This window comes from Perognathus longimembris, chromosome 10, assembly GCF_023159225.1.
Source record: "Perognathus longimembris pacificus isolate PPM17 chromosome 10, ASM2315922v1, whole genome shotgun sequence".
NCBI classification, from domain to species: Eukaryota; Metazoa; Chordata; class Mammalia; order Rodentia; family Heteromyidae; genus Perognathus; species Perognathus longimembris.
Genome location: NC_063170.1, coordinates 8,071,716 through 8,215,894, shown reverse-complemented (window position 1 = coordinate 8,215,894; position 144,179 = coordinate 8,071,716). Strand labels below are relative to the sequence as shown.

The 144,179-nt window shown below is 43.7% G+C and overlaps 2 protein-coding genes across 3 annotated transcripts; one reads left to right on the top strand and one right to left on the bottom strand.

Annotated features, from left to right (window-relative positions):
* Positions 1-42,173: 42,173 nt before the first annotated feature.
* Wdr59 (WD repeat domain 59) lies at positions 42,174-108,246 on the bottom strand. 2 transcript variants are annotated; one of them, XM_048355122.1, is made up of 27 exons: positions 108,104-108,246; positions 105,326-105,375; positions 104,302-104,437; positions 100,899-100,984; positions 100,284-100,364; positions 96,437-96,474; positions 93,144-93,232; positions 92,792-92,908; positions 90,463-90,540; positions 88,603-88,759; positions 78,706-78,785; positions 76,856-76,988; positions 76,600-76,724; positions 74,903-75,067; positions 72,338-72,433; positions 72,034-72,190; positions 70,632-70,701; positions 69,054-69,207; positions 65,011-65,067; positions 58,586-58,719; positions 57,367-57,448; positions 52,408-52,520; positions 51,017-51,167; positions 50,844-50,916; positions 49,924-50,050; positions 49,639-49,781; positions 42,174-42,897 (listed from the first exon to the last, which is right to left on the bottom strand). In XM_048355122.1, the coding sequence occupies exons 1-27, from the start codon at positions 108,155-108,157 to the stop codon at positions 42,662-42,664; spliced, it is 2,982 nt and encodes a 993-aa protein (XP_048211079.1). In that variant the 5' UTR covers positions 108,158-108,246; the 3' UTR covers positions 42,174-42,661. The 2 variants fall into 2 exon arrangements, with proteins under 2 accessions (XP_048211079.1, XP_048211080.1); XM_048355123.1 differs by lacking the exon at positions 65,011-65,067.
* Positions 108,247-119,349: 11,103 nt separating this feature from the next.
* Znrf1 (zinc and ring finger 1) lies at positions 119,350-121,604 on the top strand. The gene has a single exon (XM_048355120.1). The coding sequence runs from the start codon at positions 119,704-119,706 to the stop codon at positions 120,313-120,315; it is 612 nt and encodes a 203-aa protein (XP_048211077.1). The 5' UTR covers positions 119,350-119,703; the 3' UTR covers positions 120,316-121,604.
* The last annotated feature ends 22,575 nt before the right edge of the window (positions 121,605-144,179 follow it).

Here is a 144,179-nt window from a genome sequence, read left to right as displayed (position 1 = left end):
ACGAAGTGAGGGCAGCTGATAGTGGCAGCCATTAATCTGAGCACATTATACCCACACTGCCAATACAAACCACCTGGGCCTGGTGCCGTATACTTACACCATAGCGACAATATGCAGAGGGCTATACTTAGATGATTACATTTAATCTTCTCAGCAGTCCTGTGAATAGACACGATTATCATGCTGGCTCCTCGGGGCCACTAAAGATTGGAACTGTTAGAAAACGAGTCTGAAGTCCTCCTCCCCCACCCTCTCCGTGTCTTAAACAGAAGCTGGCCTTGCAAATGGCTTCTCTCTGGTTCCCACAACCACCTTGCAAAGCAGGTTCTTACTATGCCTTTTTGAAACCTACGTCTGCCCCTTCACTTGTTCTGATTGCATTAGTGAAGATTTAGTGCTTTTCTTTTGGCCGAGTGAATCCTCCACAAAACACAGACTGCTTGAACACTCAAGAGGCAGGGTGTGAGTACAGGTTCACCCACTCAGTGGCTTTTGTTCAGAAGTAACTTCCCTATTGACTTTGATTGTGCTTTCCAGTTACACTGGTTGCTAGTTTTCAGATAAAGATCTGGAAAGGAAGCAGCGATTTTGATTTACAACCATCTTTTACAATGTGATTTAGAATAGCCACAGAGGCTAAAATCTGCCAAATCACAGGAACTTTTCCAAAAAAGATATTGCTAGAAGTAACAGCCTTCAAAACTGGAGCTCTCCTACCAGTGTCTATACAATTGGATATGCCATTCTTAAGATTAGAGATGCTTTTTATTGATTTGGAGGGTAGAGATAGAGAAAGCGAGAAAAAAAAGTGATATAACCTTTTCTTGAAGGTTTCACAGCCTAAACATTTCTGATATCCTTTAAATTCCATTGATTTGTCTGCTCAGTTAGGTAGACTTTAAAGTGGGATGGCTAAATAACATCTTTGAAGTAACTGAGAGAAAGGATTCTTTTCTTGTCAAACCAAAGTGTATTTGGTATTGTGCATTGATAGTTCCTGAAATGTTTTGCTTTATTTACTTTAATTGTAACTATTATCTGTACTCCTTGTTACTAGTTAGCCATGCTAGGGAGATAAATCTTGTGTTGAAGAAGTTAAAAATAATAAACTGTAATTGTTAAGTGGAAAGAACAAGTAAACTTATGATAGGAATTAAGCAAATCCCCCTTTCTACACTTGGTAATCAATTGTACTTAGATTATGAGATGAACTACTTGACAAGTAGGAAGGACAGTTTGGATTGGAATAGAAACCTAGCAAACTGCCCTGCAGGTTTGCTTGCCTAGCTCTGGGTAGAGTAATAGGTTTACACTACCCTTCTCCCCCCAGTCCTGGGGCTTGAACTCAGGGCCTGGGCACTGTCCCTGAGCCTCTTTGTGTTCAAGGCTAGCACTCTACCATTTGAGCCACAGCACCACTTCTGGCTTTTTTTTTTTTTTGAGTAGTTTATTGGAGATGAGAGTTTCATGGACGTTTCTACCTGGGTTGATTCCAAACTGCGATCCTCAGATCTCAGCCTCCTGAGTAGCTAGGATTTACAAACATGAGCACCCAGTTGACATTGTACTCCTTTTCCCAAAAGTAAATTGCCTTGATGAAATCTCCTGTATCTCTTGTGTGTCTATTCACTCTGACACTGGAGAATCGTGCATTTCTAACAGTAGTACCCCAGAATTTTGGTAAGCATCACCTGGAATGCTTATAAAAATACAGATTAAAAAGAAAAATTGCATGCAGGCACTGGTGGCTCACACCTGAAATCCTAGCTACTCAGAAGTTTGAGATCTGAGGATCACTGTTCAAAGCCAGCCTGGACAGAAAAGACCATGAAACTCTTTTCTCCAATGAATCACCAGAAAACTGGAAGTGGTGCTGTGGCTCAGAGTGGTAGGGTGCTAGCTTTGAGCTGAAGAGCTCAGGGACACCACCCAGGCCCCAAGTTCAAACCCCACAACCGACAGGAAGAGAAAAAAAAAAGAAACAACAACAAAACCTGGCAGGAAAATAGTCAAATCTCTCATTGCTGGAGTTGCTATATTACACTATTTAAAAGGTTCTTTTTCAGGGCAAATGGTGTAGCTCAGTGTTAGAAGTGCTGACCCAGCATTCATGAGATCCTGGGTGCGACACGTCCACCAAACAAAATGCAAGCCCCCCAAAGTGGTCAAGTTTCACTTTCCAATTATGAGACATAGAAACAAAAGAATATAGTCCATGCATAAGTTTAAAAAATACAATAAATATAAAAAATAAATAGAAGCTGAGCCCCAGTGGTTCAAGCCTATAATTGCAGCCACCTAGAGACTGGGAGGACCCTTGATCAAGGCCAGTCCAGGAAAACAAGTTCAAGAGGCTCTCTTCAAAACTGAGAGTTGGTGTGCATCTGTTGCGCACATCTAGCTATGACAGAAGTCTAACATAGGTGGATCACACACACACACACACACACACACACACACACACACACACCTGCAACAGAGGTGAGACCATATCTAAAAAAATAATGAGCAAAAAAGAGAACTGACCTGGGCACGGGGGGCTCATGCTTGTAATCCTTGAGCATAAAAGCTCAGGGACAGCACCCAGGCCCCGAGTTCAAGTCCAATGACTGAGAAAAAACAACACAAAAAACCAAACAAGAACTGGAGGCATGGCTGAGTGGTAAAAGTGCCATTCCAGCAAGCCTGAGGTCCTGAGTTCAAACTCTTGTACTGTCAGGAAAAAAAATTGAATAGAAACTGTCTCTGAGGAAGACCAGATGTTGGGCTTACTAGGCAGAGACTATATTAGAGTCTCTAAAATGTTCAGGTAATGAAACAAAGCCATTTATAAAGAACTAGACAGACCGGTGCTGATGGCTCATACTTGTAATCCTAGCTATTCAGGAGGAGATCTGAGGATCTCAGTTCAAAGATAGCCAATGCAGGAATGTCCATGAGACTCTTATCTCCAATTAATCACCAGAAAAGCAAAAGTGGGGCTATGGCTTAAAGTGGTAGAGCAGAAACACTCAGGGACAGCTCCTAGACCATAAGTTCAAGCCTCACAACCCCCCCCCCCCGGAAAAAAAAGAGAGAGAGAACTGTAAAGAAAAGTTTAAGAATGATGTGTTATCAAATAGGTAACGTCGGGCTGGGAATATGGCTTAGTGGTAAAGTGCTCGCCTCATATACATGAAGCCCTGGGTTCAATTCCTCAGTACCACATATATAGAAAAGGCCAGAAGTGGAGCTGTGGCTCAAGTGGTAGAGTGCTAGCCTTGAGCAAAAAGAAGCCAGGGACAGTGCTCAGGCTCTGAATTCAAGCCCCAGGACTGGCAAAAAACAAAAACAAGAAGTTAAAGTATAGAATTACAAAAAGAAATACAAGCTCTGGAATTCAAAAGAACAATACTTAAAAATGTAGAATTCACTAAAAGAGTTCCACAGCAGATTTGAAGAGGCAGAACAACAAGTCAGAGAAACGAAAGATATACTGAGACTTTCCTGTCTAAGGAAGAGAAAGAAAAATGCATCAAGACAAAAATAGTCTCAGAGATTCTGTAGATCTCTATAGATTGAGTTTATTATCATACACATAATGGGAGACCCAGATCAGAGGACTGAAGAAAGAAATTAGCAGAAGGAGTATTTGAAGAAATAGCTTTTTTTTTTCTTTGTTGGTCATGGGGCTTGAACTCTGGGCCTGGGTGCTGTCCCTGAACTCTTTAGCTCAAGGGTAGTGCTCCACCACTTTGAGCCACAGCACCACTTCTGGTCTTCTTGTGTTAATTGGAGAGAAGACTATCACGGACTCCTGCCCAGGCTGGCTTTGAACGTGATCCTCAGATCTCAGCCTCCTGAGTAGCTAGGATTACAGGCTTGAGCCACCGGTACCTGGCTTGAAGAAATAGTTTTTGAAGAATAGTTGTGAAATCTCTAGATTTAATATTAAATGATTAATATAGACATACCTAAGAAACCTAACAAGTTCCAAGACCCACACAAAGGTGTATCATAGTCTAATTGTGGAAAGACAAGGAGAGAATCTCAAAAATAGCAAGAAAGAATGGAAGAGTGAACCTTAGTAAGATGAACAACTGGTTTCTCACACACAAAAAAATGATGAGGCCAGAAAACAGTAAAACTACAAATTCACAGTGCTAAAAGAAAAACATTGTCAATCAAGAATTTTATATCTAGCAAAACTATCCACTATTCCCAATTGCCAAATTCTGGAATCAGCCTAGGTGCCCATCAAGAGATGAAAGGATAAAGAAAAAGTGGCTTATATACATGGTGGAGTATTAGTTCAGCCATAAAGAAGAATGAGATCATGTCATTTGCAGACAATGGGTGAAATGAGATCCTCGTGGAATATGCCAAATTATATGCAACTACCACATGCTTTCTCTAATAGATGTCACACATACGTGTGTGTGTGTGTGTGTGTATATAAAATGACTCTTAGAAGGGGAATTTTTAGAAAAGAGGAAACAATGAGGCATTGGGAAAAGCATAAGGGAATATAGTGTGTGGCCAAAGCCTTTTATATACATCCATTATTCTATATAATTGATATTCAACTAATCCTAAAAAACAAAAACTTAGCGTTTATTAATGACAAACCTGACCTACAACACAGCAAAGAAAGTCCTTCAGTCTGAAATGGAAAGATACTAGACAGTATCCTTAATCCATGTAAGGAAATAAGCCCTTGTACAGGTGAATATATACATAAGAAATGAGTCAAAATTAATGCATTCTTTTTAACACTTTTATCCCCTATCTGATTTAAGAGATTCTTAAAGCAAGAAATATTAGCACAAATAAAATGGTAAAGGGATGAACCTGCATTAGGAGCAAAATATTTCTTTAATCCTGAGATTTAGAGTCTTATGAAATATTCATTCTAATTTCCATGACAATAACCGATGCATAACAAAAATGACAAAGGGCTTTACAGGATGTACTAGGAAATACCTATGGTACACAAATGTAATCGCTAATGGAGGTGGATTTAGAAAGCCTAGGCTGAATAAAGAGCTTGGAGGAAGGGAGCGGTATGATGTGCAGAGATAAAGTTGAAAATAGGGGCTCAAAGTTTTGTAAGCTGCCGCAAGGAGTTTGTAGTCTAGCCCAAATGCAAACATCTCTCTTTTTTCTTTCTAATACAGATAAGGAGTAGTAAGCAGTACTAAGTATGCTCCTGTCTTCTGGAGACCCCTTGCACTAATGCAAGTGTAAACAATATGTATAATCAAACTAGGGAAGTTGAGCTGTATTTAGATAATCAAATAATGATTCCAGAAAATAATGACTTCTCTAAAGGCATAAAAGTAACAAGACACCAGTTACTCATGCCTATAATCCTGGCTGTTCAGGAGGCTGAGGTCTGAGGATCATAGTTTGAAGTTATCTCTAGCCAGAAAGCCTGTGAGACTCTAACCTCCAATTAATCACCAAAAAGCTGGAGTTGTGGGTGTGGCTCAGGTAGTAGAGCACTAACTTTGAATGAAAAAGCTGAGGGACTGTGCCTTGGCCTTGAGCTCAAGCCCTAGTATAGGCACAAAAGAATTAAATGCAAAATGAATGCATAAAAATTTATAATGACATTGTTTTGGTATGTTATGAGAGAGGGAAATGTTTCTGTACACCTTTCCAAGACTCTTCTACATTCTTGCTCACACTGCTTATTTATTCACACTGATTTTGTGTGAAGTCAAATGTCAGTTTGGAAGTTCCTGGGTTCGCATAATGCTGTACTGATGAGCCTTACCTCTACCAAATAATTCTTCTTAATAGCCTGAATCAGGTGGCATCCTTTCCCAATCTCATGAAAGATGCCCTAATCCTATCCTCTGTTAAGTAGAGCATAAGGCAAGTTCCTACAAGCATGCCACCTTGTGAGCTGAGCCGCTGGAGGCCAGGGGGGAAGTGGGGACAAGGGACACACAGAAGCGTTTATAGGAAGCTCCAAAAGAGAATTGGAGCCCCACACCACAGACTTCAGCAGCGGGGCTTTCTTCTCTTTTCTTTTATCAAGTGCTTTATTAAGAATGAAATGTGGGGCTGGGAATGTGGCTTAGTGGTAGAATGCTTGCCTAGCATGCATGAAGCCCTGGGTTCGATTCCTCAGTACCACATAAACAGAAAAAGCTATAAGTGGTGCTGTGGCTCAAGTGGTAGAGCGCTAGCCTTGAGCAAAAAGAAGCCAGGGACAGTGCTCAGGCCCTGAGTCAAGCCCTAGGACTGGGAAAACAAACAAAAACAAAAATGAAATTTGGACTGGGTGCCAGTGGCTCATGCCATAATATAATATGTAATATATATTATATTATATTATATATAATACTAACTACATAGGAGGCTAAGGTCTGAGCTTGTTCAAAGCCAGTCTGGGCAGGAAAGTCCATTAGATTCTTATTTTCAATTAACCACCAAAAAGCTGGAAGTGGAGCTGTGGCTCAAGTGTTAGAGCACTAGCCTTGGGCAAACACACACACACACACACACACACACACACACACACACACACACCCCTCAGGGACAGTGTCCAGACCCTGAGTTCAAGCCCAGACCCAGCATTAAGGAAAAAAAAAAGAATGAAACTTGAGGCTAGGAAGTAGCTCTGTGGTAAAGCATTTGCTTGCTCACGGAGGGTCCTGAGCTCAATCCTTGGCACTGCAGTAAATTAGCAAATGAGTGAATGAATGAATACATGATAGATAAATAGGAAACATCATTTCTCATGCCCCGTCTTCGCATTTTTCAAGTACAGAAACTGATAAGTGAATGGGGGAGAAATTTAAAGGGACAATTCCCCTCCACATTACTTCACCCAAACTACATGATCTCATTACCTTTGTGCACATTGGCATGCTCCGTAGAAGCCTCTAGAAATATCTAGGGCATGGACCAGTGGATCTGGGGTTCGGACTTCCACATCCTATGAAAATAAAAACAGGAAAACTACATATTGTTTTTACTAAATTGTTCTTGCAAAATACAACATGAAACAAGATTCTCCCATGAAACAAGATTCTGCAGAGCCTGGTGGCAGATGCCTACAATTTCAGAACTCAGGAGGCGCAGTAGGAGAATCAAGAGTTTAAGGGCTGGGAACATGGCCTAGTGATAAGAGTGCTTGCCTCGTATACATGAAGCCCTGGGTTTGATTTCTCAGCACCACATATATGGAAAATGCCAGAAGTGGCGCTGTGGCTCAAGTGGTGTCAGCGTGCTTTTTGCCTTGAGCAAAAGGAAGCCAGGGGGCTGGGGATATAGCCTAGTGGCAAGAGTGCCTGCCTCGTGATACACGAGGCTCTAGGTTCGATTCCCCAGCACCACATATACAGAAAATGGCCAGAAGCGGCGCTGTGGCTCAAGTGGCGGAGTGCTAGCCTTGAGCGGGAAGAAGCCAGGGACAGTGCTCAGGCCCTGAGTCCAAGGCCCAGGACTGGCCAAAAAAAAAAAAAAAAAAGGAAGCCAGGGACAGTGCTCAGACCCAGAGTTCAAGCTCTGTGACTGGCAAACAAAATAACACAAAGAGTTTGAGGCCAGTCTCATTATGAGACTATAGGACTATAGTTCAGTGGGGCAGTACTTGCCTAGCTTGTGCAAGGACAAGCATTGTAAAAAGTGCACACTGAGTCCCACATGAGAGCAATATGCAAAGCTGCTTGAGGTACTTTGTCAGATAGAATAATTTCAAAATAAATGAACCACATGGAGTTTTCTTTTTCTGTTGGTGTGGGGCCTAGGTGCTGTCCCTGGCTTCCTTTTGCTCCAGGCTAGCGCTCTACTATTTGAGCCACAGCAGCACTTCTGTTTTTGAAGTGGTAACTGGCGATAACAGTCTCATGGGGACTTTTTGGCCCAGGCTGTCTTCAAACCTCAATCCTCATATCTCAGCCTCCTGAGTAGCTAGGATTATAGGCGTGAGCCACGGGTTCCTGGTAGCCCATGGATTTGAAAGAGTAGATATGAAGACTTCTAATGGACAATTAACATACAACAATGTCCAACCTGACACTCATTAAGGAAATGAGTATTAACCCACAACACGGTGCATTGCAGACAAAGAAGTACTGGAAAGTCTCATGGTTTTAAATGTTGGCAAAGATGGCTGTGTCCCTGGGAGCTCAGGGGACAGCACCTATGGAAGGAGGCGCACCCACACTCAATAAATCAACTCCCACACTAGAAACTCACAGAAATCCTCCCATCTTGGCTGAAGGTATTCAAAAACACATTCTAATGAAGAGCCAGACTTTGAAGTCAGGCCCCACTTTACCACGCGAACCCCACTTTACCACTCGAACCTGAGATAAGCAGGCCCTGTGAGCAAACCCAGGCCAAGCTTATTAGGGCCCAGCTGGTCAGGAACTCTGACCACTGGGAATGCTGGGAATGCTTAACTCTAACTGCCCCCAGAAGGCCTTGAGCCCTGAGCCAATCAGATTTGTACCTGTGTCCTAATCTTGCTTGCTTGAACACCTGATTGCTGTAACTTTGTTTTTTGTCTTGCTTGAAGACGGGATGGCTGTAACTTTGTTTTTTGCCTTTATAAGCTCTGTGCAATCGCAGCTCGGGGCTGCCTCCTAACCTCCGCTGTGTCGGTGGGGAGGACGAGGCCCGAGTTGCAGCTCGCCTGAATAAAGCCTTGCCTTGCTTTTGCATTTTGGAATGTCTGAGTCTCAGTGGCCTTCTTGGTGGTCTTCTTGCGACTTGGCATAACATTTGGGGTTTCATCCGGGATAGCCCCAGAGACCCCCGATACCCCAGACTCTGAAGGTAAGAAAACAGCGCTGTTCATTTGTCTTATTCTGTAATTTGTCTGTTTGTCTGTTTTGCTTTTGCTTATTTCTTGGAGGGGTTGTCGAAGCGGACACGCTTACTCGGCAATCCTGGGGAGATTGGGAGACACCCTAGACCCTCCACCCTTGAAGGGGGACCCCTGGAACCCCGCCTTCAACTTGGGTCCACTCCTTCTGCACCCTTGCAGGAAGTTGTGGGCCAACTTGGGAGATCTCCATCTCCAACTCGTAGCTTTTCTTGTTCTCAGGCCTGTGTGTTTTCCTCCTTTTGTATGGTTATAATTGTTTGTTTGTTTTTTTTGGTAGCCTTCTGGACTGAACATCTGATCAGAGCTATGGGTAATGTTCTATCATGGGAACCTCCATCTAGCCCCCTAGACTTGATCCTAGCTCACTGAAGGGAGGTTAAGGAGATAGCTCAGAACCAGAGTGTAGCCCTTAAGAAGGAAAAGTGGATCACCCTGTGCAAATCAGAATGGCCTACCTTTAAAGGAACTAATTGGCCACCCGAGGGGAGCTTTGACATTGGTAAGATCAGGACTTTGCAATGCCTAATCTACACTCCACCCCTCGTTCAGGCCATCCAGACGAAAGAGAAACCAAAAAGGAAGAGAAGAAATTGTGCCCACCTGTCCTCCAGGGAGGAAGCATGGAGGAGGAAGTGTTTCCCCCGCCATACTCCCCACCCCAGTTAACTCTACAAGAGGAGGACTCTGAGGAGAATGTTTCAGCTGTGCCCTCCGCTCTGGAGGGGCCTGGCCAGTCCTGGCACCAGCAGCCCAGGGCATGGAGGTGTCAGCCCCGAGTCCTGACCCGCAGCCACTGATAGGGGCAGACACGGGGCCAGCCCAAGCCACCAGCAAGTCACCCGCAGGCGGCAGGGAGTGACCCCACCATGCAGCGCTGTCGTCGTCTCTGTGTTGTTTGTAAGTCTGACAGTCTCTTTTGTGTCAAACCTGCATAGCTCATTGGAAAGATGTACAGGCGATGGTTCACAATCAGAGTGTAAGTGTCCACAAAAAGAACACTGGGGGACCCCCACTCAGCCTTCTTAAGCAGAAAATTATTTGGTGTGCTAAGATGTTTTACTAAGACTAAAAATGTTTTACTAAGACTATCAAGGGAGCTGGAAATCCTGGGCTGGAGATGACCGCTGGCTTCTTTCTCCCTCCATTCTTCTTTCAGCATAGCGCTGGGATTGCCTGGGAGTGAAAGCCTAGAGGAGCACTGTCTTGGGATGATGGCGTCCCCGTGTTGGGGCTTGAACTTTGGGCCAAGGCACTGTCACTGAGGTTATGTGGCTCAAGGCTAAGGCTCTACTGCTTGAGCCACAGTGCCACTCTGGCATCTTCTGTGCAGCTTACTGGAGATGTGAGTCTCGGAGACTCTCCTTCCCTGACCTGGTTCGGAACAATGATCCTCAGATCTCTGTCTCCTTGCACCAGATGCAGGAACCTCTGAACATTGAAGATGTAACTGTGAATTTCACCCCCAAAGAGTGGGACCTGATGAACGAAGCACAGAGGAAGCTGTGGAGAGATGTGATGTCAGAGGTTGCCTGTCTAATGGAGTCCATCGGCATTTCCATTCCACATGGCAAAGATGGCTGTCTTTACATAGAACAAGTCAGCAATCAGGTCCCCGTGACCCCGTCAGTAGTAAGTTACACAGAAGCAACTCCTGTGGTGACCAGTAAAGATCTGGCAGTGGAAAGAGTAGCTGGTAAAGCAAGTGCCTGCCTCATCGTTGAGCAGAAATCTCTTTATCTGCAAGACTCACTAGACAGGAATGACTCAACAGAAACAAAGACTCACAGCTCTTCATTGACACAGAGTTTGCTAAAGGATGCAGAAGGGCTGGGAATGGGCTGGGAATATGGCCTAGTGGCAAGAGTGCTTGCCTCCTATATATGAAGCTCTCAGTTGGATTCCCCAGCACCACATATATGGAAAACGGCCAGAAGGAGCGCCGTGGCTCAGATGGCAGAATGCTGGCCTTGAGCGGGAAGAAGCCAGGGACGGTGCTCAGGCCCTGAGTCCAAAGCCTAGGACTGGCCAAAAAAAAAAAAAAAGGGCTGGGAATATGGCCTAGTGGCAAGAATGCTTGCCTCATATACATGAAGCCCTGGGTTCGATTCCCCAGCACCACATATATAGAAAACGGCCAGAAGTGGTGCTGTGGCTCAAGTGGCAGAGTGCTAGCCTTGAGCAAAAAGAAGCCAGGGACAGTGCTCAGGCCCTGAGTCCAAAGACCAGGCTTGGCCCAAAAAACAAAACAAACAAACAAACAAATAAAGGATGCGGAAGACATCTCCTATGTTAGCCTACACCGGAGAGAGAACCACCATGAATATTCACGTGCTCCTGAGCACCTGGAACACAAAGAAATTGATCATCTAAACGGCAATGGCATTATGAAGAATTTGTTAGACATTAGACAATACAGTAAGTCTCTCGAGGAAAACAGACAGTGTGACTGTGGTCCATGTGCTAAAGTCTTTGTTGAGAGCAATGAACACTGTAAACAGTTTAACTCACACTGGAGGGAAATCACATGGTTGTAGTTTGTGTAGGACAGCCTTTGTTCCTTCAAAGTTCAGTCACCATATGACTGCACACAATGGAGACAAAGCGTATGAGGATAGTGACCTGTGGCATGTACTCGGTCAACCCAGGGAGTTCAGTTGGCAGGATGGAAGAGACACTAGCCAGGAAGTTGATGACAGCCACCTGTGTACTGCCCCCTCCATTCAGCCAAGTCACTTCCGGCAGCAGGAGGACACGCCCACTGGAGGAGGGGCAGATGAAGGTCCCCTCTGTGTATGGGAAGCAGTCACTCAGTCTTCTCATTTTGTAAATCAGGAAGGAGCACATGCTGGAGAGAAAGCACAGGCGTGTCCACCCTGTGGGAAGCCTCCCAAAGGCCATGTGACCTTAATACACATAACAGGACACACACTGAAGAGAAATGGCATGAATGTCACATCTGTGGGAAAGCCTTCAAAAGGCCAAGTGTCCTTAAGACACATAGCATAGTGCACACTGGAGAGAAGCCCTATGAATGTTGCACCTGTGGGAAAGCGTTCACTAGGCCATCTTCTCATGCTGAACATGAGAGAATACACACTGGAGAGAAGCCCTATGAATGTCGCACCTGTGGGAAAGCCTTCAGTCTGCCATCTGATTGTGCCTCACATTAGAGAATACATACTGGAGAGAAGCCCTATGACTGTTCCATCTGTGGGAAAGCCTTCAGTCTGCCATCTGATTGTGCCTCACATGAGAGAACACATACTGGAGAGAAGCCCTATGACTGTTGCACCTGTGGGAAAGCCTTCAGTCTGCCATCTGCTCGTGCCACACATGAGAGAATACACACTGGAGAGAAGCCCTATGAAGGTCGCACCTGTGGGAAAGCCTTCAGTCTGCCTTCTAATCGTGCAAAACATGAGAGAATACACACTGGAGAGAAGCCTTATGAGTGTCACTTCTGTGGGAAAGCCTTCACTAGGCCATGTCACCGTGCCTCACATGAGAGAACACACACTGGAGAGAAACCCTATGAATGTCGCACCTGTGGGAAAGCCTTCAGTCTGTCATCTAAACGTGCCATACATGAGAGAATGCACACTGGAGAGAAACCTTATGAGTGTCACTTCTGTGGGAAAGTTTTCTCTTTGGCCTCCAGCCTTTGTTACCATATGCAAGTACACACTAGAGAAAAAAATGGTGCGAGTCATCAGTGAGTGAAATCATTCAGTATCTCATTTAAACCTTGCCAGGATGAGAAATGAGAGCAATCACACAAATGCAACCTGTGTGTGGAAGGTTTTGGTACACCCTGTAACCTTAGAAAGTGAGAGCAATCCTCCCGGAGGGAGACCTCAGGAGTCTCATCTGTGTGGGAAAGTCTTCAGTCAATCAAGTCATCTAAGACAACACCGAAGGACATGCACTAGACAGAAACCACCGATAGAAACCATCTTTGTGAGAGGCTTTAGGCCTGACTATCTGCAGATGAGAAAAACTATGAACATCGCAACTCTGGGAAAGCCTTCAGTCATCATGGAGGGTTGGTACTCTCAAAGAACAAACAGCGGAGAGAAACCATGAGTGTCACTCGTGGGAAATCGGTGAACTGAGCTACTCCTCTTATATAGAATCAAACGTTGCACACTGATGAGAATCCACAAGAACATTTTTCATGTGAGAAATCCTTCTGTCTATAGTCAGCCCTCCAATGTCATGTGGGAATACAAAAAGGAAAGAAGAGAGCTGTGTGGGGTATTATATCTTGTTTGTATGTGCATAATATAAGAACTATGATTATGACTCAACCTTTAGTGAAAATTTATATATGATGACCTAGAACAAGAAAAGCCACCTAGAGACCCAAACTCAGTTTGGCTAGTCAGTCCCTATGCACAAATACATTTAAAGATGTATGTGTGTAATCTGCTTGGATTCTAGCGAATATAGGAGTCTGTAGTTACAATGTTAGTTTCAAATACCCTCAGGGCCTTAGCAGGAAGGAAACTCCTAATCCATACTGAATGAAGAAATCTTTCCATCTATGATGTTTTTGTGTGTGTGTTTTGGTTCTTTGTTGGTCTTCTGGCTTGAACTTGGTATGAGAGCTGTCAACTCTCCTTAGCTCTTTTTTCTCTAGGCTAGCACTCTATCATTTGAGCCACAGCCCCAATTCTGCCTTTCTAGGCTAACTGGAGAACTTACCTGGCACAGCTGGCTTTCAATTTTGATCCTTAGATAATCAGCCTCTTGAGTTGCTAGGATTACAGGCATGAGCCACAGCACTGGGATACAATGTTATTTGTAAGTAATAGGAGAGCACGTCACTTGACATACCTCATTTGTCTTTAATTTTGTGAACAAATACTCACCTAAGCACCAGGTATGGCATGCAAAAAACCCTGAAGTAACAAGTTCTAAAAACACTAAGTATTCCATCTAAATGAATGATGAACTTTTATAATTGATAACTTTTTTATTTAACAGCCAAGTTTGTGGTATATGTAATGTTCCATATTGTATATGATGTTTAGTGTCGTGAGTAATGAAAATCTCAGAGTGGATAACGATGTATTTTTCAACAGTAAGATTCACTAAGGAAGCTTGATCTTAAAAAGAAAGTGGAGTCATTTCTGATTTATTGGATGTTAAAGTATCTTTAAACAATATATAGATATGTATGAGTATATATGTACAAGAGTGAGATTGCATAAAATTAATAAGGAATCATCACATGTAGATTTGGATGACATGCAATCCAAACTAAAGGTCAACCAGACAGAACCTTATTTTCAGATAAAATTAGGAATACAGATTTCAAATAATTGAGAGACTAGTTTGAGAAGATCTGACATTTATTTTGTTCTACTTTTTATCATGAAGTTTAACCCAGAACATTGGATCTGAAGTCCTTGATAGGTGGGAAGATAATGAGCCCATACTTTGGGCCATCCCTTCCTTCAATATCCTTTCCTCTGAGATAATTTCCAACTTCTTCACGTTAGCAGAAATCCCCAAATGTGCTGCGAAACACAGCACAGGGTTTTCTCTCCTTCCCAAGTGTCTAGGAATGCCGCGACTATGTCAAAGGTGAGTGACAGGGTATGCAGTCTAAGGCATTTGGGGCTCCTCGGTCCTCCTCAGTACATGGGTGTTACCATGTCTGCTGGTCAGGCCCTCAGAATACTCCTGATGTTTGTCCTTAAACATCTCCTTTGGGCAGAGTAATGGTGGGAGCTCCTCTAAGTCAAATCATTATGATAGCCCTGAGGTAACTTACATAAAATATATGGAAACATATGTCATTCACATCAAAAGTACCTGGCCCAAGTGTCTCAGATATGGAATCCCAGCTTGTCAGGAGCTTGAGAACAGAAGATTATTTGAAGCCAACCCAGACAGGAAGTCTATGAGACTCTTAATGACTGCCCCCAAATCAGCTGTGGAAACGATGGCTCAAGAGTGCTAGCCTTGAGCAAAAAAAGTTCAGGCCCAACACAGACCCTGAGCTCAACCCAAGGAATCAACAGAAGACAAGAAACAAAATGAGAAGCTCCTTAATGAAAGAGTTTACCGATTTTATGTAAGTAGTCACTGGTGTCATATTTTCAATAATGCGGAAAAAGTGTGCTTTTCAATATACCTTCTCAAATTACCTATATTCAGGTTACTGATGAGTGTATTTTAACAAGTAACAAAAGGTGCTTAGAAAGTATATTAAATAGCATTATAGTTTGCTGTAAGATGCATGTGTATTTTTAAAATTAGAAATAAATGACCAAATGTCAAGATAACGAGCATTTTCAAAAACTTTTCACAAGTGCCTGCATATCTTGTGTGTTTTTAATTTGCTTAATAGAATATATTCCTGTTTTTGTGTTTTGATAATGTAATATTCCCAGTAGACTCCTACTTTTAAAACTTTGTCCCCAGTGGACTGGGCTGTTGTGGAACACTTGTGGACTTCTGGGCGGAGGAAACAGGTCATTTTGGGTATGTCCTTGAAGGCTCTACCAGGAATCTCTTCTGCTCTCCCTCCTCCTCCCTGCCCTCCTCCTCCCTCTCTCTCCGCTCTCTTCCCTCCCTTCTCTCTGTCATTTTCACTGTCTCCCTCAGCCTCCTTCCTGGCTGCTAGGAGGTGTGGTAATTCTCTGCTCCATTTTCCCACTGTGGTCATGTTGTGTCCAGTGCATGGGTCTCAGGAATGGAGAACTGAATCCTTTGAAGTAATGAATCAAAATAAATCCTTTGTCCCTTAAAAAAAAAAAGACTATCAAGCCCTGGAAAATGAGGCTGGAGAATGCTAAAATCATTTGTTAAAGGTTTTGTCTTAAAATTTGGGTGTTGCAGGAGTAAGATTGACAAAAATACCTCTTGCCACTAGAAAATGTACGGCCGATGCTTATTTTATGCGCTTTAAGATCTTTTGAATATGTATGTGTGTGTGCATGTGTGAGTGTGAACATGTTCAAGACTGTTAGTATGATGTAAAATTGAGTGAGTTTAAGTTTAAATTCAAATGGTCATCAAGTTTGGGCATTACCAAATGCTTTAAAGGATTATTGCATTGTTTTAAAGAGGAACTATAGTTAAAAAATGTTTAATTAAAAAATCAGAGCTAAGTGTCAGAAATTTGGATGTAAAGGTTTATCACTGTTAAAAAAAACACAAACCTGGTGCTTGCCTCGTGTACATGAGGCCCTGGATTCAATTCCCCAGCACCACATATACAGAAAACGGCCAGAAGGGGCGCTGTGGCTCAAGTGGCAGAGTGCTAGCCTTGAGCACAAAGTAGCCAGGGACAGTGCTCAGGCCCTGAGTCCAAGCCCCAGGACTGGCAAAAAAAACAAAACAAAACAAAAAAAACTGCTTGGGTTTCTCAGTTCAAAGACCAATAGGAAAGGACAGGAAAAACCTGGGATGGGTGGCGCAGGCCCTGGAGGGAATCCACATGGTGGGACAGCCATAAGGGGGTGTCCATTCATGGTGGAAGAGGACAAGCCAGCACCAAGAAAGTTCATCAAGCTCTGAGGAGTAGGATGGAGATAGGCCGTTCGGTAGGACAGGCCAATGGAGGTCTTTCTTTTGTCTGTTTTGTTTTCAGGTGAACTTTGGAAACCTGGTGGTAAAAATGAATGATTTGACTGGAATTTCTAAAACTGCCCCTTGAGAGGTACTAAGAATTGGAAAAGTTTTTTAAAGTTTATTTATCTGATGTGATCTGATTCCTGTGCTATTTTTGTAATTTGGATTTTAAAGGACATATATTAAACTAATGGGGATAGGAGTAAACTCTCATTAACTCTATGTATGTAGGAAGAAATGGCAAAATGGGCCAACATTTCTCACTAATTTATTGGAAAGCTGAATGGATAAGTATTTCTAATTCTGTAATTGTAATTCTTGCATTAAGGAAAAATTGTCATTTGAGTTCAAAGGTCTTCATGCCATGTGGCAACTGGGACTGAAGAGAAAAAAAAAGAAAAAAGGCTCTTTTAAAACAAGCAACCCGTAGGAAAAGGGCAGCACCTGGTTTCAGAATGCCTGTAAGCTTCAGAGTTTTTCCAATGCAGATAAAAGCCAAAGTGTTAGTGTTAAAGCAGAGGTTAGTAAAAAGGCTTTGGAAATCAATAATACATTTATAAGAAATTTGGAAGTAAATTTGTCCTAAATGATTATTGCAAAGTGAGAAAAGGAGAATTATGGCTACCAAAATGTTTAATGATTATTGCAAAGTGAGAAAAGGAGAATTATGGCTACCAAAATGTTTAATTGCCATTCCAGTTTCTTTGTAGGTTTTTTGGTAACAATTTCCAGCAGGCCCACAGAGAAGCACAGGTGATTCCTACAAGTTTGTCAAGATCTAATACTGGCCCTTAATAAGTTCCAGGTAAGACCATGCTTAAAAACTACTTCTGTGTGGACCACCTTGTTGCTTTTAATTGGAGTAAAGTGGCCTCTTGTAAGACTCACTGATCTGAAATCTGCAGTTCGAAGCCAGCCTGGGCAGAGAAAGGTCCCTGTGAGAGTCTTCATCTCTAGTTGGCCAGCAGAAGTGCTGGGAACAGAGTCGTGAGTCGCTTTGAGGCTCAAAGTGGTAGGGTACTAGTCTTGAGCTGGAGAGCTGGGGGACAGCACTCAGGCCCTGAGTCCAAGTCCAGTGAAAAGTTACTCCTCCTGGGACAAAAGTGATGGAGCATCCAGAGGCAGTAAGCTGCTGCTTGGATGGCAGAGATGGTGTCAGATCCTAGAGTCACTCCTGTTTGGCCTTTCAAAAGTTAATCAAAGCCGGGAAGTCCTAGAAGAATAGTTCGTAAGCATGCCTTTCTAATGCCCATGTCTGTCTACTGGGCAGGAACTTGCCAGTCATCTGTGATAGTGGGTAGTAAGGGTAAGTTTGTCAAATGAGAGGATAGATTAAAATCCCAACCCCTGTATCTACTCAAAGCCTTGACTGGCAGTGAGAATTTTAAGCTGATACATCTGTTCAGGAAAGAAAGCTTGTAGACCTGAGATTGTGTCCTTATTGACATCTGTTAAAGGCCTGCAAAGGTAATGTAGGCATTTTTTTAGGTCATCAGTGATCAGTTCCCCAGCCAGTCAGGAAAAAGCTTTTACAAACTAGAATGTTAAAAGGCACAAATTTGTAAACCTGAAGTCACTTATCTGGGCTTCATATTAAAAGAGGGCAAGCGTTGGCTGTTGGATGCACATAAAGAGACTGTGCTAAAAATCCCTGTGCCTAAGTCAGCCAGACAAGTCAGAGAGTTCCTGGGAACAGAGGGCTTTTGCCGGCTGTGGATACCTGGGTTCGCTGAGATGGCCAAGCCTCTATATGAAGCCACCAAAAACCTCCCAGAAAGGGAGTTGATTCAGTGACTAGAGGGAATAATCTGGCCAACCAGGCAGCTAAGGAAGCAGCCCTTCAGCCCAGAGAAGTATTGACTCTAGTAGACCCAGGGCCACAAGCTTTGCCTCCTGTGCCCCAGTATTCCCAAGAAGACTTGGAGTGGATAAAGAAAATTCCCATGGCCCACAAAACCCGGGACAGAGAAGGAAACAATGACTGGTGGAAAACTTGTGAAGGGAAACTTATCCTGCCACAAGGGCTGGGTAAGGGGCTCCTTAAGAGAATCCACTGAGCTTCTCACATGGGAACCCGAAGAATGCAGGACTTGCTCCGACACTCCAAAGTGAAAATTAGACAAGGAGATCAACTTATTGAAGATATTGTTAAAAATTGCAATGCCTGTCAGCTCACCAATGCCCTCAATCAACCAGTTACTAAAGGAGCTCGCCTCCGTGGGAATAGGCCAGGCATGTATTGGGAAGTAGATTTCACAGAAATTAAACCTGGAAAATTTGGATACAAATATTTGCTAGTTTTTGTAGACACCTTCTCAGGATGGGTTGAAGCTGATCCAACAAAGCATGAGACCGCAACTGTAGTGGCTAAGAAGATCCTGGAAGAAATCCTACCCAGGCATGGCTTCCCATCCACCATTGGGTTGGACAACGGACCGGCCTTCGTCTCAAAAGTAAGTCAGGGAATAGCCGCTGCACTGGGGACGGATTGGAAATTGCATTGTGCTTATAGGCCCCAGAGTTCAGGACAGGTAGAAAGAACGAATCGGACTCTAAAAGAGACCCTAACTAAATTGGCCTTAGAGACTGGCGCAGACTGGGTGTCACTCCTTCCTTTTGCTCTGCTTAGAGTAAGAAATTCTCCCATCAGCTTGGCTTTACTCTCTTTGAAATAATGTACGGGTACCCCCGCCCATTATCCCTAGCCTTCAGACTGAATTGCTTGCTGATTTGGATGATACTGAATTTTTGTGTAAACTTGATTATTTGCAGCTCGTGCACAAGAATATGTGGCCCCAACTTAAGGCATTATATGATTCTGCTTCTGTCCCTACCCCCCATTTATTCAGACCAGGGGACATAACCCCAAATCCTTAGAACCGGAGGCATAACCCCAAATCCTTAGAACCACAGAGGAAGGGACCCTACGTGGTGCTACTGACTACTCCCACTGCCCTCAAGGTAGACGACATCGCCACTTGGGTCCATTGCTCCCACGCCAGGCCAGCTGACCCCTTTGCCCTGGATGACGACTACCGTGGTGGAACATGGGAGGTCTCCAAGCACCTGACTCAGCCGCTTCGCCTTCGCCTCAAGAAAAGAAAGTTAGACTGAATATTGTTATAATTTTCTTTTTGCCTTCTTTCCTTGCTACCCTGGCTAATGTTGATGTTATTTTGGCAGCTCACTCCAAATTGGGGTGACCCCCTTATTTTAGCAACTGGCAGGAGTCTGGTAAAGTCCCATGCAAGAAGGCATTGGTAGTTTTGGGCTTGCTCAGGAATACGGGCATAGCCACCCGACCCTTAGAGCACAGCTGAGAAGTTCATGTATTATTTTGTTGCTGACATTTGGATCTTAAACACTATACAGCTAATAGTAAGTCTGTATAGCTGAAAGTTAATTTCCAGTTTGAAGTAATCCTGCAGTCCCTTGGTAAAGTAGACTAAGGTTATAGGTTCCTGGCTAGGTAAGGTCAACGTCCCTGAGTCAGCCTGAAGAAGCTACAGAAGATGGATGATCTTCACCCATCAGCCCCCCTTTAAAACCAAGGGACCAGAGTTGTTTTTGGTTACTACTTTGGGGCCCTATTGGCCCATGCCTTATTTCTATATCATCCCCTAGACATGTAAGCCATTGAAATGGACAGAATGGAGCCATGATTGGCTCCCAAGTTACCAAAGAGAAGAGGAGGAAATGAAGAGCCAGACTTTGAAGTCAGGCCCCACTTTACCACTTGAACCTGAGATAAGCAGGCCCTGTGAGCAAACCCAGGACAAGCTTATTAGGGCCCAGTTGGTCAAGAACTCTAACCGCTGGGAATGCTTAACTCTAACTGCCCCCAGAATGCCTCGAGCCCTGAGCCAATCAGATTTCTACCCTCGTCCTAATCTTGCTTGCTTGAACACCTGATGGCTGTAACTTTGTTTTTTGCCTTTATAAGCCCTGTGCAATCGCAGCTCAGGGCTTCCTCCTAACCTCCGCTGTGTCGGTGGGTAGGACGAGGCCCGAGTTGCAGCTCGCCTGAATAAAGCCTTGCCTTGCTTTTGCATTTTGGAACATCTGAGTCTCAGTGGCCTTCTTGGTGGTCTTCTTGCGACTTGGCATAACACTAAGACACCTGAAACATTTGGTAGCTGAGTCACAATCACTGCAAAACAATCAAATGTCTACTTCTTAGACTCAAGGAAAAAAGAATACACTGAAGGGTTTAGTAACAAGAAGTTAATAATAATTTAATAACATTTACCTTAATAATTACCTTGTTAATTAATGGCTCATTAACAGTTTTCTTATCAATGGTAATAATGATGTAAATACTTTCCAACAAAAACTCAATGGATGTACCCATTAAGAACCTAGATTTTCTTTTCTTTTTGTTGTTGTTGGTCATGGGGCTTGAACTCAGGGCCTGGGCACTGTCATTGAGCTCTTTTGCTCAAGGCTTGTGCTCAATCACTTTGAGCCACAGTGCCACTTCTGGTTTTCTTGTGGTTAACATGAGGTAAGAGTCTCATGGATTTTCCTGCTGAGCCTGGCTTTGAACCACAATCCTCAGGTCAGTCTCCTGAGTAGCTAGGATTACAGGTGTGAGCCACCAGCACCCTGACTAGATTTTCATTAGCTACTCAAGCATTGATCAACCAAGTCTACTTTCAGTTCTCTAGAACTTATAGGTTTAAATAAGAATGTGTGTGTGTGTGTGTGTGTGTGTGTGTGTGTGTGTGTTGGTACTGGGGCTTGAACTTGTATGCACATGGCTTTTTCACTGGGAGCTGGAACTCTACCACTTGAATCACACCTCTACTTCCTTTAGCATTTTTATATTAGCTTACATGATTTACATAAAGAGAGATCTCTCATTGTTGTATTTCCAATAAGACTCCAATTACTGTTGAAAAGGACTGCTATGACCTAGTAAATTGGTTGGCCTGTATTCTCTACCAGGAGCCTTTTGTTTCCATGTGGAAAATTAATAGTTGCAATAACCTAAGTTGTGTGGGACCCAATGGCTTGAATGTTGATTAAAACAAAGCCAAACCGAATCACATCCATAGTCCACAGACATAGTGGCACAGGGAGGGCATTTGCTGGGCAGCAGACAGGCATTTCCTGGAGGAACAATGGCCTGGTTGGCAGGGAACATATGAATGTTTGGATACCACCATTTGCAATTTCACTTACCATTGGAGGATGAGGAAACAGAGTTCCTCTCCTGTCTTTTTGTTTTGTTTTGTTTTTGTTTTTGTTTTTTTTTTGGTCAGGAGTCACCAAAAAATTTTTATTTAGAAAAAATATTCTGGGCTGGGAATATGGCCTAGTGGCAAGAGTGCTTGCCTCGTATACATGAAGCCCTGGGTTCAATTCCCCAGCACCATATATATAGAAAAAGCCAGAGGTGGCGCTGTGGCTCAAGTGGCAGTGTGCTAGCCTTGAGCAAAAAAAAAAAAAAAAAAGCCAAGGACAGTACTCAGGCCCTGAGTTCAAGCCCAGGACTGGCAAAAAAAAATAAATAAAAATAAAAGAGTAGAAAAAATATTCCCTTCAATGTTTATTAGTGACTCTTATTTAATAACTTACTTTTATGGATAGGCCAATTAAAAGGTATGCCTCTTTCCTTTCACTCTGCATGGCAGATAAGAAATCAATACTTCTTTCTACTTTGAAAATTGGAATTCTCATTATGAAGTAGCTATTTTTGCATGGACGGCCATTGCCCTGCTCCTAGAAACAGTCAAGGAAACATGGACATGTGGGAAAGAAACCAGAAGCCATTAATACTAATTAATAGTGAGCTATATTAAACATTGTTTAGTCATTAAACAAAAATATTCCTAGATTAAATAACTTAAGACTGGAATTTGTCATTTGAGAATCTAGGCCAATACCTCCAACACTGGGGATGGTCTAGTGTTCAATGTTTAAATATTAAACAGCAAAATACTCCTAGATGAATAAATTAAGATCGGAGTTTGTCATCCAAGGATCTAGGCCAGTACACCCACTACTGGGGATGGTGTAGAGAAAAGGGGCTCACCCCCACACGAGGACAGACAGACAAAGAGGAGGAGGAGGAAACACAACATTTAATACTGCTTCCTCTCCTATCTTGTAGACTGCTGGATCTTTTTTCTTTCTTTTTTGCCAGTCCTGGGCCTTGGACTCAGGGCCTGAGCACTGTCCCTGGCTTCTTGCTCAAGGCTAGCACTCTGCCACTTGAGCCACAGTGCCACTTCTGGCCTTTTTTATATATGTGGTGCTGAGGAATCGAACCAAGGGCTTCATGTATGCGAGGTGAGCACTCTACCCACTAGGCCATATTCCAAGTAACCTTCCGGATCTTTTGTTGTATAGGAACGTGTGTGTCATCCTCGTGAGTGTCCCTCAGATTTCTATAACCTTCAGGAGGCCAAGTCCACTGAAAGCAGAAGCTGAGCCCAACCCCTGACCCCCGCCCACCCCCACACCCTGGGGTCCAGTCCCTTCTGTGGTGACACTAACACCTTCAATGGGCAGAGATGAACCTCCAACAAAGTGAATGGGACTTTAGGGGAGGACAGGATACAGAAAATTAATTTAAAAAATTTTTTTGGTTGATCTTAGGGCTTAAACTCAGGGTCTGAGTGCTGTCCCTGAGCTTTTTTGATCAAGGCTAGTGCTCTATCACTATTAGCCACTTCTTGTTTTCTGGTGGGTAAGTGAAGATAAGAGTATCACAGACTTTCCTGCCTGTGCTGGATCCTCAGATCTCAGCCTCCTGAGTAGCTGGGATTACCAGAATGAGCCATGAGGTCCCAGCTAAGATGATAATTTTGTATAAAGCAAAACAAAAAACCCAAAACTTCAAAAAGGTTCTGTCCTTCCCTCTCCCTCCCCCCAAATATAAAATGAAGCAGAAAACTGGTGGCTCATGCCTGTAATCCTAGCTATTTTGGAGGCAGAGATCTGAGGATTGCGATTCAAAGCCAGCCGAGGAAAGAAAGTCCATGAGACTTATCCTCAATTAACTACCAAAAACAGTGGAAGTGGAAGTGCGGCTCAAGTGATAGACCACTAGTCTTGAGCACAAAAGCTCAAGGACAGTGCCTAGGTCCTGAGTTCAAGACCTAGGACTGGCACTAAACCAAACCTGAAGTCAGTAAATCAGAAGACAAGAAAATAAGAGGATGAATGTCTTGTGTGATTATAATGTGGCCATTTCCTACAAGGAGTACTGCTGTTCAAGTGCATGTGAAGCAGGAAGACTTTTCTTTTTCTTTTTGTCAGTCATGGGGCTTAAACTCAGGCCTGGGCACTGCCCTGAGCCTCTTTGTGCTCAAGACTAGCTCTCTACTACTTGAGCCACAGTGCCACTTCTGGCTTTTTCTGAGTAGTTTATTGGAGATAAGAGTCTCTCACAGGGCTGGGAATATGGTCTAGAGGCAAGAGTGCTTGCCTCGTATACATGAAGCCCTCAGTTCGATTCCTCAGCACCACATATACAGAAAACAGCCAGTGGTAGCACTGTGGCTCAAGTGGTAGAGTGCTAGCCTTGAGCAAAAAGAAGCCAGGGACAGTGCTCAGGCCCTGAGTCCAAGCCCCAGGACTGGCAAAAAAAAAAAAGTCTCACAGACTTTCCTGCCATGGCTGGCTTCGAATCATGATCCTCAGATCTCCTCCGCCTGAGTAGCTAGGACTTCAGGCAATATAACCTTTTTTTTTTTTTTTTTGGCCAGTCCTGGGGCTTGGACTCAGGGCCTGAGCACTGTCCCTGGCTTCTTTTTGCTCAAGGCTAGCACTCTGCCACTTAAGCCACAGCGCCACTTCTGGCCATTTTCTGTATATGTGGTGCTGGGGAATTGAACCCAGGGCCTCATGTATATGAGGCAAGCACTCTTGCCACTAGGCCATATCCCCAGCCCCCAATATAACCCTTTTTAAAAAGCTAATACATAGTTTTGTCTGGAATATTGTGTATAATCGGATCAACATTTTTGCTTTATACTTAGACATTTCTAAAATATATGTTCATTTCAGATGTAAGAGAAAATCTTGAGAGAGCGGGAGAGAGCGGGGCATCTGGCTTCCCAGCTGCTGTCTGCTGTAGTAGCGATGGAGGAGCGAATTTAAAATGGGTCATGTTGAGAAAGGCAGGAAGATTTTTGTTCAGAAGTGCGCCCAGTGCCACACCATTGAAAAGAGAGGCAAGCCCAAGACTGGGCCTGATCTCCATAGTCTGTTCCGTCAAGCAGCTGGATTCACTTACACAGATGCCAACAAGAACAAAAGCATCACGTGGGGAGAGGATACACTGATGGAGTGCTTGGAGAATCCCAAAAAGTACATCCCAGGAACAAAAACCATCTTTGCTGCCATTAAGAAGGAAGAAAGGGCAGATTTGATAGCTAACTTCAAAAAAGCTACAAATGGGTAGGAGCCACTGCCTTATTTATTTATTGTGAAACAAATGTCTCATGGCTTTTTAATGTGTTCCTTAATTCAGTTGATCTCTAACACCAGATTTCAGATCATGAATGACTGGCAGAATATTTTTGGACAGTCCTGATTTAAGAAAAACTGACTTGTGGTTAAGTGAACGTGATCTTTTAAAAAATATATTGTCATTTGTTCCCCTTTCTGTGATATGATTGGACTTACTAATGTTCAATTTTTCAACAAGTGGGGGAATACCATCTCCAAATCTGTCAGATTGGTTTTATAGTCAGACATATAGCTAATTATGAGAGCATCTTTTAAACACGGGGGAAATCCCTTCACTGTCTGACAGTCAAGCTAAATTAACCTGTTTGAATTTGTGATCATTAACTTGTTAAAGGCAATGGTTGAAGATGAGGAAGCAATGTCTGTATTTTTGGTCTTGACTAGGCCAATTTAGAATTCCCTGTCTCTGAAATCTGCCCTTTACTTATTGAAAGACATTTTAGTGTGGCTTATGTATAAATGTCAAATAAAGAATATTTAACAGTTTTCACATTTTATAGTTGGTCTATGAATTCAGATGCTTTTAAAAGCGACTATGATAGATACAATACCGACTTTATTTTTGAATACTAAGAAAAGTTATTATTCAGGATATTCTTTATGTAGCTATTCAGAAACACAAATTTTTGTGAAACTATTGTGTATGTGTGATTGATAGTGGTGCTTTTTGCCAACTTCTTAGGGAAAAGGATTGAGATAAAGGAGATAATTTGTAAATTATGTGGCCATAAGACTTAAGGTAATTAAAGATAATATTACATGGAAAAAAAAAGAAAAATCTACAAAATTCTAAAGCTAATTTTGTTTGTGTGAGTGTGTGTGTTGGTACTGGGGCTTGAACTCAGGGTCTGGAATTCTTGCTAAGCTTTTTCACTCATGGCTTTGATGATTCTGAAATCCAAGCATGAGCTAAATAAACTAAGAGTCAGTTGTAATTTATTGGTAATGTGTTAATAGTAGATCCTAAAGGTTACACAATACATACGCCTGAAAGCCAAAGGCTCATTTTAGCATGTCAGTGAAGATCAGTATTATAAATAACTTGATTGAACAATGGCCATAAAGACGTTTGAGTTCAAGGCACACAGATACCACAATAAGCTGTGGCATCATAGCACATTTGTAAATGAGCTCACTCTTTCCCCTACCGTCTCTCACCTGTAGATATGAAGCAGTGGAGTAAAAGGCAGAATGATAAAGGGCAAATGAGAACATCCAAAATAAAATGCAAACCTAACCAGAGCAGTCAAGTAAAACATGGTCTACTCCTGACCCAGTAACCTAGGGGGAACATGGTCCTGGGCTTTTAACTGAAAACTAGTAATGATGGACACTGCTTCATTTTTCACTATTTCTTCTTTTCTTTTCTTTGTTGTCTTTGTGCCAGTCCTGGGGCTTGAACTCAGGGCCTGCCTTCAGCCTGGAATGTGAACCACCCTTGGGTGTTTCCACACTGTATTTGTTACCAAGTTGTTAGCCACTCTGTAGCCATGTCAGACATCAGATGGCTATCAAGGTATCACAGGCCCGTGTTCGAGTTCACCTGTGTGTATGTACGTGCATGCATGCATGTTGGAACCAAAGCATGAACTCTGGGTCTCATGTTCTCTGTTGGCTTTTATGCCCACCTTTAGTCTGGCTTTTTGTCTGGTTAATTGGATCAAAGTCTCAGATCTTTTCTGCTCAAGCTGGCTTCAAACTGTGATTCTAACATCTCAGACTCTTGAGTAGCTAGTAGTAGACAGGTATAAGCCACAGGAGCCCACTCTTTTCTATTTGTATTTTTATGTTATGGGCTTGGATTCGGGGCCTGGGTGTTGCCCCTGAGCTTGTTTGCTCAAGGCTAGCACTCTACCACTTTGAGCCACAGCTCCACTTCTGGATTTCTGGTGGTTAATAGGAGATAAGAGCTGCACAGACTTTCCTGCCTTGTGTTGGCTTTGAAACATGATCCTCAGATATCAGTCTTCTGAGTAGCCAGGATTCCAGGTGTGAGCCCTCAGTGTCTGGCAGAGCCTAGCTTTTAAGTAATGCTTAGTTTACTTAATATCCCCAATGAAGTGATGCTGGCACTTTGGGAATGCTGGAGAGGAGGCCATAAAGTGCTTTCTTTAAAGGTGGCAGTTACTGATGATACAGAAAGAAAAAAAAAATATGCTGAGGATGGTAAGACCTACAGTAAGAACGAATCTTCTGTCTGTGAACTGTGAAAGAGTTCACTCTAGTCCTCCCCCGCCCCACATCCCGCCTTTAGCGGATCTAGCCAGCGGATCTAGCCAGTGGGTCTAGCCTGCGGGTCTAGCCAGCGGGTCTAGCCCAAGCTGGCGCTCACTCCTCCATCACCCTTGCCTTACCAAGGCACCTGCATTCAGTCTGCTCTCACACGCTGCTTTGCCTTATCTTGGATTTTTCAACCTACCAACTACCACAGACGCAACATCCATGGATGGGCAGACACTTCCAAGGGTCCGTAGTAGTACAACATAAAACATAATTTCAAACTTGATGTGAAACACCACTGCTCTGAGAAGTTGGCAACCTTTCCCCACTTTGTCAAATGTCTCCCTCCTTGCTGAGGGCCAGTGGCTCACACCTATGCTCCTAGCCACTCAGGAGGCTGGGCTCTGAGGACCAAGGTCTGAAGCCAGCCCCAGCAGAAAAGTCCGTGAGGCTCTTTTATCTCCACTTAACCAGCAAAAAGCTAGTTGGATGGAGGTGTGGTTTAAGGGGTTTAAGGTGTGGTTTAAGCCTTGAGGGGAGAGTGCAAGGCCTTGAGTTCAAGCCTTAGCGTAGGCACAAAAGGAAGGAAGGAAGGAAGGAAGGAAGGAAGGAAGGAAGGAAGGAAGGAAGGAAGGAAGGAAGGAAGGAAGGAAGGATTCTTACATCCCTCCAGCTCTCTCAGCCTTCTTCATGATTCTTCCTTCCTTAGTTCCCCAAGGAACAAAAAGGTCCCCTTATCTTAATAAGCCAGAATTTGAGCTTACAGTCAACTCACCAAGCATATCCAGAGACTCATTAAGGTTATTTTCCTAAGCAGAAATCCTCTAAGATGAGTTACATGTTTAATATGTAAAAATCATTACAATCAATTGCTTTCTTCCTCCCCCCACCCCCCACTCCTCTCTTAAGCTGAAATCAATATTCTGGTAACTTAACTTCCATTGATCAGGAGCTACAGAAAGTCATTAAAAGGCAGTTTTTCATGTTCATCTTTTCCCTGTATCTTCTTATGAGGTGAAAGAATTCCAAACGTACTATCCTTCAAATACTGTTTCTTTTAAAAACGTCCCAGAATTAAACAAGAGGCTGATAAAGTAGCAATAAGCAAGTAAAATGCAAGAATTCTCTCTAGCTAGAGATTTCTAGACTTCCTTGACTTTTTAAAACCAAAAGTACCCATAGGATCCAGTTTCCTAAAATTTGCATATCAACACCGTCATCTGATACTTCCGAAATTGTTTCAACAACATGCTGTAGACTTTGCCTTCATCCTTCCGAACCCTTACCTTTGAGAACAGCTTTATGTTCCCAAATCATTAAGATTTTTATCTTGATTTACTGCAGTGACCTAACATCTGAATTGCCAATCTCAGTTCCTTCCATCTGTCACTCTTAATGCGTGTCCCAGGGAGCCAGAGATTGTTACACCATCTTGCTGGTGAGGCGATGCGGTGGAAGGAAATAAGCCGAGGCGAACAATTGTAAAGCTGCCTTCCGGTCTCCATGTGCTGTTCCTTCGGCGACCTTGCTCTCAATGTCACCAAATGGATTCTTACCAACTGTCAAATGAACTTGTGTTCCCGATAGGGGCAGTGTGAAGGTCAGTGGTGAAAGTACATGAAAAGACACATATTTTATTCCGCTTAATGTTTTTCTATTTTGTTCCTTGCCCCCCCCCGCATATATGCATATATATATATTTCCATGTCCGAATTTGCTTACCACTTCATGATTAGCCTGCTAGGTCTGATTTGATAATACCTATATTTTAAATGTACAACTATACTTTGATCATGATTTTCATTATTTTTTTTTGGCCAGTCCTGGGGCTTGGACTCAGGGCCTGAGCACTGTCCCTGGCTTCTCTTTGCTCAAGGCTAGCACTCTACCACTTGAGCCACAGCGACACTTCTGGCCGTTTTCTATATATGTGGTGCTTGGGAATCGAACCCAGGGCTTCATGTATACGAAGCAAGCACTCTTGCCACTAGGCCATATTCCCAGTCCCCATGATTTTCTTTTTTTTATTCCATGTGGCCTCAGGAAGCCTCTGTGAGACTAGAGTTAGGAGTGTATGGGGGGATGATATAAAGACCAGAAAAAGCCTTTTCATTCAGGGAAGCCTTACTCTGGGCCTCAGAACCCTGGCCAGGCAATCAGATCTGGTCAGAATGTGTTCACTTGTTCTTTTTTTAAAAATTAATTTATTAATTAAACAAAAATTTTTTGACAAGGTGTTGTGCAAAAAGGTTACAGTTACATAGTAGGGCAGTGTGTACATTTCTTGTGATATCTTACACCCTGTTTTTCTTTCCCTTCCCTAGGTCAAGTAAACATATAAACAATACACAATGTACCAAGAACATATACAGTAGCCACGTGGCCTGCGCCAAAGAAAATTTGCCTAGGGATTTAAATGTAATGTCGACATTAGACAATATGTCGACAGTAGTCTTATATGAACGTACATACATAGCTTTTGAGCTATTGTATTCCACTGAGAGGTCAATTTTTGACCTTTATATGTTGAGTAGTTGTTTGGTTTTAGTTACATAATGTTGGGTCGCTGACCCAATCCTGTGGGAAATACCATTTGACAAGCAGTTTTTGGTTTCACAGACCTGGTCTCTACTGTCTTTCCATCACCCCATCTTTTTTTTTTTTATTTAATTTATTAATTGAACACAAATTTTTTGGACAGGGTGTTGTGCAAAAAGGGTACAGTTACATAGTAGGGGAGTGTGTACATTTCTTGTGATATCTTACGCCCTGTTTTTCTTTCCCTTCTCTAGGTCAGGTAGACATATATACAATACACAATGTATCAAGAACATATACAGTAGCCACGTGGCCGCGCCCAAGAAAATTCGCCTAGGGCTTTAAATGTAATGGTGATATTAGACAATATGTCGACAGTAGTCTTATATGAACGTACATACATAGCTTTTGAGCTATTGTATTCCACTGAGAGGTCAATTTTTGACCTTTATGTGGTGAGTAATTGTTTGGTTTTAGTTACATACTGTTGGGTCGCTGCCCCAATCCTGTGGGAAATACTATTTGACAAGCAGTTTTTGGTTTCACGGACCTGGTCTCTACTGTCTTTCTGTCTCCCTTTCTTAACAGTCATATATCAGGGAGATCATGCCCCTTTGTTTTCTATGTTCTAGGCTTGTCTCGCTCAACATTATTTGTTCAAGTTCTGACCATTTCCCTGCGAATAACAATATTTCACCATTCCTAATCGCTATGTAGTATTCCATTGTGTATAGGTACCATATTTTTTGGATCCATTCATCGGTGGAGGGACATCTGGGTTGTTTCCATATTTTGGCTATTGTGAATTGTGCCGCGATAAACATGGAAGTGCAAATGTCTTTTTGATATCTTGGGGTTTGCCGTTTAGGATAGATGCCTAGGAGTGGTATGGCTGGGTCATAGGGTAGGTCTATATTGAGCTTTTTGAGAAACCTCCATACTGTTCTCCAAAGTGGTTGTATTAACTTGCATTCTCACCAACAATGGAGAAGGGTTCCTCTTTCCCTGCACCCCCTCCAGCATTTGTTGTTGCCTGAGTTCAGAGTATAGGCCATTCTAACTGGGGTGAGGTGGTATCTCAGGGTTGTTTTTATTTGCATTTCCTTTACTACCAGGGATGTTGAGCATTTCCTCATGTGTTTCTTTGCCATTTTTATTTCTTCTCTTGTGAAGTCACTCTTTAGCTCCTTTGCCCATTTCCTAATTGGTTTATTGGGCTTGGAGGGGCTTAGTTTTTTGAGTTCTCTGTAGATGACAGATATCAGGCCTTTGTCTGTTGCTGTGCTGGTAAAGATCCTTTCCCATATGGTTGGCTGTCTTTCTATTTTGGTGGCTATGTCCTTAGCTGTGCAGAAACTTTTTAATTTGTAGTAGTCCCATTTGTCGAGTCTTTCCCCTATTTGTTGTGCCCCTGGGACTCTATTCAGGAAGTTCTTTCCCGTGCCTATAAGTTCTAGCGTCTTTCCTACTCTTTCCTTCAGTAGTTTCAAGGATTCAGGTCTGATATTGAGGTCCTTGATCCATTTTGAGTTGATCTTGGTGCATGGTGATAGGCTTGGGTCTACTTTGAGTTTTCTTCATATGGCTGCCCAGTTCTCCCAGCACCAGTAGTTGAAGAGGCTATGTTTATTCCATTGTATGTCTTTAGCTCCTTTGTCGACTATCAGCTGACTGTAAAAGTGCAGTTTTATTTCTGGATCTTCAATTCTAATCCATTGGTCTTCTAGTCTGTTTTTATACCAATACCATGCTGTTTTTGTTATGATGGCTCTATAGTAGAGCTTGAAGTCTGGTATTGTGATACCTCCTGCACTGCTTTTTTTGCCTAGAATTGCTTTGGCTATTCTAGGTCTTTTGCCGTTCCATATGAATTTATGGATTGGTTTCTCTATTTCAGTGAAGAATGTGGCTGGGATTTTGATAGGGATTGCATTGAATTTGTAAAACAATTTGGGCAATAGGGCCATTTTCACTATATTGATTCTGCCTACCCATGAGCATGGGAGGTCTTTCCATCTCCTTGTGTCTTCTTTGATGTCCCTTATTAGATTTTTATAGTTCTCATTAAATAGGTCTGTCATGTCCTTGGTTAGGTTGATCCCTAGGTGCTTTGTTTATTTATTTATTTATTGGCTACTGTAAATGGAATTGTTTCCATAATTTCCTTTTCTGCTTGTACATTGCTGGTGTACAGAAAAGCTTCTGACTTTTTTGGATTGATTTTGTATCCTACTACTTTGCCAAAATGGTTTATTAGGTGTAGGAGTTTGGGTACTGAGTTTTTTGGGTCCATCAGATATAAGATGTCGTCTGCGAATAAGGATAGCTTGATTTCTTCCTTGCTGATGTGGATCCCTTTGATGTAATCCTCTTGCCTTATTGCTATGGCTAGGGATTCCAGCACTATGTTGAAAAGAAGTAGGGAGAGTGGGCATCCTTGTCTTGTTCCTGAGTTCAGGGGGAATGATTTAAGTTTCTCTCCATTTAATATGATGTCAGCAGTTGGTCTGTTGTATATGGCTTTTATTGTTTTGAGGATTGTTCCATCTATTCCTGTTCTCTCCAAAGCTTTTAATAGGTATGGATGTTGTATTTTGTCAAAGGCTTTTTGGGCATCGACTGAGATAACAATGTGATTCTTGATTTCAGTTCTGTTTATGTGATGAATTACATTGATTGATTTACGGATGTTGAACCATCCTTGTGACTGAGGGATGAAGCCTACTTGGTCATGATGTATAATTTTCTTGATCAGTTTCTGGATCCTGTTAGCTAATATTTTATCGAGGAGCTTTGCATCTGTGTTCGTTAGTGATATTGGTCTGTAGTTCTATTTTTTTGTTGGGTCTTTGCCTGGTTTGGGAATGAGTATGATAATAGCTTCCTAGAATGAGTTTGGGATTTCTCCCTCTGTTTCTATTTCGCGGAAGAGTTTGAGGAGTATTGGTATTAGCTCCTCACTAAAGGTTTTGTAGAATTCGTTGGTGAATCCCTCTGGGCCTGGGCTTTTCTTTGTTGGGAGGTTCTTGATTACCTCCTGCATCTCACTGTAAGTTATTGGTTTATTTAGTTGATTTATTTCTTCTTGGTTCAGTTTGGGTAGTTTATACTTCTCTAAGAATTGATCCATTTCTGTAAAATTATTGTTTTTTAGTGAGTAGAGGTTCTGGAAATAGTTCCTTATGATTGTTTGAATATCCTGTGTACTTGCTATTTTTCCGGTGGAGTCCCTGATTTCACATATATGAGTCTCTTCTCTTCTTTTTGTTGTAAGTCTTGTGAGAGGTCTGTCAATTTTATTTATTTTCTCAAAGAACCAGCTTTTAGTCTTATTTATTTGTTGAATGGTCTTTCTATTTTCAATCAGATTTATCTCTTCTTTAATCTTTGTGATCTCTCTCCTCCTAGTCATTTTAGATTCTATCATTTCTTGTTTCTCCAGTTGTTTTAGTTTCATCGTGAGGTTATTCACCGGCTCTGTTTCCATTCTTTTAATGTGAGTGCGGAGGGTAATGATCTTGCCCCTCAGTACTGCCTTAGCTGTGTCCCATAGGTTTCTTTGTGATGTATTTTCATTGTCATTGTGGCTTATGAATTCGTTAATTTCATCTTTAATTTGGTCTGTGGCCCAAGTGTTGGATAACAGTGTGGGGTTTAGCCTCCAAGAATGTGTACAGCCTCTGTGGTAACTGTTGTTATTGAGGGTTACCTTTAATCCACTGTGGTCAGATAGAATACATGGGATGACATCAATACTTTTGTATTTGCTGAGGTTCTTTGTGTGGGCTATGACGTGGTCTATTTTGGAATATGATCCATGGGCTGCTGAGAAGAAGGTGTATTGGGTCTCTGTAGGGTGGAAGATTCTGTATAGGTCTGTCAGATCCATTTGGGATATGGTGTTACTTAGGTCCTCAGCTCCCTTGCTAATCCTCTGGGTGTTGGATCTGTCTCTTGGAGAGAGTGGGGTATTAAAGTCACCCACTATGATTGTGTTTGGGTCTATTTTGTTCTGTAGTTCTGTGAGAATTTGCTTGACATATGTAGGGCCTCTTTTGTTCGGTGAGTATACATTTATCACTGTGATGTCTTGATTCTGGATTTTTCCTTTTATTAAAATGTAGTGAACTTCTTTGTCTTTTTGAGTTGATTTTAATGAGAAGTCCAGCTTGTCTGAGATCAGGATGGCTACTCCTGCCATTTTGGTAGGTGGGTTTGCTTGGAAGATCTTGCTCCATCCTTTCATTTGGAGCCTGTTTTTATTTTTTGCTGTAAGGTGGGTCTCTTGTAGACAACAGATGGCAACTTTTTGTTTGTGGATCCATTCTGCCAGTCTGCTCCTCTTTATCGGAGAGTTTATACCATTTATATTCAAAGAGATCAAGGATAAGAATGTTTTTTCTGGGCGGGGGATATGGCCTAGTGGCAAGAGTGCCTGCCTCATATACATAAGGCCCTGGGTTCGATTCCCCAGCACCACATATACAGAAAATAGCCAGAAGTGGCACTGTGGCTCAGTGGCAGAGTGCTGGCCTTGAGCAAAAAGAAGCCAGGGACAGTGCTCAGGCCCAGAGTCCAAGCCCCAGGACTGGCCAAAAAAAAAAAAAGAATATTTTTTCTCCTTCCATTTTGTTGTTGGGCTGTTTTTCCTCTTTTCTTTTTTCTTGTCTTTAGCGAGCTGCTCTTTCTGTTGGGCTCTGGGTATTGTAGTTTCTTTCTGTTTCTGTCTGTGTGTCCTGTACGATTTCTGTTGGGTGGGATTCCCCTCTTAGAATTCGCTGTAGGGCTGGTTTTTTTGTTTGTTTGTTTGTTTTTTAGGATGGGAAAGCATTCAAATTCTTTTTTTTTCTTTTCAAATTTTTATTATCAAACTGATGTACAGAGAAGGGCTGGTTTTTATTCACATACTCCTTTAGATCTTCTTTGCTATGGAAAGATCTGGTTTTCCCCTCGAATATGAACTCTAGCTTCGCTGGATATTTTATTTTAGGTTGGCAATTGTTGGCCTGTAGGACGTGGATGGTGTTCTATCATTCTCTTCGCACGTGGTGGGTTTGTGTGAAGAAGTCTGCTGTTATTCGGATCCTCTTCCTATTGTAATAAATTTCTTTCTTCGCTTTGTCTGCATTCAAAATTTGCTCTTTATTCTTTTTTTTTTCAAATTTTTATTATCAAACTGATGTACAGAGAGGTTATAGTTTCATACGTTAGGCATTGGATACATTTCTTGTACTGTTTGTTACCTTGTCCCTCATACCCCCATCCCTCCATCCCTCCTCCCCCTTTCCCTCCCCCCCCCCCCGAGGTGTTCAGTTCACTTACACCAAACAGTTTTGCAAGTATTGCTTTTGTAGTTGTTTGTCTTTTTTTTACCCTGTGTCTGTCAAATTTGGTATTCCCTTTCAATTTCCTACTTCCAATACCAGTATACATGATTTCCAATATACTCAGATAAGATTACAGAGATAGTGTAGGTACAACCACAGGAAGGTGATACAAGAACATCATCAATAATAGAAGCTACAGATTTACATGGCACATTGATTTTGTTTTTTCTGTTTTTTTGGCCAGTCCTGGGCCTTGGACTCAGGGCCTGAGCACTGTCCCTGGCTTCCTTTTGCTTAAGGCTAACACTCTGCCACTTGAGCCACAGCGCCACTTCTGGCTGTTTTCTGTATATGTGGTGCTGGGGAATCGAACCCAGGGCCTCATGTATATGAGGCAAGCTCTCTTGCCACTAGGCCATATCCCCAGCCCACACATGGGACATTGAAAGTAGTTACAACTGTGATATAATTGCTCTTTATTCTTGAGATCTGAAGTCTTGAATATTATGTGCCTTGGGGTGGCTTTTCTGGGGTCTGGTCTGCCAGGTGTCCTATAGGCTTCGGTTACTTGGATGGGGTCCCTTGTGAGATTGGGGAAGTATTCTGCAATAACTTTATTGAAAATATGTTGAAGCCCTCTGTTCTGGTATTCGGCTCCTTCTTCTATTCCAATTATGCGCAGGTTATATCTCTTGTCTTTGTCCACTAGCTCCTGGATTAGTCTGCCCTGGAGCTTTACCGTTTCTTGGAGTGTGGTAATTTTCTGGTTCTTATCAGCTGCATCATCATCCGAGAGAGATTCTGGCTTCAATATGGTCAATTCTTTGTGCTGTGGATTCAAGTGCGGAGTTTATGGATGTCAGAGAGCTATTTATGGTTGCCAGATCAGCTCTGGTCGTGGGAATTTCTTCCTTTAAAGAGTTGTATTTTAAATCTATTTTTTCATGCATTTCACTTCTCAGGATGTTAAGGTCTTCTTTAACGGAGGTTTGCACTGTATCCATTTTTGCTCCCATTTCTTTCTTGGCTTCCTGGATGTCCTTCGAGACTTCCACTCTAAACTCCTGGAATTGTTTTCTGATTTCATTTCTGAGGCTTTCCATCATTTCTGCTATCATAGCCTCAGTTGTTTTTTTATTCTCCATCTCCTCTTCAGTCGTGCTGCTTTTTGGAGCTGGCGAGTTGGCTTGCCCTTTGATGAAATTTGTTATATTTCTTTGTGATTTGTGCATCTGGAGATCTGAGGGTGGCTTCCCTGGTTTGGCTTTGTGCTGGTTCCCGCTGGTCCGTCAGTGGGAGACTTGTTTGTGTCCTGGCTCTGGGTTTGAGTTTGGCTGTTGAACCTTATTGCCCAATGGGTGAGCGTGACCGTCTCGGTTGTTGCTGAGGTGGTCACCCTCACTGCACTCGGGGGCCGGTAGGTTCTGTGTCTTTCTCTGCAGGATAGTGTCCTGCCACTGTGTTGTGCTGACCCTAGCGTGTCCCTAGTAGGGGTTTGCTGGTCGCTGATTCAGCATGGCATGGAGGCTTTTCTCTTCTTTGGTTCTTTTTTCCACTCTGTATTTTGGTCAGAGGAGCTCACCTCTCAGGCGGTTTGCCCTCCTGTGTGGTTTGTTCCGGGGCCAGTGTTGTTTAGGGGCAGCCCACCCACTTGTGTGAAATTTGCCAATTTGAGTGGGCGCTGCCGCTGGGGGGCTCTGCCCTCCTGTGCGGGTGCGCCTATCAGAGTGGGCGCTGCCGCTGGGGGGCCCTGCCCACCTGTGTGGGGTACGCCTACCAGAGCGAGCCTCGGGTTGTTGGGGTGTGCTTGTGCCCTCCCGCGAGTTTGCTGTGGGGGGGCAGTATGTGTGGGGCCCAGTGGGATCAAGTGTCCGGGCGTGGGTTGGCGCCCACAGACTCTGCGCCTCCGCTGCAAGGGGGGCATGTGATCGGGCCCAGGTGTCCCTGCTGGGCTGGTATTGCCCACCAGCGCCTGTGACTTTTGTTCAAAAAGTCCACGAGGCCCAGGCGCCTCAGGTGGGGCTTCCAATGCCTACCAGACCCTGGGCCCCTGTTGGGGAGGGCGGGGCTGGTAAGGCTGGTTCAGCCTCCTCTGCTGCCTTGGCGCTGCTCCGCCCCTGCTAGCTCCTGTGTCCTCCCTGAGTCTGAAGGGACCTTTTGCCGCCTGATTTGGGGGTTCTTTTTTCCCTCGCGGAGGGGAGGGGGAGGGAGGGAGCTCTAGCTTCTTTGTAGGGTTTGGGTCTCTGATAGCTGGTCTCCCGTTGGGGGAGGGGGTAATGGGGTACTCACTGGTCCTGGATTGTGTGTGTGTGTCCCGCGCTGCTGTTGGCCCTTTGGGGGTGGGGTGCTGGGGTGTGGCGATCGGTCGTTTGGTGGTGGCAGCCCCGGCTCTCCCCTTCTGCACCACCCGGTTCCCCCGCTGCTCACGTCCGATCCTGGCCGTGCGGTCCCATACCTTCCGTCCTCCGCCATCTGTCTCGATCGGTCCGTGCTCCCCCTGGGGTCCATGGAGTCCCGCTGTCTGGACTCTGCGCTCCTGGCGTGACTCTTCAGCAGTCGGTTTGTTGGCTCCGGGTCCCCTTTCCCAGCCTGGCCCTGTTCAGGCCAGGGTCGGCGGGTGGGGGGAGGGTGCCCGGAGATTTTCCGGCTCCGTGCAGGTTATAGGCTCTTCTTTTTTTGTCCTTTTTCATTTCCTGCGTTCCTCTGTTGCTTCTGGCTGCTGGTTTTGCTGGGCTTTTGATGGGGTGTTGGGTGTTGGAGTTCCCAGCTCGCTATTCAGTTGGAACGAGTTGGGGTGCCTCCCTACTGTGGCGGCGCCATCTTCCTCCCGAGTCCTCCATGATTTTCATTTTTAAGCGAAATATAAAATTAACATGAAGGTCTCCAATTCAAGGATACATGTGTGAAATCTGTTCATATCCAAGATGAGAGCAACGATTTTAATTTGCTTTTCTTTTGGATACTGTTTAATCCTGCATTGATGAATTTACTGTGAATTTTAGGTAAATAAGGTTTTCATTTCTCAATTAGAGAAAACCAGTGGAGGTGAATCTGAATTTACCTTTATCTTCCATCTCATAGCACACTGAAGATGCACTCAAATTTCTCAGTCTCTGCTGCCACCTACTGTTAACAATTTCTTGAAATCCAGGCACTGGTGGATCACACCTGTAATCCTAGCTACTCAGGAGGCTCAGATCTGAGGATTGTGGTTCAAAGCCAGCCTGGGCAGGAAAGTTCAGGAAACTCTTAACTCTAATTAACTCCCAGAAAACTGGAAATGGCACTGTGGCTCAAAGTGGTAGAGCAGTAGACTTGAGCTGAAGAGCTCAGGTACAGTGACCAGGCCGAGTTCAAGCCCCATAACTGACAAAAAAAAAGCTCAGGGACAACACCCAAGCACTAAATTCAAGCCCTACAACCCACCAAAAAAACAACACACACACAGTAATAATAATAGCAATAATAATTTCTTGCCGGTAAAAAGCTGTTTAGAAGTCCTGGCTATAAAAATTATACCTTGGGCTAGGTGCTAGTGGCTCATGTCTGTAATCCTAGCTACTTAGGAGGCTGAGATTTGAGGATTATGGTTCAAAGCCAGACATGGCAGGGAAGTCTGTGAGACTCATATCTCAAAGAAACTACTCAGAAAAATCTAGAAGTGGCACTGTGGCTCAAGTATTAGAACACTAGCCTTGAACATAGAGAGGCTCAGGGACAGCGCCCAGCCCCTGAGTTCAAGCCCCAGGACTGGAAAAAAATGATATCCTAGACTCCTTCAGCTAAGCATGATTCTAAGGCTCCCAATACCAGCACACACACATACACACACAAAGAGTATATGAAGAATACATACAAATTTTTAAGTTTCCCTTTATCACCTCATTTGAGCACATTCACTTTTACCTTGCTTTCTGGATACCATTTGCTTCTGGAGAGGTGTATATTTACAAGATCAAGGGCTAGAAAGCATTCAGATGACACAGTAACTTTTTGTTTGTTTGTTTGTTCTAGGCTAGCACTCTGCCACTTGAGCCACAGCGCCACTTCTGGCCATTTCTGTATACGTGGTGCTGGGGAATTGAACCCAGGGCTTCATGTATATGAGGCAAGCACTCTTGCCACTAAGCCATATCCTCAGCCCTGACACAGTAACTTAAAACGGATAATAACGCAGGACTTCCATCAGCTGTGCTGTATCATGGTGTGCACAGGATTTTAAATTGTTCTTGAAGTTTCTTTTTTTTTTTTTTTTTTTTTTGGCCAGTACTAGGCCATGAACTCAGGGCCTGAGCACTGTCCCTGGCTTCTTTTTTGCTCAAGGCTAGCACTCTGCCACTTGAGCCACAGTGCCACTTCTGGCCATTTTCTGTATATGTGGTGCTGAGGAATCGAACCCAGGGCCTCATGTATACGAGGCAAGCACTCTTGCCACTAGGCCACATTCCCAGCCCTGAAATTTCTTGTGACTTTAAATTTTATTTTATTTATTTTGCCAGTTCTGGAGCTTGAAATCAAGGCCTGAGCTTCTTTTTGCTCAAGGCTAGCACTCTACCACTTGAGCCACAGCGCCACTTCTGGCCTTTTGTATATATGTGGTGCTGAGGAGTTGAATCCAGGGCTTCATGTATGTGAGGCAAGCACTCTACTGCTAAGCCATATTCACAGCCCTAAAAAATTTTTTTTGTTGTCAGTACTTGGTCAATGTGAAATGCACAAATAATATAGGCTTAGTGGATGTTAAATAAAACTTTAAAAATAAGCATAATTGATTGTATTACACACCTGTACTCCCAGCACTTGGAAGGTTGAGGCAGGAGCATCTTAAATTCAAAGGCAGCCTGGATCTGTGGTAAGACTGTCTCAAAATAAAACAAGACTTAGGTGCTTCTCATTATCCATTCTGAGGCAGACAGAATATTGACTTTGGCCAGCATCCAGATGAAAATGTTTCCAAATGTGATTTTTTTTAAAAATGTTTTTACTTTTGTCTGGTAACTTGAAAATCCAAAAGTACTTCACATATTGAAAAGAGACATTATGTAATGCTTTACACTTGGAATTGTTTCACCTCCACTATAAAAGTTTTTGTTTTATTCCCCAAATGAGGAGCCAACACAGAGTTTTTTTGGGGGGAGGGGGAATGTAATGGGGTTTGAACTCGGGTCTTCATGCTTGCTAAGCAGTTGCTCTACCACTGGAGTCTTGCTTCCACCATTTTTACTTTCTTTCTCTCTCCCTCTCTCTTTTTTTTTCTTTTAAGTATTTATGCCAGGTGCTGGTGGCTCACGCCTATAATTCTAGCTACTCAGGAGGCTGAGATCTGAGGATTGTAGTTTGAAGCCAGCCTGGTAAGAAAGTCTCCCATGAACCACTCAAAAGCTGAAAGTGGAGCTGTGGCTCAAAGTGGCAAAGTGCTATCCTTGAGCAAAAGAGCTCAGGAGTAGTGCCTAGGCCGAGTTCAAGCCCCACAATCACCACCACCAACAAAATTATTTATATTATCTTCAAATAGTTGGGCAAAGGGGTTTCAACAACCCTGTTCATGCGTACAACATACCTAGACCTGGGTCAGAGTCCCTCCATCATTCTCCTTGTTTTTGCTATTTTTTTCTAACAGGGCCTCACTTTTTTGCCCAGACCACAATCCCCCTACTGACACTTCCCACATGTCTGGAGTGACAGGCTGGCACTACCACCACCTAGCTTTTTATCTGTTGAGATGAGAGTCTCACAAACTTTTTGTTTAAGCTGGATCCCATCTCAGCCTCTTGAGTGGCTAGGAAGCCACCACCCTCAGTTAACATCTCATTCGCGATGGGGACAGAATAACACATTTTTACATTAGCTCAAGCAGTGAGGAACAGGAAGAACATTTTCTGCAACTGGTGTGAACTCACTCAGCAACACAAGAGATCTTTGGTCAACCTATTCTAGGCCTACCATTACTGTCACTGTAACCCAACACAGGAAGAGCAGAGTGACCCTGACGGCCTGGTCACTCACTCTCACCCCAGCACACGAGGCCGTTCATGCCTTAGGATACCCGCACCTCACCTGGGGTCAGAGCTCAGAGTTCAGCCTCCAGGATTGCTGCAGGATCTGAGCCTTTTTCTTATGTGATGTCTCTCAGTCAATCAGTTACACCGAGGACAAGATACACGCATCATCCGAAGTGGTGCTTTGAGAATGTTTTAGCTCCCAACCTTCAGTAAAAAATGAATTTGCATTGGGATGGAGCAAACACATGTACAAATTTGCATACAAGCTTGTAAACAAATGCCACAGTACAAAACATTTCCTTTAACTGTATTTTTTGTACACAGGACTGAGCACACTGATCATTTATCTTCTGTGCTATTTCCTTTTCGTTCTTAATCACGATACTGATTTCACAATTTATGAATGGGGTGCTAGCCTGTAGTTTAGAACACAGTGACACACAACCCTCTCCCACTATGGGACACATCATTATTTATACTCAAGTTAATCAATTTGGAATTTAAAAATTCTGTTGAAATAGCAATTTCAACAGAATTTTTAAAAATAGATTTCTCTTCCTTGGCACATTCAAAGTGTGAAGCACGGAAAATTCACTGTGAAGAAGTGGTGTGTGCATGAGCTGTCTCCACTGGCAAATGGAACGACTCAGACACGGTTTACAAGGGAGCCCAAGAAGGAATGAGGGGTTCACCGGAGCCCATGTAGCTGACACACAGCAGAGGGGGATCTTCGTACCAACACTGAGTTGCAATCTCAACTTCCTTTGCTAGAAGGACTAATTATGAGACTCTCTGGGCTGGAAAGAACCTTAAATGTCAAGTTCTATTTTCTCCTGTCAGATGATCGAAGTCAACAAGCATTTCCTTTAAAAAGGAGAGCAGATTTTGATCCCATCCAAATCAGCTAACTTAAAATCAGAAGTAGCATGGAAAATGATTCACCAAGATAGTCAACTTTCTGGTTTTTGTTTTTTTAACAGTTATTAATTTTATTAGCCAAGGGAAAGCAACTGGAAATTTGAAAATATACATATTAAGAACCCATACGTATAGTACATATTTACACTTTCAGTATCACGTCTTAGAAGGCCACTGTCCAGCAACTTTTTTTTTTTGGGGGGGGGGAGGCTGGTTGTGGGCTTGGACTTGGGCGACTGCTCAAGGCGAGTGCTCACCACTTGAGCCGCAGCACCGCTTTCTTTTTGTTTTGTTGAGTGGTTAATTGGAAATGAGTCTCCCGGGGACTTTTCCGCCAGCACTGGCTTCAAGCTGTGATCCTCCCATCAGCCTCCTGAGCGGCGAGGATTACAGGAGGTAGCCACCTGCGCCTGGTGTCCAGCAACTCTGTATGGTTATCAACTTCTAAGCGTGGCTCGGGAGAGGCCTTTAGCGGTTGACTTGGCCTCCGTATTGGCGTCTGGAGCGCTCGCTTGTGGTCTGAAGCTAATGTTTTGAGGGTGAACACTGACTCTGAGGGCAAGGGCTTCTCCTCATGAAAACTTGCGCTGTGACTCCTCAGCTGACAAGTGCACGAGCCCTGGCTCCATGCAGCTGCTCTCTCCCCCTTCCAGTCCATCTTCTCCCCACAAGAGAAGGCAGGGGCTCAGGAAGCATCGGTCCACTGGGGTGCCCGCTCCCCTCTTGCCGGGGTAACCTGGGTCCGGAGGCCTCCGTCGATGAGCTTAGAAGGTGCTTTCCAGCAAGCAGTGGCAGCCGCATCCGGTGGGACACACCTCCTGGGTCCGAAACCACTCCATCATGTGGCTGGTGTGGCCGCCGTGGCCGCAGGTCAGGCAGAAGTTGGAGGAGCCGCGCACGGCCACGTGGCAGATGGCGCACTGGAAGGTGAGGCCCTTGCAGATGGCGCACTGCGTCCCGCGCACCTCGCTCCGGCAGTGGCTGCAGTACACGCCGAACTCTGCGGACGAGGAGGGAAGGCGCGACTGAGAGCGGGGAACCGGGGCTGTCAGCTAAGCCCCTCCCAGGGCTGGCGGCAGGGCTCGGCGTCAGTGGCAGCCTCCGAGCAACCCTGTCAGACACTGAGTTCAAGTCCTGCTCCTGGCTGGGGCTGGGAGTGGAGGGCAGGAAAGCTGTAGCCCCTCAGGATTCGGTCTGACTCTAGTAGACCAATGCTTCCCAATTTCTTTTCCTTCCCTCCCTACTCCCCGCCCCCCCCTTTTTTTTCTGCTTTCCTTTCCTTGTGTCTTTTTCTCTTTAAAAAAAAAAAATGGCACAACTGCTGTCTCCAGAAGCCCACGAACAGAACTATACCCGGGTGGGAATGCAGCTCTGCGGCAGAGCACCTGCCTGGCCTGCACCAGGCGCTGGGGCCCAGCCTCGCATTGCAAAAAATAAAAAAATACAATTTTAAAACAGAGAGAATTAGGGGCTGGGAACATGGCCTAGTGGTAAAGTGCTTGCCTCGTATACATGAAGCCCTGGGTTCGATTCCTCAGCACCACATATACAGAAAACGGCCAGAAGTGGCGCTGTGGCTCAAGTGGCAGAGTGCTAGCCTTGAGCAAAGAGAAGCCAGGGACAGTGCTCAGGCCCTGAGTCCAAGCCCCAGGACTGACCAAATAAATAAATAAATAAATAAAGATAACATAAAAAAAAAAAAACAGAAGAAAATATATTGGGGGCTGGGGATATAGCCTAGTGGCAAGAGTGCCTGCCTCGGATACACGAGGCCCTAGGTTCGATTCCCCAGCACCACATATACAGAAAACGGCCAGAAGCGGCGCTGTGGCTCAAGTGGCAGAGTGCTGGCCTTGAGCGGGAAGAAGCCAGGGACAGTGCTCAAGCCCTGAGTCCAAGGCCCAGGACTGGCCAAAAAAAAAAAAGAAAAAGAAAAAAAAGAAAAAAAAAATAAAACAGAAAGAATTAGAAGGACTGGGGGTAGGAGGCACTCAGGTAGCACCGTTGGCCAATTAACAACAGCATCCGATACCAAGTTCAAGTTCAATCTTGGACCAAAAATAAAAAGAATTGCTTTCAATGGAAGGTGCTGTCGTTGCAGGGGCAGGGGCAGGGGCAGGGGCAGGGGCCAGGGGCAGGGGCAGGGGCCTGGACTGTGGCAGGGGCCGGGACTGGGGCAGGGGCCAGGGGTAGGGGCAGGGGCAGGGGCCAGGGCCGGGACTGGGGCAGCCGCTGGCTCTCAGAAGCCTGTGTGGGTCCTAGCCCTGGAGGATCCCCCAGCCCCCCGCAGGTCTCCACAGGTCTTGGAGGCCTGCGGGGGTCCTAGCGCTGGAGGACCCGCCAGTTCCCCGCAGGTCTCCGAGGCCTGTGGGAGTCCTAGCGCTGGAGGAGCCGCCAGTACCCAGGCGCCAGGGGCGTCTGCGCCTCCACAAGCTGGCAGCCTGCTCTGATGTACTGAGAGCTGGAATGACTCTGGAACACCGCAGGTGAGAGCGGACTGGCCCACCTCTCCAGCCAGCCCTCCTTCCTGTCCGCGGACCGAGTGGAGGCTGGTCCACACTGGCACACACTCCCCGCAGAGCCAGGACAGCGCTGAGCCAGGACAGCACCCTGAAAGAAACCATGAAGCCCACCCCACCACGATCCGCTTCATTCCCTAAAGTGCCTAGGCATCTGAGCCAGCCTGTGCTGCCCTGCCCCCGCCCCGCTGCTCTGGGGTCATCTAAGCAGCAACCTTCCCACGTGCACTCCACCTTCTCTTCTCTGAATCCTCCTCTCACCACCTGCTCCTTCCCTCTCTTCCTTCAGTCCCCTATTGACAGGGGCAGCAAAGGTAGGTCCCCGACGCCATCGCTTCCCTAGACCATCCCTATCCTCTGGGGCTGAGTGACAGGTGACAGCACCAGTCTCCCCGCTCTTCTCGGCTGCTATCCACTGACTTCCAGACATCCGCCCCACAACTTTGTTCACTAAAGACTTCTACTTGTAGGTCTCCATCTTTCCTCTACTCCAATCCTTTTTTTTTTTTTTTTTTTTTTGCCAGTCCTGGGGCTTGGACTCAGGGCCTGAGCACTGTCCCTGGCTTCTTTTTGCTCAAGGCTAGCACTCTACTGCTTGAGTCACAGCGCCACTTCTGACTTTTCTGTTGATGTGGTACTGAGGAATCGAACCTAGGATTTCATGCATGCTAGGCAAGCACTCTACCACTAAACCACATTCCCAGCCCTCTACTCCAATTCTTAAAAGTGGTTATTCAATGGTTTGGCTTTGATCTCAAAAGAGAAAGAGCTCTGACATGAGGGAGCTTGAAAGGAAATTAGCAAATGAGCTTACCAGCCCCTCAGAAAGGAGGTGTCTCCATAATTCGCCCCAATACTCCCCGCATACTTGGCCTTTCAGGCCTCTGTCTTATTTCTAATCCATACCTCTATTCCTTTTTGCCTTCATTTTGCCCTTTGACCAACCTGAAAAACATGGATCGACTTTATGTTCCCCTTTTTACAAATATACTCGACATCTTTGTCTCTCCTCTCTGCATGGAATCATCTGGAAAAACTGCCCCCCTGAATGAGCCCTATTGAGATAGAGATAGTAGGGAGAAACAGACAATAATAACACAAAGGAGCCAGAGAGCAGGTGCAGTGCTATATTCAGGAACATCCTGCCCCACCATTGTCCTGGAATATCATGGTTGAGGCGACTTCCTAGTACGGTGGTCAACGCTCCCTGGCAACAGACACCCACAGGGGCTCTCCCTACCCTAAGCGTGAGCCATGGCTCATCGACATCCCTTCTGCCTGGGGTCTTAGGCATGGACCTCTCCCAAACTGCCGCCTTGGCTCTGACAACACTTTATTAGGGAAGCCACTCCCCTTCCCCTGGTTCTTGGAAATGCCCTCCCATTTTATGGAAACTTCCCAAACCATGTGCAGATCCTCAGCAGAATCACTGAACCATTCCCGTGAAAGTGCCTAAGGCCCGAGTGCCCGGGGCTGGCTGGCTGGCGGCATCACTGTCCTCATCCGACCCCAGGCTTTTGCTTCTGCATTGGTTCCTGGCGGCTTGGTTAAGCTGCCCACCCTCAAGCTCCTCCGGGAGTGTACTTTTGCTTCTGCTTCAATAAATCTTGTCCTGTTAAAAGCCCTCTGTGTGTCCACCCCTGAATTCTTTCCTCAGCAAGAGCAAGCACACCTGCCATTTATCTTTGGTGACACCTCTGGGGACGGCCGTGGTGGGATGCACTTGAGGAAGTGCCATCCCCAGCTGAGGTGACTGCCTTTCTCAGGAACTGGTCAGGCTCATTTTTAACTGTCTTGTTTTGCTAACTTGGTGCTGAACTTTCCTTTCAAGCCCCTTTCTCTCAGAGCTCAAACCCCTATACTCTGTGGACACGGATATGTCACTTAAATGTCATTAGAACGCCTGCTGCTCTCAGCCTCCTCAAGGGCTAGGATTGTAGGCGTGAGCCAACAGCATCAGGCTCAAATTCCTTCCTTATTTAATCAGAACATTGAGTCTAAGGAACTTCACCTAGGGCTCCCCAGGAAAGCCCAGGAATGTTCTACAAAGCCAGGGTGGCCACCGTCCAAGTGGAATACAGACTGCACAGCATCTCAATTGGCTGGGCAAAGTGAGTGCTCCCCTGACTAGCAGGTAAGGGTCAAAGGGAGGCTGGGACCCTGGGCCAGGACTCTGCTACTTTCCTCCTTTCTTTTCTTTCTTCCTTTTTTGGCTAGTCCTGGGGCTTGAACTCAGGCCCTGGGCACTGAGCTTCTTTTGCTCAAGGCTAGCACTCTTCCCACTGGGCCACAGCTCCACTTTTGGCTTTTTCTGAGTGGCATATTGGAGATAAGGTCTCATGGACTTTCCTGCCCAGGCTAGAAATGGTGATCCTCAGATCTCAGCCACCTGAGTATCTAGGATTATCAGCGTGAGCCACCCAGCTTGTCCTCTTTTCTTCCAGTTAGTGAGAAGTTCCCAATCCATCTGGATAGACTTCCCCTTATATTCTTGGTCACTGGAAGCAACTATCTACAAATCCCTTTAAAAGGAAGGCTGAATTCATTTCTGTAATGCCGCTTGGCCACATAAACTGGTAGAGAGGGGGAAATTGACACCAGAGTGTAAGTTTAAATCACAATATGCTCCTCTAACTTTATTTGTTCTGTAAAGGCAAGGGAAATGGTCCAAGACTCTGTATGTTCAGATAGTTTTTTGGAATTGAGATAAACCAGATGTTTATGAGGCTTGTGTAATAGGAAAGCATTTAGCTTTGTCAGAAAAGCCTCAACATTGCTTTTTTAGGTTTCCCTTTGAGCCCAGGAGTGAAAACTATCACTTCTACTGAAAGCCCACAGGGTATCACACATGTTCTCAAACCTCCATCAAAGACTAGGAGCTGTGGGGTTGTGGGGGAGGCTGGGAAGATGTGCGATCTTGCTTCTGGCAAGGAGATGGGTAGCCAGGAAGGCTCCACTGATGGAGACAGCCCCTGTGGTTAATGACAGGAGTCAGGTAGGATTGCCCCAAGTCTGAAGGGAGCTAGGATCAAGCCCTAAAATGGGAATGACAGGGCTGGGAATATGGCCTAGAGGCAAGGGTGCCCGCCTCACATACATGAAGCCCTGGGTTCAATTCCTCACATATATAGAAATGGCCAGGAGTGGCGCTGTGGCTCAAGTGGTAGAGTGCTAGCCTTGAGAAAAGGAAACCAGGGACAGTGCTCAGGCCCTTGAGTCCAAGCCCCAGGACTGGCAAAAAAAAAAAGGGAATGACAGCCACATTCAATGGGTGGAGGAAGCCCTCTCTGTACCACCCACACATTTTATACAACTCTAGATGTGTGTGGTAAGCCTATCCATTTCCTCACTTTCCCACTCCTCCAATCCTGCCCTCACATTCTGCCTTAAAATATAAACCAGAGTGGGCTGGGGATATGGCCTAGTGGCAAGAGTGCCTGCCTCATATACATGAGGCCCTGGGTTCGATTCCCCAGCACCACATATACAGAAAATGGCCAGAAGTGGCGCTGTGGCTCAAGTGGTAAAGTGCTAGCCTTGAGCAAAAAGAAGCCAGGGACAGTGCTCAGGCCCTGAGTCCAAGCCCCAGGACTGGCCAAAAAAAAAAAAATATATATATATGTATGTATATGTATATATGTATATATATATATATATATATTTATCAGAGGCTGGGAATGTGGCTGAGCAGTAGAGTGCTTGCCTAGCATGCATGAAGCCCTGGGTTCGATTCCTTAGCACCACACATACAGAAAAAGCTGGAAGTGGTGCTGTGGCTCAAGTGGTAGAGTGCTAGCCTTGAGCAAAAAGAAGCCAGGGACAGTGCTCAGGCCCTGAGTTCAAGCCTCAGGACTGGCAAAAATGAATAAACCAGAGCATGATCCTTATTTCTTAGTGCCCTCTGAAGTCTATCACTAGACTTAGAATACAGTTAAAATTCTTTACTGTTACAACTTACAAGTCTCTGTCTGCTATGGTCAAATTATCCTACAATCTGTCCATTATTTATTTTTGTTCTGGGGTTTGAATTTAGGGCCTGGGTGCTATCCTTGAGTTTTTTGTTTTCAAGGCTAGTGCTCTATCACTTGAGCCACAGCACCACATTTGGCTTTTTGGTGGTTAATTGGAGATAAGAATCTCATGGACTTTCCTGCCTGGGCTGGCTTCAATTAGGGATCCTCAGGTCTCAGCCTCCTGAGTAGCTAGAATTATAGGCATGAGCCCCTGGTACCTGGCTCCTACAAGCTACTTTTAACAATTATTTTCTTTTTGTTATTTAAAAATGTACTAATAAACCAGATGGTGGCTCACACCCTTAATACTAGCTACTCAGGAGGCTGAGATCTGAGGATTGCAGTTCAAAGACAGCCTGGGTAAGAAAGTCCATGAACCTTTTATCTCCAACCACCAGAAAACCAGAAGTAGAGCTGTGGCTCAAAGAGGTAAAGCACTAGCAAAAAAGTTCACAGACAGTGCCCAGGCCCCATGACCAAGAACAACAACAAAAGTACTAACATATTTTAATTAGCACATACTAGTTGTATACACCTATGTATAATCTCAATACACATATACAAGGTGTAATAACCCCTTCATGGAACTGAAATGTCTATGACTCAGATCATTTCTTTATGCTGGGGACACTAAAAATCTTCTCTATTAGTTATTCTGAAATATTGACTAAATTATTAACAAGCATAGTTACCCTACTTTGTCTCTGAAACATCAATATATAAGCCCTCTCTCCCATCTGCACCTGATAATGCACTCTAATTCCACACCACTCTTCTAGCTCCTGTGCTTGGCCACACTGGCTGCGCTTCACTTGTTCAAATGTCAACTGAGCAGCAGCAGGGCTGCCCACCCCCCCACCCCCAGCAGGAAGGAGCTCTTCTCACCAGGATGCCCAGATGGTTCCTCCTATACTTCCGCCCTCAGCTCGTTGGGGAGGCCTTCTCAACACAGCGAAGCACATCTGCTAAAATTCCCCCTCCCTGCTCTCCACGCCTGACCCCTACTTCCAATCTAATCCTTTCTGGCTACTATGTACAAAACAGACACTCGGAATGGAGTACCTCATACTGCAGCACTTCTACAGTAGAAAGTCAAGCCTGCTATGTGGCAGAAGGGGCACTAAAACTTCATTCCATCTCTGCGGTGGTAGACAAATTAAATGACAGGGCCTTTCAGAGAGTGATGGGGAAAGAGGAATTCATATTCACCGATGCCTTTGTGAGGATCAGGGGGACAGGACACAAACTTCAACACTTCTGCTCGTTTCTCTCTCAGACCCCAACGGTAGAGGATTTCTCCATAGCATTTCTTAAAGTCATCAAACTGCTGGGTATTGGCGGGATCCAGAAGCCTGCGTAAAAGTCAAAAGATTTCCTTTAAGACAAAACAAGTTCTGTATCCAATGAAACCTACTCTATCTTTCTGAAAACAAGAGTCCTGATTTTGGAGACTCAGGCGCTGGAATTGTACCTCTTGCCTGGGAAAGTTGTTACCTTTTATTTTTATCATGCTGATCCCGTTCCCGCTCACGAGGATCACTGTAGGTGAGACTCCCAAAGCGGAGTTCTTCTGGGGAGGACTCCCCCCAAGGTGAAGAAACATGATCTGTCTCTCTTCCCACTGAAGGAAAGCAAATAAGGAGAGAAGAAAGCCATCAAAGGCATGGAAAGGGGCTAGGAATATGGCCTAGTGGTAAAGTGCTGGCCCCACATACATGAAGCCCTGGGTTCAATTCCTGAGCATCACATATATAGAAAAAGCCGGAAGTAGTGCTGTGGCTCAAGTGGCAGAGTGCTAGCCTTGAGCAAAAAGAAGCCAGGGACAGTGCTCAGGCCCAAGCCCCAGGACTGGCCAAAAAAAGGGAAATTAAGATCATTTTTGAAAGACAAATTTAAACCCAGGAAATGAAGATTACTCATAAAACACCTTTAAAGCCCCCTGGAGTCAGGCCCAGCTTTATTTCTCTACACTAAAAATAACATTGGGAAGAGGTGAATGATAGGAAGTGGCAAATGATAACAGAAAGAGGCATGTACAGGAATAAAGACAGGGATGAGCCAATAGCTCAATGGTACAATGCTTGCCTAGCATGCACAAGGCACAGGGTTCTATGCCCAGCATGAGAGAGAGAGAGAGAGAGAGAGAGAGAGAGAGAGAGAATGAGACAGACAGACAGAAAGTCAGAGACAGACAACAGAGACAGACTGTCAGACAGAGACAGAGAATTTAAGGATAAACCCAACAAATCACAAAGACCTTCCACAAAGGAGCCCTTTCAACATGTCAAGCCAGGCCTTGCTGATAGATACCCCCATCACACTAAGTTGAGAGAAAAGTGAGAAATAAAGATAGCCATGGAGAGTCAGCACCGACTGAAGGTTACACATGGGCAGTGTGAGCACAGCACACCCACCTATGTTCCAGCCACCGGTGCTGAGCCCTGGGTCTGACATACTGGAGCAGGACCCCGAGGAGGTAAAGCTGGGCTACATGGAAGGAGGAACACACTGGTATCAGAACCTCATTCCACATATCAGTTTACATTAAGGAAAAACTAGACGCAAACCAGAAAACCGGCAAACTTACATATCGACTGTGGGAAACCATGAGGTTAGAAGAACGGTTAGGAAAAGGCCCAAAGGGGTTTGGTATCCCCTGAGGCCGAGACTGGGCTTCAAACACACTGCAGAGCATAGCCAAGGTCTGAACATCCCGGAGTCGGCAATAGTGAGCCAACCTGCAAACAGACGGGAGGGAAGAAAGCAAGTCGAGAGGAAGGCTGGGGAAGGCCAAGCACGACGTTACAGAGGAGGACTCCGCATTCGGTCCCAAACTCCACCAGGACCTAGATGTTCTGTAACTCGGGCTCTGGTCTATGCTAAATTTGCTAACATTTGTTTTGGAATAAAAAGGTATCCGACTATTACAAATCACCATGGTTGGCATCCGTGCTCGGGCTCCCATGGGAATATAGCTTCTCCAGGAACCAGGCAGACTAACCCATTGTCATCCGAGAGAAGGGGTGCATAATCTCAGTCTCCAGCTCCCAGGGCAGTTCCCACCTATGTCTCTCATCTGATCTAATGCTAGGGGAGGGTAGACAGGCCATGCCTGCAGGATTACAAGTGTGAGCTATTTACATAAGAAGGACAAGGACTCTGTTTCTCCTTTAATCTTTTAATAACATTAGGCTAGAATGTGATTTAGGGATTGGTGTTATTTCTTTGAGATGCAATAATACTGACACCTTCCTAAAACTCAGTGTCTATGATTGATTTTGTAACTGTTTCACACTGACTGTGCTATTGAGGCCCTATGTGAAGTGGGCGAAACAAGCACTGTAACTCCTATGTTAAGGATAAGGTAACAGGAGTACAGTCAGGTTTCCCAGGACTGGCCTCACCCAGTAAGGAAAGCAAACATCAACCTAAAGGAAGTGGCATTTCCTGCCCAGACTCTGACACTCAGTGTGATGGAGATTCAAGTGCTCTTACTTGGTGGTATATCCTTTTGCATAATTCCACCTGCCAAATTTCACTGCAACAAATTAAACACAACTACAGTTATCTTCATGAGTTGCCTGACAGTGAAATTATCCTGGTATGGAAAGAAAGTGAACATACAATTCTCTGTCTGTTCCGAGCGGCCAATCCCAGAACATCAAGTAGAAACTTTCCATTCCAGAGCTCAAAGGCCCGTGTATAAACTGGTGTGATTTAATAGATAAAAGCCTGACTCTCTGAAGCACATGTAAGACTTAAGGGTCTCAAATTCTTCTTATAGACGACAAATTAAGGCCTTGAGCTCTAAGACATTTATTCTGCACAAGGGTTATATGAGTGCTAAAAGGAAATAGCACATGTTTTCCCTTCATCCCTCTGGCCTTTGCACCTTGCTCTAAGGCAGTAACATTTAAAGTGTTTCCAGATCTAAAATGGACATCACTCATTTTTCTCACTTTAGCTCACAAAACCTACAGAGACTCCAGCAGCTGTCGTCCAAATGGATGTCGAGCCCAGGGTGTTTCCAAATCTGGGTCAGACTTGGGACCAAGGCAAAGATCTGTGGCTACTGTCGCCAGTGACCAAACCTGGACAGATCAAAGAGAGAGAGTCAAACTCAAACTAGGGAGGATCACAGAGGAATCTCACTCTTTTTTTTTTTGGCCAGTCCTGGGGCTTGGACTCAGGGCCTGAGCACTGTCCCTGGCTTCTTTGTGCTCAAGGCTAGCACTCTGCCACTTGAGCCACAGTGCCACTTCTGGCCGTTTTCTGTATATGTGGTGCTGGGGAATTGAACCCAGGGTCTCATGTATACAAGGCAAGCACTCTTGCCACTAGGCCATATCCCCAGCTCCAATCTCACTCTTTTCCATCTACAGCCCAAAGACTTGCCCACTCAAAGGCAGTAAAAGCTGGGAGCTTACCCAAGTGCAAAATTTTAGACCCATTCAGTCCTACTGAATCACAATTCACATTTTAAAATCTTCAGCAGCTGTGTGTGCACTATATAATTTGGGAAACACTAGCCTTAAAAAACTTTCACAAATAAGGCAGAGAGCCCAGGGACAAGGCCTAAATGGTAGAGGACCTGCCTAGCAAATGTAAGGCCCTGAATTCTAACCCCAATACCACTAATAATACTGATAATGATAACAACAGTAACAAAGCCAGGCACCGTTGCAAAGGCCTGTAAATCCCAGCAGTACTTGAGAGGTGAGGCGGGAGGATTAGGAGGTCAGGGCTAGCCCTACAAGAGCCTGTCTCAAAAAAAAAATAGAGAGAGAGGAAGAGAGAGGGGAGGAAGGAGAAAAGGAAAGAAACTTTCATTAGGCAAACTTCGGAAAAATAAATGACACAGCACAGTGATTTCAAGGGGTTTGACTATTTAAACACCAATATGTGATTTTCTTTGGTCCTTCTTTGGTGAGCTGAGTCAGCAGGGAGCAAAGAAACCTCCTGCTTCCCATGTAAAATCTGTTCTTTATCCACATAATGAAAATCTCTGTTGCCTTCCTTATGGACATTTTATTTGTTTATTTTTAACTTAATTTTATTGTCAAGGTGATGTACAGAGGGGTTACAGTTACATATGTAAGGCATTGAGTACATTTCTTGTCAGACTTGTTACCGCCTCCCTCATTTTTCTCATTATGGACATTTTAATATAATCTCTGAAGCTGTAGTAGAATAGGCCAAGACTAGATAGACTTGACTTTCTTTTTGTTCACAGTAGACCTGAGAAACACCCCCAAACTTCAAATCTTCTGGGTCTTGGAATCACCACCCAAAGGCAATGTCCCTTAAGGGTCTAATAAATCCAAGCCATACTTTATATACACCTTGTCATAGCAAAGTCCCCAATGCCTTGATACTTTTAAAAACTGAATAGTACTTTTGGGGGAAAAATCTTTCATTTGTGGCAACACATCATTATATGCCCATTAACTAGCAAAGATTCCTCTAGACTATGAGAAGCACAAAAGGACTAAGGCATAACTTTGGATAAGAAGTTTATAATTCAGCCGGGTGATGGTGTCTCATGTCTGTAATCCTAGTCATTCAAGAGGCAGAGGGGCTAGGGATGTGGCCTAGCAGGAGAGTGCCTGGCTAGCTTGCATGAAGCCTTGGGTTCGACTCCTCAGCTCCACATAAACAGGAAAAGCCAGAAGTGGTGGTATGGCTCAAGTGGTAGAATGCTAGCCTTGAGCAAAAAGAAGCCAGGGACAGTGCTCAGACCCTGAGTTCCAGCTGAAAGAGAGAGAGAGAGAGAGAGAGAGAGAGAGAGAGAGAGAGAGAGAGAGAAGGAGGGGAGGGCTGAGATCAAAGTGGTAGAGTGGTAGCCTTGAGCAAAAGAACTCAAGGACATGACAGGCCCTGACCTCAAGCCCTATGGCCAACAACAACAAAAAAATTTATAGGGGGCTGGGGATATGGCCTAGTGGCAAGAGTGCCTGCTTCATATACATGAAGCCCTGGGTTCGATTCCCCAGCACCACATATACAGAAAATGGCCAGAAGTGGCACTGTGACTCAAGTGGCAGAGTGCTAGCCTTGAGCAAAAAGAAGCCAGGGACAGTGCTCAGGCCCTGAGTCCAAGCCCCAGGACTGGCCAAAAAAAAATAAATAAAAAATAAAAATATATATATAATTTAAAAGGAAGAAACAAACAAAATGCTGACAAAAAGAAAAACATAAGACATGCAAAGTCAGTGCACCAATATTACACACAGGAATTGTCTAAAAGGTAAATGTGAGGTTCATTCTCTTCTACAGTCAAGGATCCATCTGGCTGGTTGCTAAAAGAAGTCAGTGACTGGGCTGGGAATGTGGCTTGGTGGTAGAGTGCTTGCCTAGCATCCATAAAGCCCTGGGTTTGATTTCTCAGTACCATATACACAGAAAACGCCAGAAGTGGCACTGTGGCTTAAGTGGTGAAAGAAACTCAGGGACAGTGCCCAGGCCTTGGGTTCAAGCCCCAGGACTGGCCAAAATAAAAAAGGTCAGTGACTTTGTAGCAAAGAACAGATTTTCCACCCTGGCTAACAACTTAGCCTGGCTATTTCCTCACTTTACATTAATTCCTTCAGCTATTACAAAGCAGTAAACATACCATCTTCAACAGGGGCACAAAAAACAAAACAAAAAACCTTCAAGTATTTATTGTCACTGATGTTATTTATCTGTCTTTTTCAATGGTATCATATCACAAATAATAACTAAAAGAATAGCAGAGGGAACTGTACCTCACAGTGGGCATTTTCCATCTACCAGATCTAGTAATGAGGTTTTAGGAACCTCATTAGACTCATTTTACAGTCAAGGAGCTGCAAGATTAGAAAGATTAGGCAGCCTGCCTGGGATCACACAACGAAAATGTACAGGAGCCCAGAATTAAGATGGGTCGGTCTAGAGACAAGAGTCTTCCCGGGGCTGAGAATATGGCCTAGTGGCAAGAGTGTCTGCCTGGTCTACATGAAGCCCTGGGTTTGGTTCCTCGATACCACATATATAGAAAATGGCCAGAAGTGGCGTTGTGGCTCAAGTGGCAGAGTGCTAGTCTTGAGCAAAGAGGCCAGGGACAGTGCTCTGGCCCTGAGTTCAAGCCCCAGGACTGGCAAAAAAAAAAAAAAAAGACTCTTTCCACTTCACTCATGGCCTGCCTTTTGGAACCAGCTCTGCAAGAAAAATACTGAAGACTAAAAAAAGAAAGAAACAGAAGAGCACTGGAGGGTCATAGCCCAAGCTGTTCAGGTGGCTGAGATCTGAAGATTGGGATTCAAAAACAAAGTGGGCAGGAATATCTGTGAGACTTATTTTCACTAAACTACCAAAAAAACAAAACAAAACAAAAACTTGCAAGTGGAACTGTGACTCAAGTGCTAAAACACTAGCTTGAAAAAAAAAGCTCAGGGACAGTGCCTAGGCTCTGAGTTCTGTGACCAGCATAAAAATGAATGAATGAATTAATTAATTAAAGAAATACTTTTTGCAGAATGTTTTTTTCAGAACATGAACCCTAAATCATGGCCTCAGTATACAGCATTCACCAATCTTCTCACCAACCCTGTGAGGGAACTGTATACTCAAGTTCTCACTTTACAAACACACTCAAAGGCTGGGAGTCAGGGCTAACCTGCTTGAGGTTACTCTCCTACAAAGCCAAGCTGGCCCCAGGCCTTCTGCTATAAACTGCATGCTTTCAACAAAATCATGTTGATTTTATTGTTCATTAAATCAAGGTAGCTAGAGCTTCACAGAAGTAGATTAAACCCCTAACTAAATTTCGCTTAAAAGGTTTTCAGGCAGAGACTTGATGGTGTTTATTAGAATATAAATAGGAACCTGGGGGCTTTTCAACCGGATAAAAATCAAGGAAAGGACTTAGCATTGATTCATTTGGAGAGTTGTAGCTGATAGGACCAGCACTAGTAATTTCCATTACTCAGCCTAATTCTCACAATAAAGAATCAGGATGCAAATGAGACAGAAGGTAAATTAATGGGTACATGCAGCTGAGGGGCTAGGAAGGCAGAGAAGGAATTGAGAGGGGACAGTTAAAAGGGCCTGGGCTTTCTTTTTAGGGCCATAAAAATATTCTAAAGCTGTGGTGATGATTGCATAACTGTGACTACACTAAAACCCGCCAACTGGAATGTTTTAAGTGGGTAAACTGCACGGTATACAAACTATGTTTCAATAAAACTATTTTAAAACAACAAGAAGGAGTGGCTTTGTTTAATATACGTAGGTATACCTGCAAAGATGAAGGAAATTCACCCTTTTGTAAGAATAAATCATGTTTTTAAGTTGAACATCTCTATGTAAAGGAACACTTTATAACCTTATGTAAAGTTATTTTTTAAAAAAAGAAAAAGGGGCTGGGGATATAGCCTAGTGGCAAGAGTGCCTGCCTCGGATACACGAGGCCCTAGGTTCGATTCCCCAGCACCACATACACAGAAAACGGCCAGAAGCGGCGCTGTGGCTCAAGTGGCAGAGTGCTAGCCTTGAGCGGGAAGAAGCCAGGGACAGTGCTCAGGCTCAGGCCCTGAGTCCAAGGCCCAGGACTGGCCAAAAAAATAAAAAAATAAAAAATAAATAAAAAAGAAAAAAGGATGTGAGGGGACAAATGGTAAAGACACTGATGGCCAAATTTAGGTATGCAATACTCATTGTACTGGAATAGAAAAGAAATGAAGTCAAAATATTCAGTAAATGCTTTAGGATCTTCCCAACTGAGCACTAGTAAGAAAAACATCTAGAAGATTTAAGAAGCTGCTATAGCCCTAAAAATTGACCAAAAATATTTTAAAAAATAAAGGAAAGGAATTGCAAAATAGGAGGCACACGTTGGAAATGTCTACTAACCTACAACTATCAAATGAAAGTCTGCTGCCAAAAATTCCAAGTTCCACCAACAGGGATTTACAATACCTGGACAAGATCCTTCCTTCCAACAAGCATAGCTGAAGTGGCGTTCTTCTGACATGTTTCCTGAATATCATTCACATTCAATCTGAAAAAAAAAAATCTGAAAGAATAAACAAAGTTCCTTTTTCATCCAACTTCCTAGATTTAACAGACTATGTCTCCTGGCTTAATAGAGGAGGAACTGCCCCTTGAGGTGTCACTCACAATGTTTTACTTTGTGTTAGCCTGAAGCTCCCTTCTATCTGAGAGCATAGGGAGGAAGCAAACTGGAGCTGATGTTAACTGAGCTGTGAGTTCTGGCCAGGGGAAGGTAAATCGCTAACTGCTTTGAAGTGATGAAAAGGAGGTTGTCCTCAAATACTAATTCACCAATCAGCTTTTCAGTGGAGTTCCCAAGGCTTATGGGATTTAAAAATGTGCAACATTATGATTTGTACACAAACTATTATCCTGCATGTGTGCTACAAAAAAGAAGACACTTGTTAACAGGCTCAGGAAGGAGGAGGGGAACCACGGTTTGGCATCTGTATACTGTCACTCACCTCCCACTTCCCTTCAGCCAAAGTAGCTCTGCGTTGATCTGTAGTTTCTATATTGAGTGTGGGATGCAGAATTCTAGGGGTAGTCCCCCAAGATTCCTACCCCCAGCTGTAGACACATTGCATAATCGCTTCATTTTGAATATGGGCAATACCAGAGTACACTAATGGAATATCACCTCCACGATTATGTTACTAAGCCCTACACTCTAAGCATGTCAAGAGCTATCTTGGATGGACCTGATCTAGTTAGGTAGGCCCTTAAAAGAGGTAATGGATATGTGAGCCACTATGCTAGTGTTAAAGAAGAGGAAATTCATGTAAGTGTTCTATAATCAGAAGGGTTTGAATTCTTTTAATAACTGAATGGGCCTGGACAAAATCCTTGAAGATCAGAATAGATGTGAACTACAGGATTTTAGCTGGGTGAGACTCTGAGCAAGAGCTCAGCACAGCCATGCCCAGACTATGGCAACTGCAAGGCAACCAATGTATATATACTACTTGAGGCTGCTGAGTTCATGGTAATGTGTTATGTAACAACAGAAGGCTAATATACTGAGCGTCTCCTAAAATTGCTTTTGAAGAAAAACTTCCAAAGCTTTATACACACACACACACACACACACACACACACACACACACACACACAATTTGCCACAGACTTGAAATCTTGAACTTACATGTATAGTTCTCCCAGAGATTTGTGAACAGGAAGCAGGCAAGAAACATCCTGGATGATGACTTTCCCGGCAGCTTTGATGGGCCGATTGCCGGAGTCTGATCCCTCACGCTTACTTTTCCACCTCCTCGATTTCTAGGGGGAAAATGACAAGATCTAACCAATGGGACTTGGAAAAGTGGAAACCTACAGTTGCAGAGCATGACAGCATATTTGGGTCATTGGTCATTTGCAGAGACTGTAAATTATATCATGCCCACAATTACATGAATCAGCATCGATAGGATATAAGAGGATGACAAAGGACACTGAGCTCTTGATCCAAAAATCCTAACAGAAAGACAAGCACCCATGGCAGGGCTACATACATTCTGCAGGTGTTCAAAAATGGAAACCAGGAAGCCAGAATTAATTAATTAATTAATTTAAAAATAGCAGGTCAAGGAGTTAGTAAAGACTCCCAAAATGTGAGAGAACCAATTTGAAGGGTGGCGTTTAGTACTAGGTTCAAAGGTCTTGCCTGAAACCCGTTTTCTCTTCTCAGACATTTCAACAGGCTCTGTGGGATATTTAGCTCAGACACAGCAGTATGGACTCTGCCAACATTAGATTTATCTATGAAGGAAGACAAAAGAGCCTGGAAGCTTGAGGAGAGTAGTCCTACTTTTCTAGAAGACCCGGATTTCTACGCGTTGATCCCTTCAAAAGGTTAAAGATACATGAGTCAGGGGATTTGAGTAACGGACATGGCAGAGCACGAACACACGTCCCAATTCCCGAGATCTGTCGCTGGAAGTAGCTACCTATGTGAGGAGTCTATACGTGGGAAGTGGGAAATGTTCTGGAGAATTACCAGAGTCTATCTTCAAAATGACAACCAGCCAAAGAAGCATGTTCTATTTTATTTCCAAAAGTTAAAAGAAATCACCAAAGTGTCTCAGCTAAGGAAACTAACAAACCAGGTATAAGGAACAGGTGAAAAGGAGCTACAGTTTGGAGTCAGAAAATCAAGGTCTTACTACCACATACACTAGCTCAATATGACTCTGGGAAAGTTAATCATTTGCTGGCAATTTAATCTCATGAATGTCACCTTTTTGTTCCTCTCTCAATAATAACTTGTGACTAATAATTATCCTGTTGGCCAACATCACAAAGTCAATGAGGGTACAATAAAAAAATATATGGTGCAAACTACATAAACTGTGAAGGGCAACCTAACAATATGTGTGTGTGTAAACCCACGGGAAACCTAAATTAGCTCATTATTCAGGTTGCTCCCGGGCGAATGTATTTCTCACAAGTGATTTTCACATAAATACATTCTCGTGAGTTATTTTAGGTGTAAATCCAGTCATTTCTGACCACAATATCCCATCTAACCCCAAGGGAGGGCACGCAGTGCATGTAACTTTCTAGATTTCCTGTGTGTCTGGGAATCTACTAGATCCAGGACACATGGACTTAGTTCCAGGCCAGTAAGTGAAGAAGTTTAGCTGAAGTATCTGTGGGTGACTTACACATATGCTGCACCAGCAATTTGGACTTTAAACCATTTGATCTTATAAAGCAGTTCCACTGCTACTTACAGGTCCTAATTCTTCAAAAGGAGGGGAAGCGTAATCTATAATTGGGAGGAGGTGCCCTTCAATCCTCTACATGCCCTTATTTTATTGTTTTTTCCCCCTGAGGTAGTCTCACTGGCTGGCCTTGAACTCACTGTATAGCATCAAACTCCCTATATCCATCCACCTCATCTTCCTGAGTGCTAATGTATCACTAATCTTCAAATAAAGAAGAATTATGTGTACACTCACTATCCTTTTGCCTGTCATCCTAGATACTCAGGAGACTGAGATGTGAGGATCACAGCTCAAAGCCAGCCCAGACAGAAAAGTCTGTAAGACTCATAGCTCCACTAAACTATCAAAAAAGCCAGAAGTAGAGCTGTGGCTCAAGTGGTAGAGTGCTAGCCTTGAGGAAAAAGAAGGTCAGGGACAGAGCCCAGGCCCTGAGTTCAAGATTCAGGACTAGCACAAAAGCAAGCAATCAAAAAATACTCTCTGGGCTAGGAATGCAGCTTAGTGGTAGAGTGCTTGCCTAGCATGCATGAAGCCCTGGGTTCAATTCTTCAGTACCACATAAACAAACAAAAAAAAAAGCCAGAAGTAATGCTGTGGCTCAAGTAGTAAGAATGCTAGCCTTGAGCATAGAGAGGCTCAGGGACAGTGCCCAGGCTCTGAGATCAAACCCCAGTCACCAGGACTGGTTAAAAAAAAAAAAACAAAAACTATCCTTTTATCTACAAGTATCCTAACTTGGGTACACGTAAGAGGAGTAACTTGTTAAAGAGCAAACAGCTTATCAGAGTGGGCTGGAGCCAGGAAGTGTTAACTGATATTAAACAGATGTAGTCACATGTGCACTATGCCCAAGCTGAGGTAGGGAGTGTAAGTTAAGAGTACAGCCACCCTACAATGAGAGTGAACCGTGATTTAGGATACTAGATTAAACAAATAGTAATCTATGCTAAAAAGAGTCCAACTGAAATAAAATACAATCGATCTAATTTAGTTTTCTGGAAGTCTTCTAAGATACTGTTCCCAGACGTCACTGGGGCTCCTTATTACAAAGTGAAAATGAAAAGCACATCGCAGCAGCTCATTTAACTATACATCTGAAATAAATGGAGATTCATGAACGATGGGGTCTATTAGCTTTTAGAACACAATGAAAAGAGCCATAATTGCCTGGCTTTTAAGTCAAGCTGAACCAAAAGCCTATTATTTATTATATGAAGGCTCATATGCCAGAAGTACTCATTTTGCAAGCAGAGATTTGGAAATTCACAATGAAACAGGTCCAAGTATACAAATATTTGTCTTGGGATGTCCAGTCCTGTCTGCGGCTGTTAGAATTATGTGATCTCTTGCTTGAACAGCCCACTCGGGGCTGGCAGGTGCCTCTCTCCATCTGCAAGGCCCTGAGGAGTGTCCATGCTTCATAAGAAGGATAGGAAGCTTATTCAAGGTTACAGTCATAGCGCAGATCTGAACAGGCTACTAAACCCACTTTTGTTAACTTGCTTTGAAGAACTGTATATGATTTTCAATTAATAAGAAAAAAATTAAGTCTCTCTGTTAGTTTGATCCATTTTTAAACAGATCCATTTCTGCACATAAGGAGATTCTAGTAATGTCTACCTCCATCAGATCATCCTTCAGCATTAACTCACTTTTTCAGTCACTTTCTGCCAAACATGATAATCTTGTTTGGCTAAGCCAGGGCTGTTTGCTAAAGATCAGCAGAGCTGCAGTTCTTACAGCCACATGGCTTTCCCTGGGGCAAGCAAGTGTCTAACAACACTGCTTTCAGGCCATGTTTGAGAATATGTGCCTCACACGTGTATATTTAGTTTCCTTCTGTGGATTTGCGATTAGGCACATTTACATAGAAGAAAACTCAAGAGTCCAAAAAGATGTCTTAAGATTCTCCACCATTGGCAGAGATCAGTAGAAATAAATGTAAACTGCAAATATTTGATGAAAATGTAGATGGAGGTCTTTGACAATGTTTTGTAATTATTCTTCACTGAATTATGGAAACCATAGTCTGTATTTCTCAGGATTTCTTGAGACACTGGGCTTCTAGGAGTTTCTGTCTGATCTGTACTGAATGTATAAGGACACTGGTGGCTCATGTCTGTAAATCCTAGCTACTCATGAGGCAGAGACCTGAATATCATGGTTCAAAGTCAGCGAGCAGACACATCCAAGAGACTCCTATTTTCAATTAGCCAGCAAAAAGTTATAAGTAGAGTGAAGGAAGGGGTGACACTGTCCTAAAGTAAATGTACTCTTTGCCTGACTTATATAACTGTAACCCCTCTGTAAATCACCTTTATAACAATAAAAAAAAAATTTAAAGTCCTAAGTGGCTCAAGTGGTAGGGCCAGCCTTGAGCAAAAAAGCTAAGCAAGAGAACAAGGCCTTGCTTTCAAGTCCCAGTCCCAGTACCAAGTAAGGCAGATGGGGGGTGGGGGTGGGGGGCGGCGTTATATGGAACCTCATTCAGCTATCTCTGAGCCTACAGAAGGAGGTTGTGCAATATGAGATCACTCTAACTCTAGCTGCCAAAAGTTAAATTGTGGGCTGGAGATATGGCCTAGTGGCAAGAGAGCTTGCCTCGTATACATGAGGCCCTGGGTTCGATTCCCCAGCACCACATATACAGAAAACAGTCAGAAGTGGTGCTGTGGCTCAAGTGGCAGAGTGCTAGACTTGAGCAAAAGGAAGCCAGGGACAGTGCTCAGGCCCTGAGTCCAAGGCCCAGGACTGGCCAAAAAAAAAAAAAGTTAAATTGTGAAAGCACTTATGGGACAATACTAATAATTAATCTTTCTTTCTCTTATCTTTAAACAGTTGTACAAAGGGTCAATTTCTTTTTGCTTGAATTTTTTTATTTCAATCTCTTCTTTCTCTTTCCTCTCTCTTTCTCTCTTATTAGTGTAGCATTGAATAACTACAAAACACTGTCAAAAATCCTTAAGAGACTACAAATCAATGTTGGGTTTTTAAAATTTGTTTGTTGGTTTAAATATGAAGCATTTCCCCTTCAAGCTACAGGGCTAATCCATGATCCCATCTAATGACCAAGTATTAATTAGGGAGATTCAAATGTAACAAAACTACCTACATGAAGATATGCTAACTCTCAGAAGCTAATTGGGGCCTTAGATCCTAGCTCCTCCCTAACCAAAAATGGTGCAATTATGTGGATGGGGGTGGGGTTTCTCTAAAACTTGGTAATAAAAAACAATTCTGGTCCATCCACATTTCCCCTAAGACTGATTTTTCCTTTAATAGGTTGCAAGCCATCTCGGGTCTCTCTCTCGATTGTACAACTGTCAGGAATCAACATCTGGATTTCTCTTGGGATCCTTTGGTTTTAGAGAGCAATGACACACTGGACTAAGGCATGGCTACTGTGTCAAGGCTAAGGACCATGGTCTAAAAGCCCTAATATTCTTCTGTTGCTCCATTCCCACTCCTATAGGCTTTCCTGTGGATAATTTTCTGTGCAATAAAAGTGGTACTTCAAGAAAGCAAAGGGCTGCATTTCCCTTAGGTCTTTACAATGTTCCAGCAACAGAAAAAGCCCTTTCCCCATAGACTTCATGAAAAGGGACTAAAGGAAGAAAGGCAAAGCAAGACAGACAAATTAGTACATGACGAGCTCCAGGATATGAGCCTGTGAACATTCGGGAAGGTGCTCGTGGGGTATGGCAAAAAGGACAGGGAAGAAGGGGCAGGAAGGAGGAAGGGAGGCACTGAATGACAACCAATAGCCAGCTCACTCACAACTGCACCACCAGTGTTACTGCTACAATCGGAGGCAACATCAATGCCAGTAAATGGGTTAAATGTAAAACCAGCCCAAGAATAAGCCACCAACTGCTTCACAGCAACCCCATCCACAATGCATAATCAGCAGTGGGCAGTGAGTCAACATGAGTTCCTATTTAAAGAGCCACAGAAACGGGCTTCTGGAAAATCAGAAGAAATTCAACAGTTGGACTGGCTGGGAGCAGGAATTTGAGGGAAGGTGGCCGCACCTGCAAGCCGTTGGCAGCAGTGGTTCTTGCTTATTAGGACTCCTGATTTCAAGTGGGCTTGCATGGAAAGGCTATACAGTCGCTCCACCAAACATTTCTTTTATGTCCAACACAATTTACAAAGCATCAAGGCTGCCTTGAGGTCATCTTGGCTCTACTGAAACATGAAGGGGATGGGAGAGGAAGACAGAAGAGGGAAGGTGGCCAATAGGAATGAATTAGGAGAAGAAAGAAAGGAAGAAGGGATGTCCCATAGCAAATGCTTTGGTGTCAATACAAAACATTGATGGTCAAGAAAATATCTGTTCCACAAACTTCCCAAAGGGTAAAATTATGCATCATGCCCAGGAAGCAGGTGGGTGCTTCTCCTTCTAAACTAAACCAAAATAATCAAAATAGAGACTAAATGGTGGAAACCTCTTATATCTTCCTCTGCTCCCCGCCAAGTCACAGGTAAGCTTTTAAAAGCACCATGAAAACTATCCAAGAGCTCCAAGTGAAATCAGGTGAACTAAAAGTCATTTAATCAGGATTTCTTCCAAGAACCCAATATTTGCTTTCATTTGCAAAGAAATCCATTCACAACCCTCAACAATGTTTACCTGCTTGAAACACCATGACTGCGCTAGTAGGCAGGCTTTGGTATATGACTCCCCAAAAAGATACATTTTTTTTTGTTGTTGTTGCTGGTCCTGAAAAACAGCCAGCCTGTCATTTTAGGTTCCTCAAAGCCAGGCAGGTGGCATTTTATTCTTGGGCCTTTGGGTAGAGACAGGATTAGTTAAGGAGAGCATTTGCACAGCGCACAGTACCGGGAAGTCGTTAATTGCTTGTATGGACCAACGTCGCCGGGCAGAGCGAGGAGACATCTGTGCGTGAAAACGTTACACCCAGGAAGAGGGAAGAAAAACACCAAGAAAATTAAAAGGGAAAAATAGAGAATAAAATGAAAGCTTTCTTCACATTTGATGGATTAAAAAATATATATGTTTTACAAAAGGGGAATGGGATGATGGCACACTCGTACCGCAGCACAGCAGTACGTGGACTCCCTTTCCTCCACAGCCTATCACACGCTAGGCCCAGCTTCCATTTCACTGTTCTTTAGTCATCTTCCAGAATATACTGCTGCCCACACAGCTCTGACAAAGGAGCTGTGGTCAAGGTTAGAGGGACTTGAACAGGACTAAAATCATGGTGCAAGCGAAGGAATAGGCAAAGACACTTTCTCCTCTTTGTTTCACTTGTGCTGAGAGTCTGTTTTTTTCACTCCTAAAGGGGAATCAGTTCTTCACTGGGCTCAGCACCCCATGTGTGAATGTCAGGGGCAAGGAGGAAATCTGGTGTTTTGACGCTAGGACTGAAGGACTATTTTCAGAGCAATGCAGGGTGCGGGGTAGAGAGGGAATCCTGGAGAATTGAGGGGAGGGGAGAAAAGAGCCGACCCGAGTTAGAATGTTCTTGAGTGTTCCCTTGCTAACAGCAAGAGCATCTGAGGCATGGAACTGGAAATATACTGCATTGATTATGGAGATCAGCTGTTATTCTACTAACTTAAAAGATCTCACCAGTTCTTTGCTCTTTTAGTAACTAACATAAAACTAAAGCAAAGCACAGATTGTTAGTAATGTATAGGACAATGCCTAATTTTTATCCTAAGTTCTGGGCAATCTGATTTATCCTAGGAGTGAACAATGTTTCATCAGCTATTAGTAGTTGATGTACTTGCCAAATTCATTATTGTTGGCCTCTCCATGCTTTCTTACTTCTATGAGATTTGTTAGGTGTTCAGGTCTCTTGCATATTTAAAAATTTGGAAGCAAACTTTGGAATTCCATCTGGAGAACACTGGGCGAATATAATAATTTGGCCTGAGTAGACAGGTTAAAGGCACAAGGAAAACAAAGAAATAGTCACCTAAGATGTCTTATAAAAATCTTCTATAATCTCGGGGCTGGGGATATAGCCTAGTGGCAAGAGTGCCTGCCTCGGATACACGAGGCCCTAGGTTCGATTCCCCAGCACCACATATACAGAAAACGGCCAGAAGCGGCGCTGTGGCTCAAGTGGCAGAGTGCTAGCCTTGAGCGGGAAGAAGCCAGGGACAGTGCTCAGGCCCTGAGTCCAAGGCCCAGGACTGGCCAAAAAAAAAAAAAAATCTTCTATAATCTCAAAAAACACCCTATAACTCCTTCATTGCTAAGCCATATGCTAGCACATTCCACTGCTTCCTTCTTCCCCATTTAAAGCTCTCAGGGGAAGAGGTCTCAAAGGGAATGAAAGTATGCAGGAGAAAAACTAGGGCACCAAAAAATTTAGTAAGCTGGAAACATCTCCAGACCAAAAGTAATAAAGTGATATGATCTGACAGGTGAAACTAGACTCTCAAGGACTAGAAAATATTTAAGGAGTGTTGAGCTCTATGGGAATATGGCAGCCTGTGTAAAGATATTATGGCAGTATTTAAATGAAAAAGCTTTGAGAAGATATAAGCTTATTCAAATTCACCACAAATTAACTAATTTCCTTTTCCTTTTTTGAAGCTAATACACAAACCACATGAAACTGTTAGATGAAAATCAAGTACCAATCATTTCATATGATATAACCTAATAATGACTATATGTCATCCGTTAGTTAAGATGTGTCTTTCTTTCCCCAGGGATCCTGCAAAGTTCTAGGTATTGACCTGGGAGACTGTTAATTCACTGAGCCATATACTAATGCCTTGTAAATTTTCTGTATATGTCATACATCAATATCGAATTTTCACATGAAGGTATAAATATGTCCTTCCATTATATTTGGTGACTATTTAAAATAAAACTTAAAATACCATCTCCTCTGTCACACTAGGCACAACAATAGCCCGTTTCTTATGGAGAAGCCATGCAGTACGAACTACCCCAAACTGAAATATCATATTCCTTCTTCCATGTCCACCTGAGCAGATACTGTATGCTAGGAGTTAATTAGCTAAGCCCTTCTGGTGCCTTGTTATGACTATGGTACTGGTAGAAAAAGGGGATGGACCATCATAAATATGGATGTAGGTTTCCCCATGCTTTTATATTAGGAGAGATTGTTCTGTCTTCACACTGGAGTTACTTCTTCTACAGACAGACTTCACATGACCACATTGTCAAAAGTGGTGGTCAACCTACTCTGTCCCTCCCGAACCCTAACATGCGAAGGCTGGATACTCAGAACTGCCTTTGCCTTAAACATCTCCTCAACATTGCCCAGATGCTAAAGGAAATTCTATGAGTGTATTTGATTTAGGCCAGTCAAATGCCTTAATTCCCCTAATATGGCATATCAGCTGTCTGGTTTCTTGCTAACCTGTAAAAAAGACAAAAGAGCACATATTTTGAATGTAGAAGATATGGGGAGAATATAGTTTGGTATGTGTTCCAAGGAGGTCTGTGACAGCCAGGGGGTAAAAGTCCATCAGAGGTAGAAAGAAAGGGACTATGGAAACAGGACCAGGACGGCAACAAAAAGTCATTTTCCCTTCTCAACTGAATGGCTTTGCCTAAGGCTGGTCCAGTCCCAAACATCAGTTGCTGTCCTTCATTTTGGTCACATTCGCTCCCAAGATCAGACCACGTCAGTCATCAGTGTAAGCCAAAGGTAAACACTATGTTGCAATAGAAGTGAAGACACTTCTAATACTTCGGTGAAATGGTTTTGTTGTTTAAAATAATTCCATTAAAAATAAAGTCTAATTCCAATTAGTCAAGTGGGGGTGAGAAGAATAAAGCCTAAGTGGGAACTCTGTTTAAAACTTATCAGGGGCTGGGGATATAGCCTAGTGGCAAGAATGCCTGCCTCGGATACACGAGGCCCTAGGTTCGATTCCCCAGCACCACATATACAGAAAACGGCCAGAAGCGGCGCTGTGGCTCAAGTGGCGGAGTGCTAGCCTTGAGCGGGAAGAAGCCAGGGACAGTGCTCAGGCCCTGAGTCCAAGGCCCAGGACTGGCCAAAAAAAAAAAAAAACTTATCAGTTATAGCACGTTTAGATCAGATTCTCAAGAAGGCTACATGGGAGCATTCCCATTATTCCTGCACTGTCAGTTATGTCTACATTGCCATTCCCAAAAGTGTTTGCCAGGGCTGGGAATGTGGCGTATGGGTAGAGTGCTTGCCTAGCATGCATGAAGCCCTGAGTTCGAATCCTCAGCACCACATAAACAGAAAAAGCCGGAAGCGACACTGTGGCTCAAGTGGTAGAGTGCTAGCCTTGAGCAAAAAAGAAGCCAGGGACAGTGCTCAGGCCCCAAGTTCAAACCACAGGACTGGCCAAAAAAAAAAAAAAATGTTCGCCAGGTTCATGATAACTTCTTTAGGGACAATAAATTCCTTAACTGAATTCTTAGGGACAGTGAATTCCTAAGAACTCTAACATAAAGACAATTTCAGGACATTTACATATGAACTGATTCATTCAAATGAGTACCTAGGTGTTAGACTTAGTACTGAGACTGAAAATCTTTTAGGAAAGTTCCAAAAACATCAAGATCTCAAGTCTTCAAAAGTATCCCTTCGTTTTTTGGCAAACATCAGAACACTAAGGGACACCTGGAGCTAGATTATCCTACCTAAAATATGGCAATCAACTCAATGTACAGGAATTGCAGGGTTACAGAGGGAAAAAGGCTACAGACTATAAGAACTAACTAACTCTTCCTCCCACGCGCAATTCAGTGTTTAAAACTAACTGAAAGGAAGAAAGCAATGGCTTAATTTTGAAAGTAAGAGACTACAAAGGCTTTAGTTACTGGCAGGCAGGAGGACAAGAACCAAAACCTAGAAAGGGTGAGAAATTAAAAGCAATGGTGCTGGCACTTACCCGCTCCTTGTAGTAGAAGGAGCTGATGGAGACCTGCTCTTTCTCACTGCGGGTAGGGCTCCCACTATACAAACGAAGGTTCCCAGGGGCCTCTGTGCGGATCTTCATTGGAGCAATCAAGCCAGTATGATAAGCGGACAAGGCCGAGAGAGATCTGTAGTGGAAAATGAGTATTATCCACACAGGCTACAGTCTTCATATTTCTAAGGAGTGCCATTACTAACATTTGATGAAGCCCAGAGGAAAAGACATTGGGGGGGGGGGGGGCAGGCTAAAAAAAGAACCGAGCTAAAAATGCTTTACCTGCAACAGCACAGAATTTTTGTACAATTGTGTACAAAGAAAAGCATCTACCAAACTAGAATTTAGAGACAAGGTCAACTGAGAAGAATCTACTGCATTCCTATATATCAGAAATAAATATTTGGGAAATAAGAAAATTTCATTTACAAGCTGGGAATGTGGCTTAGCAGTTGAGTGCTTGCCTAGCATGCATGAAGCCCTGGGTTCGATTCCTCAGTACCACATCAACAGAAAAAGCTGGAAGTAGTGCTGTGGCTCAAGTGGTAGAGTACTATCCTTGAGCAAAAAGAAGCCATGGACAGTGCTCAGGCCCCTGAGTTCAAGCTCCAGGACTGGTGTGAAAAAAAAAAAAGATATCATTAAAAAAAAACAATTTGTGGGGCTGGGAATATGGCCTAGTGGCAAGAGTGCTTGCCTCGTATACATGAGGCCCTGGGTTCGATTCCTCAGCACCACATATACAGAAAATGGCCAGAAGTGGCGCTGTGGCTCAAGTGGCAGAGCAAAAAAGAAGCCAGGGACAGTGCTCAGGCCCTGAGTTCACGGCCTAGGACTGGCCAAAAAAAAAAAAACCAATTTGTGATGGATTACAGACCTTGAATGAGGAATTTTGAAACTATAGAGCTTTCAAAAAGAAATAAAGAACAATAATTTTGTAACCTTGGTATAAGCAAAGATTTTTTTTGGATACAAAAACAAAAAAATTACAAATTAAAAAGTGATAGACAAAACAAAAACAAACAACAAAAGTGACAGCTAGCTGGTAACTGGTGGCTCATATCTAATCCTAGCTACTTAAGAGGGTGACATCTAGAGGATAAAGGTCTAAAGCCAACCTGGGCAGAAAAGTCTGTTAGATTCCATCTCCAAAATAGCTAGCAAAAAGTCAGGCTAGAAGCATGGCTCAAGGTAGAAGCAGAGCACCGGCCAAGCAAATATGCTGAGTGAATGCAAGGACCTGAGTTCAGTGTGCCCTCGATTTTTTTTTCCAGTGCTAAGAGATCAACCCAGGAGCCTTGAACATGTTAGGAATTTGCCTTATTTGACAACAATTCTTACATGCCAATCCTCCAATGCTTTGGTAGTAATCTTATAGGAAAATATCTCAGTTTTGTTGCAATTGAATGAGTTTTGATCTTTTACAAACGAATCTTGTAATGGATGTTCACTGAAGATCTAATACAAATTGTCCAAAGTCAGTATCAAACATCTTCCCAGACATCTGTTCCTTCCAGATCTATGGATGTACCTTCTTTCTGCAGCTCCCAAACTCACCTGGGAGTAGGTTCTGTTGGAGACACTGCTCGATGCATTGTCATGGGCCTTGTGAAATACACCAGGTAACCTGACAAAGGAGAGAGATAACACACACACACACACACACACACACACACACACACACACACACACACACGTGTCAAGAAGCTAGATGTGAGAAATCCTTCACTAGGACTGGGTAATTTTTCTTCTATTTCCATATGCCTGAGAGTTCAGATGAATTGCATAAGCTGGACAAAAGTCAGAGTCTCCAGGGCCCAGGAGAAATGGGATAAAGACTTCACAGGTACTTTATACATAACCCTACCAGGGAAACATCTAGCCTCTGTTAAGAACCAGGGCTCTGAGTAGAGTCAAACCCAGGCTCATTAGAATGAAAAAATTAAGACTTCTGTTCTGATAAGAATTAAGATATACCCAAAGACACCAATTTGGGCACTATATAACACACTTTTGTCAAAAAGACAAAAGTCTGGCAGGGCACAGTGGCTCACACTTGCAATCCTAGCTACTTAGACAAAAATTGAGAGGACAACAAGCTAGCCCAGGTGAAAAGTTAGCCAAGACCCCATCTCAACCAATGGCTGGGCACAGTGGCCTGCACCTGTCATCCAGCTATGTGGGAAGCATAAATAGGATGGTCACAGTTGGCCTGGACATAAACCCTGTCTCAAAAATAACTTTTTCCCCCCTTTTTCCTTTTTGTAGTGCCACAGTTTCAACTCAAGGCCTTGTGCTTGCTCAGCTTGATTCCTGCTCAACTGGAGCTCTATCACTTGGGCTATACCTCCAGCCCTGCTCTGTGCTGGTTATTTTGGAAATGGAGTCCCAAGGACTTTTCTTGCCAATTTGGCTTCAAATGGCAATTCTCCAGACCTTGGCCTTCTGAATTGCCAGTATTACAGATGTGAGCCACTGGCTCCTAGTTTTAAAAGAATAACTATCTTCAATCACAAGATACCATGTATCTTGGTATTTCTCACCCTTCCCCTCCTATCCCCTCAACAATGAAGCCTGTGGAGACTGATTTGGAGAGAGGGAAGGAATGAGGGAGGGTGACAGAGGGGGAGACTGGCCAAGGTATACTGTGTGCATACATGGACATGTCAAAACGAAACCCCCTGTAAAGCTAATTGATGCTAACGTAAAACATGTCAGTAAATAACTAAAACAGAAAGGATTGAAAACACAGATCAAGTGGGAGAGTATCTTGCCCGGTAAGTGCAAGGCCCTGAAATGGAATTCCAGCACAATGAAAAAAAGGGGGGGGGGAAAGTCTTTTGAATCCCTAGGAAATGAAAGATAAAGACAAATTTCTGATGATGTCTACAAAGAACATATAACATTCTTGGCTGTACAGTCTTGAAATCTAGAATCAGAGGACATCAGAGAGACTGACCTGCTCCACAGAACCTGGCCCCTGAAGTCCTGGGAAAGGGAATGTTGGCATCCTGGTAGGACCCATAGGCAGTGGTCACCCTCGCAAACGTTGGCAAGGGTGGTGTGACAGAATTTGGGAGAGCAAATGGGTTGCTAGAGGCACTGTCTTCTTGGTTCTGAAATAAAAGATAAACCAATTAAAAACTATAACCTATCTTTGAGCTGAATTACAAAAAGGGGTACAGTATTACAAGATCAGGGGAAGAAAAAATGAAGCAAGACACCAAAAGCATGGGGTGATACAACAAGTTTGTATTTCCCACCACAAAAGACTCAAGGCAGGAGACGAGCTGGCGCAGGCAGGGCTCCAAACAGCTCTGGTTGCGTTTCACTTTCTGCAGGGAAGTGTCCTTCAGGATCTAGGAAAAGCCCAAGACACAGTCAGGAAGAGCACCAATTTCTCCACTAGGCTTTAGTCTGCAAAAGTATCTGAGGCAAGGTGGCATGGGGGGACTAGAGCACTGTTAGGTCTGAGGCCTCAAGCACATCATCTCCTACAGGGCCTCCTAGTGAAGTCCTGGGAGCCCAGATAGCCACACACATGCGTTTTGATAGGGCAGGTTCTAGTAACACAGTAACTATTTCCTTCTAGTGAATTTCTTCTCTGCAACCCCATTTCCTTCATGGGACATCTCTATACCTTGGAAATAACACCACTCCCTAGATTTACAACTGTTCTGAGTAAAAAAATATAATGTGTTTTGAAAATCCTTACATCCTAACATTTTAAAGCATATGCTACGATGCTATAATATAAACTGAAAATAGGCAAACCAACGAAACTGAGCTGCTGCTACCTGCATGCATGGCACTAAGAAACATACAAAATGTGAAATGTGCTTACTCCAAATTGAGAGGCACTGTAAAGAAGTATAAATCTGGGGCTAGGGATATGGCCTAGTGGCAAGAGTGCTTGCCTCATATACATGAGGCCCTGCGTTCAATTCCCCAGCACCACATATACAGAAAACGGCCAGAAGTGGCACTGTGGCTCAAGTGGCAGAGTGCTAGCCTTGAGCAAAAAAGAAGCCAGGGACAGTGCTCAGGCCCTGAGTCCAAGCCCCAGGACTGGCCAAAAAAAAAAAGTATAAATCTGCCAGTGTCATACTTTGATGTGTTTTTGTACCAAAAATATAAAATACCTCAGTAACTTTTAATTGATTATGCATTAATATGACAATATTTTGGAGGTGTTGGATTCAATTAAAAATTACTAAAACTATGTGCCTCTCTAAATTTTTTAAGAATTGCTACTGGGAGATCTAAAATTACACATGTCCTCCACTATATTTCTATCGGTCAGTACTGAATTAAGATTTTTCTTTAAAACACCTGCTAATCAGGACTGGGAATATGGCCTACTGGTAGAGTGCTTGCCTCACATACATGAAGCCGTGGGTTTGATTCCTCAGCACCACATATATAGAAAAAGCCAGAAGAGGTGCTGTGGCTCAGGCTCAAGTGATAGAGTGCTAGCCTTGAGCAAAAAGAAGCCAGGGACAGTGCTCAGGCCCTGAGTTCAAGCCCTAGGACTGGCAACAAACAAACCCTTGCTAATAAATCATTTAAGACAACTGAAGATGTTTTTCTTTTCTTTTCTTTCTTTCTTTTTTTTTGTTCATCATGAATAGCGAGATGTCAGGCCACTGGAGGGCTCAAAGGTGCCGGGAATAAACCACATTCCTATCGGGAAACATCATCTGCAACAGCCATTCCTAGAAACACTAGCCTGAGACTAGCTGAAACCACCCAGACTTGCAGAACAAGCTACGTGCTAACTACCACCGCTGACTGAACCGCCTTTTGCCCTGAACATATAACTGAGCCAGGCCCAGGCGTGACCTCTCTGATCCCGACCAGAGGGGCACCGGGAGCATACCCCAATAAACTCTCTTTCAATCACCTCTACTTCTCTTCGCATGCTCTCTCCTCACCTAGAACCTTACACTAGGATTACAGGTGTGAACCACTGGCACCTGGCTTGTTTTTCTTTTTTGTATGTCCAAATGAGGCAATGAAATATTCAGAGTTGAAAAGACTAAATACTACAAAATCTATGTAGTCAGAATTTGAAGATCCTTAAAATGAAATTTTCCTGGCTATATATGAGACCAGAACAATAAAGTACGTTATGATCCAAAATGGGCACAAAGTATCAGGACCTTCCACTTCTTCACTCGAGATACTGCTCAGATGGAAAAAGGTGTGTTGTCAACAGCTCATAGGGCTTTTCTTGAGGCATTCTGCCTGATTAGCTGTCAATGACCTGACACATCAAGCTTTAGAACCTGCAGGGTTGAAGACCAGCTGTCAGGCTCTGCTGTCCATTCAGACACTGCTGCCCACACTCCTTTCTTCCAAGTACCACGGCTCCAATCATGGGACAGACTCGTAGCTTTAGAATATATGTTGCCTATTTTTTCAAAACAAAGGAAATTGTATTGCAGGCTTCTTAGTGAAGGGTTAGTACAGAGTTTCATGAGATCTCAAGCAGATTATATGAAACTTATTCATGTATGCAGTTATTTCTGAAGTTACACACAAGAGTTGTGCATATCTTTCTGAAAAAGGCTCTATAGTTTACATTAGACCACCAGAAAGTATCCATCATCCACAAAGGTTAAGAAGCACTGCTCTAATGTTGTCTACTCAAAGTAAAAGACCATTAGTAATGGTGCTGCCACACAGTAGTATATAGAGAACAGATGACTTCCAAATCTTTCCTAGTTTTCACTACTCAGCATCAATACTGATGCACAGAAATGGAACTCTTGTCCTTTTTTTTTTTTTTTTTTTTTTTTGGACAATTTAGGAAGACAGATTCTTACCTTTAACAGCTTAGCTTTCATGGTAGATGTGATAGTCGTGGGGTTAATAAACTGGAAGGAAGGGGCAGCATTGTTGGGGTACTGTGCTGGGAACTTCACCAGCATCTTAACACGGTGGTTGCTACAGTGCACCGATACTGTACAACTCCTGTCCGCTGCATCCATCTGCAAGACACAAGGGCACAAATACACTGGAGACAAACTGCAGAGGCCCTTCAGATACAAATGGATTTCATTGATTCATTTATCTGTAGTACTACAGAGCAAATCTAGGGCCTTATTCATGATAATCAAGCACTCTACCACTGAGCTACACCCTGAGCAAGATGCTAATGGATGTAAATAAGCTACCTGAATGCTCCTGGTTCCTAGTAACTGAGTTAAGGGAGAGAGTCTATAAATACAAAGGAGTATGAGTATGGAAGGCAATCCAATTCAAAGCAGATTTTGAGCCAGGCACCAGTGGCTCATGCCTGGAATCCTAGCTACTCAGGAGGCTGTGATCTGAAGATCATGGTTCGAAGTCAGCCCAGGCAGAAAAGTCCATAAGACTCTTATCTATAAGCACCAAACAAAAACAAAACTAAGGAAGCTAGGTGCCAGTGGCTCATGCTTGAAATCCTAGCTACTCAGGAGGCTGAGATCTGAGGATCACAGTTGGAAGCCAGCCCAGGCAGAAAAGTCCCTGTGAGACTCTAATCTCCAATTAACTACTCAAAAACTGGAAGTGGTACTGTAGCTCAAGTGGTAGGATGCTAGCCTTGAGCACAAAGAGGCTCAGGGATAGCTCCCAGGGCCTGAGTTCAAGCCCCCAAACCAACACCACCACCACCAACAACAACAACAAAAAGCCCTAGGGGGGATGGGAATATGACTTAGCAATAGAGTGCTTGCCTTGTATGCATGAAACCCTGGGTCCCATGCCTCAGCACCACATAAACAGAAAAAGCCACAAGTGTCGTTGTGGCTCAAGCGGTAGAGTGCTAGGCTTGAGCAAAAACAAGCCAGGACAGTGCTCAGGCCCCAAGTTCAAGCCCGAGGATTGGGGGGGAAAAAAACTAATTAGTGCAGAACTGTTAGAAGAACTAATGACATAATTACATAAAGACACATATCTCTGCCTATAGTCAACTGTATCTGGGTGAAAGAAAATCCAATGACACTCCTTCCTAGAGAGATACTCAATTCTCTGTAGCAAAGAAATTTTGATAACCTGCCCAAAAGAAAAAGAGTACATTGTTCCATGTGCTAAGTGAACAAGCAGGTTTTAGTATATTCCTACTTTGAATCTAAATCACCAAGGAAATGATTAGATAGGAAAAGCACAAAAGCTTGGGTACTTGGGAGGTTTGTCTCCCAAAGTCAGCTCTGCCATTAACTTCTCTAGTAGCTTCTGCTAATCACTAAGGTTTCCCATAACAAGTATCTTCATACAGAGTGAAATGAGGTATTAGAAAATCTAAAAGGATGCTGAAGCCTCAGCTCATCACAGGAAAAAAGAATAGAGTTAGGGGAGAAAAAAAGAGCTTGCATCTGAAAAATACCTATTTCATTATAAAACCTAGGAAAGAAGCAGGCAGACTTACCTGTAAGAGCAGCACAGCTATTTGCTGACTTAAATCATGACTGAAATAGCCTCATCTCCCACGAACTGCCTTCAGCAAGTGTGAGACACAGTACATTAAACTGCAACCCACCTCCACGTTGACATTCCGGATTTGTACGTTGATAAGGGAGAATTCCTGCTGAAGAGTCTGAGGCAGGCCCAGTTGATCTGATTTTTTCTCTTCTAGAAGACTGCTAGGGGGATCTTCCTTAAAAGCTAGCAAGAGAGATGTTCCATGTCAGAAGACTTTTTTTTTTTTTTAAATGAGTTAGTTCTGAGTTATCTACCACAAAACTCTATAATGTATAGAATGGCCCCTAAGATATCAGTTCTGCATGTCATGTTACCTTCTTCCTCCCCATGGCTTGAATTTTGCTGGTGATCTGTATCTTGGGTGTGCAGGGTCTTCTCTGGTTCCGGCAGAAGAGAAATGCTCTCAATAAACTCATCAACACCATCCAATATGTCATTGGCACAGAGCTACAACCAAGGACAGAAAATGGGGCTAGGTATGTAGATCAATGGCAGAGTGCTTCCCTGACATGTATGAAGCCCTGGATTGTATCCCAGCACAGTAGAAAGATCAGTGTATCTAGTTAAAAATCTTAGCCAGCACTGGTGGCTTATACCTGTAATTCTAGCTAACTCAGGAGGCTGAGATCTGAGGATCACAGTTTAAAGCCAGCCTGGAGCAAGAAAGTCCATAAGACTCATCTCTAATAAACAACTCAAAAAAAAATAAAATAAAAGGTAGGGGGCTGAGAATGTGGTTTAATGGTAGAGTGGTTGCCATGCATGAAGCCCTGGGTTTGATTCCTCAGCACCACATAAACAGAAAAAGCCAGAAGTGGCATGCTGTGGCTCAAGTGGCTAGCCTTGAGCAAAAGAAGCTCAGGGACAGTGCCCAGGCCCTGAATTCCAGCCCCTAGACTGGCAAATCCAGAAGTAGAGCTGTGGCTCAAGTGGTAGAGCACTAGCCCTAAGCAAAACAAGCTCAGCGACAGCCCTCAGCACTTAAGCCCTGAGTTCAAGCCCCAATGATTGGCATTTAAAAACAGAGAGAACAAGAACAAAAAGAATATCTCAAAGGAGAGATGTGGCAGCCAGGAAATGACACAATCATAATAGATTTTGCCCATCACCAATTCTCCACTAAACACACAGGATAAAATCCTATTGTTCTACTCTGAACATTTTTCATCACATTGGGAGTTTATGCAGGGCTCAGAAAAAAAATCAATTTAAAGTCTATCTTAATGGAGTTATTCATAAGCAAAAATATCATAGCCTGAAAGGATAAGCTGCAAATGAGACTTTTTGGAGACAATAGGTTAAAGAGGCATTCAGATGATGAGACTTGCCAACACGCTCAAGAGTGACTACACTAAACAGGTGTTACAAACTTAACCAGCATTTTCCACTGATCCTTTGCTGGTGGGCCAAATGCCATGGAGGATTGGGTACTGGTGAGGCATGTTTCCCCATCAAGGGATTTCATCACTGAATGAGAAGATAGCCTCACTGAAAGAGGCAAAAAGCAAGGGTCACAACAGCAATTCATACCATACAACAGTGGTTTTAATTTCTGTTTTTATCAGTTGTGGGCTTGAACTCAGGGCCTGGGTGCTGTCCTTGAGCTTTTGTGTTCAAGGCTAGCGCTCTACCACTTGAGCCACAGCTCTACTTCTGGTTTTCTGATGGTTAGAGGTAAGAGTCTCATAGACTTTCCTGTCATGCTGGCTTCAAACCATGATCTTCAGATCTCAGCCTCCTCAATAGCTAGGATTACAGGTGTGAGTTATCAGTGCCTGGCTACTACTGTGGTTTATTAAGAAACAGGTATTATATATGAGGAAAATTTGGAAATAGCTTCCTAGAAGAGATGGCATTGATGGATGAAAGAGCACTGAACATCTGCACAATACAAGGGTAGGGTTCTTGGTCCACTGAGAGGAGAAATCTACAAAGCCCACAGACCATTATTTGTTACATTATTTGTTATACTAAGAAAAAAAAATGGAGGCTCTTCAGCCTTAAAGTGCTGAACACTTTGGTTCATTAAAACTTCAAAGCCAATGTGGCAACCAGCCAGGATGCATTGAATGTCCTCTAACTTCCACAAATACTGGATGTTGCATTTTTTGATGTAATATCTAATGTATTCATTTATATTTTTCCATAAGTCATGAATACATACCCTCTGCATCTGGTAATCCACCCGCCACATTCTCAAGGTCTGATCTCGGGACCATGTAACCAGTTGATAGTCTTTAGATCCTAGAAATAAAAAATAACAATCCTAAAATTCTTCTGGAATAGAGATTCATTTTGTTACAGGTTACAATAGCAATAAAGTCATTCATGCATTTAAATATGTAATACATGCAACAGACATTTACTAAACATCTCCCTTTTTTTTTTAATGTATGAGGTTTTAGTTTGTTTTGTTTTTGTTGCCAGTCCTGGGGCAGGGACTCAGGGCCTGAGCACTGTCCCTGGCTTCTTTTTGCTCGAGGCTAGCCCTCTACCTCTTGAGCCACAGCGCCACTTCCGGCTTTTTTTCTATATATGTGGTGCTGAGGAATCGAACCCAGGTCTTCATGTATACAAGGCGAGCACTTTACCACTAGGCCATATTCCCAGCCCTAAATATCTTCCTTATGTCAGAGACTATTCTAGACACCAGGAAAACAGCATGAATACAATAATCCCTATCTTGAAGGTTCTTCTTCCAACATCCTGATTCTCTTCCTGCCTCTTTGAAAGATACTACCCTCACATAGAAAATCAAAATCAAACAGAAGGTGGTTTCATAAAATTTGACTAAGAATGGGGTTGCAGGTGTGACTTAGGTGCACTAAAGCAAGTGTCAAATACCAACTCTGAGTCTCAGGCTCGGAAAAAAAAAATGAGGAAGACCTGGCAATAAAATAAGCTGGAGCAACATTAGGTTGAGAAGGAAGTAAAATATAAGAACTGATATAAGAGGAGCTGGGGATATGACCTAGTGGCAAGAGTGCTTGCCTTGTATACATGAAGCCCTGGGTTCAATTCCCCAGCACCACGTATACAGAAAATGGCCAGAAGTGGTGCTGTGGCTCAAGTGGCAGAGTGCTAGCCTTGAGCAAAAAGAAGCCAGGGACAGTGCTCAGGCCCTGAGTCCAAGGCCCAGGACTGGCAGAAACAAAACAAAACAAAACAAAAAAGAATTGATATAAGAGAATCAATTTGCAAAAGCTTCAAAAACAGGCAAACCTAGGTCATTTCTAGGAATTCATAAATAAGCTGTGACAGCTGGGATGTTACTCAGTGGTAGTAGACTGCTTCTTAATGAGGCTTTGGGTTTCATCCTAGCACTTCATAGATTAGATAGATAGATAGATAGATAGATAGATAGATAGATAGATAGATAGATTTATTTCTGGGATCCTTACACTTATTCTTTCTGATCATACTATGGAATTACATAAAGTTTCACTTTATAATTATAAGACTGTACACATTCTATGTAATTTTTTAGTACACATGACAAAACCTACAGTTGTATAGATACATGATATACTTTCTTTGCTATGGCAAAGTAAAATAGATCCAGTTGAAAGCCAAAGACCATGCACACCATTAGTGGAATAAAAAAATGAGCAGCCTGATGTTTTTTAAAACAACAGAGATTTTGAAGCTAAGAATAGGAAAGCTATTCAGTCACAACCTCAAAACCCACCTCTTTCTATGTAGGGGTGCCTGTCTCTGAAGCTCTCGCTCCCACCTCTAGTCTGCATGGAAAATGTACTGTGATTTCCCCACCCTACAATTAACTGCCCTCTCCTTCAGTGTGAGACATTTCCTAGTTACACCTGAGCCCCTATGCCAGCCAACCCCCAACCAGCAATAAGGGTCCGAGCTTGGGCCTCCTGTCCACATTCTCCCTGCCTCCATCCCATGCCACTCCTAGGGAATACCTTGGATCCTCCACTCTATCCACATACTGTAGCATTCATTCTCCATCTCTCACCTACTCATCTGTGGTGGTTTATGGGTGTGATGGGGTTTTTAAGATTACTATAAACCAGTAAAAAGAAAAAACTCGCTTTTTTTTTTTTTTTGGCTAGCCTAGGGCTTAAACTCAAGGCTTGGATTCTGGCCCTGAGATTCTTTTGTCCAAGGCTAATAGTCTCCCACTTGGCGATCGGCAGACAGGCTGCCAGGAGCGCAGAATTCATATAGCGGGAGACCCCACAGACACAAGGCAGGGTGCGGACCAAGACACACACCGGCAGCGACGAGAAGTCCGGGTCCACACCGGGTTCGGACAAGGGAACCCAGCACGGCAGAAATCGGGAACCAGGGAAGCCACCATGACACTTAGCCAACCCCTGGAGGGCCAACGGCTGCGCGGGACACACACACACAAAGCAGCAAAAGTGAGTGTCCTCCCTCCCCCTCCCCCACCCCTGAGGGAACAAAGAACCCCCAAATCAGGCAGGGAAGCTCCCATCAGGCGCTGGGAAGTCAGTTTAGCAGGGGAAGGGCCCAGCAGCACCAACACCCCACAAGTTCCTGAACTGGCAGAACCGGCCCCGCCCCCTTCCCAACAGGGGCTGGGAGACGGCCGGTTGTGCAAACCCCACCCGAGGCGCCTGGACCTCGCAGACTCTTACAACTAAAATCACAGGCGCTAGTGGGCAATACCAGCCCAGCAGGGTCACCTGAGCCTGATCACGTCCCCCACTCACAGCAGAGGTGAGGTCTGAAGGTGCCAAGCCACACCCGGACAGTCGATCCCACTGGACCCCACACATACCGCCCCCACCAACGGACTCGTGGGAGGGCGCAAGCACAACCCAACAACCCAGGACTTGCTCTGGGAGGCATATCCCGCCGAAGTGCCTGTTGCAGTGGACGCACAGCGCACAGGAGGGCGGGGCCCCCGGCGACAGCGCCCGCTCTGGTAGGCGTACCCTGCACTGGTGGGCAGGGCCACAGCGGCAGCACCTGCTGCCGTAGACACGTCTACACAGGAGGGAGGGAGGAGCTACAAACCAAACCTGAGAAGCCATCCAGATCTCCAGATGCGCAAATCACAAAGAAACATAACTCAGTTCATCAAAGGGCAAGCCAACTCGCCAGCTTCAAAAAGCAGCACGACTGAAGAGGAGATGGAGACTAAAAAAGCAAATGAGGCCATGTTAACAGGAATGATCGAAAGCGTCAGAAATGAAATCAGAAAACAATTCCAGGAATTTAGAGCGGAAATCTGGAAGGACACCCAGGAAGCCAAGAAAGAAATGGAAGCAAAACTGGATACAATGCAAGCCTGCTTTAAAGAAATGGAAGCAAAAATGGATACAATGCAAGCTGCCTTTAAAGAAAATCTCCACATCCTGAGAATTGAAATGCATGAAAAAATAGATTTAAAATACAACTCTTTAAAGGAAGAAATCTCCACGATCAGAGCTGATATGACAACCATAAATAGCTCTCTGACATCCATAAACTCCGCAATTGAAACCATAACACAAAGAGTAGACCATATAGAATCCAGAATCTCTCGCCTGGACGATGAAGCAGCTGGCAACAACCAGAAAATGACCACACTCCAAGAAAAGGTGAAGCTTCAGGGAAGACTAATCCAGGAACTAATGGACAAAGACAAGAGATATAATCTGCGCATAATTGGAATAGAAGAAGGAGCCGAATACCAGAGCAGAGGGCTTAATCATGTTCTCAATAAAGTTATTGCAGAAAACTTCCCCAATCTCACAGGGGACCCCATCCAGGTAACCGAAGCCTATAGGACACCTGGCAGGACAGACCCCAGGAAAGCCACCTCAAGGCACATAATATTCAAGACTACAGACCTCAAGATTAAAGAGCAAATTCTGAATTCAGCCAAAGCGAAGAAGGAAACTTTTTTCAATGGGAAGAGGATTCGAATAACATCCGACTTATCCACACAAACTTACCAAGCTCGAAGTGAGTGGAAGAACACCATCCAAGTACTCCAGAATAACAATTTACAACCTTGGATCAAATATCCAGCGAAATTGGAGTTCACATTTGAAGGGAGAACCAGATCTTTCCACACCAAAGAGGAGCTAAAGGAGTATGTGAATAAAAAACCAGCCCTACAGCGAATATTAAGAGGGGAACCCCAGCCAACAGAGATCGTAAAAGACACACAGACAGAATCAGAAAGAAACTTCAATAGCCAAAGTCCAGCAGAAATACAAGCTCACTAAAGACAAGAAGAAGAAAAAAGAAGAAAAAACAGCCCACCAAGAAAATGGAAGGAGAAAAAACACCCTTATCCTTGATCTCTTTAAATATAAATGGTTTAAACTCCCCGATAAAGAGGAGCAGACTGGCAGAATGGATTCGCAAACAAAAAGTTGACATCTGCTGTCTACAAGAGACCCACCTTACAGCAAGGGACAAAAACAGGCTTCGAGTGAAAGGATGGAGCAAGATCTACCAAGCAAATGCATCCACCAAAACGGCAGGTGTAGCCATCCTGATCTCAGACAAGCCGGACTTCTCTTTAAAGTCCACTCAAAAAGACAAAGAAGGACACTACATATTAATACAAGGAAAAATCCAGAATCAAGAAATCACGGTGAGGGGCTGGGGATATAGCCTAGTGGCAAGAGTGCCTGCCTCGGATACATGAGGCCCTAGGTTCGATTCCCCAGCACCACATATACAGAAAACGGCCAGAAGCGGCGCTGTGGCTCAAGTGGCAGAGTGCTAGCCTTGAGCAGGAAGAAGCCAGGGACAGTGCTCAGGCCCTGAGTCCAAGGCCCAGGACTGGCCAAAAAAAAAAAAAAAAAAAAAGAAATCACGGTGATAAATGTATACTCACCAAACAAAAGAGGCCCGACATATGTCAAGCAAATTCTCAAAGAATTACAGAGCAAGATAGATGCAAACACAATCATAGTGGGTGACTTTAATACTCCTCTCTCTCCAAGAGACAGATCCAACACCCAGAAGATTAGTAAGGGAGCTGAGGACCTAAATAACACCATTTCCCAAATGGATCTAACAGACCTATATAGAACCTTTCACCCTACAGAGACCCAATACACCTTCTTTTCAGCAGCCCATGGATCATATTCCAAAATAGACCACGTCATAGCCCACACAAAGAACCTCAGCAAATACAAAAGTATTGACGTCATCCCATGTATTATATCTGATCACAGTGGATTAAAGGTAACCCTCAACAACAAAGGATACCACAGAGCCTGTACACACTCTTGGAGGCTAAACCCCACGCTGCTATCCAACACTTGGGCCACAGATCAAATTAAAGATGAAATCAACGAATTCATAAGCCACAATGACAAAGAAAACACATCACAAAGAAACCTATGGGACACAGCTAAGGCAGTACTGAGGGCAAGATCATTGCACTCAGCACCCACATTAAAAGAATGGAAGCAGAGCAGGTGAATACCCTCACGATGAAACTAAAACAACTGGAGAAACAAGAAATGACAGAATCTAAAACGACTAGGAGGGGAGAGATCACAAAGATTATAGAAGAGATAAATCTGATTGAAAATAGAAAGACCATTCAACAAATAAATAAGACTAAAAGCTGGTTCTTTGAGAAAATAAACAAAATTGACAGACCCCTTGCAAGACTTACAAAAAAAAGAAGAGAAGAGACTCATATTCGTAAAATCAGGGACTCCACAGGAAAAATTACAACAAGTACAAACCATATTCAAACAATCATAAGGAGCTATTTCCAAAACCTCTACTCAGCAAAAAACAATAATTTTACAGAAATGGATCAATTCTTAGAGAAGTACAAACTGCCCAAACTGAACCAAGAAGAAATAAATCAACTAAATAAACCAATAACTTACGGTGAGATACAGGAGGTAATCAAGAACCTCCCTACTAAGAAAAGCCCAGGCCCAGATGGATTCACCAACGAATTCTACAAAACCTTTAGTGAGGAGCTAATTCCAATACTCCTCAAACTCTTCCACGAAATAGAAACGGAGGGAGAAATCCCAAACTCATTCTAGGAAGTTAATATCATACTCATTCCCAAACCAGGCAAAGATCCAACAAAAAAAGAGAACTACAGACCAATATCACTAATGAACACAGATGCAAAGCTCCTCAATAAAATATTAGCTAATAGGATCCAGAAACTGATCAAGAATATCATACATCATGACCAAGTAGGCTTCATCCCTCAGTCACAAGGATGGTTCAACATCCGTAAATCAATCAACGTAATTCACCACATAAACAGAACTAAAATCAAGAATCACATTGTTATCTCAGTCGATGCCCAAAAAGCCTTTGACAAAATACAACATCCATACCTATTAAAAGCTTTGGAGAGAACAGGAATAGATGGAACATTCCTCAAAACAATAAAAGCCATATACAACAGACCAACTGCTAATATCATATTAAATGGAGAGAAACTTAAATCATTCCCTCTAAACTCAGGAACAAGACAAGGATGCCCCACTCTCCCCACTTCTTTTCAACATAGTGCTGGAATCCCTAGCCATAGCAATAAGGCAAGAGGAGGACATCAAAGGGATCCACATCGGCAAGGAAGAAATCAAGTTATCCCTATTCGCAGACGACATGATCTTATATCTGAAGGACCCAAAAAACTCAGTACCCAAACTCCTACACCTAATAAACCAATTTGGCAAAGTAGCAGGATACAAAATCAACCCACAAAAGTCAGCAGCTTTTCTGTACACCAGCAATAGACAAACAGAAAAGGAAATTATGGAAACAATTCCATTTACAGTAGCCAAAAAAAGAATAAAGTACCTAGGGATCAACTTAACCAAGGACATGACGGAACTATTCAATGAAAACTACAAAAATTTAATAAGGGAAATCAAAGAAGACACAAGGAGATGGAAAGACCTCCCATGCTCATGGGTAGGCAGAATCAATATAGTGAAAATGGCCATATTGCCCAAATTGTTATACAAATTCAATGCAATCCCTATCAAAATCCCAGCCACATTCTTCACTGAAATAGAGAAAACAATCCATAAATTCATATGGAACAGCAAAAAACCTAGAATAGCCAAAGCAATTCTAGGCAAAAAAAGCAGTGCAGGAGGTATCACAATACCTGACTTCAAGCTCTACTACAAGGCCATCATAACAAAAACAGCATGGTATTGGTATAAAAACAGATCGGAAGACCAATGGATTAGAACTGAAGACCCAGAAATAAAACCGCACTCTTACAGCCAACTGATATTTGACAAAGGAGCTAAAGACATACAATGGAATAAACATAGCCTCTTCAACTACTGGTGCTGGGAGAACTGGGCAGCCATATGCAGAAAACTCAAAGTAGACCCAAGCCTATCACCATGCACCAAGATCAACTCAAAATGGATCAAGGACCTCAACATCAGACCTGAATCCTTGAAACTACTGAAGGACAGAGTAGGAAAGACACTAGAACTTATAGGCACAGGAAGGAACTTCCTGAATAGAGTCCCAGGGGCACAACAAATAGGAGAAAGACTCGACAAATGGGACTACTACAAATTAAAAAGTTTCTGCACAGCTAAGGACATAGCCACCAAAATAGAAAGACAGCCAACGATATGGGAAAGGATATTCACCAGCACAGCAACAGACAAAGGCCTGATATCTGTCATCTACAGAGAACTCAAAAAACTAAGCCCCTCCAAGCCCAATAAACCTATTAGGAAATGGGCAAAAGAGCTAAAGAGAGACTTCACAAGAGAAGATATAAAAATGGCAAAGAAACATATGAGGAAATGCTCAACATCCCTGCTAGTAAAGGAAATGCAAATAAAAACAACCCTGAGATACCACCTCACCCCAGTTAGAATGGCCTATACTCTGAACTCAGGAAACAACAAATGCTGGAGGGGCTGTGGGGAAAGAGGAACCCTTCTCCATTGTTGATGGGAGTGCAAATTAGTACAACCACTTTGGAGAACAGTATGGAGGTTTCTCAAAAAGCTCAATATAGACCTACCCTATGACCCAGCCATACCACTCCTAGGCATCTATCCTAAACAGCAAAATCCAAGATATCAAAAAGGCATTTGTACTTCCATGTTTATCGCGGCACAATTCACAATAGCTAAAATATGGAAACAACCCAGATGCCCCTCCACAGACAAATGGATCCAAAAAATATGGTACTTATACACAATGGAATACTACATAGCGATTAGGAATGGTGAAATACTGTTATTCGCAGGGAAATGGTCAGAACTCGAACAAATAATGTTGAGTGAGACAAGCCTAGAACACAGAAAACAAAGGGGCATGATCTCCCTGATATATGACTGTTAACAAAGGGAGACGGAGAGACAGTAGAGACCAAGTCTGTGAATACTGTATATGTTCTTGATACATTGTATATTGCATATATGTCAACCTGACCTAGACAAGGGATAGAAAAACAGGTCGTAAGATATCATAAGAAATGTACACACTGCCCTACTATGTAACTGCACCCTCTTTGCACAACACCTTGTAAAAAAAATTTATGTCCAATTAATAAAAAAAAAATAGTCTCCCTCTTGAAAAACAAAACAAAACAAAACAAAAAAAAGAATAGGAAAGCTATGATGATGATCATGAGTCTCTTCAAAAATATTCTAGAGCCAGCCATGACTATAATCCCAGTTACTTAGGAGATTGATGGAGGAGGATTTGCAAGTTTGAGGCTAGCTTGGGTACCATAGCAATTGATAGGAGATGATTGGGGCTGGGATAGGCAGTGCCTGATGTAATTCCAGGTCCACTGGAGATTTTGTTCTGGGACTTTGGACAAGTTTCATCATTCCACTTGCCGAGCTTTCCTTCTGTAATATGGAGACATCAAGAAATATACTTCTGCTCTGTCAAACATTAGAGATTATGGTAATGAGATCTTAAGAAACGAAGGGCTGCATGTAAGTGTACAAAAGTGAACTTATAGAAAAATTAAGGCCAGCAGCTTCCTAACTCCCTTTATTCTTATGACCCTGAATTTGTGAGGGCTGACTAGATCAAGCCACAATAGTAAACAACACCATTATCTCAGTAGCTTAATGCAAGAATTTCCTACTTGGGGCTGGGAAGGAATATGGCCTAGTGGCAAGGGTGCTTGCCTCGTATACATGAAGCCCTGGGTTCGATAACCCAGCACCACATATATAGAAAATGGCCAGAAATGGTGCTGTGGCTCAAGTGGCAGAGTGCTAGCCTTGAGCAAAAAGAAGCCAGGGACAGTGCTCAGGCCCTGAGTCCAAGCCCCAGGACTGGCAAAAAAAATTTTTTTAAAGAATTTCCTACTTAGCAGGGGCCGGTGGCTCATACCTGTAATCCTAGCTACTCAGGAGGTTCAAAGTCAGCCAAGGTAGGAAAGTCCATGAGACTCTTAACTCCAAAAAGTACTCAGAAAAAGACAGCCATGGCACTGTGGCTCAAACTGCAAAGCACTAGCCTTGAGCACAGAGAAGCTCAGGGACAGAGGCCAGGCACTCAGTTCAAGCTCCAGGTCTGGAAGGAAAAAAAAAAAGAAGAAGAAGAAGAAAGAATTTCCTGCTTACTCTATGTCTCCTCCTCATCCTCATGACAAGATCTTATGACAGCAGCTCCAGTCGGAGTCTTGCCATTTGCTGCGACAGAGACAGACTATAACTGTACACCAAGCCTTAACATTTCAACCCTGTTCATGTTCCATCATCAAAGAAAGTCACATGGCAAACCTATCTCAAAGATTTGATTTTTTTTTTTTTTTTTTGCCAGTCCTGGGCCTTGGACTCAGGGCCTGAGCACTGTCCCTGGCTTCTTCCCGCTCAAGGCTAGCACTCTGCCACTTGAGCCACAGCGCCACTTCTGGCCGTTTTCTGTATATGTGGTGATGGGGAATCGAACCCAGGGCTTCATGTATACGAGGCAAGCACTCTTGCCACTAGGCCATATCCCCAGCCCTATCTCAAAGATTTGAGAAGTAAAATACCATGACATGTTTGTGAGGAAAGCTCTATGCCACATGGCGGGTACAGCTGCCTGGCAGAGCACAGAAGGAAATCAGGCAGCAGTCCTCTACTCCACTCACCTTCCTTTTGCCTCCTCCACTGGAACTCTAGCACCACATCATCGTGCCCCACAAAGGTGTGGACTGGGGTGTTCAAGTCAAAGACATTCCATAGTAGCAGGCTGTTTTCCCTCCGCAGCTGAGGGACCATTACAGTCACAAGCCCGTTGCTGAACGGCTATGGCGACAAAGGGGAAAGCAGTGATTACTCCAAGGAGAATCAGCAAAGTCTTCATCTTCCAAGATGATAAAAGGCCCCATCCCATCTGGGGAAAATTTCCCCAAATATGGTAAGGTGATCATGGCATCTAGCCTTCACTCAGCTTATAGAAGAGACCTCAGCAAGTGACAAAAAGAAAATCAGGCTGAGCCTTGGAGAACTTTGAAAATTCTACAATAAGCAAATGGTGCTTGCTGATATTTCACATCTTAGCTACTCTCTATGAGTCCCCTCTGAAGAATGAGCATGCAAGACTCACTGGGGGAACCCAAGAGCAGCAAATATAATTCTTACCATGCAAAGATGCCAGAAACACAGGATCCCCATGAAACATACCTTCCCACCACCCCAGTGTGCACTCCTCCAGGGAAAACCTAGTAATGTCAGGACTTAGCAACAGCCAGCCTTCCAGGGAGCTAAGGATCCATTATTTTGATACCTATGTCCTGTTATTTACAGAATAAACCATAGCCACTAAAGTATATACTTACTGATCTTCATCTTCCATTTTGGTATCACTCATGGACTTTTCTCTTTAATTTTTTAGCAAATACATTAATCTAGAGATGTCAGTTCATGAGAACAGTATCTCATTTCTTGGCAAGTGATTCCAGATGCAAAAACAACTTAATGCCCAATTATCTTCTTTGTTCCACAAGAGCCCAGTGTGAGAGCCCAATGCATAAAAGTAGCTTTGTTCACCCTGTGCTTGCTCTCAAATAGACATTAAAAGAAATTTATTATCTCTGATTAGCAGCTATCAATGTGGCCATGAAAAAATGGCTGAAAGATGGATAATACCCTACCCTTTCTATCAGTAGAATTTTATGATTTATAAAGCACACTCATATACATGTTATTTCAAAGGCAAAACAGATTGTAATGTTCTAAGTGTCACTGAATTGTGTGCTTCAAAACAGTGTCTTTTATCACAACAGTGAAAAAAGGAAGGCTGAGTGGAAATTATTCTTTGTATTTTACAAATGAAATTTCTGCTCAAAATCAAATGGCTTATTCCAAGCCACACATTAATAAATGGCAGAGCTGGACCCAAACCCCAAACCCTGCTCCTAAGTCAGAAGCCAGAGTTATTTCCACCATACTTCATTAGCTTCCAGCCCTCTACTTCCTCCACTAGCCTAACCTGCTGTCTGGGAAACACCAGCTGTGGTCACCAATCCTAATGCAGAGATCCTCCAAGCACGCCAGGTAAATTGCTAAGTAGTAAAAGGCATTACCACATTTGCCGTACCTCACACCAGGACAGAAAAAGTACCTCATAATGAATATGAGAGGCTAAGTATTGGCAGCCTCTGCCTATAATCCTAGCTACTCAGAAGGCTAAGATTCAGAGGACCATAGCTCACAACCAGCCCAGGCAGGGCTGATTTACTTTTTGGAGATAGAGTCTCAAAAAACAAAACAAAGAAACATGGCTCAAAGAGACATGGCTCAAATGACAGAGTGCCAGCCAACTAAATAAGCAAGCCAAGCCAGGGTGCGGCCTGAGGTTCAAAACCTAGTACCGGCCAAAAATAAACAACAACAACAACAATAATAATAAATGAGAGAGGAAAAAGAGAGCGAGAGCAAGAGAGAGAGAGAGAGAGAGACAGAGAGAGAGAAAACGTCCCCCCTGGCTCCTCATGTATGTCGCTCACCGTGTATCTGGCCTTCCAGACAGGTACCTGGCAAGGGAGAATATTGAGGTATTTCCGGGGCTGGCGGTAATCCCAGAACTACAAGAAAAAAAGAAAAGATAACTTATGGAATGAATGTCATTTGTTAGACCTTGGCTATTGAAATAGGCATCATCTTTGAACACATTGCTTTTTGTTTCTCCACAGACAATTTCAATAGTGTATTCTGTAGCTCCCCTTCCATAACTGTGCTACCGTGAGACAGAAAGAATCCTTCTGTGCGCATCTGTAAACATCACGGGAGGGTTTCTAGACTTCAGAAGCACCACCAATGAGAGCAGATCACCGTGCCCTGCCCGGGAAGTGCTGCTGTCGCTGGCAGGTGAATGCAACAGGCTTTGATCCTGCATTATGCTTACAGCAGGCAAGTAATGCACTGACAAGCTATGAGATGCCCTACTTACTGAACTTCAAACATGCATTACAACTTTAATGTTTTAATCTCACTTAATCTTTATAACAAACATGTAGCAGATGCTATTTATCTCTTTTTCAAATGCAGAACGGGTGCTTTCTGGTTCCTGAAATTGGGAGATAAGTTGACTGGATTGTGAGACAAATTCAAATGCAATAAATAAAAACAAACCACTTCTGGCACATAAAAGTACATTACAAGCAGTACGAAATTAAGAATAAAAATTAAAATTAAAAATTAAGATGGGCACTGGTGGCTCCTGCCTGCCTATAATCCAAACTATTCAGGAGGCTGAGATCTGATGAAGTGAGGCTCGAAGCCATACTGGGCAGGAAAGTTTAAGACTCTTCTCCAATTAACTAGCAAAATGCCCTAAGTGGAACTGTGGCTCAAGTACAACACAGCCATGAGTGAAAAAGCTAAGAGACAGCACACAGGTCCTGAGTTCAAGATTTTGTACCAGCACACACACATACACAAAAAAGCTGGGCACTGTTGGCTCATGCCTGTGATCTTAGCTACTCAGAAAGCTAAGATCTGAGGATCATACTTCAAGCCATGAGACTCTTATCTCTAATAAACTACACACACAGGGAAGCCATAAGACTCTTAGCTCCAATAAACTACACACACACACACACACACACACACACACACACACACACAGCCACATAGCCAGGGAGCTAGGAATATAGCTTAGTGGTAGAGTGTTTCCCTAGCAAGCATGAAGCACTGGGTTCAATGCGTAAGTACCATATAAACAGAAACTCTATGGCTCAAGTGGTAGAGTGCTAGCGTTGAACAAAAGATGTTCAGGGACAGTGCTCAGGCCCTAAGTTCAAGCTCCAGGACCAACAAAAAAAAAAGAAAGAATATAAAGTACTAAAATGATTCAAATAAATTACAACCATAAGGGATTTATTAACATCAAGATAGGACTTTTTAAGTCTTATGCATGGGCTGTAAATGTGGTTTAGTGGTACAATGCTTGCCTTGCATGCATGAAACCCTGGGTTCAATTCCTCAGCACCATATAAACAGAAAAAGCCAGAAATGATGCCATGGTTCCACAGAGAGGCTCAGGGATGGAGCCCAAGCCCTGAGTTCAAGCCCCAGGACTGGCAAAAAAAAAGAAAAGGGTATTTGGCATGACTCCAGCTCTGCTAACCAACAAATGTATTACATATGTATACGAACACAATAAAGCATTAAATATTAACTTAATGCTGCATTATAAACATGCTAAACCAACTTTTGTAGTCAAGTCCCTGTCTTTATGGACACAAGAGGAACTGTGGAACAGAGATGGCCCTGCCCTGCCCTGCCCTGCCCCAAATCTGATCAAGGGTAACAGAATATGCCAAGTCAGAGAGGACAAAGAAACGAGACACACTGCACTGTGAGATAAACCAAAAGCAACAGGGCCGCCAAAACACATCAAACCTTAAGCATTTCCAGGATGTTATACATCAAACCTTGAGCATTTCCAGGATGTTAAAGAATACCTAGCAAAACAACTCTATCCCCAACTTTTGCAATGCTTATGTATGAGAGGTCCTAACTGTAGCGGATATGATAATCAGATGAGAAAACCTCTGTCTTTCCATTACAAACTAACTGGCAACCAGAGAAAATCTGTGGTTTTCTTACTTTGTTGCAAGCAAACTTCTTTCCCTTCCTAAATGCTTTTGTCACTGACTTCCTGTCAGAGGGAAAGAAAACTTAAAACAAGTTAGCTGCCATCACATCTCCTGGGCTGCTCAATAAAAAGCTTGCTCAGCTTTACTTTGTTTGCTCAGCTCCCATGAGGCGCAAAATGCTAAACACGTCACCATTCCCAAAGCTCCTCGAACTACCCCAGCAGGTGCCACTCACCTTGACAGAGTTGTCTTGGCTGGAGGTAGCAAGGATGTGCTCACTATCTGGATGCCAGTCCAGCCCATGGATTTTGGAGAGGTGGGCTGCTAGGTATTCCACTGCTGTGCTAGGTTTCTACAAGAGATTGGCACTGAGTTTGTCAATTTCCAAAGAACCTGACTGAGGGTGCATCACAGAATAGTCTGATGGGTACTGAGGGGACACAAAAATACTGTCAGATACTAATTCTACTTTTATAAGTAGTACTCTGTTTTGTCTAAGCCAAACAAACCACCAAAAATGAAGGACTAATTAATATCCTCTGGGAGGGGCCAAAAACAAACTCTACGGGGGAAATACATTCACTCACCCGCTTATCCCATATCCGGACATCACCGTCATGGCTGGTGGCAAGGCAATTGGCGTTTTTTTTATTCCATTTGACCTGGGAAGCACCAGCTACAAAGGAAAGCCAAGGGAGAAAAAAAGCTGCTTCCCTCAGTGCTTTCAGAAGCAGAGAAAGCACATCCATGCCAATTGGATTGTGAGCTCTAGAACCTTCCAGTTTTCTATGACAGCATCATCTCTAGCTACCACGACAGTTTGATGTGGCCATTGGTTCAGTGGGCTCCATTGTTTGTGGCATCAGACAATGTAAACCCAGACCCTGTTCCCCTGCGCCAATCCCGAGAGACAACAGAGCTACCTGCAACAGGAGGTACCATGTGAGATGCCGGAAAGGGTAGAGACACCCAGGAACTGTAATTCAGTACCATGTTCAGCTGGCTCGTAAGAAATAAATCAAATCTGTCAAATTAAACCAACCCCAAACTGCTGGCTTCTTCTACTGATACAACTTTGCCGTCTTTTGTTCTGGCTGGGTGTTCATTACTAGTGAGAGCTAAAGTAGATGCAAGGCTTCAGAAGCAACTTCACCTAAGATGTGTGACAGACCAGGGCCTCCAAATCTAACAGGAAATGGAGTGCAGGCCCATAACTTGTCCTTTGCCCAAGAGAAAATGCTGAGGTTTTTAATGGTTTTCATTTGTCTTGTTTTTCCTTTTTCTTTCTTCCCCCATCATCTACCCATTTATCCACTGATATTTGTTTGTTTGTATATTTGAGGCAGGGTCTCCTGGATAGTCCACATTGGCCTTAAACTTGCTCTATATCTCAGTCTGGCCTCATGAACTTCCTCAGTGCTAGGATTACAGATGTGCACCACCTTAAGAAGTACTTTCGTGGGGTGGGAATGTGGCTTGGTCGTAGAGTGCTTGCCTAGCATGCATGAAGCCCTGGGTTTCACTCCTTAGTACCACAGAAAAAGAAAAAGTCAAAAGTGGTGCTCAAGTGGTAGAGTGCTAGCCTTGAGCAAAAGAAGCTCAGGGACAGTACCCAGGCCCTGAGTTCAAGGCCCAGGACTGGCAAAAAAAAAAAAAAGTACTTTCTTTAAATTGTACATATTTATGGAGTAGAGTGTAAAAACTCACCTCATACACTTGATGTATAGTGATTAAATTTGAGTAATCAGCATTCCCATCTGCTTAATCATTTATCATTTCTTTATAATAGACATGTTCAAAATGCCTGAGTTCTTCATTAAAATACATAATAAATTATAAACTAGTCATCCTAAAGTGTTTGTAGAACACTAAAACTATTCCTCTAACTTTATTTTAGTTCCTGTGGTTCAAACTACATCTATCTTTCTACCCCAAACTTGCCATTGGTTTATTTATTTTATTTCCTTTTCTTGCAGTGCTAGTGTTTAAACTGGGGGCCTCAAACTTGCTAAGCTAGCACCTTACTGAGTCATGTCTCTAGTTGTCATATTTATTCTTGAGATATAGGTCATCTAAAGTTATTTAAGAATAAAAGCAGGACATCACTGAGGATAGGTCAAGGTTGGGTTTTACTTAGGAGACTCAGTTTGTTTGCAAGAAGGAACATCCGCTAGAGGAGAAACAGTATGAAGATCTTTCTCCACCTCCACGAGACAATTACAGAGAGTTCCAAGCAGATGAATGTTTTGCAGTGGGAGGATCATCAGCACAGGAAGACTCCCAAGGGATTCTGAGACCCTTCAATCCAGCATGCTTTACTAGGATTGTGACAGAGGGTCAAGCATAGGCCCCAGGCTGTGAGAGCCCTGACCCAGAGAACACTCGGAAGCATACATCAATATATTCCTGCTGACTCTCTCCCCAAAGGCATAAACAACATGCTCACTGTCAGTGGGGACTTAGACTGGAGAGCAGGCAGTATCCAAGGTGTAGCTTTCAGGGAATGTGAGATTAAGTGGTGTATAAAGGTTAACAAGCCTCTCCTATGAGCTGTTTTCTCCCAGGGGGAAGCTCTGGCACCACTGAGAAATCTCACTGAGGAGCAAAAAGAAAGGACATTAACTATACCTTTTTTATTTTCTTTATGTGAAGCAGGACCCATAATAAAAAAGGAAATGATCAGAACAGGTGGGCGAAAAAAAAAAAAAAAGAATTGTTTTCTTTTTTAGGGTTTCACTAAAACCAATCTAAGTTAGAAACCAATAAGTATAAGCAACAAGCTCAATTTAGAGAAAGAAATGGGCTGGGAATATAGCTCACAAGTAGACCCTGTACTTCGTATTCATAAAGCCCTGAATTTGATCCTCAGCACTACAAAAAAAAAAAAAAGAAAGAAAGAAAAAGAAAATAAAAGAGACAGACAGAGCCAGGCACTGGTGGTTCAGGCCTGTAATCCTACTATTCAAGAGGCTAAGGGGCTGGGGATATGGCCTAGTGGCAAGAGTGCTTGCCTCGCATACATGAGGCCCTGGGTTCGATTCCCCAGCACCACATATACAGAAAACGGCCAGAAGTGGTGCTGTGGCTCAAGTGGCAGAGTGCTAGCTTTGAGCAAAAAAAAAAAAAAAAAGAAGCCAGTGACAGTGCTCAGGCCCTGAGTTCAAGCCCCAGGAATGGCCAAAAAAAAAAAAAAATCAAGAGGCTAAGATCTTGGTTGGAAGCCATCCTGGGCAGAAAAGTCCCTGTGAGACTATTATCTCCAATAAACTACTCAAAAAAGCTGGAAGTGGCACTGTGGCTCAAGTGGTAGAGTACTAGCTTTGAGCACAAAGAGGCTCAGGGACAGCATCCAGACCCTGAGTTCAAGCCCCAGGACCATCAAAAAGAAAGAAAGGAAAAAAACAATATAAAAGAGAGAGACAGACTATTCAGGAAATCTGAATACTTCTTAGATATTTCACAGAATTAAAGAACCATTGCTAATTAGGTATATTAATACTACTATGGTTATTGTTCTTTAAGGTTTCTTCTTTTGTAAAAATACATAAACATTTTTGAAGAAATAGTATAATGCCCAGGTTTTACTTCAAAATAATGAAAAGGCAATGGGAAAGGGAAGTGGGTCAGGAGAAAGATGGAAAGCAAATGGCTATCTGATGGTTACGATGGCTGAAGCTGATGAAGCACAGGAGGCTGATCATAATCTTAGGACAGAGTCAGGGTTAACCTGATGCAAGCACCTTACAATGTAGGACTTCCCATCCCACCTCCAGTTATGGATGGTAAGAGTGTGGGAAGGAATGGAATGGAATGGAATGGAACTGAATGGAACAGAACAGAAAGGAGTATTATGAAGACAAGCAGGGATGGATGCACTTACCAACAGCAGATAATGCAACAGTAGGTTTCCTAGTGTCCCTGAAATATAAAAATTGGAAGTCACATATCCAATTCATATGCCACCAGCTACCTAGTACTTTTTTACATTTCGGCACACATTCCTTTACTTTCCTCTCAATGGTAATTAAATCATTGTATCTGCTTTGAAGGTCTTAAAAAGAAATATAACCTGGTGCTGGTGGCCTATGCATATAATCCTACCCACTCATTCAGGAGCCTCAGATCTGAGGATCAAGTTTCAAAGCCAGCCTAGACAGAAAAATCAGTGAGACTATTCTCTCTAATTAACCACTAAAAAAGCCAGAAGAGGATATGTGGCTCAAGTGGTAGAGCAGAGCTAGCCTTGAGCAAAAGAAGCTTAGGGACAGCCAGTGCTGGTGGCTCAAGCCTATAATCCTAGCTACTCAGGAGGATGAGACCTGAGGATCGCAGTTCAAAGCCAGCCCTGGCAGGAAAGTCCCTGAGACTCTTATCTCCAATTAACCATCACCAGAAAACAAGAAGTGGTACTATGGCTCAAGTGGTAAAGTGCTAGCCTTGAGCTGAAGAGCCCAGGCCCACAGTTCAAGCCCCATGACAAAAAAAAAGAAAAAAAGCTTAGGGGACAGTGCCAAGGCCCTGAGTTCAATCCCTAGGACAAGCCCAAATATAAAAGAAAAAAGAAAAAAATATAAAGTCAGACATGTTTTCCTCAAGGTAAATGGACTTTCTCAATCATTTCAATTGAAGCCATGTGTGAATTTCAGATCATACAGCTGAATCCACACAGACATCACGATTAGCAGTGGGATGAGTCATGAAAGTATAGCTGCAAGAACCTTTCCAGGGCTGGGAATATGGCCTAGTGGTAAAGTGCTCGCCTTGTATACGTGAAGCCCTGGGTTCGATTCCTCAGCACCACATATATAGAAAAAAGCCAGAAGTGGAGCTGTGGCTCAAGTGGTAGAGTGCTAGCCTTGAGCAAAAAGAAGCCAGGGACAGTGCTCAGGCCCTGAGTCCATAGCCCAGCACTAGCAACAAAAACAAATCAAATAAACAAAACAAGAACCTTTCCAATGGCATTTCAAAAGTAGATATAAGTACTACGCTGGGAGCTGAGGTGGTAGTATAGTGGTAGATGCTTAACTAGCACAGACAAGGTCCCAAGTTCAATCCTCAGCACCAAAGAAACAGAAAAAAGAAGAAAACTACTACTCTAGATATTTTCAACAGCCAAATAGCAGAAGGAATAAATGAATAAGTAAACAAAATGTGGTATATTCTGCATTTTTTTGGTTTTTTTTTTATTGCCGGTTCTGGGGCTTGAACTCAGGGCCTGGACACTGTTCTTGACTCCGTGCTCAATGCTCTACCACTCGAGCCACAGCACCATTTCCAGCTTTCTCTGTTTATGTGGTACTGAGGAATCAAACCCAGGGCTTAATATATGTTAGGGAAGCACTCTACCACTAAGCCACATTCCAAGTCTGTGGTACATTCTTAAAATGGATTACTATTCACTTAAAAAAATGAGAGAGGGGGCTGGGAATATGGCCTAGTAGCAAGAGTGCTTGCCTCGTATACATGAAGCCCTGGGTTCCATTCCTCAGCACTACATATTTAGAAAATGGCCAGAAGTGGCGCTGTGGCTCAAGTGGCAGAGTATTAGCCAGGGACAGTGCTAGCCAGAGATAGTGTTCAGGCCCTGAGTACAGGCCCCAGGACTGGAAAAAACAAAAACAAAAAAACAAAAAACAAAAAAACTAGGAAAAAAAAGAGAGAGAGAGAGAGTAGAAATTGTGACATATTTGGCAACACGGAGGAACTTTCAAGGACATTCTTCTAAGTGAAATTGGCCAGTAACAAAACAATACATCTAGGCATTGGTGGCTCAGGCTAGGATTATAGATCCTAGCTACATAGGAGGCAGAGATCTGAGAATCATAGTTCAAAGCCACCCCAGGGAGGAAAGTCAGTGAGACTCATCACCAATTAACTACCAAAAAAAAACAAACGGAAGTGGCACTGAGGTTTGCCTTGAGCAAGTACTCTTGCCACTAGGCCAAATCCCTAACCCACTGAGGTTTGCCTTGAGCAAAAAAAAGTTCAGAGATAGCACGCAGGCCCTGAGTTCAAGGCCCAGGATCAACTATAGATAGACAAGACAGATAGATAGATAGATAGATAGATAGATAGATAGATAGATAGATAGATAGATAGATAGACAGACATTGTATGATTCCATCTGTATGAAAGTTACTGTGGCCAAAGTCACTAAAACAGAAAACAGTATGATGGTTGTCAGAGATGTGGAAGAAAGAAATGGAGTAGGGCTGGGGATATGGCCTAGTGGCAAGAGAGCTTGCCTCGTATACATGAGGCCCTGGGTTCAATTCCCCAGCACCACATACACAGAAAACGGCCAGAAGTGGCGCTGTGGCTCAAGTGGCAGAGTGCTAGCCTTGAGCAAAAGGAAGCCAGGGACAGTGCTCAGGCCCTGAGTCCAAGGCCCAGGACAGGCAAAAAAAAAAAAAAAGAAAGAAAGAAAGAAATGGAGTATTGAATGGGTATAGAGTTTCAGTTTTTCAAAATGAAGATTTTTCTGAAAGGAAACTAGAATATAAGACAGAACTGGTCCTTTAAAAAAAAAAAAACTGCTAGGCACTGGTGGCTCATGCCTTAGTTATCCCGAGAAAGAATTCAGGGCCTTACCTGGGTGAAAATACTCATTTTATGTGAAGGACATTCTCAAATCCTGTCCCATAGCTGCCTGATAACTTGCTTGTTTAAGCCTTTCCTCTTCTATTTCACCTGAATTCTAGACTTCTCTGGGGACAGACTTTAGACCAATGAGCCTTACTGCTGAACTGTCATAACTCCCAGTCAAGTCAGCCACACATCCTTTACTCCATAAAAGCCCCTACTCTGGTCTGGCTGGTCTGTTCCGTCTTATCTTGGCTTGGCTTCTGCCCTGTCCCAGCTTTCCAGGTAAAATCACTGACATGAGGGAAGAGTAATGTAGCAGGGAAAGGCATCTAGTCCACGAGGCAATACGGATGCCCCTCCAAGCTCTAACCATATGGCAAAGGAAATGATGCCAGGCCCAGCCGGGGTGAGGAGTTCCTTTACTTGTTACTCCACGGGGAGCAACCCTATGAGGCAGACATTAGCACCCCTTTAACAGCTGGGAACCAAAGCCTCATAAAGAGCCATAATGAGCTGAGCAGGTATCTTAGCCCTGTCTGCTGTAGATGTGTAGCTATGCCTCATCAAAATCGATCTCCACCACTTAGCACATCAGTAAACTCCAGCTCAGCTTCCAAATGCCAGCACCTCGTAATACTTTGCCAGTGAGATCGCCCTGGCCTTTGGAGTCTGCTCTGCAGAACTCTGATGGGCCCAATGAGCTAAGGATCGCCACCATCAACAACGATGGCTCTGGCCTGGAATGGGGTACCTCTGAAGAGAGCATTTTTTAAAAAATAATTAATTTACTTTATTGTTATTATAGAGGCGAGGTACAGAGGGATTACCACTACATGAGTCAGGTAATATGTCCATTTCCTTTGAGGAGGGTATTATGCACCAACACTTCATGATCCCTGGGCAAATGGGAGTTCTACCTGTTCACAGTGGAACCTGAGAAGAACCGTGCCCCATTATAGCCCTCTTGATTTGCGTCTCATCTCTATCCCCTACCAGCACCTCTTGAGTATGTAATATATTTATACTCAAATCCTTGTCTCAGGATCTACACCTTGAGGAAACCAAATAAGATATTTAGTATCTACAACAAAGGTCCCAAATCACCCCACAAACAAGTGGCTGTATCTTTCCATTGCTCTTACTTGATATCCCAAATGTAGATGTAGGTGTCCACAGAACTGGTAACCAGGAGATCAGGCTCAAACACTGCCCAGTCCAAGTCACTGTGACAGAAGAAATAAACAGAACAACAAAGAAAAGAAAAAAAACTTCGTGTCTGGCTGCAAAGCATTAGCAAATCTAGTCTCTAACGACTTCAAAATGTCATTCACGGCCAATGGGCTTTCTTGCCATGGTTCAGGCTGGGGAATTCCAAAGTTCCTTGGGATTAAACAAGAGTGAACTGAGCTCAAAGTTTTCAGGTCTTCCTTGTGGTTGCCATTTACACTATCACCTGCTCCCAAGAGAGAAATAAACATTTCAACTTAAAGCATGTGGTCTCCCTTCCTCTCTCTCAAAGACAAAAACAGTCAAAATAAAAGAAAACTACACAAAAGAATCTTTGACTTATCATTTCCTAAATCAGATTCAGGAACAAGTACCCTGGAGAACCTTGGAAAACATTAAGGACCTGATGGCCACGCAGAGCCAGGGTAACATAGAGGACCAAGCCTTGTGAAGAAGGTGACGCCTTCATTTTATCAAATGTCTGGGACAAAGCAACACAGGTCGAGAAGCTGTGGAGGGCTGATGCCTACCTGATTACCCGAGTATGACCCTGTAAGGTTGTGCCAACTTCTCCACTGCCATCTTTCCACTTATAAAGGTCAACTCGTTGGTTACTCTGAAAAGAATCAAGAAGATGGGAAGGATAACATAGGATGGACACCGGAATGTATGTCCTCACCCTCAACTGCTTACAGCAAAGGAGGGGAAGCCATCTTGTAGGGCAAAGACACCACATGCTCAACTCTTTAAATAGCCATTTGAAATCCTTATCATCAAATAAATATCATGATTAAGAACACTGAAAGCATGTAAAAATTACAAACAAAGTGTCAACAGCCAGGCACTAGTGGCTCACGCCTGTAATCCTAGCTACTCAGGAGGCTGAGATCTGAGGATCGTGGTTCAAAGCCAGCCTGGGCAGGAAAGTCCATGAGACTCTTATCTCCACCAGAAAACTGGAAGTGGAGATGTGGCCCAGTGGTAGAGTGCTAGGCTTGAGCAAATGAGCTCAGGGACAGCACCCATGTCCTGAGTTCAAGCCCTACAACCGAAAAACAAAATGAAACAAAAAAACTGAGGACAATGACATGACATTTGGTTCTTTTTTAATATGTATACACACATATGTTAGACTTATTTTCATTTTAGCTCAGAGATAGATAGATCTATAAGGTTCTAAGCTTTTTATCCTAAAATACTAGTTTCCAAATCTAAATAGGTAAGGTTCTTCTGAAAAGGTTAAGATTCAGAATAGCTTCCAGTGGGAATAGAATGAAAAAAAAAAGGTTCCTCATCTTCTTATGACATGACCTACCATCTCCACAGGTCAGCCAGTGGCAATCCAGACGCAGGATGAGGTACCTAAGCAATCTGACCTCTGGCCTTTCCCATCACACTGCACAGTGGGTATCATCACTCAACTCACATTACAGATGAAGCAACAAAAGTTCAGAAAGTTGACTGACTTGTTCACGATGAAAGAATGTGATTGAGTGTTCAACTAGAATTTGACCTCAAGCTTGCCTAACTCCAAAGCTCTTTCTCCTACAAAAAGGCTACCTTCCAACCAAGAACAAAAGGGGGGGAAACCTCTCAGATAAATTGAACTTCCTCAAAACTAAAACTTTTGTAAATTAAACAATGATCTCAAGAAAGTGAACAGATAACTGACAGAGTTGAAGATATCTGCAAATCATACAGACGATAAAGGTCTAGTATATAGAATATATACAAGAATTACTGGGCTAGAGGTATAGCTCAATGGTAGGGTACTTGCTTAGGCCCAAGGTTTGATCCCCTACATCACCAAAAATAAAGGGCCAAGATTCACAAAAAAGGACATAGAGCCAGGCCCTGGTGGTTCATGCCTTTAATCCTAGCAACTCAGGAGGCTGAGATCTGAGAATCATGGCTCCAACCCAGCACTGGTAGGAAAGTCCATAAGATTCTTACACCAATTTAACCACCACAAAACCATAAGTGGAGCTGTGGCTCAAAATGGTAGAGCTCTGGCCTTGAGCAGGAAAGCTCAGGGTCAACACCCAGGCCCAGTTTAAGTCCCACAACCAACCAAAAAAGAAAAAGAAAATAAAGGATATAGAAATAGCCAACAGAGGGGTTGGGAATATAGCCTAGTGGCAAGAGTACTTGCCTTGTATACATGAAGCCCTGGGTTCAACTCCTTAGTACCACATATATGGAAAACGGCCAGAAGTGGCGCTGTAGCTCAAGTGGCAGAGTGCTAGCCTTGAGCAAAAAGAAGCCAGGGACAGTGGTCAGGCCCTGAGTCCCCAGGACTGGCAAAATAAATAAATAAATAAATAAAGTGCTAGCCTTGAGCAAAAGAAGCACAGGGATAGTACCCAGGCTCTGAGTTCAAGCCCCAGAACTGGCAAAAAAAAAAAAAAAAAAAAAAAAAAAAAGAAGGCGAGAATGTAAAAAGAAACTGGAATGTTTATGCATTGCTGATGAAAATAAAAAATTGGCTGGGCACTGGTGGCTCATATCTGTAATCCTAATCACTCAAAAGGCTGAGATCTGAGGATTATAGGGTTTTTTGGGGGTTTTTTGTTGTTGTTGTTGTTGTTGTTTTGCCAGTCCTGGGGCTTGGACTCAGGGCCTGAGCACTGTCCCTGGCTTCTTTTTGCTCAAGGCTAGCACTCTGACACTTGAGCCACAGCGCCACTTCTGGCCGTTTTCTGTATATATGGTGCTGGGGAATTGAACCCAGGGCCTCATGTATACGAGACAAGCACTCTTTGCCACTAGGCCATATCCCCAGCCCCTGAGGATTATAGTTTGAAACCAGCCCTGGCAGGAAAATTCTTATCTCTTATCTCCAATAAGCTACTCAAAAAAAAAAAAAAGCCAGAAGCAGCACTGTAGCTCATGTATATATGCTGTAGCACATGTGTGTATATACACACATATATACATACACACACACATATATATGTATGGAATATTTTCAGTCATAAAAGGATAGATTGCACAGGACAGGCTTACCAGTTATTTGGCCAAACATGTTGATAATACCAAAGCTGAGAAACCCCAGACAGGGATGATAGAGAAAAGGAAGCTAAAGAGCCCAGAGGCATAAGCCAACAAAGAGAGCACACCAGCACCCAGAAAAGAGGCCAACAATGAAAAGCAGTAGACTGACTCTCCCTTCTCTTTCAGAATAGTCCTGAAAATCTGTTCAACCTCAGACACCCACAGGTTAAGTTACAACCTGTTTTGGAAATGACTGAGAAGAGAAGGGTTTTTATTTCTTCTTGAAGTGAAAAGGTGGCTCTGCTTCTTTTACTCAAGGTGCTCTCCTCCTAGTCCTGACAAGAGCAGTCCAGCACACAGAATGCCACACCCGAGGCTACTAAGAGTCCTTCTTATAGCCCAGGACAAAAAGATCAAAACCATTAAATCTCTACTTGTTCTAGAGGAAAAAAGGATGGGAAAGTCTGTGACACATGATGGCCCATTAAGCACCAAAAGACTCTAATTTCCAGTTAAGTACCGAAAGAGCCAGAAGTGGAGCTGTGATTCAAGTGCTGGAGCGTAAGCCTTGAGCAAAAACAAGCAAGGACAGCACGCAGGCCCTGAGTTCAAGCCCCAGGTCTGATACACACGCGCGTATGCATGCACATGCACATGCACATGCATGCGCACACACACACACACACACACACACACACACACACACAAAGATACCACTCCTTTTCTTTTCTTTTTTTGCCAGTCTTGGGCCTGAGCACTGTCACTGGCTTCCTTTTTTGCTCAAGGCTAGCACTCTACCACTTGAGCCACAGGGCCACTTCCAGCTTTTTCTATTTATGTGGTACTAAGGAATTGAACCCAGGGCTTCATGCATACTAGCCAAGCACTCTACCACTAAGCCACAGTCCCAGTCCCAAAGATACCACTCCTTAAACTCACCGAAGCTGCAAAATAATGTGCAAAGCTATCATGAGGATTCCACTGTACAGCTCCAATGTCCCACTTGCTCTGACGAGAGATCTTCCGGTGACCTTCGAAAGGGGCATCCAGATTGATGATGTATAGGAATCTGCGGCTAGAACATCACCATTAGTGCACTATAGCAACACAACAGCATTGGCATTGGGACAGAAAAGCACATTCAGATTTGCATTCTGTTTGTAAGCAATGCTCCCCAAAAGTTCAGATACCCGAAAAGCATACAAGTGACTAGAGTAACTCAAGTTGGTAGTGAAGCCAAGGGAAGTCGAATCGCTGTGAGGGTCTACCTGCAGAGCTCCAACCTGCCTCTCTCCCAAACCTCCCCATCACCCCAGTGCCTGCTTCCACATTACTCCCATGGCAGGGTCTGTATTTCCATGGTTACATTTATTCTCCAGTAAGGCTATGGAGATTAAGGTTCTTGTCTCCGTTCCTGAGTGTCTAGAGCATGGACAACATCTTGAATGTCTGTCAGCTTCATGTCACCAGGAACAGTGCTCTGTAGTCTATTAAAGTGTGGAATTAACACATCACTCATCACTATGCCAAAATCCTGGCGAGAAATCTCAAATTCCTCTGCAAGCTTACTCTCTGGAAACCAAATTAAATCTACCAGGAAGGAAAATAATCCAAGAAAAAGGTGAGTTGATAATTAGTGTAACAAATAGCAAGTATGCTGATGTCTAAAGTGTCAATATAAAGAATGTAGGTGGCTCTGTGGCGCAATGGATAGCGCATTGGACTTCTAGTGACGAAAGAATGTGGAGGGCTAGGAATGTGGCTTAGTGGTAGAGTGCTTGCCGAGCATGCATGAAGCCCTGGGTTCGATTCCTCAGCACCATATAAACAGAAAAAGCCAGAAGTGGCGCTGTGGTTCAAGGGGTAGAGTTGCTAGCCTTGAGTAAAAGAAGCTCAGGAACAGTACCCAAGTCCTTGTAATTTGTTACCCAGATATTGTGGCCAAGTCTGAAAGCTCACTTACCCAGAAAGCACTGCATGCTGCCCAAGACAGTCCACAGACATTGCAGTTGCCTATGAGAGAGAACAGAAATTCAGTCCTGCCAGCAAAATCTACATACATGGGATAAGATAAATGTCCCTGTGGCTTTCCCTTTTCCTATCTCCCAGGCAGTCCCCAGCTGGCAAATATCATTAGTCCCCTGCAATGAGAACTAATAGCTTCTATCCAAATCTTACCATCTACTTGTGTGTGTGCTAGAATTAGGGCTTGAACTCAGGGTCTGGGCGCTGTCCCTGAGGTTTTTTGCTCAAGGCTGGTGTTCTACCACATGAACCACAGCTCTACTTTTGGCTTTTCAGTAGTTAACTGGAGATAAGAATCTCACAAACTTTCCCATCCCCACTGTCTTTGACCCTCAATCCTCAGATCTTAGCCTCCTGAGTAGTTAGGATTATAGGTGTAAGCCACCAGTGCCCAGCTCACAGAATCTTTTTTTTTTTCCAGTCCTGGGGCTTGAACTCAGGGCCTGGGCACTGTCCCTGGCTTGTTTTCCTCAAGGCTAGTGCTCTTCCTCTTGAGCCACAGCACCACTTCTGGTTTTTTCTGTGTATGTGGTGCTGAGGAATTGAACCCAGGGCTTCATGCATGCTAGGCAAGCCCTCTACCACTAAGCCACATCCCCAGCCTGTTTTAACATTTTCATCTTTTAAAATACAACTGGTTCTGCCCCTACTTCATAGCATCCTAATAATGCATGTGTCAGCAGTTCCACAGTAGGTCACATCAATTACACCTATATAAAGATAGAAGGACGGGACTACCTTGGTTTCTGTGAGAATCAGAGGGCTTGCAAATTAATGTCTTCTAAATTAGCAGACTCAGAGGCATGCTGTCCTACTCCTCAGTGAAGGCAATAAAAAGAAGAGCAGGGCTGGGAATGTGGCTTAGTGGTGGAGTATTTGCCTAGCATGCATGAAGCCCTGAGTTCAATTCCTCAATACCAAATAAACAGAAAAAGCCAGGAGTGGCACAGTGTCTGATGTGGTAGAGTGCTAGCCTTGAGCAAAGGAAGATCGTGGGCAGTGCCCAGGCCCTGAGTTCAAGGCCTAGGACAGGCCAAAAACAAACAAAAAACCGAAAAGCAAGCAGAGTAACAGAATACGGCTATTTTTCTCTAGGAGTTTCCCCCACCCACACTGGGCGGGGGGTGGGGGGGAAGAGTCAGAGAAGTGCTCTCTGTTAATAACATAAAAGTGCTCTGAGCTCTTTTAATCCAAAAGCTACTGTCAAGTTCTCCATGTGGGCTTCTTATCAGAGGGCACTACAGAGTAGCTCTACCACACTTCTAATCTTTATGGAGAAAGACAGGATGGGGTTTTAGAAAGAACCACACCACCCACTTTCCATAATCCAGATTATCCTCAACATAAGCTAACTGAGTATGGACAGGGCCTGTACAGTGTGCATCCAGGAGAAGGAGCTCAAGAAGTCAGGATAGAGAGAAAAACCCAGTAATATCCTAGGTACTAGAAAAGGGGAGACACAATTCTTATTGCAAATCAGTTTTACGACAGGATCTAGCTACTAAGCAAAGTAGCATTATGCACTGAAAGGGGAAGAGAGGAGTCAGAGCTGGTGTCATCAGCTAATGCAACCAGCCATATTATGGAAGGCCTTAGCCAAGTCACTGGCAGTTAGCTAATTGGGGATCAGCATCCCATTTGGCAATAAAGAAAAAATGCTTGCTCACTTTGTACAGTTCTTTCATTCATTTGAAAGGGAAAAATTTTGGGAAATCACTTAGCACAAAGCCTGACATATGGAAGACTCAGCATAGAAAAATGGTTTTTAAAGAATCTTTAGTAAATGCTAACATTTCAGGCAGGCGTTGATGGCTCACACCTATAACCTTAGCTACTCGGGAGGCTGAGATCTGAGGATCGAGGTTCAAAGCCAGCCCAGGCAGGTAAAGTCCCTGGGACTCTTACCTACAATTAATCACCAGAAAACCACAAGTAGAACTATGTAGCTCAAAGTGGTAGAGTGTTAGCCTTGAGCAAAAGAGCTCTGGGACAGGGCCCAGTCCCTGAGATCAAGTCCCATGACCAACCCAAGAAAGAAAGAAAAAAAAAAGCTAACATTTCCTGAGACTTGGCAAGGGCCATGTGTCAATATGAAGTGTGCCTTCATAAAACTCTCACGCCAGTCCTTGAGGCAGGAACAGTGATATGCAGTAAACTGGCATGTCAAGAGTAATGATGGGGTGGGGTGGGGGGAGCTACCCCAAGGTTCGAACTCGGGTAGTACGTGTCGTTTTGTCCATGACACTGCCTTTTCCACTATTAGAAGATCCGCGGCCATTTATTAGGCAGGCACTTCGTAAGCGGGACGCCACAAAACTGGCTTCAAAATCCTGCAAAGGAAGAAAACTAAACCCACGCAGCTCAGGGAAGTTCTGCGACTTTGCCCCGGGTCACCACGCGCAGTCCTTCACCTTCCAGCTCACTGCCCCTGGGCGTGGAAAGCCCCCCGTGGACACCTCATCTCTGCCTTAGTGTCCCCGGGGGGACTTCCACTTCCCGTACGACAGTGGAGAACGGCTCTCCAACGGTCACGACGATTCTCCCCGGGATCTGACGGCCCCAGGTCAGCCCCTTCCTAAATCGCTCCGGCCCGGTGGTCTCGCTCGCCTCAGCTGACGGAGGGGTGGGGGGCGGCAAGGGAGGGGCGGGAACCATGCAGTGCGCGTGCCCACATCGCCCTTCGCAGCTTCCCCCTCCCCTCCATCCTCCAGCTTACTTGTGAGTCGCGGAATTCCACCACCACGTTCTCGCTGCTCCAACGCGCAGCCATCTCCTTTGCCCCGCCACTGCGGGCCCCAAACCGCGCCCTCCGAACCCCTACAGCCGCGTCCCCGGGGCCGGACAGCTCCACGCCGCTAGCGACGCTGCCTGGCCACGCCCCTTTCCTCTCCCCGCCCGACCACCAGCCATTGGCTGTCCCAAACACAAGCTCCGTCCTCCTCCTTGTCTCCTCCAATTGAGGCACGGCATCCGCCTCAAACAGGCACGCCTCCTCGCACTTCCGTCATCAGTTTGAGTCACCCAAGCTCCCCGCGGTTGTGGACACGCCCCCCCTCTGCCGCAAGATCTACTGGGAGTTGTAGTCCAATGTGAGGGTCACCCAAGAGAAACAGGTTATACTTGGTAAGCGGGTGGGTCTCTCTTGGCCTCACTGTCTTCTCCCTAGTGTTGCTGGCGTTGACTTAGGCCCGTTCTACAAACCAAAACCAAACATACATGCAAATGCAACATACCTCTTCTATTGATGCTTGCCATCAAGCTTTTGAAAAGTCTGGATGAGTGACTTATTGTCTTATACATACAGTACAGCAGTGCCTCCAAGTTTTTAAAGAGACTGGTGTCTCAGAAACCCTTTCAAGGCTGGGAATGTGGCTTAGTGGTAGAGTGTTTGCCAAGCATGCATGAAGCCCTGAGTTCGATTCCTCAGCACCACATGAACAGAAGAAGCCAGAATTGGCTCTGTGGCTCAAGTGGTAGAGTGCTAGCCTTGAGCAAAAAGAAGCCAGGGGGCTGTGGATATAGCCTAGTGGCAAGAGTGCCTGCCTCAGATACACGAAGCCCTAGGTTCGATTCCCCAGCACCACATATACAGAAAACGGCCAGAAGCAGCGCTGTGGCTCAAGTGGCAGAGTGCTAGCCTTGAGCGGGAAGAAGCCAGAGACAGTGCTCAGGCCCTGAGTCCAAGGCCCAGGACTGGCCAAAAAAAAAAAAAAAGAAGAAGAAGCCAGGGACAGTGCTCAGACCCTGAGTTCAAGCCCCAAGACGGGCAAAAAAAAAAAGTCTTTTCTCGTGAGTGTGTGTGTGTGTGTGTGTGTTGGTCCTGGGGCTTGAAGTCAGGGCCAGGGTACTGTCCCTGAGCTGCTTTGTGAAAAGCTACACTCATCTTAAGCCACAACTCCACTCCTGGCTTTTTGCTGGTTAATTGGAGATATGAGTCTCATGGGCTTTCCTATGTGGGCTGGCTTTAAACTGTGATCCTCATATCTCAGCTCCTGAGTAAGTAAGATTACAGGCCTGAGTCACTGGTGACCAAAACTTATCTTGGTAAGAAGTTCTTTTAATTCACTCCTGTGCGGTGGAGTTTTCCAGAGCTACACAGTACCTAATGCAGCCAGCTGAATAGTAGATTTGAGAGTCCAGCTGTATTATAAAATGCCAAACATTTGCCCCCTTTTTGCTAGAATTGTTAAGTTCCTACTTATAACTTCTAATAGTTACTATCAATGTATTCGCTCACATACACATTTTTTGTTTGGTTTTGTTTTTGTTACCAGTCCTGGGGCTTGAACTCAGGGCCTGAGCACTGTCCCTGGCTTCTTTTTGCTCAAGGCTAGTACTCTGCCACTTGAGCCACAGCGCCACTTCTGGCCTTTTCTATATATGTGGTGCTGAGGAATTGAACCCAGGGCTTCATGTATACAAGGCAAGCACTTTACCACTAGGCCATATTCCCAGCCCAACATTTTTTATGGCAGTAGTACTGGATTGATGCAAGGTCTGCTTGCTTGAGGTGCTTTTGGTGTTCTACCATTTCGGCCATGCCTCCAACTTGGCTTTCGTGCTGTTTATAACTGCTGTGCACTGATTGTGCCATTGGAGCTCCTTTCTTGCTGTTTAATTTGAGAGGGAGTCTCTAGAACTTTTCTGCCTGGACTGAAATGGGATCCTCATTTCTCCACCTTAAGTAACTAGTGTTACAGGCACCCAGCCTAATACTATCACTATTTCTATATGCAAGTCATCCACAAATAAAAAGGTGTGGTCCCTTTTCTCCTGGACTGATGGATTTTAAATGGTAAATAGACTTGTCACAAGTTAGGAAAAAATCATCAGCATATCCCTCTTTGTCCAGGGCTTTCCTGGTTTTAGCACTGTGTCCAGGGAAGAATCCTGCATTCCAGAAAAACCCTTCCATATCAGCAAAACCGGAACAGTTGGTCCTTCCACAATAGGTATATGCTTGGCAGAAAGAGCTGTGCACTATAATACACATGTAAGCAATGTGTCCGAAGGGAATAGCCTAAATAGAGGAACTGAATCTTGAAGGCAACATTTGAGCTTTTCAGTGTAATATTAAGATTTCTGACAAGGTTCATGTTTTTTAAAGTACTTTAGAATTAAAAGTGTGAACAAAAGACTTGGAAGTGTGAAGAGCAGGATGTATTCCAAGGACATAAAGCTGTTCTTCAATCAACTCTGTCTCTCATGGTACAGTGACTTCTTTCCTTCAAAATACACATCAGAGCAGGGCGCCAATGGCTCAGGCCTGTACTCCTAGCGAAGTAGGAGGATGAGATCTTAGTGTATGGCCTCTTGTGTCCTATTAACCACCCCAAAAAAAAAGCCAGAAGTGGATCTGTGGCTCAAGTTGTAGCGCCCTAGCCTTGAGCTAAAGAGCTCGGGGACAGCACCCAGGGCCTGAGTTGCCCCAGGACCTGGGCACGCAGGCACACGCGCGCACACGTACATACACTCATCACAATTCAATATTTACTTATTTCATATTTTCAAGCCCTGGTCCATTTTGTGGGAGCCTACTTAGTGACTGAATTTACTGAATATTCTGTGACTATTTGTCCACTGAATGAATGCAAACCACCTATGAAGTCACAGCCCCAAAGGGCAGTCTAGGTCAGGACATTTTCTGTGCAACCAAAAGTAATTGCAGAAACTATTCAAGGTCTTTGTTTTCATCTTTTTCATCTAGAAGGAAATACAAAAGCACTCTCATCATTCTCCTGAAAGACGCCCTCCACCCCATCCACCCAGCAGGTTTTTCTTATACACAATCGCCCTGAAAAAATTCTTCCTTGAGCCAGATGCAGCATGTCCCTTTAGTGCTGAAGGCAGGCACTCTTCACTGGCTTTACTAACTCCATTTTGGCCTTTTCTGCCACTTTATTCCTCCCTCTGGAATCTCTCCTATAGCCACCTTGGATTTCAGGAAGAACAAGACCTATCGATAACATCTTTATGACAAGAGACTGAAATTACCTCTAAGGAACAGGACAGCTGTGCAAGACAACCCTCCCCCACCCAGGCTCAAAAAGAAGAAAACGATGGGGGGCGGGGAGATAAGCGGGAAGGAGGAAGAGGAGGAGGAGGAGGAGGAGGAGGCGGCAGTTGCTGTTACAGGTAATTATTATAATGAGGTTGTGCCTGGAACTGGAGTAATTGTCTATGGGAACAGGATTGTTCCCATCCAGTGATGAAAATGACAACCAATTATCCCAAATTCCTCCTTGAACCAGAACTGAAATAATGATCCTTCAGAGTTGACCACTGACATGATCAAGATAAACTGCTCTGACAGCCATGTCATATATCACACATCTTCACTCTCCTAGAAAATCTCTACGGTTCCTCTAAGCCTACTGAAGACAATCGTGGAGTCATGTGTCCCTTTGTCTTCCAGGCACAACTTCTATCAATATAACTTACTTTTTTGTTGTTATTGTTTTTGGTGCTTGCCCTGGGACTTGAACTCAGGGCCTAGAAACTGTGCCTGAGCTTCTTTTGCTCAAGGCTAGCACTCTACCACTTGAGCCACAGCACCACTTCCTGATTTTTCTGTTTATGTGGTGCTGAAGAATGGAACCCAGGGCTTCATGCATGCTAGGCAAACATTCTACCACTAAGCCACGTCCCCAGCCCTTAACTTCCTTCCTCTGCCATTTGCCAGTGCTAGTCTCTTTAGGTGGCAGAGCCTAGACTGGTTGGGACTCTTGGAACCACATTACTTCAAAAACACTGGTTTCAATCGCAGTACTCAAGAGGCTGAGGTGAGACTGAGTTGAGCCCAGGCATTAGACTAACCCCTCCAATACAGTGAGAACAAGAAGAAATTGAATCTCGGGCTGGGAATATGGCCTAGTGGCAAGAGTGCTTGCCTCGTATACATGCAGCCCTGGGTTCGATTCCTCAGCACCACATATATAGAAAAGGCCAGAAGTGGCACTGTGGCTTAAGTGATAGAGTACTAGCATTGAGCAAAAAGAAGCCAGGGACAGTGCTCAGGCCCTGGGTCCAAGCCCCAGGACTGGAAAAAAGAAAGGAAGGAAGGAAGGAAGGAAGAGAGAAAGAAAGAAAGAAAGAAAGAAAGAAAGAAAGAAAGAAAGAAAGAAAGAAAGAAAGAAAGAAAGAAAGAAAGAAAGAAGGAAGGAAGGAAGGAAGGAAGGAAGGAAGGAAGGAAGAAAGAGAGAAAGAAAGAGAGAGAGAAAGAAAGAGAGAAAGAAAGGAAGGAAGAGAGAAAGAAAAAGAAAGAAAGAAAGGAAGAAAAAGAAAGAAAGGAAGGAAGGAAGGAAGAAAGAAAGGAAGGAAGAAAGAAGTTGAATCTTGGGGCACGGTGACTCACACCTGCAATCCTAGCCACTCAGTAGACTGAGATCTGAAGATGGAAATTTGAAGCCATCAGCAGAGTCCATGAGACTCTCTTGGGCCTTAGACTCAGGGCCTGAGCACTGTCCCTGGCTTCTTTTTGCTCAAGGCTATCACTCTGCCACCTGAGCAACAGTGCCACTTCTGGCCATTTTCTATATATGTGGTGCTGGGGAATCGAACCCAGGGCTTCATGTATATGAGGCAAGCACTCTTGCCCCTAGGCCATATTCCCAGCCCTCCATGAGACTCTTATCTACAGTTAATCACTAAAAAGCTGGAAGTGGAGCTGTGGCTCAAATAGTAGAATGTCAACATTGAGAGAAAAAAGCTAAGGGACAGACCCAAGGCCCTGAGTTCAAGCCCCAGTTCTGGCACAGAAAGAAAGAGGAAGAGAAGGAAGAAGAAAGGAGGGGGGCAGGGGGGTAGCTCATCTACCCCACCCTCCTCTCCTAGCCTTTCTTCCTGACTCACAATGTCTGTCTCCCCACCCTACCCTCCATTTCATTACTACACAAAGGCCAAAGAGTATTCTGAAAATGTGTCTCAGCTCAGAAGACCAGAAAGGAGAAATATTGCAAGTCAGGTCTAGGCGCAGGGAGAAGGAAAACTAAATACACTTTTTTGTTTTTGAGACTTGATGTTGCTATTTCTTGCTGGCCTAAACTCATGGTCCTCCTGCTTCAGCCTCCCCAGTACTGTGATCACAGGTTTACACCACTACACCTAGCTAAAATAAGTAATACTTCCTATGTATGCCTATGCAAGCATGTCAGACTGAATGAATAAACGGATTCACCTAACGTGATGTATGTGTATTTGCCCGTTAGCTGGAGGTAAGAAGTGCTCAGTAACTGCTGAATGAGTGATTAGCAATCAGATATGGTTATTACTCAAGATATGTGACAGGATGTAGTGAGAAGTGTAATAAGAAAAGTTGGAAAGGGCTGGCAAGGAAGGGCCCTGCTTAGGGGTTTGAGCTGTGTTTTGGATCTAGGTATAGAACCCGAGATAGTCTAAAGCTCTGTCTGTCCATATAGAGCTTGCTATTTTATTTCCCTTCCAAACCAGTGATCTCCCCCTTGCCCCAACATTTCTGCAAATGTCTCCAACTTCCACCTGTTTTCACATTTCTCCCGTTCTCAGAATCTGTTGTCGTAGACTGTCAGCACAGAAAGTACTCTGTGTTTCAAGTCCTTGGTGCACTCTGTTCTCTCAATGTTTTCTTCTTTCGCTATGAAAAGGATTCTGAGGAGAGGGAGCACCTTCCCAATTGCCTTCCGCAGTCCTTCCCTCTCCATTTCCACCCACACTGTGTCCCACCCACCATGTCGTGTCATGACACTGTCATTAAAGGGGGAAGACAGAACTTGAGAGCTCTCTGGCTGCTTCTTTATTACTGTGCTCCGCTGACATTCACAGGTGGATGTCCTGACTGAATTAGAAGCTGGGAACTCTTGGAAGTCCTTTGTCAAGGATACTCCAATTCGTCAACTCTATCTTTTCAGATGGTCACTCACTAGGCCAAGCCATAGGAAGGTAGGGCACATAGCAAATGCAAAAACCCAGAGCTGTGACTGGCCCTTAGTGGAAGCTACCAATCAGTTTGAACACAAGTTATTTGTATTTCCGGTATTCCACTTTCACTTCTGAAAATGAGGAGTTAACCAATTCCATAGAGCCTCCCCTACACCTGTACACCCATGTTTTTGTTTCTGCACTGGGGCTTGAACTCAGGGACTGAATGTTTGTCCCTTAGTTCTTGTTTATTGTGTTTGTACTAGTTCTAGGTCTTGAACTCAGGGCCTGGGTGCTGTCCCTTAGATTTTTCCACTCAAAGTTGCCATTCTCCCACTTTCACCACAGTTCCACTTCCAGCTTTGTGGCAGTTAATTGGAAATAAGAGTTTTATTGACTTTCCTGCTTAAACTGGCTTCAAACTACTATCCTCAGGCCTCAGCCTTCTGAGTAGCTAGGATTACAGGTGTGAATCACCAATGCTTGGCTTCTGCTTCTCCCTTTATATCTGAGAACTTAAAATTAACCTTCCTTCTTTCCTGCTTTCTTCCATTCTTTCCTTCCTTCCCTCCCTCCCTCCCACCCTCTCTCCCTCCCTCCCTGCCTTCCTTCTGTAGGGCTGAGGATCAAACCTAGGCCTCATTCATTCCAGGCATGTGTCTCACTCACATAGCACATAGTCTCTTTCACCCCTGTTCTCCCATCGTCTGGGCCTTCGAATGCTTTTCCTTTCACCTGGAACACCCTTCTCTTCCTGAAACATAGTTCTCCCATCCTATTCCCCTGCCTGGCTAGTTTCCAATTCATCTTTCACATCTCAGCTTAGAATCGTTGTATTTACACCTGTCTCCTGTCTTTCGATACACTTGTGCTCTTTCTCTCTCCTATCACTTAATCATTCATTAACTCACACACTTTTTTTTGTTGCTGTTGTTGTTGGTTATGGGGCTTGAACTCAGGGCCTGGGCTCTATCCTTGAGATCTTTTGCTCAAGGTAGGGCCACCACTCTGCCTCTTTGAACCACAGCTCCACTTCTGGTTTTTGAGTGGTTAATTGGAGGTAAGAGTCTCTCGGGGACTTTTCTGCTTGGGCTGGCTTCAAACCTTGATCCTCAGATCTCAGCCTCTTGAGTAGCTAGAATTGTAATTGTGAGCTACTAGTGCCCAGTGCTATTCACACATTGCAAATGAGAACTGTTCTAGACTTATCTAATAGATAATACTGCTTTATCACTAACGGCTTTGGTAATGTTTTCTTTATTTGGAGTGTTGGGATTCTAACTAGGGCCTGGCACTTGTGGCAGACAAATACTCTGACATTGAACTACATACATATGGAGATCAATACTTTTTGGGTATATAATATATTGTAACTCATATATGGACAATGATACATTTTCAAATGTATAATTAATACACCTAGTATTTTCACATGGTTGCACAATCATCACCATTATCTGATTATAGAACATTTTTTTTTTTGGCCAGTCCTGGGCCTTGGACTCAGGGCCTGAGCACTGTCCCTGGCTTCTTCCCGCTCAAGGCTAGCACTCCGCCACTTGAGCCACAGCGCCGCTTCTGGCCGTTTTCTGTATATGTGGTGCTGGGGAATCGAACCTAGGGCCTCGTGTATCCGAGGCAGGCACTCTTGCCGCTAGGCTATATCCCCAGCCCTGATTATAGAACATTTTAATCTCTTCAAAAAGAAACACACACACATGGAATCCCAGTACAAGGTAGGGATGCCTCATCCTCCCAAGTCCTGGGATTCCATGTGTTTGAGGCCTTGAGGCCCAACCACACCAAACAAAAAGAAACTCCTTAGTTGTTACTCTCTGTTCTTCTTTCTCCATCAGGCCCTGATAGCCAACAATGTCTCAGTGGATTTGCCTATTCAATATTTCAAATAAGTACAATCATATAACTGGCACATTTTCAGGACTGGCTTCTTTTACTTAGCAAGATTATTTTCAAGGTCCATTCACTTTGTGTCACGTATCAATACTTTATTCCTTTTTATGGCTGAGTAATATTTCATGGCATGGAATTTCATTGCATGGGTAAATCATTATTTGCTATCCACTGTTGGATACTGGTGGCTTTTATTTTTTTTTTTGATGCTTCCATGAATATTCATGTGGGGGGGGTTCTGGGAAATAGACCTAAGGGTATAATTCTTGGATCATATTGTTACCTTATGTCTCATCTTTTTGAGGAACTGGCTGGCTATTTTCTAAAGCAACTACACTATTTTACATTCCCTCTAGCAAGGTATAAAGGCCTGGATTTCTGATTCCCATCAACACTTGTTATTGTCCTCTGTTCCATGTGGATACAAAATACTTCTGAAGTTCTGTGAGAACAAAGACTCCCTCTGTCTTGTTCACTCTGTATCCAAGAATCTAATATAGTGCCTGACACTTATTAGCTACTAAATATTTTGCTAGGGGATAGGGTTTAGTGGTAGAAGATTCACCTAGAATGTTCCAAGGATTGGGTTCGATCCCTAGCAGTATTGAATGAATAAAAATGGCTATTGTATATTTATGTCCTAGTAGGGACATACCCACCTCCCCCATCATGGGCCTGAGCTCTATTGCTCAAGGCTAGTCCTCTACCTCTTTGAGCCACAGATTTTGAGTAGTTAAGTGGAGATAAAAGTCTCTCGGGGACTTTTCTGCCCTCGCTGGCTCCAACCACCATCTTCAAATCTCAGCCTCTGGCGCCTGGGTGAACTAGTGTCTGTGTCTGTGTGTCTGTGTGTCTGTGTGTCTGTGTGTCTGTCTGTCTCTCTCACTTTTTCTGTGCAGTGCTTAACTCCTCTTCTGGCACCTTAGTGTTGTGTTTCTTCTGGGAGAAAATGGTGTCAAATGTAAACTTTCTTGTTTTTCTTCCTTTCAGTCATTTGGATTCATCATTGAGGCACTTCCAGATAGTATTGTGTGTGTGTGTGTGTGTGTGTGTGTGTGTGTGTGTGTGTGTTTGCCAGTGCTGGGGCTTGGACTCAGGGCCTGAGCACTGTCCCTGGCTTCTTTTTGCTCAAGGCTAGCACTCTACCTCTTGAGCCACAGCACCACTTACGGCTTTTCCTATATATGTGGTGCTGAGGGATCAAACCCAGGGCTTCATATATACGAGATGAGCACTTTAACCACTAAGCCATATTCCCAGCCGCACTAATATCTTGAATATCGACTCATTTTTTTGTTGTTTTTGTTGTTGTTTCTACTTTCATTTGTTACAAAACTCTCAACATCCTTGTGTGGGGCATTTTGCTCACCCCCAACGCACTCCATGCTTGCAAATAATCAACATATTGTTTTTCAGATGGATTTCACTGGAACAATCAATACATCTTTTTGGGTTTCTTATTGATAGTTTTTTTTTTTTTTTTTTTTGGATTTTAGTTTGGAAGTACTTGGGGACATTTAAAGGAGGAACTCAAGCCAAGGACTAGGTGATGCTTATAGCCAGCATTACTCACTTGAGAATTAACTGTCCTACGGAATGAGTGAATAATGTAAATCTATGAGGAAGTCAGGGACAGAAATGGAAAGGTGATTCTTGGTTGCAAAATGTAGATGTGGTCAACAAACATGCTTTGGGTACTCAGTGCATTCTTACCTTATGCCTCTGTTCGGAAACCGAGTCATAAGGATATTAGAATAAAGAAAGAGAAAGAGCGCCAACTGAACTCAGCAGACCAGATCATTTTGTTGTCGTTGTTGGTCTGGGCCTGGGTGCTGTCCCTGAGCTCTTCAGCTCGAGGCTAGCACTCTACCACTTGAATCACAGCGCCACTTCCAGTTTTCTGGTGATTAATCAGAGATAAAAATCTTACAGACTTTCCTGCCCAGGCTGGCTTTGAACCCAGATCCTCGGAGTAGCTAGGATTAACTGGCTTGAGCCACCCTGCCACATCAATTTTAATGGAACGTGGAAGAGGGATGCCATGTGACCTGAGGAGAGTCAGGAAAACATGAGGCCTAACTGGGACAGGGGTGTGTGGGGTGGGGTGGGGTGGGGTGGGGGGGGTGCTTAAGTAGGGTCTCAGGTGAGGGCAGGGTTGGAAGAAATGGACTCATTTGCTTAAGTTCCAAAATAAGTAGCTCTAATCTAAGGTTGGCAAAGCCTCCATTCACAAGCGACCCCCTCCCCCGGGGGGGCGTCAAGGTCCCTAACAGCTATGTCCCACCCCCACCCCCCAAACGTCCTTGGATGGGGAACCCCGGGAAGAATGGGCAGCACGTCCACCAGAGGGCGCTGTGGGGGCAGATTCGTGCTGCGGGGGGGAGCCCGACCAGTGACCCTCAGAAGCCACCAGGTAGGCGGGCTGGGTAATTCTCCCGGTTGCTTTCTTGTCACCCACCCCACTAGAACCATCGCGCCCCTCCCCCACAGGTGTTTTAACACCTCCCCCCTCCCCCTCCCCCGTCGACACCCCCCACCTCCCCAACCCCCGCGCTCCAGGCCAACCATTAGCCACTTTCGAGAACTTTAGAGCCGGCTTTGGTTGCTAACGCCCTCGAAGCATGCGCCGTAGGGATGGCAGGGCCAGCCCGGGGCGCGAGGGCGGGTCGGGACCTCGGGGTGGGTGGGGGGGGGGGGGAAGTCAGCTGCTCGGGCGCCGCCGGGGCAGCGAAGGGGTTAACCCGGCGGGCGGGCGGGGCGGGGGGGGGGAGGGCGAGGGAGGGGGCGCGGGCCGCGCCTGCGCACTGCCGCCCTCCATTGTCTCCGCGGCGGCGGCGGCGGCTGTGGGGAGCGCCGGCGAGCGCGGCTCGGGACCCAGCGGGGTTGGCGGCGCGGCGCGGCGCGGCTGGAGGGGCCGGCGGTGGCTGGAGCGAACGCGCGACGCGACGCGACGCGACGGCGGCGGCTTCCAGAGCTCCGCCTCAGCCTCCCGGCGCCGCAGCCCGCCCGACACCTCCGGAGGGGTCCGCGCCGCCGTCCACGGTCGCCGCGGCGTCCTGAGGTGGGGGACGCGCCCGGCGCCCGGCGCCCCCCAGCCCGCGTCGTCCTCCGCCGCCGCCGCCGCCTCCTCCCGAGGGGCCGCCCCGCGCCCGCCGGCCCGCCGCCCTTCCCTCCCTGCGGCTCCGGGACCCGGGGGCGGCCTGGGGCGCGCCGAGCCGCCGGACTGCCTGCGCGTCCCGGACCTTGAGGGGAAACATGCATTTGGCTGGGATCGTTGGCCGTCCCTAGCGTGGGGTCCCCGCCGCGCCCGCGCCTCCCGCCCCTCGGGCTTTCCCTCCCCGTGCTTTTTTTTTTTTCTTTCTTCATCTTTTTGATTTTTCCCCTCGTCTCCCTCCGGGTCTCCTCGTTGACCCCCTCCCCCTGCATGCTCGCCCAGCCCTCCCCCCGCCGCTGAGGAGTGGGGGAGGGTCTCGGCCTCCAGGTTCCCGCCCCACCGGGGCCCGGGCGAGCATGGGGGGCAAGCAGAGCACGGCGGCCCGCTCCCGGGGCCCTTTCCCGGGGGTCTCCACCGATGACAGCGCCGTGCCTCCGCCCGGAGGGGCGCCCCACTTTGGGCACTACCGGACCGGCGGCGGGGCCATGGGGTTGCGCAGCCGCTCGGTCAGCTCGGTGGCCGGCATGGGCATGGACCCCGGTACTGCCGGAGGGGTGCCCTTCGGCCTCTACACCCCCGCCTCCCGGGGGACCGGCGACTCCGAGAGGGCGCCCGGCGGCGGAGGGTCCGCGTCTGACTCCACCTATGCCCATGGCAATGGTTACCAGGAGACGGGCGGCGGTCACCATAGAGACGGGATGCTGTACCTGGGCTCCCGAGCCTCGCTGGCGGATGCTCTACCTCTGCACATCGCACCTAGGTGGTTCAGCTCTCACAGTGGTGAGTCCGCGGATGGAAGAGGCCTTGGAGGGTGGAGTACCGGGGAGGGCGCGCCGGGGCTCCCCCAAACCTCCTCCCAAGTGCTAGAAGGTTTGGGTTTGGAGCGCTCTCCCGTATCTGTTTTGCCTTTTCTTTGGTTTCCGACACGAGAGTCGATGAATGGGGTACCTACCTACCTACCCGTCTAGCAAGGAGCTGGCTGTCTGTGAGGATCTCGCTTTTAGTACTCTAGGCATGTGTTCACTTGTGGATGGCAGGGTGAAACCTGACCATCGAAACCCTATTTATTAGCATCACCATCCTCAAGAGAAGTCCTGTCTGGTTTACAGGGAGTCAACTTGGCCACTTCCATTCTGCTGCTGCAGCTCGGTGCCTACCTCATCATTAACCGAGGCAGTGTGTCCAAACAAAGAGTGTGAAAAGAAATAAATCGGGGGCAAGTAGTGCTTTGATTAGACCTCTCATCCTTGCTGGGAGCGGGTGTGTGTGCCCAATTTTGCCACCCTGGCTGGAGATCTGAATGAATTGTTTAAAATGGAGCAGGCGGCTGACATAGACAGGTGTGGCCTGCTGAATGGATGTGGAGAGGTTCCCTTCCTGGTTTCTGCAGGACCAAGGCCCTGCTCTCCCCTGCTGCATGCAGTAGGCTTGGCTCCATGATTCTCACATCCCTCCATCTTTTTTTTTTCTTTTCTTTTTCTGCTTCATGCTAAGTGCTTGCTTTTCCCATGAATCTGCATCTTTTTGTAACAGAGCCTGACATGGTGGGGGTAGTATTGCCTGGCAGTTAGCACATGACTGGAGAAGAGGCGGATTCTGAGAATCTAGATGAATTCATTTTGTGAACTTCTGGTAACAGGCCAGCTAAAGGCCCAAGGGGGATTTCCCAGGCTCTGGCCCTGCAGGGCAGAAAAGGCCTGGCTGGCTCTTCTAGAGGGAAACAGGTCTGTCTGCTTGGCTATGCGGAGAGAAGCCAGGTCAGGCCTCTAGAAAATTGGTGAAAAAGGGTGTGGGGCTGCTGTTTGCTAATTGCCAACCTGAGTGAAGAAGTTACATTCAGATTACCTTGGGTGACTTTGGAATATTTAGACACTGGAAGAGAAAGATTTCTCCTGTCCTTTAGGGTACTTTATGGAGGATTTCCTATTGGATCACTGTTGGAGCTATTTGGAAATACCCTCTCCCACTTTTTTTTGTTGTTGTTGTTTCTTTTGGTTAACTCCACAAACTTTAATTTGGGAAGTAATATGGAGGGTATATAGTGACTAGTTTAGGGTAACACTTGGAACTAACTTTTTAGTTGCTAATAAAATAATGTTTTCAATCTCTGCATGTCATCCGAGCTTCTTTGGCTTACATCAAACTGGTGTGAATGAAGCCGGGTGTTGGTGGCTCACGCCTGTAATCCTAAGAGGCTGAGACCTGAGGATTGTGGTTCAAAGGAATGTGGGCAGAAAGTCTGTGAGACTCCAAGTGTCGTTGTGGCTCAACTGGTAGAGCAGTAGCCTTGAGCAAAAGAAGCTCAGGAATAGAGCTAGGCCCGAGTTCAAGTTCAAGACCCCCCCCCCCACTGGTGTATGGGCACATGCCCGCGCATATCCTGTGGTGAAGGAGATGCAGGCCTGTTTGCCTTTGGTACATTTAGACATTTGGTTAACTTAAAGCACCTTAAAGTAAGTAATCTTTCTATTCAGTACAGTCCAGAAAAGAGATGCATTTGTGAGATGATTTTTTAAAAGAGCTGTCTTTAGTATCTGGTTGTAAACTGAAAAGCATTGTTAACTGGTTCTTTAAATCATAGAATTATGTGTGTAGCAAAGACAAATGTAATCTTTTGTGACGGAGGAAGAAAACAAGTTCTCTTTTTGCTAAAATTTCTGATGTCTGTCTCTTACTAGATACTTCTTTATCTATATTCCATTACCAGGTCCCATGCTAAAGTTATGAGCTTATAACTGGATTCAAAATCTGACTCCTTAAGCTGTGAAGCATTACTTTTTTTTCTTTATCCAGTTGTGACCATAGGGAGCACCACTGAATGGTGAGGCTATAGGAAAAGTTGGGACATACTAGCACTCCTTTAGGAAGGGGTGTCTCCAAAGTGTGCGTGGCAGGTTGCTGTTAATAATCTGGATAAGATTTTTTTTAGTGTATAGGGTCATCCTGTCCTTTTGCAAGACTTTGCACCTATTAAATGCCTGCCTGCAGTGTCCCACAGTTCACCACCAAGATGTCTCTATGAATTCCCAGATGCTCTGATTGAGAACCACTGTTTTAAGAATTCATTCTTTTATTCAAAAACACTAATTAGCTTTTCCTATGCTGTTCACTTGAGATGAGCCTGTGGTTCTATCACCTTAAACAGGCCAGGGGATTTTCTGGGACATCCTTTCCCTCTTTTGTTCATTACTGCAAGAAGAGAAACTTGTTTCCACTTTGGAGGCTTTGAGTCAGGTCTGAGCAGCTCTTTTCCTTTTGCCTGGTAAGATTCAGATGGTAGGAATCTCAGTGCACAATTCACCAGATGCCTGGAAGTTGGTAGGATATTTATTGTTGCATGCGTTTTGAGGGTGCTTCGAGGACAGTGTAGGGGACGGAAAGCAATCGTCAGTGAAATAAGTAAAACTGGCAGGGTTTTATTATATCCAGCTCCTTTTGAATAGCTGTGACCTTGGACAAGACATACCTCCTCTCTCTAGCCTCATCTTTATTCTTTTAAAAATAGATGTGGTAATCCTCAGTGATGGCAGCCTATAAAGGTTGTTCCCCCAATCCTATTTGAGGATATACACAGTCACATTTGTCTCGGGGTTGTGTGCTTCCGTATTCCTTGCCCCTTCACATCCTGTTCCTGTACCAGGAATACTTTTCCTTCCATTTTTCTCAGACACACATCCTCTGGAGCCCTTGGCTCAACAGAAATTTCTCCTCAGAGACCACTCTCAGAAATTGACCCTATCTGTGATTCTTCCCATTCACTTGCTTTTACCATAATACTTCTTAACATTACAAATAGTTTATTGCTCTGTTTATTTTTATTTCTCCTATAGTTTGACTAAATTCTAATTCCTTGCTTGTAACTTTTTTTTTTTCCCAGTCCTGAGGCTTGAACTCAGGCCTGGGGGAACTATCCCTAAGACTCAAGGCTAGCACTCTACCACTTGAGCCACAGCGCCGCTTCTGGCTTTTTCTATGTATGTGGTACCAAGGAATTGAACCCAGGGTTTTTGCTAGGCAAGCAATCTACCACTAAGCCAAACTCCTGGCCCCCTTGCTTGTAACTTTTGTTGTTGTTGGTCATAGATCTTCAACTCTGGACCTGAGCACTGTCCCTGATTTTTTTGGCTCAAGGCTAGTGCTTTATCACTTTGAGCCACAGCTCCACTTCTGGTTTTCTGGAGGTTAATTGTAGATGAGAGTCCTATGGACTTTCCTACCTGGGCTGGCTTGGGACTGCAGTCCTCAGATCTTAGCCTCTTGAGTAGTGAGGATTACATGCCTGAGCCATCAGTGCCTGGCTTGCTTGTAAAACTCTTGCCCTGTTTGTGGCACAAGTATTTGCTAAGTAAGAGAATCTGAGTAGTTACTGTCCATCACCTTAATTAATCATCATTGTAACTCTGTGAGGGGAGGTTAATGAACCTACACAAGAACAGAAAGCTAGTAGGCAGCAGAGCAGGAATTGGAGTGCAAATATGGTAGTGCTGGACTTTTTATATCTTTAGACAAGCTCTCACTGTGTAGCCTGGGCTATACTGAATCTTGCTATATAGCCCAGACTGGCCTTGAACTCTGTGATTTTTCTGAATCAGGTTTCCCAACTACTGGGATTTTAGGTATGTACTGCATTCTGGGCCAAAACCAGGCTCTTAACCATCACTGTCTGGCTTCTCATCTGTAACATAAGAAAGCAGGATGATATCCCGAAAACTGCACTAGCCAAGGAGTGTGAGGGCTAGGCTCAGCTCCTGGCTGGGCTGCTCCTGAAGTTTCTGACCTGTGATCTTGACCTGTGACTCATTTAATTTACCCAGAGTCACTGTAAGATGGAGATGATGCCTGTCCTGCTTACCTTGTGGGTGTTGTGAGACAATGAACACCAAAGCCAAAGGACATATAACTGTAAAGTGGTGGTATCCTGTGGGAGTTATGCTGTAGTTCTCTGCCTTCTCTGTCCACTCATAACTTGATGGCTCAAGAGAGTGACGTGTGTGGGAATGTAGCCCCCAAACGGAAGCTCATGCCGTCTGAAGTCTGACCTACATTGATGAGCTTTGCTCTCCACTAAGGAGAGCAGCCTTCGAGACATAGTTAGGTCTCTTCCTTTCGCTGTCCAAGTGTTAGTATTGCTATGAGGTGATGCTGTACCTCCTGCTGGCTATCTGGGAGCAGCTCTAGAAATTGTCTTGCTTAGTAGGCCTGTTTATCTCAGATTAGGAGGTTCCAGATGTGGGGGAAGAACCTGGAGGACTACCATATTGGGAGATGTTACTGTTTTCTGAATCCTGGTATAAGATGGCTGGTCACTGAGGGTTTCACTCCATCTTTATTTTGTGTGTGTGCACGCGCGTGCACATGGATGAGCACATGAGTGCATATGTGTTCATTTAGAAGAGTTCACTTTTTTCTCTATTGTCATTAAGCTATCAACTGCAGCTGAGATGGAGTGCATTTTGATGAATATGCTAGTTGGATATCTTCTGAGTTCTATTTTGCTGTTACACTAGGGTTCTCAAGTGGTTTAATGTTCTCTTTTATAATGAAGGAGGGTTGTCAACTCCTTTGGAGTGACTCAGAAAGCCTCTTTGTATCTCACCATAGATATGCTAGAGGTAATGGGCCTTTGCATTGGTCCTAAAAAAGGAAACACCTGTGGTCTTCGAAAGCCTGATGTAACCCCTGCCCTGCTCTGCAGAAGTTCTGTTTTTTTGCGGGGGGGGGGTGGTCTTGGGGCTTGAACTCTGAGCCTGGGCACTGTCCCTGAACTCTTCAGCTCAAGGCAGCATTTTACCACTTGAACCACAGCACCACTTCCGGTATTCTGATGGTTAATTGGAGATAAAGAGTTTCATGGACTTTTCTGCCCTGGCTGGCTTTGAACTGTGCAGTCCTCAGATCACAGCCTTCAGAGTAGCTAGGATTACAGGCATGAACCACTGGTGCCTGGCAAAAGTTGTATTCTTAATGAACATTTTTTAAAATTAAATGCAGAATTTCTAATTTTCTATTAACTCGAGGGCTCTCATTTTCTATAAGATAAGCCACTAAGCAAAGATAATTTCTTAAGGGTCACAGTTAACTATTCCTCATGAGACTGGAAAGGCATTGCAAGTAAATGGTTCAGTTCTTAAAGTGTTTGCCTTATGGGAAGTGTACATTTTGATATTAAAAGCCCAGTTCAAATATGTCATAAGGAATACTCTGAGCCAGACTCTCTCCTCCTTTTTAAATTTTTGTTAATCATAGGTCTTGAACTCAGGGCCTGGGTGCTGTCCCTGAGCTTTTGTACTCAAGGCTAGTGCTCTGCCACTTTGAGCCACAGCTCCAGTTCGTTTTCTGGTGGTTAATTGGTGTTCAGTCTCATGGACTTTCCTGCCCAGGCTGACTTCAAACCATGATCCTCACATCTCAACCTCCTGAGTAGCGAGGATTACAAGTGTGAGCTCAGTTTCAGACTGCTCTTTTCTTTTTTAAATTAAATTTTATTGACAAGGTGTTGTGCAAAGGGGGTACAGTTACATAATAAGGTAGTGAATACATTTCTTGTGATATCTTACACCCTCATTTTTCTTTCCCTTCCCTAGATCAGGTAGACATATATATAATATCCAGTATACCAAAATCATATACAGTAACCACGTAGGGTACGCCAAAGGAAGTTCATCTAGAACATTAAATGTAACGTTAACAATAGAATCCTCCTGTGTCCTTCTCTTGGAGTTGTTTTTGCTTATCCTTATCTTATATGATCATGTGTACATAGCTGTTGAGCTATTGTGATCCACTGATAGGTCTATTCTAGACCTTTTTATGTTTAGTAGTTGTTTGGTTTTAGATACATAATGTAAAGCCGATGACCCAAACATGTGGAAATACTATTTGAAAAGAAGTTTGTTATTTTGCAGACCTGGTTCAGACCACTCTTAACCAAAGAAAAAGAGCTCTAGTTTCTTTTGGGAAAAATGTGCTTTGTATTCTACAAATGTGATGATATTCAACTCAAACTTACTTGACACTGAAATTTTAGTGTACCTAATTATAGCACTAAACTTATGACACTTTCAAAAATTGGGGGGAAAAAAAAGGGCTGCAGATGTGGTTAAAACAAGCAAGTGGAGCCAGTGCCCAAGCCCTGAGTTCCAATGTGATATTGCCAAAACAAAGCAACTTCATAAAGAATTGGGATCTTGGTCCTGCTTCTCCTAATCCTTAAGGGTTAATGATAGTAGATCATGGAGTATATAGTACTAAAATCTTACAAGTTAGCACCAAACTTCAATCCTAAACCTAGTCTTTTAGAATGCGTACAAATTTCAATATTTCTTTTTCAAGCTTTGCTGTGGTCCACTTTGAATCATGTGGTTTGTGTGACATCTTACTATGGATATATGAAAAAGGTCGTAGCAGAGACTACAGTTTTCATGTCTGAACTGTATATTCTCATAAGGACAGAGGTTTATCCTTGAATCCAACAGTTGGGTTCCTGTTCTTGATGTGTTTCAGGCATGGAGATGAGATCAACCTTCAAGCGTGAAGTTAATAAGGAATCAAAAAGCAAATCTACTTTAATTGTAAAGCAGGATTGTTTTTGGACTGATGAGACTATTTACCTTGAGTACTCCCTAGCGGTCTAGTCTTAGTAGTACCACCTTCATTTGTTGGGAGGCAAAACAAAAGGAGAATTTACTGGATCACTGTAAACTTCAATATAGGAGAGGCATGGTAAGAATTTATAAGTGCATGTTTGGATCTTTAACAAGAAAGAGATACAAATGAGAGCTCTCTTGATTTCTGTGAATAGTTCCAAAGAATTCTCAATATGAATATGCCCAATAATGACTATGTCCAGAATACTGGGCCCTACCCCTAGAATTCAGAAAAGCTGAGGAGAGATCCCTGTCCCCTTGGAACAAACATTTTGAAAGTATTGTCAAGATCATCTATATCTGAAACTCTATCATGGAATTCGTTTTTCTTTTTTTTTTCTTTTTTTTTTTTGCCAGACGTCCTGGGCCTTGGACTCGGGGCCTGAGCACTGTCCCTGGCTTCTTCCCGCTCAAGGCTAGCACTCTGCCACTTGAGCCACAGCACCGCTTCTGGCCGTTTTCTGTATATGTGTTGCTGGGGAATCGAACCCAGGGCCTCGTGTATCCGAGGCAGGCACTCTTGCCACTAGGCCATATCCCCAGCCCCTGGAATTCGTTTTTCTCTTCTAAAATAGAGGAAGAATCCTGAATGCTTTAAGACATTCATTAGTGTTATTTTAGATACTACTAAATTTGTCTATGCAAATAGTTCCTAGACAGTTCCATATAGATCTTTTTTCTCTGTGGCTTTCAGAATAGGTTCAGTCAGAAAGAACATTCTTCATTATTTTATTTTATTTTCCATGGAAGTAAACATTTTTCTCCTATGTAGAGGCTTACCTTGGTCCTGGAAAGGTAATTGTGTTCCCTTTGCTTCTGTGCTTATCTCCCCTTCATTTTCTTCTAAGGCCCAGCCACCTTTGGCTGCCTGGTGCTACCAAAGGGCTTATTGAGTTATATCTTCTCACTTACAGGCCCAGCCAGGCAGTTAGAAAAGTCGGGAACTGGGACAAATCTGGACATGGTGGATAGGATATATATATATTTCCCTTTTCTTTTATTGATCTAAAGCATAAAACTTTTTCCCCCACTGTCTGTGAAGAGTTCTGTTGCGCTAAGGCATTCTTGTGTTCCATTGGTAATCATAGAGTGACTGCAAAATACCAGGACCTGTTGCAGGTACTGGGAATATGTATTAATTGTAAAGATGATCAGCATTACTGTTCTTTCCGTGGATCTTTGCTTCCTCACTTCTTGAGAGTCTGAGAATTGCAAACTGTAGAGTTACCTTCTTCATTACTTCCTCTGTTGCATAAACAAATTTAGGTTTGTGAGGCTGCTTCAAGGGACATGCTTCTTCTCTTCAGTCACACTATTCATTTCCCTAAACTTTACTTCTGGGCAGAGGCCAATCATCTTTGTTTTTGTGGTTCTAGTCAAGTTCCTATTAAGAAATTTCTCATATGTCCCAGTGTAAGGGGTACTCTGTTCTCTCAATGACAATCTCAAAAGAACTGTTTCACAAATTCTTTGGGTTTATCCTTTGACTTTAGTGTCTTTGTCACCCATAGAGCCACATTTCTTTCTGGTCATTGAACAGTTTTCTAGAAACATGATTCATCACTTTAAAAATCTGTCTTTATAAAATTGATCCCAAGCCACAAAGCACCCAATAGGAAATGTCCTCCTTGTTCTTGTTAGTGTAACTTTCTGAACTGCACAACATTGATACTTCATCATTGGTCTCTTTCCTCCCCTAATTTTTTTATTGTGGCAAAATATACATGACAGAATTTACTAGTGTGTGTGTGTTTGTGTGTTTTGCTGGAGATCAAATTCAAGGTCTTATGCACGGTAGGCAGGTATTCTACCACTGAACTATAGCCATTGAACTATTTGCCATTTTGAAGTGTACAGTTGAATGATACTATGTATAAATGGATTCATTCAATATCTGTCTTTGCTTTTGGGTACTTAGAATCAAGTACAGGCTCTCACATGTCTGGGCAAGTAGTCTTCTACTGGATTATGCCACCAGTTCTTTTGGGTATATACTCAGAAGTAGAATCGTTAGACCATATGTAATTTTATTTTAAATTCTTGGAGGAACCACTGTACCATTTTGCACAGCAGTTGACCATTTTACATTTCTGCCAGTGGTACACAAGTTTCTGATTTCTTCATGTCCTCATCAGCACTTCCTTCTCTTTTCTCTTTTCCCTTTTCCTTCCTTTTCTCTCTCTTTCCTCCTTCCCTCCCTGCCTTCCCTGATACTGGGGCTTTAACTCAGGGCTTCATGTTCTCACTCAGCTTCCTTGCTCATGACTGACTGTACCATATGCCTCTAGCCCAGCATTTGCTGCTTAATTGAAGCTAGAGTCTTGAAAGTCTTTTTCTGCTTGGGCTGGCTTCAAACCACAATCCTCCAGGTCTCAACCTGAGTCACTTGTGAATAATCACAAAGCTTATTTTTCTGCTTTTGTTTTGATAGTAGCTATTCTAATGGGTATGATATTTGTGGTATCTTGTGGCTTTGATTTACACTTCTCCAGTGGTTATTGATGAATATCCTTTTGTCTTTCCTAGCTAATTGTATGCTCTGTCTGTCTGTCTGTCTGTCTGTCTCTCTCTCTCTCTCTTAGCTAGTCCTGGGGCTTGAACTCAGGGCCTGGGCTCTGTCCCTGAGCCTCTCAGTGCTGAAGGCTAGCTCTCTACCACTTGAGCCACAGCGCCACTTCTGGCTTTTACTGTTTATGTGGCACTGAGAAATCGAACCCAGGGCTTCATGAATGCTAGGCAAGCACTCTACCACTAAGCCACATTCCCAGTCCCTCATATGCTTTCTCTATAGAAATTCTTGTTCATGTCCTTTGCCCATTTTGGTTTTTTTTTTTCTTTTTGTCTTTTACTGTTTTAATTTGTCACAGCCTTATTAATGATACTCAACACTAGCAACTAATGTTATTCCCTAGCAATTTATTTGTGTACATATGGGGACTTTTTCCTCAAAATGAAAAATTTTAAAGACATAAGTCTAGCTATCAAGTGATGACTTTAGAAAAAATATTACCTCACATCTTAGGTATATGTCGTTCATCATCTTGGTCTTAGAGAATTAGATTTTCATAGCATGACATCACCCTTCTTGTTGATAGTACCCTTAGCTTACTTAAAAGTATGTTTATGCATACATAACATTTCTAAAACCAGCCAGTTCCAAATGCTATATGTCTTTTAAAGTCAAAGTTGATTTGTTGGCATGTGGGAGAAATTGAAATTTGGAGCTAACCAAATGGTCCAGAACAGAGCTAAAGAGACAACCCAAGACTCTAGCCCTAGCCATTGTGATCATTTTGACCATATTTCTCAGCTCTTTGAAGATCTTTTCATTTGTTTCCATCAGAAATAATCTTTATCCATGCCAAGAAGGTTTTTTTCTTAGAGCTGTTAGGATTCTTTTATTCTGATGCCTGGCTAAGAACTCAGAATCCTACAGGGATTTGAAGGAGCCTTTGGGATTCCAAACTCATAAGTTAGCTTTCTATAATACTGTTTTATTCCACTTAGATCAGTTTCACTCTCAAAGATGTACCATTTAAGTTAGCTTTTCAAGAAAACTATTTTTAATTTCTTATTTATTTATGTTTGCCAGTTCTGGGGCTTGAACTCAGGGCCTGGGAACTGTCCCTGAGATTCTTTTGCTAGAGGCTAGCATGCTACCACTTGAGCCACACTACCACTTCTAGCCTTTTCTGTTTATATGGTACTTAAGGAATTGAACCCAGGGCTTCATGCATGCTAGGCAAGCACTATACCACTAAGTCACATTCCCAGCCCTTAAGCAAACTTTCTAATAATGCTGATTGCTACTATAACAAGCATCCCCAAATATATGTATACCATAGATCATTAAATTTCCCAGCCATGGTCAGCAATGGCTGAAACATTTATACCATTGCAGTCAGATGCCCTTAAGAGCTGTAGGTGAGTTTTAAGACCTCTGATACAGGGCAAGCAATGGTGTTTCATGCCTGTAATCTTAGCTACTTAAGAGGCTGAGATCTGAGGATTGATCTTTGAAGCCAGCCCAGACGAAAAAGTCCATAAGATTCTTATCTCCAAATAACCAGCAAAAGTTGTAAGTGGAGCTGAGTCTCAAGTGTTGGAGTGCCAGCCTCAAACAAAAAACTAAGCAAGAGTGCAAGGCTCTGAGTTCAAGTTCCAGTACCTATTTGAAAAAAAAAAAAAAAGACCTGCACTGAGAGCTAGCATACAAGCAAGCTCTCTTCCATCTTAAAATCTGGTTAGTACAGCCTTGTTAGCTGTGTTTAATCCATCCATTTCCTACCTCCTTTCTCAACCTAAATGCCAAATATAACACCCACAAAAAAATAAGTGAATATAAATGTCTGTGTTTTGAGGTATAGGAATCTCCTAGGAAGTGTCAGACCTTTGAAAAAATACTATTATGAGCTGTTCTGTTTTGCCGTGGCTTTGGAAAACCTTTGGATTCCTTTACTGAAATTTGTTTGAAAAAAAAAAATCTCTTTAATGAAACAGTGTGAGTCACAAAGCAGCCACCTCTTCTCATAATAGCATTTCTCACCAGGGGAATTTTTGGTAGCTGTTGGGGGAGGGACTTGAGTAGGTTGTGATGATACATGCCTAGGTAGAACATAACTGGAGGCTGCCACATCAGAACTCTGGTGCTTTCCATGCTGACACCATGCCCTGAATTCAAACTGCAGGACAGCACAACAGAATGGAGAAGTGTGGCCCATTGGATGGACCTAGTAGTGTGAACAATGACATTGGAGCTTCAACATTGAAAACCAGGTCACGAAAACTCCAATGCCATGTAAAAGGATCATAAAATGGAGCCTTGGGTCCAACAGCCAGAGGCCATCTATAGACAGAACATCAGCTTTCTGGGTTATGGAATGGCTGTGGGTATAAACCATGCCAATTTGAAGTTCATGAGTGGCTTCTTTCTTTTGCTGTCTGTGCCTTGTTTTTCCGTGTTGTGAATTGGCAGCATGACACTTTGACATTGACCATGACACCACTTTACAAAGAGCAGATTCAAATAGACTCTTCTCTGCTTTTAATATTTTAGGTCTAAAGCACATAGAATGGCACCCAAAGGAAATGTATTACCCAATCATCCTCCTTATAGGGTGGTGAGAAAGAAATCAGTTCTGCAGAGACTAAGAGCTTTGAACTGGCCAGGAATAAGATAACAGTGTCTAGTTGCCTTTCCTAAACTCAGTTTCATTGGTTTATGATTCTTCTTTGGGACTCATTTCTGAACCACTGTTTTATGTAAGCGATAGATATGGGAGAGCCTGAAAGGTTATTGCAACTCTGTTAAGATTAAGAAAGTCATGGCTGTTGCCCTTCTGTATTTTCCTGGCTTTGTACTTTCCTTCAAAGCCTCTTACCAGCTCTGAGTCTCCCTCAATAAAAGGGAAACAGGAAGTCAGTGTTGGATGCCCAAGAGGCAGCAACAGCTAACAGAGGAAAGGGCACAGGCCTGGCACTGAGGGGGAATTGTGGGCCCTATGGCTACCAGGCCTGTAGAATTATGGATAATATCTTTCCACAGTGACTTTTACCAGTTCCTTCAATGAGGAAAAAGTAATAGGAACCACTGTTCAGAAAAGACTATTTTTTTCTTAGGTTGTAAAACAAAATCTCAGCACTTTCAAATGATGGTATCTTTTGCCCAAGAGTTTCAAAACACTTAAGGAAAAAGTGGTGATCCCTTCTATCAAATAATACAAATTACTTTCCTGTCTCTCTTTTCCTTAAGGGGTGTGCTGGGTATATCTTTATCACAGGATCCAGGCTAGAGTCAACCCTTCCTTTTCCATCTGTTCATGAGCTCTGAAGTTTTAGTCCTGTGATAGCTAAATAGAAAGTCACAGGGGCCCATGCTGTTTCATTTTTGGTTTCTGTTGCACATTTTAGAAAATCTGTGAAGTAATTCTGAATGTGAACTCATTGATGTCTTGAAATCTTTTTAAAATGAACTCTCAGGAATTTTAAAGAGATAACATACTTACTTACCAAGCAGATTTGTAGTATAAGATTATAGATATAATGGTATATACCCTGTTTTATTTCTATTTTCTCCATTCCTCCTCAAAAGAAGACATTGCCTTGATGCTGGTGTTAATTCTGCTATGTACAGTTACATTATTACTGCTGTATCTGTCCAAAGCAGTATTCATTTTACTTGTTTAATTTTATATCAACTTTATATGAAGTATCATACTGTCTATATATGTATATACCACCAAATGGGGTTGAGATGTATAAGTGCATTTACTACATACTGCATTCATTTTACTCCACTAGCACATTCATTTTAATTGCTTTACAAATATTACCATCTATTGGGTTTGCATGCTTGTGTGCTCTCATTCTCTCTCTCTCTCTCATCTCTTCCTGGGGCTTCAACTCAGGGCCTGAGCACTGTCCCTGAGCTTCTTATGCTCAAGACTAGCACTCTACCACTTGAGCCACAGCGCCTTTCCAGTTTTTTCTGTTTATGAGGTAGTAAGGAATTGAACCCAGGGCTTCATGCATTGTGGGCAAGCACTCTACCATTAGTGGTACATACTCTCCTATCAGTGGCCTTTAAAGTTATTTCCAGTTGCTTAGAGAATTTTTTTCTCAATGTTTCATTACATATTTGCATGAGAGTTTGCATGTTTGTGTGTGTGTGTGTGTGTGTTAAGCTTTTAATTACAAATTGCTCAGTAATCCAGGGGCAGGTGGCTCACATGTGTAATCCTAGTTACTCAGGCCTGTGATACTGTATCTCCAATAAACTACTCAGAAAATGCCAGAAGTGGTGCCTTGGTTCAAGTGGTAGAATGCTAGCCTTGAGAAGAAGAAATCAGGGTCAGCACCTCGGCCCTGAATTCAAGCCCTTGGGCCAGCAAAAAATATATTTGTTCAGCAAGTGTCCAATGTGTTGTTACCAATTTACACTACCCAAATACCAAATAGCATTTTTTCTAACTGCATGCCTTTATCAAAATTTGTTATTGTTGTTTCTTGACTTTTGGGAAGCTCTGATGGACAAATTGTATCTTATTGTGATTTATTTATATGGTTGATAAAATGTATTTGCATGTGCCATATTATATTGCATGTTTAATAATCATGTTTCATCTGCAGTTAAATGCTGTTATGTCTCTTATCCATGTTTTTTTTTGGGTTTTTTTTTGCCAGTCCTGGGCCTTGGACTCAGGGCCTGAGCACTGTCCCTGGCTTCCTTTTGTTCAAGGCTAGCACTCTGCCACTTGAGCCACAGCGCCACTTCTGGCTGTTTTTTGTTTATTTGTTTTGTTTTTGTTGCCAGTCCTGGAGCATGGACTCAGGGCCTGAGCACTGTCCCTGGCTTCTTTTTGCTCAAGGCTAGTACTCTACCTCTTGAGCCACAGCGCCACTTCCGGCTTTTTTCTATATATGTGGTGCTGAGGAATCGAACCCAGGGCTTCATATATACGAGGTGAGCACTTTACCACTAGGCCACATTCCCAGCCCCTCTGGCTGTTTTTTGTATATGTGGTGCTGGGGAATCGAACCCAGGGCCTCATGTATACGAGGCAAGCACTCTTGCCACTAGGCCATATCCCCAGCCCTCTTATCCATGTTTTTATTGAGTGGTTCTTCCTCTTTTACTAACCTGTATGAATTCATGCTTTTGTTTCCTTTATTGTCATAGGAAATGCAGAGCTGGCTTATCTGTTTATTCTTTTGTGATTTTATGTGATTTATTTATTTATTTGCTGTCCTGGGGCTTGAACTTAGCGTTTAGGTTCTGTCCAAGTTCTTTTGCTCAAGGCTAGGGCTATACTACTTGAGCCACATTTCCACCACTTCCAGCTTTTTGGTGGTTAATTGGAGATAAAAGTCTCACTAACTTTCTGCTTGGGCTGGCTTTGAACCATGATCCTCAGATCTCAGATTCCTGAGTATCAGTTAGATTACTGGCATGAGCCACCAGCACTCTGCTTTTGATGGTTAAAAAATATTCTTCTTTTTGGTCCGTCATTGGGCTTGAACTTGAGGCTTAGGCACACTGTCCTTGAGCTCTTTTGTTCAAGTCTAATGAACACTTTGAGCCACAGCGCCACTTCTGGTTTTATGGTGGTTAATTGTTGATGAGTGTTTCATTGACTTTCCAGCTGGGTTTGAACTGAGTAGATCATCATATCTGAGCCTCCTGAATAGCTAGGAGTACAGGTGTAAGCCAACAGCACTCAGCTTGTACAGTTGATTTTAATATGATTGACCAGGCAATGTTTTTTCTCTTAATGGTGTCTGCATTGTGTGTGCCAAATAGCTTCTTTCTTTAAGATCATAAAGATATTATTTATACGTCTAGAAATTTTCAACTTTTTGCCTTTCAGATTTGCATCCTTTATAGAGAATTAAAAATTATGAATGGAGAGCAATAAGGATAGCTTTTTCTTTTCCCCTGTGACTAACCAGCTTTCCAGCATCCTTGGAGGGATGACAAGTCCTTCTTTAATCTAATTTGCAGAGCCACCTCTATCCTGTGTCGTTTCTTTCCAGATGTTTGTTCCTGGGCTGTTTGTTCTATTCCATTGGTTTCTATTCCATTTATATCACATTGTGCTATAATACTCAATTTCTGTATTCTATGGTTGGTCTTGCTGGAAGGGCAAATCTTTTCACTTTGATTCCATCTTAGAACCGTATTGGCTAAATGAAACTTTCTAAAGGACAAATGAGGAAATCCAGATAGGATCAACAAAATGAAATACAAAGTACCAGGAACTGTTCTGTTTATAGCTGGTATTCTTCCTTAATGATAGGACATCTGGCCAACTCACCCTAATGGGCAGTTACACATTTTCCCCCTACTATATTGCACAAACAATAACATTTCCCTGTGTCTTTGTATTGCAAACAGCAGCATAAACAGTTCTGCATGTAACAGACAACAATAAAAACAACAAAAACTGCTTAGCTATTTTTGGTACTTTATGCTTCCAGAGGGATTTTAGAATCAGCTTTGTTAACTTTTGGGAGGAGAAAATGCTGTTTGGTTATTTATTGGCATTACCTTGAATTTATCAATTATTTTCTTTATAAAATTGGGTCTATCCATGAACCTGATGGGAATGAATTTATAGATATAAGAATAGACTTTTGGGGGCTGGAGGCATGGCTCAGTTGGTAGAGCACCAACCAATGAGCAAACCAGGTACCAAGTTTGAGTCCCAGACTGACCTAAAAAACAAAAAGCATTTTTTTTTCAGTTTACTGAGAGTTGAACTTACAGTGACTTTTGTTTGCTATAAGCAAGTGCTCTACCACTTGAGTCTTGCTTCAGTCTATTTGTTTTTAGTTTTTCAGATAGAGCCCCAAACTTTTAAACAGATGAGCATTGAATAGTGATCCTCCCATCCTCCTCCACATGAGTAGCTGAGATTACAAGCATATATAACTGTTCCCAGCCTGTAGGTTTAATCGTTTTCTTTTCTTCTTTTTTATTTTGCCAGTCCTGGGGCTTGAGCTCAGGGCCTGGACACTGTCCCTGAGCTTCTGTTGCTCAAGGCTAGCACTCTACTACTTGAGCCACAGCGCCACTTCTGACTTTTTCTGGTTATGTGGTACTGAGGAATCGAACCCAGGGCTTCATGCATGCTAAGCAAGCCCTCTACCACTAAGCCACATTCCCAGCTCCAGTTTAATGGTTTTCATGAGAAACATCAATGTAAATATCCAGGAGACGGTTGGAAATGTAGCTCAGTGGTAGAATGTTTGTCTAGCACACATACACACTTGGCCCTATGTTTCATTCCCAACACACACACACACACACACACACACACACACACACACAGAAAATAAAGAGAATCAGATCTTCATGGAGAAGATATTTTGCTGCTGCTTTTCTAATACTTTTATGTATCACTTCTCTTCCTTATAAGATTTCTGGCTAATTCCTTTAGTAAAAATGTTTTATTATGGAAGCAGTGGTATAACTCAAGCGGTAGAGTGCCAGTTGAGCAGAAAAAGCTAAACAAGAGTTCACTGAGGCCCTGAGTTCAAGCCCAATACCAACAAAAAAGGGGGAAAAACATTTATTAGAATCTATAATCACAGTAGTCTCCTGTTTTCTTCATATTCTTAAATGTTTCCTGTATAGGAAGCATTATATGTGCTTTGCTAGATAGCCTTTATTCCCTTCTATTCCTTATTCCCAAATTAACTATCACAAATGGCCAAAATTTAGCAAAATTTTCTCATTTATTCAGGCACTCATCTGGTCTTTTTTTAAATTTGTAAATGAACTGAATTATATTAACAGGTTTTCTTGCCACTAGGCCATATCCCCAGCCCCCATTAATAGGTTTTCTAATCTTTTTTTTTTTTTGGCCAGTCGTGGGCCTTGGACTCAGGGCCTGAGCACTGTCCCTGGCTTCTTCCCGCTCAAGGCTAGCACTCTGCCACTTGAGCCACAGCGCCGCTTCTGGCCGTTTTCTGTATATGTGGTGCTGGGGAATCGAACCTAGGGCCTCGTGTATCTGAGGCAGGCACTCTTGCCACTAGGCTATATCCCCAGCCAGGTTTTCTAATCTTAAACTATCCTTATTTCTTGAGGTAAACTTGCTTGTTTTTATTTTTCCTTTTTTTCAAGTATTGAGCATTTTAAAAATTGACTTTGAAATTTAAAAAAATTTGATGTTTTTTTGAGGGGGAGAAATGCTAGTATGGGGCTTGAAATCAGGACCTTTTCACTCATGGCTGACTACCATTTGAGCAACAACTCTAGTCCAACTTTTTGCTGATTAATTGTAGATAGAGCCTTTCGGACTTTCCTGATCAGGCTGACATTGAACTTCGATTCTGATATCTCAGCTTCCTGAGTAGCAAGAATTATAGGGGTGAGCCACAAGTGCCCAGTTCCTTTGGAGTTTTTGTACAAATGTTATGAAATTTCATTCATAGTTTTGTTTTGTATACTTTTTTCCTCTCTAAAATTAATGTGACCTTTCGAAAGAGGTTGAGAAATGTGTTAGTTCTTTTCTAGAAGAGTTTGTATAAAAGCACATATATTAAAATTTTGAATCCAAACAGATGGTATGCTCAGAGAGGTAATTAAATTAAATTTAATTTGATAAAGAGACAATTTACAAAGGTGTGGACAGGATGAAAGGAGCTCCCCTGTCGATAATAAGCACTAGAGGGGCTTCCCGCTGTGCCCAGTGGGAAGCTGTTACCAGCCCTAGATCTGAAGGGCAGTGGGTGGGAGCTGTTCTCCCACTTGGTGAGAACTGAAAAGCATAGCCCTAGGGGAGTCCCACAGGACTGTGAATTTACTGAGAAGGATGAAATTACTATAGAACCCTGGCCAGGCACAGAGGGAGCCAGGTAATAAAACTCCCAGTTTTTCTTCATCTTATCCTCTAGCCTCCTCCTGGGTGCTTCCCATTGGCTAAACTCAACCAAAGTTTGGGAGGTATAGTAACCTTGTCCAGAAGTGTCCTGGTGACAGAACAGGGTAGGAAATGGACGTGGAAGAGAGAAATTGAGAAAAAACAAAACAAAACAGTACTTTGAAGGCCTGAGAGAATGCACATGAATTTTCCTAGAATACCATCTGTGCCTAGGACCTTTTTACTTAGTACTTTGGTGTTTTGTTTTTTTTAATTAGATGATTTGGGGTTTTTTGTTTTGTTTTGGCCAGTCCTGGGCTTGGACTCAGGGCCTGAGCACTGTCCCTGGCTTCTTTTTGCTCAAGGCTAGCACTCTGCCATTTGAGTCACAGCGCCACTTCTGGCCATTTTCTGTGTATGTGGTGCTGGGGAATTGAACCCAGGGCATCATGTATACGAGGCAAGCACTCTTGCCACTAGGCCATATCCCCAGCCCCAGATGATTTGTTTTTTAATGTTAATGTTAATGTTGTTTGTTTTCCCAGTACTGAAGATTAAACCTTGGGCTCTCTGACCACTGTCACTGAGTCATATCTCCAGCCCATTGAAAAGGCATATATTTCAAGGCTAAATCTCTATTTTTACACTGTTTCATTTTTCATTCCTAATGTTACTTTCATATTTTCTTTTTGTTCTTCATTAGGCTTGCCAGAAATCTATTTTAGTTTGCTTTCAGAGGGCTGGTCTTTTATTCTGTGTATTATCTTTTATTTATTGCTTTCTGCTCCACATTCTATCTTAGCTGTCCTTCTACTTTCCTTGGCTAACTCAGTTGTTTTTCTGTTGTCTTATTGATTTTGAATTATCTTTTTTTTTTATCCTATAGGTGATTTTTTATTGTCATATTTTTTGTTGTTATTGATTTATATTTTTTGGAAACTATTTTTTTTATTGTCAAACTGATATGCAGAGCGGTTACAGTTTCATACTTTAGGCATTGGATACATTTCTTGTACTGTTTGTTACCTCCTCCCTCATTCTCCCTTTCCCCCACCCCTTTTTTTTTTTTTTTTTTGGCCAGTGCTGGGCTTGGACTCAGGGCCTGAGCACTGTCCATGGCTTCTTTTTGCTCAAGGCTAGCACTCTGCCACTTGAGCCACAGCGCCCCTTCTGGCCATTTTCTATATATGTGGTGCTGGGGAATTGAACCCAGGGCCTCATGTATACGAGGCAAGCACTCTTGCCACTAGGCCATATCCCCAGCACTGAATTATCTTTTCTAAGATAGGCATTTAGAGCTCTAGAATTTCCTTTGACTACTTCTTGGTCCAGATCCTATAATTTGTGATATATACTATTTCTTATTGTTTAGGTATGTTCCAGCTTCTGCTATTTTTTTTTTTTTTTTTTTTGCTGCTACTTAGGCTCGAACTCATGGACTGGGTGGGATATGATTTTTTTTTTAATTTGTGAGATATGAGTTATTTATGAGTATTTAAACATTTTAAGACTATGAAATTGGCCTCTAGCTTAATTGTTGATACTGATGGTTTATTTATTTATTTATTTATTTGCCAGTCCTGGGCCTTGGGCTCAGGGCCTGAACACTGTCCCTGGCTTCTTTTTGCTCAAGGCTAGCACTCTGACACTTGAGCCACAGCGCCACTTCTGGCCGTTTTCTATATATGTGGTGCTTGGGATTCGAACCCAGGGTTTCATGTATAGGAGGCAAGCATTCTTGCCACTAGGCCATATTCCCCGCCCCTATTTATTTTTGTCGGTCATGGGGCTTGAAGCCTGGGCACTGTCCCTGAGCTCTTCAGCTCGAGACTAGCTCTCTGCCACTTGAGCCACAGTTTATTTTTACAGATATATGATTAGTGGCATGTAACATAGCTAGTTTTCATTAGTAATATTTCATTTGTGCTTGAGAATGTTGTATTTTAAATGCTGAATGAAATTGCATTCTATATATCCTTTTATAAAATTTATCCTGTTTTTCAAACTTGAATATCTTCCTAAGTTTTGGTGTTTTTTTTGAGACTGGGACTTGAAATCTGTATCTGATGCTTGCCTTCACTCACTGGTTGGCAAAAAAATATTATGCACACATAATGTTAATATTTTATGATGTAGCTTATTTGCTATCAGATTAAGTATACTATTATTTAGTGTCTTTGCTATGTGTCTTCTTTGTGCCTGGCTTCCTTTCCTGTCTTCTGTTACATGCCTTGTGTTTTCTTATCCACACTCACATCCATACACTCCACTCTACCATCTGGGAGCTTTTGTTCTTTTAAAAGCTCTTCTTAAATTTTGGCCTGTATGTTTAATTGAAGTCTAAAGTTAAATCATTATCTCTACCCTGTTCCCAAATAGGAGCCACAGTTTGTCTCACACATTACTGTGCTTTGGTGTTATAATTCTGCTGTTTTCATACTCTAGAATTTGTTATTGCTATTTATTTATTTATGCCAGTCCTGGGCCTTGGACTCAGGGCCTGAGCACTGTCCCTGGCTTCTTTTTGCTCAAGGCTAGCCCTCTGCCACTTGAACCACAGCGCCACTTCTAGCCATTTTCTATATATGTGGTGCTGGGGAATTGAACCCAGGGCTTCATGTATATGAGGCAAGCACTGTTGCCACTAGGCCATATTCCCCAGCGACTTATTTATTTAGTTTTATTTTATGTAAGTCCTGGGGCTTGAACTCAGGGCCTGAGTATTGTTCCTGAGCTGCTTTTTGCTTAAAGCTTTGCTGGCTTTTTGTTGGCTTTTTGGAGATAAGAGTCTTAATGGTCTTTCCTTACTGTGCTGTCTTTGAACCTTGGCCCTCAAATCTTAGCCTCCTGAGTAGCTAGGATTGTAGGCATGAACCACTAGTACCCAACTTTTTTCTTGTTATTTTTTTTTTTTTTTGTTGGTGTGGGGCTTGAACTCAGGGCCTGGGTACTGTCCCTAAGCTCTTTGAGCCATAGCTCTACTTCCGGTTTTTTGAGTGGTTAATTGGAGATAAGAGTCTCATGGGGACTTTTCTGCCCCAGCTGGCTTCCAACTGCCATCCTCAGATCTCAGATCCATCTCTCTCCTGAGGAGGGGCTAGGTTTAGGGGCGTGAGCCACCAGTACTTGACATCATTCTCTCCCCCGCCCTCTACCCCCAAGTCCTGGGGATTGAACTCAGGGCCTGGGCACTGTCCTTGAGCTTCTTTTGCTCAAGATTAGCACTCAACCACTTGAGCCACAGCGCCATTTCTTGCTTTTTCTGTTTTTGTGGTACTGAGGAATTGAACCCAGGGTTTCATGCATGCTAGGCAAGCACTTTACCACGAAGCCACATTCCCAGCTCCTGACATTCTTCTTGTTTGGATTCTCCTGTCTACTTACCTTTTCCTCTGTCTGCTACTCCTGTCATCTAATCCATCTTCTCTATCAGCTATATTTCCTCCTGTCAGAGGTAGCTCTGGTTTTGTTGGTTTCAGTCAATTGAGACTAAAGGTTTGTTTGGGGTTTTTTTCTCTTTTCTTTTCTTCCCCCGCTCCCCCATGACTGTTGGATAACTTAACTGGATATGAGACTCTGGGTTTGCAATTATTTTTCTTATCAAGTACATAAGATGTTTATCTTATAGCATCTAGTGGTGTAGTTGAAAAGCCTGCAGCTTTAGAGTTCTTCTTAGCTCTTAGAACTAATTTTACCCTCCCCTCAGTATTGGGTGGGATGCCCGACATCCATCCTTCTTATCTTTCATTTATGCTCTTACCTCTGTCTTTCAAAACACTGTTTCTTCTATTTTTTTTTTTTTTTTTTTTTGGCCAGTCCTGGGCCTTGGACTCAGGGCCTCCTGAGCACTGTCCATGGCTTCTTCCTGCTCAAGGCTAGCACTCTGCCACTTGAGCCACAGCGCCGCTTCTGGCCGTTTTCTGTATATGCGGTGCTGGGGAATCGAACCTAGGGCCTCGTGTATTCAAGGCAGGCACTCTTGCCACTAGGCTATATCCCCAGCCCTCTTCTCCTATTTTTAATCTCTGCACTGAGGTGTCTTGTTTTTTTTTTGTTGTTGTTGTTTTGCCAATCCTGTGGCTTGAACTCATGGCCTGGGCACTATTCCTTGAGCTTTTTGCTAGTGTTCTACCACTTGAGCCACAGCACTACTTCTTGCTTTTTCTGTTTATGTGGTACTGAGGAATCGAACCCAGGGCTTTATGCTTGCTAGCCAAGGACTCTACCACTAAGCCACATTCTCAGCCTGCACTGAGTTTCATAATACGTTGCACTACATTTTAACTTCCTTGGAACAACTTACTGTATTATTTGGTTATTGAATAAAGAACAAAAATGAGCAAATATCACTCTGCTTATGTTTTTCCTGTTTTCCTCTTTGGGAAAGTAAGTGGGCTTGGCTAGCTACTTTCTGTTACATTCGCTTCCTGTCCAAAAATTCCATGAAGTCTTATCACCCTGCCATCACTGTGGAGCAAACCAGCACTATGAACAGGGGACAGGAAACCAGAGGCCAGCAGAGTTTTGTGTTCCTCTCCCAGAGGAAGAGTAGCTCCTGAGTCATGTGGGGAAACCTTTCAGCATTGCACCTCTGGGGGCTCACAGCAGCTACAGGGATCTGTTTCTATGGCAACAGAAGGCTTAACTCTCCCTCTGTACTCATAATATGCAGAGAAAAGTGACACGATAAACTTGTTGAGTGGTTCTAGAGTATTCTAGTCAGTCTGGGTTCATTCTCTTCCACTCCATACTGTCAAGCCCTGTAGCTACTAGCCACAGTGGTTATTTAAAATTGATGCAGATGAAAAATTCCATTTCTGTGTTACACTAGTTGCATTTCCAGTGCTCAATACCCACAGATAGCCAGAGAGTTAAGTACTCAATTGGACAGCACTCTGTAAGGAGTACTCTGGTTATTGTGGAAAGTTCTGTTGCACGTTTCGTTCTGAGGAGACAGAATTGGTAAATGGGTAATTTCAGGAGATGGAACCAAGTGAACCTCTTGGTGCCCAGAGTCTAGAAGGTTCTCTTTAGAATTTCTGCCATTTTGTTCTATTTGTGTACAGGAAGAATGCAGAGAGGGAGTTGAGTTGTGTTCTGAGAATTATTTGTGGGTCCTCAGTGATTCCAAGCCTACTTATCTTAGCCATAATTTGGTACCGTGGGAAGGAGGAAAACAGACCAGTAGAAAGGTAAATGAACTGATGTTAAATATGCTTTGGGGAAAATGGAGGAAAGTTTCTGCTTGAATCTATGCAATTTTATGCAACTGTGATTAAGCCAAGACAGGGGAAAGACAAGTTTGTGAAGTGACTAGGGAAAAGTTCACTTGGGTCGGAAATTCTTTGGGATGAAATCATCTTTTCTTTCCACCTTTTTAAGTTGCTATACAATATCTAAAGGTTGGGGCTGGGAATGTGGCTTAGTGGTAGAGTGCTTGCCTGGCATGCACAAAGCCCTGGGTTTGGTTCCTCAGCACCACATAAACAGAAAAAGCTGGAAGTGGCACTGTGGCTCAAGAGGTAGAGTGGTAGCCAGGGACAGTGCTCAGGCCCTGAGTCCAAGCCCGAGGACTGGCAAAAAAAAAAAAAAAGAATATTTAAAGGTTAAAGAAGGCTGGGGATATGGCCTAGTGGCAAGAGTGCCTGCCTCATATACATGAGGCCCTGGGTTCGATTCCCCAGCACCACATATACAGAAAATGGCCAGAAGGGGCGCTGTGGCTCAAGTGGCAGAGTGCTAGCCTTGAGCAAAAAGAAGCCAGGGACAGTGCTCAGGCCCAGAGTCCAAACCCCAGGACTGGCCAAAAAAAATCATGAT

What these genes read in the sequence shown, in the direction of transcription:
- Wdr59 (XM_048355122.1), bottom strand. Translation starts at nt 108,157, where the DNA reads ATGGCTGCGCGTTGGAGCAGCGAGAACGTGGTGGTGGAATTCCGCGAC. An exon ending in AAGCCATGGGGAGGAAGAAG is followed by an intron (nt 76,725 to 76,855) that starts GTAACATGACAT and finishes CTCTCTTGCTAG; the next exon opens with CTTTTAAGGAAGATCCCCCT. An exon ending in CACCGGTGGCTGGAACATAG is followed by an intron (nt 50,051 to 50,843) that starts GTGGGTGTGCTG and finishes GCTTTCCTTCAG; the next exon opens with TGGGAAGAGAGACAGATCAT.
- Znrf1 (XM_048355120.1), top strand. Translation starts at nt 119,704, where the DNA reads ATGGGGGGCAAGCAGAGCACGGCGGCCCGCTCCCGGGGCCCTTTCCCG.